Source organism: Erithacus rubecula (assembly GCF_903797595.1).
Source record: "Erithacus rubecula genome assembly, chromosome: 3".
Lineage (NCBI taxonomy): Eukaryota > Metazoa > Chordata > Aves > Passeriformes > Muscicapidae > Erithacus > Erithacus rubecula.
Window position 1 is genome coordinate 137074997 of NC_136689.1, and position 123686 is coordinate 137198682.

At 41.1% G+C, this 123686-nt stretch overlaps 3 protein-coding genes and 1 long non-coding RNA gene across 8 annotated transcripts; 1 reads left to right on the forward strand and 3 right to left on the reverse strand.

The window, feature by feature from the left end:
- Nucleotides 1-20423: 20423 nt before the first annotated feature.
- Nucleotides 20424-51420, reverse strand: TMEM65 (transmembrane protein 65). 3 transcript variants are annotated; one of them, XM_079299800.1, is made up of 8 exons: nucleotides 50924-51420; nucleotides 43874-43954; nucleotides 30409-30453; nucleotides 28261-28328; nucleotides 27463-27517; nucleotides 26237-26279; nucleotides 25485-25590; nucleotides 20424-23979 (listed from the first exon to the last, which is right to left on the reverse strand). In XM_079299800.1, the coding sequence occupies exons 1-8, from the start codon at nucleotides 51240-51242 to the stop codon at nucleotides 23887-23889; spliced, it is 810 nt and encodes a 269-aa protein (XP_079155926.1). In that variant the 5' UTR covers nucleotides 51243-51420; the 3' UTR covers nucleotides 20424-23886. The 3 variants fall into 3 exon arrangements, with proteins under 3 accessions (XP_079155926.1, XP_079155927.1, XP_079155928.1); XM_079299802.1 differs by lacking the exon at nucleotides 20424-23979 and adding an exon at nucleotides 23988-24461; XM_079299801.1 differs by lacking the exon at nucleotides 43874-43954.
- Nucleotides 51421-82436: 31016 nt separating this feature from the next.
- On the forward strand, nucleotides 82437-90711 carry RNF139 (ring finger protein 139). The gene is made up of 2 exons (XM_079302146.1): nucleotides 82437-82823; nucleotides 87606-90711. The coding sequence occupies exons 1-2, from the start codon at nucleotides 82643-82645 to the stop codon at nucleotides 89399-89401; spliced, it is 1977 nt and encodes a 658-aa protein (XP_079158272.1). The 5' UTR covers nucleotides 82437-82642; the 3' UTR covers nucleotides 89402-90711.
- On the reverse strand, nucleotides 90283-105976 carry TATDN1 (TatD DNase domain containing 1). 3 transcript variants are annotated; one of them, XM_079302149.1, is made up of 12 exons: nucleotides 105778-105976; nucleotides 104626-104691; nucleotides 104016-104065; nucleotides 101702-101765; nucleotides 100348-100491; nucleotides 100211-100253; nucleotides 96439-96524; nucleotides 96297-96337; nucleotides 94865-94941; nucleotides 94116-94186; nucleotides 93124-93250; nucleotides 90283-90423 (listed from the first exon to the last, which is right to left on the reverse strand). In XM_079302149.1, the coding sequence occupies exons 1-12, from the start codon at nucleotides 105797-105799 to the stop codon at nucleotides 90321-90323; spliced, it is 894 nt and encodes a 297-aa protein (XP_079158275.1). In that variant the 5' UTR covers nucleotides 105800-105976; the 3' UTR covers nucleotides 90283-90320. The 3 variants fall into 3 exon arrangements, with proteins under 3 accessions (XP_079158275.1, XP_079158274.1, XP_079158273.1); XM_079302147.1 differs by lacking the exon at nucleotides 90283-90423 and adding an exon at nucleotides 91131-92807 and having other exon boundaries at nucleotides 105778-105876; XM_079302148.1 differs by lacking the exon at nucleotides 105778-105976 and having other exon boundaries at nucleotides 101616-101765; nucleotides 104626-104658.
- On the reverse strand, nucleotides 96803-98638 carry LOC306800222. Its single transcript, XR_013773775.1, has 2 exons — nucleotides 98063-98638; nucleotides 96803-98032 (listed from the first exon to the last, which is right to left on the reverse strand). It is a non-coding gene; the product is annotated as an uncharacterized lncRNA (long non-coding RNA).
- Nucleotides 105977-123686: the final 17710 nt, after the last annotated feature.

A 123686-nucleotide genomic window follows, 5' to 3' on the forward strand; every position in this document is an offset into this window, starting at 1 on the left:
TGATGAATCTGCATTCTCACTAACTCACAAATACAAATACAGCTGATCTTTATCCTGAGCACCTGTCCTTCACACTGTGCTATTCCCAGTGTGGGATGCATCTCTAGGACGTGTTAGGAATGAGACTCAGCAACCTGCACAGTGCTTTAGGTGCTTGGAATGGGATATACAAACATTTGTTTCTTCTTCTGCCATCCTCCAAGTAATCGATGCATGAGGGCTTCAGAGGGAAAAAATGCTTCTGATTTCATTAATGATGTGTTAACCTGGTGTTGTGAAGGAACCAAAGGAAAACTGAATTACAAGAGTGTAAAATCAAAGTGTGGAAAGTGGTGGCAGCAGATAAGATTTGTGCTGTTTGGCTTTCTATCAAATAAGGTAGAAATTACTCCTGCACAGGAAAAACAGCAATGTATTTATTCTTGACTCACCTTGTGCTGCCCAAGTAGAGTTGCTCTGACATATTCTATATGAGCAATAAAATATTGAAGCAGAATGTCTCTTGCTGGCATCTTTCAGCAGCAACTGTGCCCTAAGAAAGTTTAGTGCCAATTCCTCAGATAAGTTTTATCAGTATAACACGTAGTTGGATCCCAAGAAGAAATTCATGGCTCTTACATACCCACATCCAGGCCCATGTCACCAGGGCTGCCACTTGCAGAACCATAGACCAGGTCAGGAAGGAACCTTGAAAGGTCACCTGGGGCAACCTTTTGTAGAAAGGGAACCCTGGATGAAGTTACCTGGCACCATATCCTATCACACCTTGAAAACCTTCATTTATAACATCCCTGAGGAGGCTGTTCCAGTGATTGATTGTTCTCACTGCAAAAAAAAAAATTCTCTCTTATACTAGGATGGAATGATGCCCTCTGATACTTGTTGACTGCCACATCAGAAGCCCATTCTATTTTTCTATTCATTTTTCCAGTGCACTGCTCCTTCTGGCTTCTAGCACAGCATATCCTGACACTTGACAGGCAGTTGAGTTGGTGACAGCAGCTGATACTTGCTGCTCCTGCAGCAAACAACTGGTTTCCCTATGCCACCATAGGACACATGATGAAAATAATTTTCCAGTGCTCAACATCAGCACAAGGTTTATACAGTCACTTTATTATGGTTTATTTTTTTCTTTTCTGCCATTTCATTTTCAGATATAAGTGTTTTTGTTCATAGAAGGACCCAGACTGTCATTAACTGCAGTCCATCTGCCCAGAGAAAAATACTCACCTGTATTTACAGGTACCTTACTTCAGTTCTTCCTAAACCTCTTCCTGCTGTGATGTTTCACCACTTGCACTATGATGCTAATGCTCTGCACAAGGAAAGAGTGGAAGATCTCCCCTGGGAAGGACATCCCCTGAGGCACCAGGTGCTTGTTCATATCTGTGTCGTGTTTGGGCCCCCTCACTGTGTCACCTCCCCTCTGTACAGATGACAATTCCTGCCTTCTGCTATTCCTATTTCAAGTAGAGCAGCTGTGGCTTGTCAGACATCCCTCTGCTGCCCCAGCACTGACAAGGGCACAAACCCATTTAGGTTACAGATGTGAGTTGTCACTGTCACATTAATAAGGCTAATTGACGATTTTTCATCAAGTGAGCAATCAGGTGAGCCATACATTAATTAGTTGTATTAGGGCTGGTTTCTGGTGCTGAACTGACAAGTTCTGGCAGACCACGTTTATGAAAAGGCAAAGGCTCTATCCTCCATTCAGTGTAAGCATTTCCAACTCACCCAGAGAGATCTAGGGTTCACATCCTTGCCTAGCAAATCAGATCCTAAAACAGATCATTATGGAGGTAAGTATTAGTTTGAATATTTTTAGAGCCTCCTAGGAGGACTCACCAATACATATTCCCCAATCTGAGCAGCTGGATTTATATATGTAAGCAAACCAACTTCACAGCAAAAATATACAAGAGAAAGGACTGGTTTTAATGGTTTAATGAGAATGGAGTTTTTAAGTCCATCCATTTTCCTGTGAGAGTCTGACAGAAATAAAACTGAGACATTTTTTAAAGAGAGGCCATATGACTGAACTCAATAAAATATTTGTCAGATACACACCTGAAATAAAATCTAAACATCTTAAATCTAACAGAATCCACTAACTGAATCCATTTGAAGAGGGCATCAGTAAAATGCTTTTCTATGTGATTCTAAACATTTAGCTGTTCCAGAAGACAAGCACGAGCCCATCCTAACACAGAGATTTGTGTGGCTGTAATAGCTCATCTCTAGAGAGGTCACCCTTCCTCCACTAAATATGGGTGTCAGGGATTTTGATGTGGCTAGACACCTGGGTCTAATTCTACCCTCAATTTTTAAGAATCTAACAACAGAAAGGCAAACATTTTTTAGTAACAGCAAAATGAGTTTGAAAAGTATCTTCCTTGTAAAAGCACAAAGCACTGATCAAAGGTGTTATTGGCTCATTTGTTTCTTTGTCTCCCTCTGCCAGTCCCACAGCTTTGACAAATTCAATAGGTCAGTGTGACTTCTAGTGTAAAATAGTATAAATTGCAATTGTTCTCAAGTTTAAATTATAGGCAATATTACTTTGCTGTCATTATTACTGATGTAATGATGATTCATACCCAAAATACATTCTGACTCACTACCGTTCACCTTAACCAAAAGGATGACTTTAGTTTAATAAGCTAGGGAATTAAAAAGTGAAATTTTAGGAAATAACTTATAACAGACATGGTTCAAGCATTAAAGCAGTTGATTAGAACACCATCAAGAAGGATGGTTTCTACTTATAGAAGTTATACAGACTGAACTACCAAAAGCAAAAGGCTAAACCAAAGCAAATGTGACCTTTGATAAGGATGATAGACTTAATTGCTTTGACAAGTAAAATGCTGGAAATCCAGACTCAGACCTAAAAATTAAAGCTGAAGATAACCCATTCAAGAGCACTTTTTATCCAAATAACTGCTACCTGCCTAATAAAAACGTGTCATGACAATATCTTATGTTAAGATAGATGAAGAACTGAGTATTTTGAGAAGTTGTCTTGGAAATCCATCATGCCAAACTTTGCCTTTGAAACACTGAGGTGATTAATGTTTGCTCATAACTTTTGATGGCATAATAATGAGACATAATAGAAAAAAATATTGTTTAATCAGAAAGGGTTGGAAAGAGATAAATCAGACTATTTAATAGGAATTCTTATCCATATGGGTAACCACACAAAAGCCAGATTACAATGGATTAGGTATATGCATGCTTAATTTGGAAATTTCATTTGTGAGACATGTTTAACATGTATTTAACCTACAGGCACAAAAATAGTTTTTGCTTTGCTATTTAACAACCAGTTTAGAACCCACAAGACAAAGCTAGCCAGGGAAACTTACAATGAAATAGAGAAAACTATTTTGGCTATTTGGAATGGTTTTAGGGTATAATGCACTTAGCTCAGAGTTGGAGATTTGAATCCATGAATATGAGGGCATTTAAGGTCACCTTCACCAGAGAGAAAATAAAATTAGGAAATTATAGGTCCTTTTGAGAAGGTCTTCCCAAAATGGCCAAGGTCCTGCTGGGCAAGAGGCCCCTGAAAAGCTGAGCAATGAGATCCTAAAGTGAATGTCTAAGAGCTGTCAGGTGGATGTGAGCAATATGCTGAGACTGTTGACAGAGTCACTGGAGATTCAGCTAAAAAGTATAGACTTTGCACTGTTCATTCAGATTATGCCAGTGATAGTGCAGCACCTTATCAGCCTGAGAAAAGCCAATTACCTGTGCTGGCCTCAGCCCAGCTGGCAGTGACACAGAAATCCCTGGGGGCTCCTGCAGGTACAGGATGCCCATCACCCATCAGGAATAGGATGCTGCAGGTCAGCAAAGGTCTTTAATGAAATCAACAGAATTTATTCAGACTTGCTGTGGCTTTTTTCAGCAAACTGAATGGCACCCATTAATAGCAGGAGGGGCTTCCCTCTGGGAAGCAGAACTACTAAAACCAGAAGTCTGCAGTGCTATCACTGTATCACACAGAAAGGAAAAGCAAAAAAGCATCAAAAGGGCACTTGCATTTCCCTGTTCAGTTAAATTATTAAAATACAATGTTTTGTCTTGTTCTACAAATTATATTTTTTCAGCCAGCAGTGATTTTACCAAAGAAACCATTTACACCTGACCATCTCATCAGCTCTCTTCCCACTAGCTCCATTTCCAAGTTGGACAGCTTGCACTCCAATGCCTCTAAATATTGGGAAAGGCAATACCCTCCTACATCAACCACCAGTTCAAGCAGCCAGAAACCCAACCCAAATTTGTGTATTTATGCAGTTAGAAAACATGCCAAGGCTTCTGAGAAAGCAGACATACATCCTGTTTTCATTATTTATGTTGTCTTTTAGTCAATGTTGGCACAACTGGCCAGTCACCTTCTCTCCTTGCATGAAAATCCTTGCATTGAGAAAAATAAGAAAACATTTTTACAGTGGATTTTAGGAAAGTAAAATAGAAAAATCAGATGCTCACCTGGCAAAAGGCCAGTATATGCTTCACATTAATTGCACAATATTTATGCCAGATGAAAATGTGACCCACTCTCTAAGGGAAGCTTTAAAAATTCATTAACCCTGAAAATAACACATAAAATCTTCTTTTCCCCCCAAAGGCTTGGAGTTTCGCTTTAAAATTCTATAAATCTCTTTTGCAGGGTAAATAATGTTCAGCCTTTAACAAACACCAGACATATCTTACAGTCTCTGGAAATGAGAGTTCCTTACTGCTCTGCAGCAACACCTGCATCTGCTGGCAGCAGCCACTGGGCTCACTCAGGATGCAAAGAGGAGGGAGCACCATGAGTATGAGCAGGAAGATTGACTTGGTGTCTTAGCCTTCTCAGGAGGTGGGATTGAGACATTTTTTCCTCCATAAATACACAGAACAGCCAGAGCAGTGTGGTCCTGCTACCATCTCAGCTACCAGCACCTGCCACACCTCTTTGAGACATCCTCCCCAAGCTGCTGGAAACGTGCAAACAAGAAAAAACATTGATTTCTCCTATGCATATTTTTATGCATCAAATATTAGTTTTACCCTACCAAGCCTGTAGAGGGCCCTGGCTTTGCAGGCTGTGGTATAATTAAAGAAAAAAACACTTAAGTTAGCATGGTGTTGCTGATTTTCAACACTTGTTCAGCAAGCCCTGAATAATTCAGTGGTACCTTTGCTTCCTATAAATAATGTACACCATCTTGAATTTGAGCCAGTAAAAACTTAAATTGCATCACTGAATTTTCTGCTAGGCATAACACCAGTAGTGATGCCTACAGATAAATGTCTAATGGGCTTAGAGTATAAATTTGTTTTGCCTGTTCTCCAATATAGCCATACTCTTATGAATAATACCTGCTTACCATTACTTAAATGCTCCCATGACATATTTGACTGGAGTTTTCCATATCCTGAGATGGTTGTTAGCCTGATAGCCTGAGACTGCTCAAGGGTCAAGAGAATTTGCTGGTCTGTCTTCTTCCTACTAATTGCTGGGCACCTTGACTTATTTTTTTCATCACTGCTGAGCAACCAAAATAATGTCTTCACTCCACAAACTATCACAGCCCAGGTAAACCACTCCCAAATTGCAATGGTCAGCTCAGAGCCAAATATTTTGTACGTGTTAGGACTGTACAACTACAAACAGTGGAATCTCGTGATTTTCTGCCCAGTCACTATGCCTCCAAAGATCTTTCTTGAATTTTTCACACATGGTTTGATTTTTTTACTGCCCCCAGAAACTTATTGCCATTGTCATTCCCCTTTTTAGTCTGTTATGAATATCTTGAACAAAGCACTTAGCTGCCTTTGCCAAAAAGTCATTACACCCTTCCCCAGGTTATTCATTCCTCTGCTCCATTCAAGTCAAAAGAACTGAATTTTGGAGAAAGATTGAAGACAGAAATTGCTAAGTCAAAGCATAGAAAAATTATAAGCAGAGAGAAGACTGCATGCAAATATATACAGCTGGGAAAGGAGGCAGCTTTTGTCCCAGTCTTACACTAGGACACAATTAGGGCTGGACACAGCTCCTGAGAGGCCAAACAACCAGCAGTTCCACCTAGGGGAATGTGGTAACTATGTCAAGACAAACTCGACTGGCATCATCACCAGTCCTTTATGAAAAGCTTTTCAGACCTTCTTTCAGTGAACTTCTCTCAAGCAACTCTGACTCCTTCCCTTGTAGGCAGCTTCACACAGCTCTGACTCCTTCCCTCCTCTCTGCAAGTTTCCTTCTTCCTTCCACATGACCAGCTAAACCCAACCTGTCCCTTACTTAACCCTGTCTGTCCCTCACACAGCATCTTCTTATCTTGTCTGTCCCTTGCACAACTGCATCTCCCTGCCTCCTCACAGCACAGCCAGCAGCCTCCATCCTGAACTGCAGCAGACTCTGGATCTCAAGCTGTAACTGCAGCTATAACTTACTATCAGCCAGCTGACCCACTCTTTTATAACACTCATCCTCACTGGGCAGGCATGGCTGTTTCCACTCCTCAGTAATCAGTACAGCTGTAATTCACTGGGAAAGATTGCCTTCTGCACTATCCTTTCAATCTATCTTCAACAGGAAAGCCAAAGCTTTAACCTGAGACATGAGGCAAGCACATGTCTTGACCCTGCCTTCTCTGAGAATGTCTATCAGCTGAACACTGCTGGAACCAGGAGCGGTAGTTATGTTTGTTCTTTTCTATATCTTGTGTCTCTTTCTCACTTTCCTCTTCTTCTAATTCCTACTTGTTGGGATTTTGAGAAACTTAAGATCAGACAGGCTTAGAGTTTGCTAGCTGAATGGGATAAGTTAATGCTTTGAGAAGTGTTTTATGTTGATTGAATGCTGCTCTAAATCTTTTGTTGAAGTTCTTTGATTTTATAAAGTTGCCAGTAAAGCTCTTTTTGTTGTTTTGACCTCTTTAGAATATGATTGGTATTTCTCCTGTGTGTCTAACTCAGAGTACATGAACAACAAAGTCCTTTTAAGTGTTTCACTGAGTGAAATTTTTGGGGCCTTACACAAACCTTGAAGGTATTTGGTTTTCCTCAGTGCTGAGCAGTGTCACCACAGTCAGTGCCTACAGCAGCACCCAGAAAAAGAATTCTCCTGCTTGCCAGCAAGTGAATTAATCTGAATAAACAAATGCACATCCTGACTCCATCCAGAGCCTGGCATCTTTACAAAACAACAACATCTTTACAACAATGTCTCTTCAAAACTGGCTGATTGCAGAATATTGTCCCTTTGGCATGTCAGGTCCCATTCAGCCAGGTCATGCCTGCTGGTGGTGCAGAGAAATGCTGCCTGGCTTTGGAGCTGGAGGCTGTGGGAAGACAGTCACCAGCAACAACACCTTCTGCACCACACCTCCATTACACCATGGAAAGGGAGGAGAGATGGGATCTGGGCCAGATTCCCTCCCCATGCCTTAGAAAAGCACCAGCGTCCAAATGCAGCACCTTACTCACTTCTTGCATTCATTTTTTCTCTTCCTTTGTGCCCAGGGTTGAGCTGACATTAAAGCCCACCTCTATTCAAGCTCCAACACATTGCATCAAGTGTCAGTTTAAAGGGAATAAGATGCAGCATTTAGAAAAGAATAATAAAATAAAATTCCAAGAGGCTATCAGACTAAGTAATCTCACAGCTCCTCCAAATCCTTATTGACAAAGCCCCTAAATACACCATACCTTAAGATCAAATATTATCACAGCTGAGGTACATTTTATTTATAATAAATTCTCTTTAAAATGTATTATTAATCAGCACAAACATTGCCAGTTGTGCCTCTGACAAGAAACTTCAACACCTTTCTTACAGAACTCTGCTCCTTCTGGCCCTTTTCATTTGCATCTTTTCCACTCACTCAAGTTTGAATATTGTATTACACCAAAGGGAATACAATAACCTCTTTGCAGACCTAAGTCTAAAGGAAACTCTTAGGCATCTCAATGGAAGAAAAGAAATCTTACAGTTAGAGACACATAAAAATCAGCAGGTATCAGGCAAACATTTCCATTTTGATGAAACGACACTCTTCGCTGGGAAAATATTCCACCTGAAGACTGAACTTACTCTAGGTCATGTGAAATACTGCAAAATGCAAAACATTTAAAATGCCTACATGCAATGGTGGCCATTAAGTTCTGGTCATTCACCTGTGAGGAATGACTGGTTTGCAGGAAAACACAGGAAACACCTGGATCATACCAATGCAACCAGCCTGTTATTCTCAAAAACATGGAAGAGACTCTCCACATCAGATATGCAGGTGCACTGTGGTATCTGTGGTCTGTCCTGGGAGTTCAGCTACTGAGCAGCCCTGATGCAAACAGCCTTGTACTCCAGGAGAACCTGCCAGTGACACTCAGGAGACAGCTCTCTCTTCCAAAGCTGTAATAATGGTTCACAGATTTTCATTTTGCTCTCTTGTTTGCTATTCATTCATCCATGTTTAAACCAAAAACTCCAAAGCAACACCCAAGGTTTTACAGCAGTCCTTACAGAGGTTTCAAAAAATAGAAATAAAATTTAATTGCTCACCAAGCTGTACAGTCCTCATCCTGCCTCCCAAGTTATATTTGTTCTCATGTCCGTGTTACGTAAAAGGCAAATGACATCATGGGCACCTTTGTTGCAGGTTTAACTCAGCAGCATGTCTGTGCTTGGTCTTACAGACATTCTCTGAAGACATTCTCTCTGCAGAAGACAGGCTGCTCTGAAGCAATTTCTGAAAGTTTCCCTTGAACTGGCTCCATCTCCTCCTCTTGGATTTCAAGCCCAAGCTGTACCCAAGCCCCAGCAGACAAGTACCAGCACACTTCTCTGCCCTGGCTGCCAGTCTTCTCTCAAATGGCAATAAGCCTCACCATTTTCTTTCTAATTACCACAGAGAGTTAAATAATTTTTCTATCAGCATCCTTATTAGAGAAACGGTCTGAATGGGTGAATCCTGCTTGTGGTTTCTCTGTAATGCTGCTGGTCTCACTTCTGGTGATCTGCTCATCTCTGGTCTTTGCATTTTCTTGGTCTTGCTTTCTTGACCAGCATTAGGGTCAGGTTCAACCTGAAAAGCTTCTGTACAAAAACACAGCAAATGATAGCCCCAAATGGGAAAGCTTCATGAAACGGTAAGCACTAACAGCCTGGAGAACTGATTACAACACAATTCTGGTTCTCTCCAAGCCTAGTATCTACATTTACTTTTATAACCACAGACATGTTCCTTGCTCTCTGTCATCTCTTGGTTGTTTACACATTGTCACAAACACTTGTCAGCAACAACCTTCCTGCATTTAAAAAGACCAGCCTCATTTCATGCTGAATTTCACATGTTCAGAGTCCAAGGCACCCTCAGACACCAAGGAAAAGAAGCACTCTTCAGCAGGTCAGCTCCCATGAGACAGCAGCAAGGATCAGCTCTTGCTGTGGCTGCTGAAGGGGGCTCACACTGATGCAGATGGCCCCAGGGAAACTCTAGGGATAAACACAAAAGGATTTGTTAGCTGCAGTTCCTCTGAGTTTCAGAATTTCTGAAAATCTTCAGTTTTCCTCTAAAATTTAAGTTTAGGCCCTTGCAGATATCCATAAGTATTCCAGATCCAACTCTAAGTTGGATCTAAGTTGGATCCACATTCTAAGTGGGCCTTCCACCAGGCCAAGTATGATTGATAGCAATCACTGACTGTCTCATCATCCTCTGTTCTTGTGTATTTTAGACCCTGACTCTTCCCTACCCCCTGCCCCACTGCTTTGTCAGCCTCCTCCAATGTCCAGGCTCGAGTCCAGGAGACAGCAACTCCCACCAGCTCTGCACCAGCCTCAATGTCATCTGAGCACCGAGATGGAGCCATAGGGTTGAGCACCAGCACAGTTTGAGAAACACAGGGAAATGAGCCCATCCTAAATTGTTTTCTGCCCCACTGGAAATGACTCCTCATCACTCACCCCTAGAGCTGCTGGGCAGGGAAAGGCCAAGAGCCTGACTCTGCCATAACTGCTGTGAAAGTCAGGGAAGAAAGGACAAAGAAAGGTTCTACCTACTTCTTGTCCATGCAGGAGTAGCAGGATTTCTTTCTTGATGGAGAAATCCAACCCTGCATCCCCAGACACAGCAACCAGCATAAAGTTTCTACAGCTTGCCCAGAAAATCATGCAGAACAAGCATAATTTTATACACTCCCAAAGTACAGAGTTACTGCAGGATCTCTGTCTGGATGCAGGCTTTGGTATAGTGAATTCATACTACTGCCAGATGGGTGCAAAAATCTTGATTATAAAAGAAACCTGAGATCTAACACAGCTGGAAGAAATATTTTTTTCATCATGTCAGGCTAATGCATTGCCCAAAGTCACCCTGTGGCTCAGGGTACAACAGCTTAACCAGAATTTGTCAGCACAGCTGTCTGAAGGCCTTCCCCACACTGCACAAAAACATAAAGCAGAAAAGGAATGAAACAGGGAAAATGAGATTAAAAGACATCCTTTATGTTTTCCAATTTTTATTCCAGCAGCTTTTACATCTCATTGTGCACATACATGTCTCTTCTGTAATATTTGCATAATGCTGATGATGTGCAACAGTTTTTATTAATAAAAAAATCCAACTCCTCTCCACTTTTTTTTATTCACTATGATAAATAAATTTGAAGAAAATTCTCTACTCCAGCTGCAGCCCCACAATCCACTCATGCACTAATTACACTGGGGGTGCCTGTAACCAGGATTACTATTCAGCAGAGAATACTTCAGAAGCTCTTGTTGCTAATATCTTTTTTACCTACACTACAACCAATCTTTTCCTCATGCCCACCACCAGTCAACTGCAGATTATATCCCCTCCCCAGCCACTGTTTAAACCACACATTAATACCAAAGATGATTTAGAATAAAATTCTTCAGTTTTGTTCTCTCCCCTACAGACAAAAAGAAATGCCCACTACCACTGCTGCCACCTCCAGTTCAAACAGAGCCCTCAAAACCTGCCAAGTTATTCTCTTCAATACTCTCCAGGCTTGATTACAAAACAATGGCTTTCAGGAGGAGATGGCCCAGAGGATACAGATAATGCTCAGTGTTTGCATGGAGATAAACAAGAGACTCAGAATATCTGGGGTTGGAAGAGACCCACAAGAGCAATTTCATGCCAAGTCCTGCAAGCTACTGAAGGTTTACACTACATTTCTCACATGTGTTCCAAGAAATTCATTCCAGAGAAATCAGACCCTGCAGCTGTTATACTCCCAGCTTTATCAGAGCCAAACAACTTAGAAAGCCAACACCTTTGGGAATAAACAGACAAAAAGGGAGGTGAGCAACAAATTAGTTGCATTTAAAAAGCAATGGAGATCCTGGCCCTGTTAACTGCTGGCAGGGATGCACAGAAGCAGACAAGCTTCTTCTAGGAGTTCTCCCCAGCTGTGGTACATCACACAGAAAGGTAACACCATGTACATGATATGCTGCTTGCTAGAACTCTCTTAGTGTAATTCATAACAAGCATCCTTCATTTTCTTCCAAGGCCAGGCTGGATGAGGTCCTGAGCAGCCTGACTTAGTGGGTGGCATCTCCTGCCCATGGTGGCAGGGTGGAATCAGACGATTTTTATACTCCTTCCAACCCAAACCATTCTATGATTGTGATTCTCTGACAAGAACTGACAATCCCATAAATGGTAAAAAAAAAGACTTGAACACAGCAATGTTTTTAAGTTTTAACTACCAATGAAATTTCAGCTAGAGGTGCTTTTTACTCCCATTTTTTTCCTGAAACCATCCAAACAGTTGCAATTTCCATGCGATAACAAAAATATATCCTACCCACAGAATCACATCATCTCTGGGGTGAGAAGAGACCTCTACAGATTGCTTAGTCCAACCTCTTTGCCAAAACAGGTCACCTACCAAATATTGCTCAGTGCTATGTCCAGTCAGGTTTCCAGTATCTCCAAGGATGAAGACTGCTCAATCTCTGGACAACCCAATCCAGTCCTCCATCACTCTCACAATAAAATGTTGGGTGTTTGGCTATGCTTAAATAGAATTTCCTGTCCCAACACTGGGAACTACTGAGAACTCTCTTCTTTGCCCTCCCCCCCAATCAAGTATTCACACATGGGTAAAGTCCCCTTAAATCTTCTCCAGACTGAATAAACCCAGCTGTCTGATGCCTTCTCATATGGCATATGCTCCATTCCTTAACCATCTTTGTGGCCCTTCACTGGATTTGCTCCAGTATGTCCATGTCTCTCCTGTAACAAGGAGCCCAGCTATTGGCACAGGTCCCAGATGTGAGTGGTAATCTCTGCCACAAGGGCAATTGATGGTTTATGGTCATCTTGGGGTCCACTGGACCTTTCTGGGGTCAGCCCCAGCCTGTAGCAGGGGTCTGCTCCTGCCCAGGGGTAGCACTTGCCATATCCCTTGGTTGGACATCATGAGGATTCTGTCACATTCCTCCAGCCTGTCCATGTCCCTCTGGATGCCAGCCCAACTCTGGTGCATCAGCCACTCCTCCCAGTTTCGTATCACCTGCAAGTGTGCTGACACAGCAGAACAATCAACCAGGTTCATTAACAATGAGGTTAAACAGTTCTGGCCCCAGTATCAACCCATGGGCCACCAGTATTGACTGTCCTCTGGCTGGACATGGCTCTGTGCCAGACATTCAGGCACTTTTCAGTCCACTTCAATGTCTATGTGCTAAAGGCAGGATAAACAACACCCATCACTCTCCACTAGACCACTCTGTCCATCATCCCTATAGAAGGGTACCCAAATTCAGTTGGAACTAGAGAGAAGTGACACACATGACAAACTACATTATTTTAAAGTTTAAATAACAATGATCCTTCAATTGTGATTCAGTTTTATGCTTGGTTATTCTTGGTTTAACCAATTTAAAACAACAGAGTGAGGTTTGTATTACAGTCAGTCAGGTAAGTAGCTATCTCTTCCCATATCTCCCCTGGAAAAGTACACAGCAGAGATGTCATCAAGATAAATGTGTTCTTGAGTGAAAAGAATATGCCACAGCCATTCATATTCTGACTTGTTCTTGTTGACTCTTGACTTAAATTCATGATCTATATTAAGATTAATGATAAAGACTAAGTATGTGTTTTGAAATATGCATGCTAATGAAGATGGTTTCGTTTTAAGCCAGTTGAGAGGGAAATATCCTGACTTCTATCAGTTATTGAGCTACACAATTACACCTTCCTCCACCCCCCCAATTTACTCAATTTCCATTTTGAAATGCAAAAAACCTGCACATCTCTGCCAAATTGCAACAAAATGCCAAACATTTCTAAAACAATCCAGAGATCACAAGGAAAACCATGCAGAGGCCAAATCTTTCAAGCAGGTTAGTCAGAGCAACAAAATGCAGTGTCTCCATCTCTTTAACCAAAGCATCTCTGATTTTCAACACCTACTATCTGAGCCCAAAGAATACTGGCAAGGTGCATTTCTGCTGTCTGCTTTAATATCCCTAACAGTTCACACATCCCCCTGAGGTTTTAATATGGTGTACCAAAATACTGTTTTCTCTCACACCTCCCTATTTGACCCATCTATTCTGTGCACTCTAAGTAAAGTTCCACAGCAGCAGGCATCCCTCACATGTCACATCCCTGTCCAAATAAGCTTACATCCCATTTAAATTACCATTATTTCAGGACTACTGTTCCTCTTGTCTCTCCTTCCTCACTGACTCCACATTAGTTCTTTTTTTCCCAGTTGTGAGCTTCTAACAATCTTTCAGGCCTCTCTTCCACAGCATCAAGCAGTCAGTATGAGTAGCTGGACTAAGCACTGTGCTGCTATGACAGTTGGTTTTGTGTCCAGAGCCAAATTGTCTTTTAAATGCATCAACACCTCCCTGTTCTGGTACAAACCCAGTCTCTGCTGGTGCCAGACTTGGCTGGAACCCTTTGCTGTCACTGATGGTGTCTACCAGCAGACCCTCAATGAATGAGTTTCTCCAGCAGATTTCTTCCTCCACATGACTAGAGGCCAAACATCAGGTCAGTAAAGGGGGCTGACAGGACGAGTGAGTGTCTCAGGCAACAGGGATGGAAAACCTCTCAATGTCAAGATGAAATCCACCACAATTCTGACCAAAAAAGCCCAAATTTGTGACCCAAAAAAAAAAAAAAATCTTTATTATCCTTTGGTCAAAATAATCCCGTGCACACAGCTCCACAATTAGTCCTCATCTTCTAGACTGAAGGGACCTTCACACCTTTCTTGCTGTTGGTGCTGTAGCTCAGATACCATGAGCCTTTTACCCAGAACAGTCTGTACAGAGACACTGAACTGTAACTTTCCACACCTGAATGACTCCAGCTTCACCAAACTGGATCTTTGGTGGTTCCATATGTACTTTGGTGTTAGTAGCCTAAGAAAATTGACAAATAATATACCTATATTACCCTAGCATTGCAGAGGGCAGGAATTCACCACATCCATGGCTGGATGCTCTGTACCTATGCACAGATCTTACAGGCACAACTAAACTTTAATTAAAGGGTTTGTCCCAAGAAGTAAACTGGAGTGGCCTCAGCATAGCACAAGTTTATCCCAGGTCTTGTGCACACAATGGGTGCTCATCCTGTGGCAGCTGCTCAAATTTAACTGGAGCTAATGCTCCTGGAAATGGAACCTCTCCAGTTTCCTAGATGACCCTCATGGACCTTATACAGACAAACAATGCCCACAGTGACCTGTGCACCTCACCTGTGGAAAATCAGACCAGCAGCCAGTGGATGGAGGCCCTGCTGTCTGTTCACTGAATTTCACAGAAGTCTCTGCACATTTTCCATTTACTGTCAAATCTGCTTCCTGTCTAGAAGCCCTGGTATACCACTGCCAGAATCCACTCTGCCAAGATTCCAGAGCTGAACAGGGAACTAAAGGCTGTGAATGCAGTTTAGCAAAGAATCTGATCTGCTTTTCCAAAAGTCACTTAAGACATTAAGGCAAGTCTCCAATAGGGATGAGGCACTGTATTTCTTTCAGGCCAAGAATGTAACAGCCTCCCTCTTAATCCAGTGAAGGACAGCAGCCCTTTTGTTGTCTGCCAACAGAAATACCACTCTGCTAATCCCACACCACAACCAAAATCAATGCCTTTATTTCTACTTTAGCAGTGTTTAGTCCTGAAAGTGAGACTTTATTATGGCTTTGAGTTTACTCCAAGTTTGGAGCACAGTCATGTTAAAAAAAATTCTCATCAACCACTATTACTATTCTTTACACTTAGACTTACTGCAAAAGTCACTCATCTTTTAGACTCTACAAGCCATGGATCAAAATCATCATATAGTCAAGAATCCCAGGAGTCAGGGAAATTAATGTGGACAGCCCAGGAGTTATCCATCACATCTGCAAATGCCTATTTCTCTGGCCAGGGTCACCCCCATGATTCACACATGCAATACACTTTCCTGGCTCATCTCCCAGGATTCAGACTGGACAGCAAATCTTCAAACTCAGCCCCACAATCTGATATGCCATGAGCACAGGATGTGATATTGAGGAGCCAGAAACTACACAGTTCAAAAGCCATAAAGTGCTGACACTGGATTTGTGGCATAACTCACAGTTAGTCAGCTATTCTTCCTCTCTGGAAGCAGACATCCTCCAGAGATGCCTCTCTGACTCCCTGCATGGCTCAGAGGGATGTGTAACTGCTAGACAGCCACAGCTAAGTGAGATAAATAATACCCTGCAAACAGAATGACAAGCTGACATTCCAAGATTCCTCCAGCAGTATTATTAAGTGACAATACTGCCAGTGTCTATAAATTGATTCCCTAAGATCAGCAAAACCAGAGTTTGTTCCTGTGAGTTGAACATTTAATAGTTCTTCAAAACTATGAGAAGGAAAAAAAAAAAAAAAAAGACACAGATTGGGGAGAAAACCACCAATAAAACTGGTTTTGCATTGGTGGCCAAGTAATGCTGAGAATAAGCACAGCTTGACATAGCTGGCATTTAGAAGACAGGAAGCAAAATATTAATGTTAACAAATAACTAAATACACCTTCACCTTAACTACTGCTTACACTCTCCTAATGGCAGGATACTGTCAGGACAATTCAAAGAGGTTAGGAGAAAATTCAAACATTTTAAATACAAAATAAAATCTAATTGACCAATCAGGAATTGGGAACAACCATTGAGTGCTTGGAGTCATCAGGATTGGAAAGTCAAAGGTGAGTAAAAATGAAGGACATTTCCTCTGTGCAGTCATAAAGGCTGACAGTTTTGATTGCACAGACAAGAGAAACAGGAAGGAGAGAAAGTAACTCTAGCAGATTTTTCCCATTTGTTAGAGCTATCTTGCAACAATCCCTGAAGTACTTCATGCAGTGTTTTAAAGCACTGGAAAATGAAGTTTATTTACTTGCTGAAATAGTGCTGCGGGGGATTAATGGGATATACAGAAAAGAGTGGTTATGTTCCAACAGTGACTAAGTGTAGTTAAAAGAATGGATATATTTCCAATAGATGAATATTTTTCAATATGCATATACACTTACCACAGGGAGGAATTACTCAGTATGACACACTGAGGAGTATTAATTCAAAGCAGCAAACTGAGAACAGTAAAAATGAAGGTTAGGAAGAAACTTCTACACAATTGAAAGCAAAATATCTCAAAGCTGTAGACAGTTTTCAAAAAAGCTATAGCATCACCATGCCTGCAACATCTGACACAATGCTGCCAAGTGCAGGCAGAACACTCATTTATGGACAGCAACAGCTATGGATGCTTAATTTTTTCTAACATTCACACATCTCCAGAGCATCCATGCAAAGAAAAAAGCATGTTTAGGAAACAGAAACTCCCCTGCCTTTTGTTCTAACCATCTGTGGCACTACCACTCCTTCTGCACTTTCTTACAAAATGAAAGAAATAAAAGAAAAGAAATCACAGTATCAACTAAAGAATGCTACCTGCAAACTCTATCCAGAATAAGATTAGATGAGGGTGTGAGATAAAATCTGCAAAAACCACAGTGGATATTCTCAGTGCATACTGAGAGTTTATCAGAGGACATCCCTGGTATGGTAGAAGACACCTATGACTTGTCCTGCAGAAGACTGTTTCTTTCTTAAACAAATGTTTCTGGCAGCAGGAGCTTTTCAGTCTCTGAGTTGCTGTCTTTGCCCTCTGATCTCTGGTTTCACAAGCAAAAAGTGTGGGCACTGCCTCATGTATGCTTTAAGTTCCTTTTTGTTGGACAGTCAGTTTCTTTTAGCAGACTGCATTTTTCATGCAAAGTAATTTACAACAGTGATCCCCACTGCTGCGCAACACAGAACATTGGCAACACTTCTCACAGCAGCTGAAAACCAAAACAAAAAAACATTGTAATTTGCTGCCAACACAGAGTGTCAGAGAGAAAAGCCATCAAGAAAGGAGCAGTTCTTCCCTGCTGGAAAGTTTTAAGGAAGTCATTTGTTTCCCTGTCACCCTTCTTTGCTACCAAGCTGCTCCACTCACAAGGTCAGTCTGCTTTACAACAATCAGCAGTTTCCATCCAATGAACCAGTAATTTCATGGGGAAATTAACTCTTCCATTTCATGCAATAACCTGTCTTGCACAATTCATAATTTCATTGACCAAAAGCAACATGACAAAGGGCAGGTCAACCAAAACCTGTGCAAACTCTGGGCAAAAGACAGGGCTCAAACTCCAAATATTCACCATGGCTTAGAGAATATTAGAAGACAGTACAAATTAATATCAGCATTGTATGTTTGGTGCAGAGGCTATAAGCCAGTACCCTCCTGCCTGCAGCACATGAGCAATCCCACCCTGAACTGCAACACCCACATCACACAAAATTCACTCTGCAGGACAGGTTCTGCCATATACAAAGGAGTCACGAGATCCTTAATCCAGATGGAGTAGCCCAGTTGCAATATGGAAAATCTACATTTAGGCAGGGAAATCCTATTTCAAGAATCTCCCAAACATATGAAAACTGAGCCTTGAAATCTGAAGGGATATCCACAAGTAATTCTGTTCACAAGCACCCAAACCCCTCACATGCCATCTTGGTGACCTGCAGAAAAATGACATGCAACTGCATTATGGCTTTCCTAGGACTTTATTATCTGCCAAATCCTACAGCCAGACCATTAATCTACTGCAGAGATAAGGAGAGGACAATCCTACAGTAAGTTTTCCAGTGGGGGTCAGGAGGAACCGTTTATTTTTTAATAGCCACATGAAGGACTCCTTTCTCAGCATGTCAGCAAAATAACCTTTGCCATAAATGACTACAATCCAAGAAAAAAACATTTATTTTCCCAGAGAAACTATCCCAGTGTCTGCTTCCCTCTACAATGCAAATGAGGACTACAAATGAAGATGAGACCACCTATCACAGCATGGGCTCTTCTTGGGATGTTTTCCTACAAATAATGGCTCTGGTTGCAGACTGACATTCCTTAAAAGGTTCTGGAGCTCTTAGGGAGTAAAATGTGTAGAAGAATAATGATGCCCTTCAGTGTTCCCACACAAAAAGGGGCAAATAACTAATAGCAGAAACCATGCAGAGAAAAAAAAACAGTCACAGATCTTCACAAAAGCCTACCTGAAACTTCACCAAGAGAGGGTTGTTCCCCTTTTAATATCCAACTGGCTTTCAGTATGGTCTTTGGTAGCTTGACACTTGTATTGCAAAGGTAAATCACCTGTAAACATTCTCTTCCTGCTCAAGGATCCCTGTCCTTTTGTATGCCTTTTCCTTTGATGGTTCCTTCTATGATTCAATAGCTGAACTGTGAGGAGAAGACAGTTTGGGGGAGGGAAACCTCATCAGCCCTTTGGAATCTTCCAATGTCCCAGCAATTCAAAAGTGCTCTCAAGGCACAGGGAACAGCAGGAAAGTACCATGAATGAAAACCATAGGGATTTTTTCAACTTTTAGTAAGACTCCTATGCAATCCCATGTAGGGAAAACGACTGAGAAGAACCTCATTATCCTCACTTTGCTTCTTGTTACTAGCTGGAAGTAACAGACAAGTCATTTTTAGCAAAACTATAATGAAACACCACAGTGCAAACAGACCACCCTGCCAAACCCAAGCAGCTGTGCTGTGCAAAGGCAAGGTAGCACTCTCTGTTACTGTTCTGCCAATCCATGGTACTGCTCAGTGGAAACCTCAACAGGAAACAGCAGCAGAAGGTCCCATATGGCAAATCTTACCCTTTGGATCCATGCTTTCTAAACAGTGAATGGTCACACTCAGGAACACTCCATATCCATAATAAGATACTCTATTTTCTAACAGATAAATCAATACTCATATGTTTGGAAGTGCTTAAGCTCTCCAGGCAAAAGCACAAAATCCTTTTCAGACTGACAGACAAAAACAAAACACTCTGATAAACACAGTATCAAGAACAGAACACAAAATGGACACAAAATGCATTACTTTAAGATGTCAAATAATTTTGATATTTCCCCGCAACTTAATCTTTGCACACATACACAGAAGGTAACTCATGACTGTGAAGCTGCATTTAGTTCTTTAAGCCATTTGCTCACATACTGTCCACTACTAAGTTGAAGACTTAAGTCAGAACTTAACAGGCTTCCTGCCTGCAAAAGGCCTTACCTTGGCATCATCTACTTACAGAAGTACATCAGCACTCCAACACATGTATGTCTCTTCCAACACAAAATAAAAAAATTCCTTCTGCATTTTTCTTGCCTGGCTTCCAAATTTCAAGTTTGCCCAAACCCTCAGCCACAGCCCCCACCCAGCCCCAATGTTATTTTATGGATGCCGAGGGTCCTGAACACTGAGATAAAGGAAAAGCCTTAACAAACATCTAATAAAAACTTGAAAATGGGAACTTGAATTTGTGTTATGAGGTCTAGCTATTTTCTGAATATTTTAGATTGAAAAATTCCAGAGGCATAAGACTCTTAGAGCAGGGTGATAATTCCTCCATACTTTATTAAGACCTTCAGTTTATATACTGCTGCTCTGTCAGCTTGCCATTAGACAATGTGAAACATCAGACCAAGAAGAGAGAAATGTCAGGTAGAAGTGTGGCAGACTTTCTGAACAGCATAAATGAAGCTTAACTACACAACACAATGGAGTAAAACTCCACTCAGCCTGTAAAAGTTCTCAAAATTAAATGAGACCATCCTTACAGTATAGATGTTTTACTCACAGCACTTCTTCTTGCACAGACATCCACAAAGGGACTGACCAATGAGTTAAAAAAAAAAATAAAATGAGGAGTTCCAAAGTCCAGGAAAGTTCAAAATGGTTTAGTTTACATACAAAAAAAATCTCAGTTAATTCCAAAAGTTCAAGTGGAAGTGAACTTCTGATTAATATTAATCACAAACACCACCAGTTTGTCATGCAAATATTTTAATTATTTAAATTGCTCTCTTCTGAGCATGAAGAGACAGATGTACCACTCCATGGTGGCATTTCCTATGACAGTGACAAAGGACCACTTGCTTATAATTTAAATATAATAAATTCCTGTTTTGTATAACTGAGGCTGAATACCCACAGGATATTATTAACATTTTCCCTCCAGCATCTGGTCTAATAAAGAAACACAGAACATCTTTGCTGTAGTACAAAAGTTTACAGAAAGTTCAACAATTTAATTAAAGAGAATACAAAATATGTTGTCTGAATTCAAATAATTTATGTAAAATTACATGCATGAGAAAATACTGGCAAGAAGATTTGGGTATCCCTATTATCAGATGCATGTTCTTTGTTCCTAGAGATAACATACAGTCAAAAATACATTTATAATTTAAGCTATAATAGAAGACAGTATTTCAAACAATTTTGGGTCTACCAGCCCTTCAAGGCAAAATAAATTCCTGCTAACACAGGACAAACTAGAATTTAAAAAAAATAGAGCAATAACGAAGTCTCTGAACAAATCTGTAGTGTTTTTGTTTTCCTTTTATCAAGGAGGGAGAAGATATCAGAAAATAAAGGGGACTCTATCTTCTCAGGTTTTTAGTAAGTGTGATCAGAGCATCAGGGATTACATTCACCCACATACCCCAGAAAAACCCACTCTCCTTGCAGAGAGCCAGGGCACAGATCCTCCCTTCCATTCGAAGCAGTGCCATGTCCACACAAGTGTGGATCCTGCAGCCAAAGGAAGCTGCCTGGTTCTCAGGGGGACAGCTTGGCCCCAACAAGCACCTTCTCTGAGCCTCCAGCAGCACCACTAATCCTCTCACAAGTTATTCTTCACCTTCATCAAATACTGAAACCCCAAAAGTCACCTTCTACATTTTGGTATCAGACTGAAATATCCAATATTTCTTACCATGTGTCACTTGCCCTCCACATTTTTGTGGTCAACTAAACAGTTTAACAAGACGACACATGATTAACTTCTTTCAAGATATTTTAGTTCATTGATTCTCAATAAAAGCACTGGTTGCAGTACAATAGTTTAACATACAGCAACAAAAGGTACTCAATTTACATGCACAAGCTATTTAACAATAGTACACAGCCTTTTCTATTGCCATTATAAAACAAATACCTCTGTGACAGCTGGCACAATCTTCCAGTTGTTCTCATGAGCTCTAATAGAGTGATGAAAACAGTGTTCTGATGGTACAATGCCAAAGAACAGAGATTTGGCCACTGCTGGAAGATTCCAATCAAGATGCCAGCATCGTAATGGGAAACAGTGTTGAAATAATTGTAAAACAGTGACAAAAGAAGCTATACAAAATTGCTTTGACTTGTACTTCAGTTTAAGAAAAATGTGAAAAATACATACAGCCTTGTATAGAAACAAAAGTGCCTGCAGAGGCAGAAAAATTAAAAGTTAAGGCAAGACAAATGTCTGGATGAGAAAAAAAACCTGTGAATATTGAAGTACTGTAAACCAGGAGCAATCTGTTGGTGAAAGAGTGCATAACTGCCTTTCTGGATTGTTTTTGTGGGTTGGGGTTTTTTTGTTTTGTTTTTTTGGGTTTTTTTCTGTCAAGAGCTGTGGGGTTTGTTGTAGTTGTTGTTTTATTTAATTTTATTTTAATAAAGGGTACACCTTTGAAGCACAAGCCGAAACTCCTCTGCATTTGTGTTTGATGCTTGGCTGAGCTTTCATTCTGTTTTACAGCTTGGTCCAGATTTGCATGGCTTAATGTGCCAAGTACAGCACATACTATTAGGATTTCTCACTCCAAGCTTTCAACATCTGCTTTTCAAGAAACAAATAGAAGTGTCACCTTCATTAAAGTCAGTTTCAGTATTGCTGTTAAAGGGCTTCTAGAAATCAGACCAGAGAAGTCAGATTTATAACAATGAGATAAGCAATAAGCTTTGTAAAACACACATATATAATCAAATAGCATACAATAACATACAGTAAGACTCTTCCTATAGCAAAAAAAAATCATCAGGGAACTTCATAGTTTTTGGACATTTCTTTGTAGGTTTCAGAAGTCCTAGCAATTTCAGCAAAAAAACTTTTAAAGTGCCCTGGCTGTGCCACTTCTTAGTGGCTTTTCCAAATGGTATTCAAACAAATAAGAAATCTTCTCCTCTAAGGGACAATTAGCAGTTTCGCATTATGCTATTGGCAAGTAAGATCCTGAAATATTATGAATATGCAATAGTTGTCATAATTTTATTCATAACCACATAAAAAGCACAGTTACATGATACTGCACTGTTAGGTCTATAATACACCAAGTAAGAACGCAAAAATAAAAGTAAAAAAAACGTTAAAAGGCTTGAATTCTCTTATTTTTGTTGCTTGGTTTTTTTAACTAATTGTCTCAGAAACAAAAAAAAAGTAGCAAAGGTTTAATCTTAAACACAAAGATATTATCATCATATCAGGTCCTCTAATCCAGACTGATGGTACACTTAACATTTTGACTGAGCCACTCATTACAAACTTGCAGTGCCAACATTTATTCATACCCTGAACTGGCCTCATCTAGCCAACTATTCACACCTTATTTTAAGCATACCAGTTAAAAAAGCTGTTTGTGGTTTTTAAACAGTTGGCCTGAATTCTTTAATACCACACTCAAACCAGAGGAAGACAAATTTAAGGATATTTCAACTCAATTCTCAAAACACTGTTTAGAAAGGAAAAAAAAGGCATGAATATGGAAGGTGTTAATACAGAAGGTGTTAAAACATCATTTTAAAAATGGACTTGGTAGAGAGCCTGCCCTGGAAACACTTACCTTGTCAAAGCATCAACATGATCATCTCAGAAGACAATTCAGAATTGTCTGAATTAAGAAACACTTAAGTCAGAATTGAGGAAAAAAATGAAACTATATTGTCAAAGATCACTGAAATATCTAATCTAAGGCAGTGCAAAATGATGTCTGGTAAGGGGCAACCAGTCACCTTGCAAAGTGAGGGAGTTCCAATTTCTCATCACTGACCTTCTTAATAATCTGCATTGAAGGACCTGATGAACACCAGTGATATTTCTGTCATGCAATTACAATTGTTAAGCAGCCAATATGCAACTCAAGAGTGATACTGTCATCCATGGTGGATTATTGAAGTAATAATCCATTAAAGAATAATACAAAAGGGAAAGTGGTAAACATCTTGCCATAAGTGAAAACACTTCAAAAATTTACAATTAAATAAAAAGTTAGATGATATCTTATAAAAAGAAGTATTGAACACAACAAGGCCACAATAAATTAGTGTTTCCATAAAACAACATGCTGAAGGTTTTGTTCCCAAGTCTATACATTTTTTCACTGTCTGTTAATTCCTAAATATTGACAGCATAATTGAATAATTGAGGTACAGTAGTTTACATTTGTATATGTCTTGTAAAAAGATTATTATTTTTCTTCCAGTTTTTCTTCCTCCTCGCCAAAGAACAACAAAGGAAACATTCCTAAAATGCAGCCAATGGTCACTCCAATAGCTTTACCCTAAAGAAAGGGGGGGAAAAAATTAAGTTTTTCACTGATCAGTTGTTACTCATTTCCCACGTACCACCACAACCAGGAACACACACCCACTGTTCTAGTTTTCAGCTGAAAACATTTTTCTTAGCATGCACACTAGATATACAGTCTATGAAAGAGACAGATATGACAAGGTTAGAAACACTGTTTGCTATGATAAAAGACAATTCTGAAGGAGGAGGAGGGCAATGATCACGAATAGCTGCACAAGTGGTAAAGGAGGAAACAGACATTCAAAGGATTAGCAGAATGGCAAGGAAGACAGAAAAGGGGAAAAAAACCCCAAAACAACAAACCACGAAACAACACCTACACACATTTTAGGTGCAATTATAAATGCATCTGTTTGTATCTGGTACTGCAAATCATCAAAGGAATGAGTGGCTCTTTGTAAACATGATGACACAAGGCAAAAGCAACAAAAACTGGAAAACATTTCAGTTGACCTGAATGTATAAGTCAAGAGAAGAGGAAATAAGTAAGACAAACAGCCTCCAAATCACATCAGTAGCAGTAGGTGGATAGCATTGAAAAACTTGACACATCAGGTAAAAAAGAAAATATGCTACCACAGACAAAGGTGCACAAAAGTCTTTCACAGAAAAGGAATATAAACAAACTGAGTGCAATGACAGGGTTTTGCCACAGGCTGAGCTTTTACTGAGAAGACTCTTAAGGCTATGGGGCAGCCCCCCTGACAACATGTCAACTCTTCACTGCTCTGGGCTTTGATCTATCACTGCTAAAACCTGATTTTTTTCTACTGTAACTTTTCCTCACTAAGTCCTATTTCTCTTACCTAAAATCTGCAAAAGTATTTTTCCCATTGAAGGTTCATTCTGGTTCATTCTGGTTCATTCTGTTTCTTTACTCAGTTTCTGATCATGTTTCTTTAATCATTGCTCTCACTGCTGAAGTGGGACCACTTAAAATGTTTAAATGTTTAGTAAGTAATCACCCTGAAAATGCCTCTACAAGATGAGTGTCCTGTAACTGTAAACACAGGCAGTGACTATTACTCAAATGCTAAAAGTTTGGCCAGAGATAAGCTAATTACATATCCAAGCTAATTATAGAATATTAGAAATTAGTACAAACCAGCACAAGTATATGAATAGCAAGCACTTGACAAATAATATATAGGACTAACTACTGAGGGGTCATAACTTCCAAGTAAATTATCTTATCACCATAGCCAGAGCTCAACCCAGCTATCTGCACAGCATACACAAAGTCATTGCAGAGACTATCACACCACTTGGGGATTGCTGCATACAAAAAAAAAACACTCAAGCTCAAAAAAATCCAATCTGTTGATTCTCCCTGACATGGGCTCAAGACTAAACCCTCTGGGGAACATGCACAATGTTGGTGGTCATTAAGGAATAAATGGAAAAAGTGACAAAAAGCATTTACCAGCTAGTTTAAACACAAAATGCTCCATGCCAGCAGTGCTGCAGGATACTCACCAAGTGTGCACTGAGACGGGTCTGCCACATGTCAGCTTGTTTGGGTGTCAGGTCAGGGATTGACAGACCCAGTCGTGAAGCCAAAGCCTCTACATAGCCTGCAAGACTGGAAGAACAAGAAAACAACAGCAAACGATTTTAAATCTCACAGTATCTTCTAGTGAGGGTTCTGAAACACTTTAACTAAAAAGCAAGAGCTTTTCCTTCAGCATACCAATAAAGTGATTGAGAAAAAACTATAGGAAAGAGTTCAGACTTCTAAAGGTCACATTTTGCAATATAAGTTAATTATCTCACTGATTTAATAGACAGTATTTCCAAAAACCTTTATGCAGTATAACACAACTGGTGTGAATGTTAATGCATTTTTGCAGAGCTTTTTAAGTAACCTTACTGGAGGAAAGGTCATGCACAGACTAGTTAGTAGTAAGCCTTGTAACTTGCAGAAAACAAAACAGAGCAAAAGTGGGAAAAACAGGCATAACAAACAGCTTTATTTTCAGCAGTTATGCAGAAATTTCCTTTAAAAACTAAAATAAGCTGTATCTCTTTTTGTCAGAAATAGATATGCCTAGACCTGAAGACATTGCAGAGATATTGTTTTAGCTGAGGAGAAGAAAATCTCTTCAGGCCTGGAGATAACAACCTGAGAAGGTATATTAGGCAGAGCTATATTATATTACAAAAAAATATTTTTCCACTTTGCATCTCAAAGAATGCATTTAATAGTCTTAGTACAAGTTCATACATACCCCAGTCCAGCTAAATCTGAAACAAGGTTTCCCAAAGCTGCAGCTGGAGGGAGAAAGAGGAAAGAGAAAAAGGTATTATTTTAGCAATGAACAAAAACAACCAGCTCCCATTCTCCAGTGACCCTCACTTACTCTCAATTTATATAGAATTAAAGACTAGATCTAAGTTCCTTATATTTTAGTGGTTTTATTCTGACCTTATTACAGTTTAATAACAGCAGCAGACTAGAATTAGTAAGAGGTGCAACTATTTTTCTCAATTTACATGGAGAAAACTTGACAAATATAAAAAGACAACACTAACACCTGGAAATCAACATAACTTTTGAGATCAGAATTAAGAACAGCTGTGCATGGTTGTCAGCTCCATGCAGCTAATTCTGGACACAAAGCAAGGTCTTCCAGTGGCTGAAGAGGTACAGGAGCACTGGAAAGGAGGTGCTGTCCCTCAGGTTTGCAGCTTTGTTAAATATGTCAACATATCCATGAACTGTGTCAATTTAAGAAGAAATACTATACACAAGTGAACAAAGCTACACACAAAACATGTGATTTCACAGCAGACCTTACTAAGATAGGCTTCCTTGTGACTGTGTCACACTGAATGAAGGCCTGCAAATTTCCAAATCTTTAACTTTCTCTGCTGACATTTTCAGTGAAGCTCTCCCTCCTCATGCCTTTGAGCAGTGCTGCACCTGCAGCTGGTGGATCCATGAGCAACCTCTGACACTGCACAGGCACAAAGCTGTTGAGCAGAGCTTATCAGTTTTGGCCCAGTGCTGGAGCAGGGTGGCTGCTTGGCCTTCCTGTGCTATCTCACCAAGGCAGAGGGGCCATCAAGAACTGCAGTAAAAAGACACCAACACTGACCTCCACTTAGCACTGCAAGCAAACAGCAACATACAAACACATATACCCACATACATTGATATTGGGCCCTGGGCAGTTTGGAGCAGTTCCATTACAGAAATGCAAATACACTTTCCCAAATGACCCAGGATTTGAATTATTAGGTTGAAATCAACAAGAATTTGAAAAGCTATTTGGACTGAAATTCCATTTCTGCAAATGGAATATGCCCTTGCTTCACCCAGAAGTTGTTTCTTTATTAGGAAAGGCAGCTGCAAGACTGAGGAAGAGCCATTTCCAGGCCTGTGTGCTACTTTCAGCCTAAAATAAAGGAATGTGCCATATTAGTCCAAATGTGCTGCAATTTTAATACTTGCCTGCCATAGTTGAAATTCCTAAGACAACTCCAATTGACAATTCTATTTGGGTTCCCTGAAAAATAAACAGTTTTCTCGTTAAAATAAATTATATTGATACAATGAACAGAAGTATTGTTTATTGCTTGTCTACATTAGAAATGAAAGGATAAATGGACAGTTATTCTATTAGATCACAAAGATCCTGTCTTCCTGGGATATATATTTCCCCTAAGGCAAGGGCCTACTTCTGAAAGTCTTTTAATATTTCATATTCCTGTAGGAGGCAGCTGGTGGACAAACCTGCAACTTCTATCCCTGCATACCATCTTCTTCACTGCAATTCTTAGCTGAATGCACAGCTCTGAGCAAAAACTTCTACAAATAACGAGCAAACAAATAAAACACATTATCACAGCTCCTTATGTTTTCAGCTGAAGAAACAAAACCACATGGTCTGCATTATGAAACACCAGAACATGGTTGAAAGATGAGAGACAATGAACTAAAACAAGACATGTTCCAGTTGGAGATAGCAAAACATTTTCCATCATGAGGACAGCTGAGCATTGGAACAGGTTGCTCAGACAGGCTGCCCTTGGATTTCTCAAGTCCCTCAGGATAAAACCATGAACAACTTGGTCTCATCTTACAGCTGGCTCTGCTTTGAGCAGGAGGTTAGACTGGAGACCCTGAGATGATCCTGAAGAGATCCTGATCCTAAACTTTCTAGACTAGATCTCACAGGCCATTCTACTCTGTTCTCTTGAAAAATATGAATCTTACAGACTTGATCAAGGAATGAAACAGTGAACTTACCGCAGCAATCATAATTGCGTTATCCAAAAATCCAAACCCTACAAAAGGTAATGCATTGTGGAAGAACACTAAAAGAAACAAGTAATAAAGAAAAAAAAAAAATTTATAAGAGAGTTCACTAGTGCACAGGAACAACTGAAATGTCTAATACTGGTTTTAAAAGAAACAAAGGCAAAATACACAAAATTTCTTTCCTAGTGGTCACCTTTTTGTTCCTGGTAGTTGTGGTAAAACCCTTTGCTACACAGAAATGTTACTAATGGCTTGTGAAGAACCAGCTAAACAGCCTACTTTGCAAATACTTGTACAATTTCAGGGGGAAGCCACTTAAGCCTACTAGTGCATAAGAGAAATACCTAAAACTACATGAACTCAGGTATTATTTACAGACCTTAAAGTGATGTTGTAATATCACTGAAGATCATCAAACTGTCTCTCCTGCATTCTTCTCTTGCTTGAAATGAAGGCCCTTTCTCTGCAAACTCCTCACTATTTCTGTGCAAGAACTTCACACATTCCTAAAATTTCATATTTTAAAAGCATTGTCTGGAGCTAAACAATTCTTGTCCAAGTTCCTTCAGCCAAATCTGCAAATGTTAAGGTGGGTTTCACTAGCGTGTCTGTTATAATATACTGTTAATTATTTCACCATTTCAACCAAAACTACTGCATCTTGATTTTGTTTGTGCACTATCCTCAGTGCAAGTTGTAGCTGCTTCTTTATACAGTGCTTAAGAAACCAACTTCTACCTTTCGTTTCACATATTTTCTTCTTTTTTACTTCGGAAACCCATTAAATCCTTTCTGAAAATATTTTCTGTTGCTGAAGTTTGGAACATGCTGGTCTGAGTAATTTCTAAGCATGAGCACAGTGCTACTGTGTCATTCCTTTTAGCTCTGCTTCATTTTTTCCTCTCAGTTTTTAGCCTGTAAGCTTCTGATGGGGATGGGATTGAATTTGCACAGCATTGTCTCCAGCTGAGTTTCAAGGTGCTCACTTTGTAAGATTAAATACAGCATAAGGACAGGCTACATGACTAAAATACAGTTGAAAGTTGAAAATTTTCATTTTTTTAACTTTTAAAATGCAGCAGATATTCAGTTTGGATTTGGTTGGAGTTTGAGTAGCTTGTTTTTTTTTAATTCAAGGTGGACTATAATTCCTACATTTTATAAACTTAAAGAGATGCAAACTTAATAAGAGGGATGAAAGAAGAGTGCATGAACTTCACAGTCATGTAAAAAGAAACTGGTACCAGTGCCTTTTGGGTTTCCTTTCTGCAGACAGTATGAATCCATGACCACACAAAAAACCAAAGCCACATTCAAGATCATTTATGCTTAGGTACTAGAACATGAATGGACATCTGTAACTACTATGTGAGAACATGCCTGTCTTCTAAACTGCACAGGTAAAAGACTAGACCACAAAACTATGAAACTCTCCAATTATTTTTAAACTATCACAGGACAAGCCCACCAAAACATAAATAATAAAAAAAGCACACAGATATGCCCAGCACACAGTATTTTCAAAATGTGTGTACTGGAGCTAAACTGGGACCTCTTATTCTTAGTGAAATTGACAGAATTTTGGAATTAATGTTGTAAACAGAACTCCGAAACAAAGGGGGGGGGACGGGGGGACACCAAATTAGAAAAAAATGCAGACACTTAGAAAAGGAAAATGTTTGCCTAAATAAATTTGCTCACTGCAGAGTTCAAAACCACAAAAATAGAATAATTTGGAAACTGAATCAGAATTTGAATTATGGTATTACAAATACACAATCTGTTTCCAATTTCTATGCAATTTTATACCACTTCTGTCCTTTTGAAGCACAAAACTTCCACAAGGTACTGCAGCACCAACACTGCTTGGCTTAGAAAAACAATGTTTGCTGCTGGCTTTGAACAGTGTGCTCTCATTTGGGCTTTCTGTCCTACTTTCACTAAGTATTGCACATTCTCCAGCCGAGGTGTTATGAAACAAAGGCAGCAGGGTGAGTGTTGGTGCTGGCTTTGGTTTTCTCTCACTCCATACAACAGGGATGAGGACAGACCAGCACTTGTGGAACAAAGATGAAGCCAATTCAAAGAGGGACTGCACAAATACTGAACCACATTCAACAAACATTCTTCTTTTACCATGTCTCAGTTGTCCTGGAGATGGTGGTGCAACCTCCAACTTCTCTAGAGAAGTCAAAATGAAATAAGAAAGTTAGCTGCTTCATCACAAATTCAGTTTATTATCAAGTCTTTACCAAATTACCAGCAGGCAAAAAAGCAGTTGTGTTATTTAACAGCTTTCAAATGGGAAAGAAAAATACTTCACACCCACATTTTTATTATTTTTACTAATGATAACATGGTATTAAATGCCAAAAAGTCTTAGAATATTACAAGCTTACACTAGTTTAAGTGACTATGCAAAGTAACAGCATACTTCAGAAGCAGTCCAACAGCCATCTTCATTGGAAAATTACAAAACCACACTAAAATTTGAAAAATCAAATCTTCTAGAGACAATTGTATGTTATTTTTTTAGTGGTCCTCTAAACATGCAGCAGACAACCTTATTTTCCCCAGAGTGTGTAAAACAAATCTTATCATTTATATTCTCACAAAAGACATTGTTTCACAGCAATATAAGAACAAAAGAAAAATAGAGATTACTGATTTCAGTAACAGCAGACTAAGTTTGGTCATTTGGTGCATGTTTCAGGTATCCCAGACTCAAACCACTAAGAGTTAGCAAGGACCAGGATATCACTCCTGAACCTGACAGAGTACTTTCCCTACAGGAAGCCAATGCAGTTGTGATCAGAGATGCTGTGCAGAACGCAGCAGCAAGTTACTCATTTAACAGCAGCAAGGTAAAAAAGCCTAGCTTCTTTTTTGGGTTGCTCTTGTGTATTTTTTTATGTAGATATTAAGCATAAGACCTCCTTTCTAAAACAGAAAAAAATTATTCACCCAGTATTTTCCAATATTATGAACCCTGAGGCATTGACAAGTTGCTTCCATACTTCTGCTGAAGAAACTTCTACAGACAAAGGTTAAAAATGGTAAAATGTGGAACCTACAACACTCAAGTATTAAAACTTTGCTTGGGGCAGCCAAGTACCCAGAAAGACAATGCTGCAAACACAGACTGTGATTAATTTTATCCTATGTCCGAGCACTGCAGACTAAAGTGAGTATTCTTGCATCCAAGTCACTCTTATATTCAAAGCTATTGTAAAGACAAAATTAAAATATTCACTTAAAGTACCTTTGAGGAATAAAAGTTAGTTATCATAATACCAGTATTCAGCCAACCAGGACACTGACTTTCAAAACAATTTCACTAATTGAAGGTCTTGAACAACTTTCAAGCTCTAGCAGTTACTGAAGAGGTGCTTCCTCCCTGTGCCCAATATAAACACTACCAAAGCTCGACAAACACCAGATGCACTCACCATGCAAACGGGACAAGTATAGCCCAAATACCACACAAATTAAAAAGATTGTTTTGCTCTTCCCTAGAAAATGCCATGGAATTCACAGATTCAAAGCTCAGGCTGGAAGAGAAACAAGGTAAACAGAGGGGGGCTCTGTGACAATCTTCTGAAGCTTCAAGTGTCAATAGTAAGAAAACATCAGAGCAAAATTTTCAGCTTATGTTCAGAAAGGCTGGGATAGGGGATGGGACCATTTTCATGTGGTCTCCTTCTGTTATCACGGGTTAGGCAAATCTTTTTCAGTATAGACAAAGAACCAAAGAACTTGAGCAGCTTTTCTCAGAGACAGTAAATTTCCACAAAACTGGGGAAAATCAGAGCCACCTTGAAACAAGGAGATTAGCTGAGGCCACTATTTCAAAAGCTCCAGATACCCTGAGGGTGGCGAGGCAACCTAAGTCAACACTGCCCATTTCTGATGAAATTTCATTTGCTCCATCCTGCTGAATGCCAGCAGAGAATAAAAATCCCAAACCAAACACAAGCACAGGAGGTCACAAAGTGCTGCCCTCCATGGCTTTCTGCTCTGATGGGAAGCCCTCACACCAACCACTGTGGCTCCTGGGCTTCCTGTGGCACTGCCACTGAAACCACCCCTGCTGCAGTGCAGAGTTTTTAGATCTAGGTCTCCATATAAAGAATTGCATGATAAGAAACTGCAACAACATAAACTCATTTCCAGGAAACGTTCTACCTCTGAGGAAGACATCTTTTCACAGTTTTCCCTGATTATGACAGCCAGTTAGATTAGATAATTTCAATCTATTTTGGGTATCAATACAGAATACAAAAGACTATTCAGCTTGTCACAAAATACTACAAAGCTCTAGAACAACAGTTCTCTGGATTTAACTACAACTGAGTTTGATAGCAGCTGTCAGTCTACACAATTACATTCTGCTCAGTCTAGATAGACAGCTATTTTAAAAAGCTAAAAAAACCCAGTGCATAATTGATTTTTGAAACTTAGTACCAAAAGGAAGAATTAAGAGTGCTTGGTAGAAGGAAAAAGAAATAAAAATATCTTACATCTAGGAATAGTGGAAGTTCCAAGTTACAATAACTAAAATTAACATCAGCTCTTCCTTCAGAACATCATCAAGGACACTTTGGGATGTTTCTTAAAGAAGGGAGGCTGGGGGACAATACTTTGAGGTTAGAGGAAAGACAAGTTAATGCAAGATAGAAGGAAATACCATGGGATCAAATAGAAACAAAATTACTTAATCATTGACATAATCTTTTTCAGTAGCATGGGATTCCTGCTAAATAGGCATTTTATCAAGCAGTTCTTCAACACTATCAGGGCAGAAGTTGCAAGAGAGGTCACTGGGGACAGAATGGTGGCACCATGCTCTGGAGACCAGACTGCTCCTGATCAGCCACAGGGAGCCCATGTCAGTAATGGCATCTTCCTGCTGGAGCTTCATTTTATAAAAGGGAGTCTTGTAAACTCATGTGGAAGTGTGCCTGGCTTACAGCTTCCCTCATCATCAAGATAAAAATTAATCTGTGAAAAAATTCTGTGATTACACATATTAATAAGAGAGGGATAGCAGAAGTCTGCCAGATGAAGTTCAGATAACTGGTGCTGGTGAACCCTGCACATGCTCCCTTTCTGCCTGAGCCAGGACAGAGCCTGAGAGAACATCTCATCCCACCCCAGCACAAAGCAGGGCCAAATCAGAGCAGGGGGCTCAGGACCCTGTCACATGGTGCCTACAGCACCAGGCTCATGGGAAAAGCTGTCCACTCTGAAACAGCAAAACAAGGCATGAAAACACAAAGGCAACTTCCCTGAGAACTGATGCTCTGCCTCTGCCAGATACAGAGCACTGCCTGCTGCAGGAAAGGGCTGCTCCAGCTCAGCTCCACTTGTAGAGGCCAAAGATTCATTTAAAACTGGGACATAGGGAAGGAAAACAATTAAAGCAAAAAAAAAAAAAAAAAAAAAAAAAAACCCAAAAAAAACCCCCAACCATTGTGACATAAAAGCCAAAAACCTTTTTACAGAATCACTTCCAATATCAGCTCTTTAAAGCACAACATACTTTAAAACAGAAAGATATGAATGTACTGAAAACCAAAAAAATCACTGAAAAAAAAAATTTAAACTCTAGATAGCAAAATATATTTCAAAATATGGTATTTATTCATAGTAAGTTGTTCTGACTATTTGAATTTTCAAGACTCAGCAAAAAACAAGAATAAAAATACTTCAGAGAGTACAGCAAAGGAATTACGCCCTTTGTTTGTTTTACCAGAGGGAAAACAAAAATCCAAATTGCAAAACCCACTTTAAAGAACTCAATTCAGTCAGAATCAAACAATTCAAATGTCTGGGGAAAAATAAAAAACAACTCTAAAGCACTCCAGAATTGTATTTTACAATGGCCATTCACCAGCTCATCCTGTGCCACAGCACTCAGTATGACACAGAATTCATCTTATTGCAGAAGGAATAAAATGAAATGGTGGAGTGAGGAATTGCTATTTTCCAACTGGCATTCATTACCATAAATGAGGTTATAAACCAAGGTTCAAGTGCAATACATGTCATGAGCCCTGAATTAGCAAAGTCTGGGAAGCAGAAAAACATTCACTGCTTCTTAAATCTGCTCTTGATATTTTTTATATTTATAGTATCATTTATTTCTCTAACTATTTTAAAAAATAGTAAGAACCCAGAGGGAGCACAGGGGGTGAAGGAGTGAAATATATAACCTTCCAATAAATAATACCATCATCCACAACTTGGTCCAAACCCAGTAAGTTAAAGTTGCTCTGCCATTTGTAGCCAAGTACTTGCAATTTAGTTTGAGAATTATTATTCTTAGCTGACAAACTAACCACAACTGACTAACAGGTAATAGGAGTGCACTTATTAAAAAATAAACCCAACCAAAACCCAGCAAGTTGTCATCACCAGTTTCTGAATTATCAATTTTTTAAGAACTATCATACAAGAGAACTTGCAAGCCTAAAGGCATGTATTATGTTTTATTTGAATTGCAGATAACATCACCATAAAATTTTATAGCTAAATCTGTTACTGTCACCCAGGGGCAGGAAACACTAACACTGAATGCAGGTACTACTGCCAGAGCTACCCTTAGAAAATACTTGCTGTTGCTGAGTATTGCCACACGTGAAACAAAAATATGAGCAGTGTTTTATAGATTTTTAAATAGTGACTGAATTGTTTAAATTAATTATTAAACAATAAGTATTAAGAAGAGGAATATAAAATATTAATAATCTGGATCTATTATAACATCATTTTAGGCTCTGAAGGCATCTAATTTAGAAGTTACAGAGGGTTTTGTCTTGAATTCTTCAATCTGTTTCCTCCAAAAAGCCTGTACTGACCTTTTAAGCTAATCATACAGATACACATCACTGAAACAGCAAAAACATTACTTACACAGAACAAGAAACCTGAGCAATTGTTGTGTCTGCTAAGAGGTACCCCTTTGCATGAGAGTTCATTAAAGGATCTTTACAACCAAAATTCTGGACTGGAGCCTAAAAATTAGTTGTGCTATTACTTTGTTCAGAGTGGATCCTCAAAAGCAATTTCTGACTCTGATGGTATGAGTTCATTCATGGAATAAACTCATAAGGCATCTTCTCATCATCATTCTTTCCTCCTCTGCTCTTCCTCAATGTTTTCACCGAAACTGCAATCTAGCAAAATTGAAAAACCTTGGCCAATTGATCTTCAGTTGGGTTCCCTTAGTATTCCAGATGGGGAAACAACAATCCATGAGTTGACAGTAAAGAAAAATTCTGCATCTCTTGTTATAACTCACAAGTGGTTTCCTGTTACTACAGCAATTAAGGCATGAAAGGCTGCTGACTTGTGCAGTGCTAAATATAAACCTGGCTGTCAGCCCCTCCAGTCACATGCCCAGCAGAGGGAAAGCTGGGAGAAGCTCTGGTACAAATAGACAGAGGAGGTGATAGAAAATTTCTCAACTACTCTGGAGAAGGTAACTATGTCCAAACAAATATTCTGCTTAAATACAAATAGGATAATATTTTTTTACTATTCCCTGTAACCTTGTAGAGAATTACACAGTGACCTCCCTGAAAAACCTTGAAGTAGCAGGAAATTACCAGCTTATTTGAAACTTTTGTTACATCTACGGGGCAAAGAGTTGAATAAGCCTTGCAGGAATGCAGTGGGCTCCCTGGTCAATCAATTCCCTTGAGAACAAACCCCAGCAGTGACTTCAGGCTTAATTCACCCCTGTGAACCCCTGTAGTGAGTATACAGTACACTTATCCTATTATGCCTTCCAAAAATGTGGCATGGTATTCATATTCTTTTAAAGATTCTTGACAAAACAGAGAGGCCTAAGGTGGAAATCCTGACTGGAAACGTAGGAGAAAACATAAAATGCAAACAGGTACCCAGAGGGTCAAATCACTGCCCTCATCATTAAGCAGGTTTTATCCTTGACCTAATCCCAATCTTTATCAGTGCCTTATAAATGTGAAAACCAGCATTTCCACTCAAGCAGGTTCATGCCAAAATAGTATTTGCAGTGGTTTGCTTAAAAAGGCCTCAAACCAGAGCTGGGAAAAAAAAGTTAAGACTTAAGAAGTCTAATCAGGATTCAAGGGGCTTAATCAGCTAAAATGATAACACAGAAAGGACTTGCAATAGAGATGCAGCATTAAGGACAGCAATGAGAGTTTGAGCTCTCTCCTTCAGAGACAAATGGAAAATGTAAGAAAAACAGCTGAAGTGTTTGCATAAAAGTGCAACAACACAGTAACACTGACAGGAGAGTGGACAAGAACAATACTGAGGTGTTCTGATCTGTGTTCCAGAAGTAAATGGTTATATTATTATTTAATGAAAAAAATAAAAAAATAAGAAGGTACTTGAGAGCTGCCAAGAAACAAACTTGCTATAGCAATTCACTGACTGGAAAGAACTATCTTCAGAGTTAGAATTCTCTGCCTCAAAAAATCAAATACTCATGCTCCCAAGAGGAGGTTGGCTCTGCCTTCTCTCCTCAACCTCTCCAGATCAGCACTTGAGGACTGCAAGGAGTTCCAGGGAGCCAGAGGAAGAACCCTCCCAGTGGCCTAGCAAACTCTTCCATCTTCCTATGAATGAATCTTTGCCTCGAATTATTAACAACCTCTCCACTAGATTTGAAAAAGACTGGATGAGTCCTTCTGACTAACAGAGTGGAATTAATGTCATCCAAATACATTCATTTAACTGTTTCAGTAAGGTGAGGTTTTGGCATTTCTCTGTCAGCATAGCTTGGGCCCCTCTCATTCAAGGCAGGGATCTATTCATCATTTTATGGTTTTGTAGTTAAGCAGAGCAGCAGCACAGCAACAGTGATGAACTGGAAGCAAGACCATGATATCTGTGCATTATCAGTGTGATACATTCCTGTAAAAGGACAAGCAAAGCAATTCTGTGGGACACCACAGAAGCTCTGTTAATAAAAATTATCAGCACTCTGTGCACAATCAGAGATCTGATCTATCACAGGACTTTCACCACCTTTAAATTGTGTTAGGCAACACTGACATCTGAACATGACAGGTCATGAAATATCTAGGGAGTAATATGCACGATATCCTTTATCCATTTATGTTCCCCCCAAGCACTGTTTGAACAACAAATCTGAAAAGCTGGAGCGAGACAAGCTTGTTTATTCCTGCCCCTCCTCTCCCTTATGCCCCTTCCCCTCCTGCACAAAACTACACTTGTTTCCTCAGGAAAGAAAGTGAGTGGGAAAATGGTTTTAAGAACAGGGAGCAGAATTGGCTTTCAAGCCCAGGTCTGCAAGTCTGGTACCTGCAGCCAGCAGCAGAACCCCTGACAGCTCACTGACAACAGCCTGTGCAGAATGCAGGGGACTCAGGGCACTCCCTCCTGCACTGCCCTGGAACCAAACTGAGTGTAACAACACCAGGGGCTTGCACCTCAGCCCCTGGCACCAGCAGTACCTGCACTCAGACAGCAGCAGCCCTTCCCACAGCCACCACCACCCCCCGCAGGCAGCTGCAGCAGCACAGGAGCACTGGGCAGGGAGCTGGCACGTTAAGTGTGTTTGGTGGGATTATTCTCGTCCTTTAAGAAAATTCAGGTATGATCTTTACAGAGAGCTGAAGAAAAACTGCTATTAAATCACCTACCAGCCCTCTTGTAAGCAGAAAGTTCCATTCCCTGCTTGAGGACAACCTTGGAAGCAAGTATGACTGCAGAAATAAGCTTCTGTCCAAAATAATTTCAGCTGCATGTAGAGTTTATTGCTTTTCATTTATCTCAGACTTAATATAGCTACCCAAAATAAGAGAGACAGAGTGGACAGATAAACCAAATGACTATCAAACATTTTGTTACAGACATGCTAAATGTAATGTAATTTTTCATTGCATTGGGGCATTAAAGACCAAAGTATGAGTTGCCTTGAAGTCCTTAAGAATCTATTCATTCCTGTCAGCAAAAGGAACACCATAACAAACCACTGACAATTTAACTTCCAGCCATAAATTACACTGATGTAATTTGTGCCTCTGTATAAATGCCTAATGAATACAGAATGCAGTAGCAAAAAAATTCTTAACTCTTCACCTGCTGATAGAGGTGCAGTAGATTCATCACTTTGATACCCCCTTCCCCATGCAACTTAGCAAAGCCTCATTAGTGAAACTAGTCTGACTCCCCCATTTGACTCACTGCATAGTCAAAATCAAGCTGCAATGACCACTTTCTCTGGAAAACAGCAGAAGGAATGATGACAATATAAAACAGATAAAATTACTTCACATGGAACATAAAATATTTTCTTTTAGCGTTTGTGTTACAAAGAGTATGGAATATCTACTGGGTTGTTATGCAGCTGTATTACATAATCATTTATTCTGCATGTGAATTTAAAGTTCTAATAAAAAACTCAGTTTGTTGACAAAAATCATCTGAAATACTAAGATTGCTGGTTTTGTAAATAAAGTCATACAGAAGCAAGAAGCAGAAGACTAAGGTTACTGTGCTCTACTCTTTCTAAAAGTGAACAGTTCTGACTAACCTCACTTTTTATTCTTTCAACCAACTGCCTTCATTCTTCAGAACAAAAAAAAGAAAATCCTTCTGGTCAGTGTTTCTCCATCCTCTGGCAAGCATGAAGTCTCTCTCAGGAGGATTCAATTGCAAGTACATCCCTGCAGCTTCCAGCTGCAGAGCCAACACAAGCTTCAGTTCCCGTCACAACCCTGCAGGTGCCAACTGTGCACACACTCCCTCTAAAGCTGCTTCAGGACCTCTGCTATACGAAAAGCTGCACATCTGGTCCATCTACTTAATCCCAGTGCTGCTTAACTCTCCCGGAAAGTACCCAATGTCAGTTTATGAAACAAGGTTCTGCTGCTCTGGACAGTTTTTGTTTTTCAACTTGATGCATTTCCCCTTTTCCACTGACAGGTTTTTTTAACCTGTTCTTTTGTCACAGCTTCACTGTAAGCAGGCAGCAGAACCCTGTGGGTGCTGAAATTACATCCTTCACCTCCAGTTCTGCTAATCAGCTTGAGAATTAATGAAGTACAAACACAAATCCTCAGCTCAGAGTTTTCTGCATGCATAAGTCTATTTTGTTTTTCACAGACAAGGAAATATGGAATCCAATGTATTTAACACTTCTCCAGATGGCAATGGACAGTAAAAGGGCTGTGGCACTCCCCACATCAGTGACATACCACAATGCCACTGCTTACAGGAGATCTTAATGAAATATGCACCTCTATAGTTTTTCTCACTGTGCAGTGAAGACTGACCACAGTGTGCCTCCAGCATCCTTCCCTCCCTTATTGTCCCCTCCCACTGCTTCTCCAAAATCTGTGCAATGTTTACACAGCCCCTTTTCCAGCAGCAAGGAAGGGGATGGGTTCAGACTGAGATTGCTTTTTGGAGTGCTGAAGCAAAGTACTGTATGATGTGGGTAGGGGGCAGCCACTCACACCACCATGAATAATCCTGAATAGAGAGTCAGAGGAAGGGAGAGGAGAGACAGCTCCTTTCCTAGTCACAAGACAAATGTTGAGGTAAAAAAAGTAATTGCAAGTAGTTGCCAAAACTGCAAAGGTAACCTGGGAGCTCAAACCAGTGTCGCTAACTAGTGCAAGTCACCATGTGCTGTTAGCAACACAGAGATCCCAGAACAGACTCCTGCCTGAGGCACCAAAACCCTCCTGGCACTTCCCATGAGAAAACAGAATGGCAGAATCTTAGGTCAAATAGGAAACTGCACCCTGAAGTGATCTAAAGTCACCTTGTTACTGCAAGGGGAGATTTGATACTTTTCCTCCTGTCCCTAAATTCTCTCCTGATCATGTATTTGGGACTTTTCCTTTATTCTAGCACTTCTTCTTGACTGGTACTTGTACTTGTCAGGTACACAGCCAGGCTCAGAGAAGAACAGCAGTGCTAGCATGGGAAGCAGAATTGAGACTTGCATAGTCAGAGGTTTTTGGGACAGGGAAAGAATAAAACACTGCTTACAACATGGGTGAAGCCAGCAGTAAACCCACACCCATACAGCCAAGTCACATCCACTATACATCACCTCATCCACAGCTCATCCAGGACTGCTCTTACTCACTGTGGGAAACACAGGAAAATGCCATTGCTCTACAGCTGGGAAAAAGTAATTAAAGCTTTTTTATTTTCTTTTCCTTTTTAACTGAGCATTTTAACACAGGATCAGACAAAAATCACAGAAAAACTCAGCCATAGTAATGTGCAGCTGCAAAAACTGATGTAAGCATGGAAAAGAGCTAGACAAAATAGGTTCCCAGCACTTAACCTTGACAGTGAAAACTTCACAGATTTAAAGATTTTTTTTTTTTTGTTTTGGTAAACAAGATCAAATAAACAAGTAAAAAACATATAAAAGGTCACATATAATTCCCAATGAGAACAGTCTTCTTCAGCCTGGGCCATGTGTGATTTATCAGAACTCAACTGCACATTGGTACATATCTTCTGTTCAGGGAAAGGGATGTGAATCAGAAGTCTGTTGGATATTTGCAAGAGGAAAAGGTCACCAGGCTGATTATTTATAACAGCTCTGTCACTTTTGCAGCTACCTATTTACTTGATTTACTTTACTCCATAAAATAATATAAATAGATGTGAAATTGAGGAAGAAGTGGTGGATTCCAAACTGTTCTCCCACCTCTTCTTCATGACAAAAATTTTTATTAGACAAAATGGCTGTAACTCTAGATGGAAATTTTTAAATCTCAATCTTGAGTGAAACAGTTAATTTTACATTTGTAACATCACAGTTTTACTTGTGCTTTGTGAAAATCAGTTTGCTGCCAGAACTGAAGCAAAGAAACAACTGGATCAAAAGGTTATCTGTAATCAGAAAATACAAACTGATGGCATTTGAAAGGGTAGCTGGCTAAAGAAATTGGTTTGCTCATGCACATTTTTCCCCAGTCTTCCACAAAATTAAATAAAGCAAATAAAACACAGTTTCTACCAATTCAGTTAGCTATGAAAGATGGGATAATATCCTCATGGAGACTGACGATTCACACCCTTAGTGTAAGATAAGTTACAGCAAACTGGCCAGCCCTAAGGGATGGATCACTGCACAAAGTCAAATGCTATCAAGTCCAAATAATTCAAAAAGTTACTGTAACAGTACAATAACCAGAAACTGATAATACCTAAAAGAAAAATGTAGCAGGTCAAAGTGCAGCAATTACTTGTTGGTTCCCAGTAAGCATTTGGACCTGAGCTTTGTGGCAATACAACTTTACATGTGACAGCACAACCCAAAGCACAGACCTCTGTCCCTGGCACAGCAACAATCACATACCAGAGACTGTCTCCTAACCCTCCCTCAAGGCTTCCAGAATGTTCTGAAAGTGCTCATGCCCAGACTACAGATCCCAGACTACCTCCAAGTGAGCTTTGGGAACCTAAGGCCATGCCACTGTGGACATTGTATCTGACTCCTCTCAGCTGAAGTTGGTCTCATGTAGGAATATTTTGTCTCAAACTTCTCCATTTTTCCTGAAATCAGAAAGATTTTTCAAAGCTGTGTCCTTCCCCCAGGTCATGCAGATCCTTTCACCAAGATCACTGCCAAACAGTAGGGCAAGTTTTAATTCTGGAAATGCCTAAAAGCCATAAAGTATTTAAAAGCATTGAGGAAAGGTTTTATCCCTACACACAAGCAGCAGAAGACATTAAAGCAAACCACATGCCTCTTATGACTGCTTTAAGCCAATAGGAGAGTTGATAGAGAATATGATCCATCTCAAAACAGAGAGTCTTAAATATGTTCCTATTTCCCCTTATTATCTAGAGAAAATAATGTGATTTTTAAAAAATAATGACCTGTTAGTATCTGCCAAAAGTATCTCAGTCTAAATAAAATTTAATAAAAACTCAAAAGATACCCAAAAATGAATAAACATGATGAGCCCATTACATACAAAAGGAAATTGGCAATTGATGCAGGAAAACAGTATAGCAAGTAGCAAGTATCACTATGTATTATGGCTGCTAGGGAGGGTATTTTATTAACAATCAGCATATAAATATCTAAGAATCCTAAATAAATGAACACTGGAAAAAAACACTGGGAAAAAGCTATGGTTTTATATTCCATAGTTTTGAATGAAACATGCACTCTGTTGGGTTGAAAAAAGTATTTTGTGGGCTTTGCCTTAAAATGTTCCCCATGTTTCAGAGGAAGCATGGGTTTCAGGCATGAGTTAGTCATGTTCCAAAAATTCCATGTTCATTCACTGTTAAAGGAAGTTCTCACACACAGCAACAAAACAGAAACAAATAGGCATGCTTTCAGTACATTTGAAATATCACTGTGCTAATTTAAGGATAAAGTAGAAAAGGGGCAGAAGGCAGCTCACATATCCATGTCCAGCTTTCACCCAAATTAGCTGTTTTTGTAAAAAAATCTAAATAGCAGCACAAGGAAACAAAACACTTTAAATACTCTGTTTGCATGATATACTTATCTGATTTTTCCACTTACTTGCTTTGAAAAAGGGGTTTTTTTTGTCTGGAGACAACAGATCCCTTTGTAGTTTCATATTTGGATTGATTAAATAATAAATAAGGCTGAGTAAAGCTAAGAGTTTTCAGTAGAATGAGTCAGCTTTAAATAATTTCTTAGAGAAACTGGAAGACTTCCCTTTCTTTTAATTGAGGTTACACACTGGAACCTCTGTGTTCACAGAATAAACATGATCTATTTCATTCATGCCTGTTGCAAGGAGATCTAAATGTTTTAAATCTATCACTCTCAAGGGTTTAAGTTGCACTCTAAATAAAAGATGCATTTCAAGTGATCTTCTGTAAAAAGCCCTGAATCAAAAGCAGCTTTTGTACTGGACAAGAGAGTTATTGGGAGACAGATTTTCCTTTTAGTTCTAAAATGTACTATTTGACACAAGACAGTGGAAGAACAATGACTTAGGATTCAGATATTTTTTCTGATCCATGATTTAAAAGATACTTGTTCATGACACTATTTTATATTCACCACATGCTTAAACACGTGCAAAAGACAAAACAAATTATAATTGAAGCAATCTTTTCTTTTAATTGGAACAATCTTATTTTACCTTTGGCAGGAAAGGGCAAAGGCAGCTAACTAAATAATATTTTTTAATAATAGCATTATTTCTTCATTGTATTTGGACCATGTAATTTAATGCACATCACTTTCCAAGAAAAAAGCATAACTTAGCTGACATTGAGCTGCTTCAAAGAAATTAAGTTGTTTCATGATCTGAAATCTCTGGTGAAGTAATAACTAGAAACTGTAGTACAGTATATAGTATATGTAGTACAGCAGTTTCCAACAGACCTATGCTTGAAACACCTCGGTCACATTAAGCATAAGGACCTGAAGATGTGGAATCCTGAAAATCTTGAGACTGAAGCCTTTCAACAAATTCAAACAAAAACTGTGTACTTTTATTTCTTGCAGCAAAACATGCCAAATGCATCAAAACAAGCATGCAAGAAATTCTGTCAAACCAGCAGCCCACATGTCAGCAAACACACTTTTCCATTTGGGATTTTTCTACTGTACCAAATTCACTGGTCGTCTCTGGTGACTCTACCTCCTCTGCTGGCTTCTCAAGTGGTACCAGTGGCTTAGGATACCTGAATGCTACAACAAGTTTTCAAGAGCAAAACAGCAATCAGTCATTATTTAAAAACTTCCAATCAATATTGGAGCATCTGCCAGCAAGAAAAGAGCCTTTGTAAATATTAAGACTGGATTTCTGTGGGTTTTACACCAATTCCTCTTGATTGTTTGCAGGGTTTTCTCTGCAAAAAAATAAGACAAAGTTTCTGCATTTAAGCAGACTACAACCTGCTTTAAGTTACATGAGCAAATAAAATTTCAGAATATGGAAGCAAATCAAACCGCAACAGCAAAAGCATGAACTTCAGAAAACATTATCTTACTTCATATGGTTCAAAGTCAGACAATTACAGCTGACATTTTCAGAGAGCAGTTTCAGAATAGTTTTACCATGAGTGACCATGCACCAATCTTCTTGTTTATGACATTAAACCTCAGCCTCTAAATTACCTAATAGTCAGGGTTTGAAAGGATTTAATGATCATCTAGTTCCAACCCCATGGGACACCTTCCACTTGACCCTTGTTGCTGCCTCAAGCCCCATCCAATCTGGACTTGTAGGAAAGGGCCACTCATAGCTCCTCTGGACTGCTTATACCAGTGTCTCACCACTCCCATAGTAAAGAATTTCTTCCCAATAGCTAATTTAAACCTACCCTCCTCCACTTCAAAGCTATTCCCTCTTGTCCTATCACGAGGTCTTTGTGGAAAGTCCTCTCCAGGGCACTCATAAAGCCCATTTATGTACTGCAATGTGCTACAAGGTATCCCCAGGGTCTTCTTTTCTCCAGGCTGAATAGCCCAGACTTATTCAGCCCGGAGAAGCAGAGGGGCAACCACTGATCTCTTGTCTGTGACAGACTACAGGGAAAAGCCTGAATTTGTGTCAGGGGAGGCTGAAGTTGGATATTAGGAAAAGGTTCCACACTCAGAAGATGGTTGGGTCCTATGAGAGGCTCCCCAGGGAAGCGGTCACAGCACCAATCCTAGAGAGCTCAAGAAGCATTTGGATAATTCTCTCAGGTACATGGTGTGATTTTTGGGGGTGTCCTGTGCAAGGCCAGGATCTGGACCCGATGAATCTTGTGGGTCCCTTTAAACTCAGGATATTCTATGATTCTGTGATTCATGAGGTTCAGACATTAATGAAAATGATCAGTAGAGCCTCAGTAACACTTTTCCTTCAGCACTCTGCCTTCATGAGAGGGCTCCAAGACTTGGGACTGAAGGTGGGGAGTATATTAAACAAAAAGTTTCAAAAGCAAACTGTAGCACATCCTTCCGTCTGAAACACAGTATTTCTTTCACCACCTAGTATTTTTTACTCAGCAGTGGATTAGTAAACCTGCGTTAGGCTGCAATGGTCTAAGAGCATAAAAAGAATTCATACAGGCAGGCTGGCAAGAGTTTGTAATTTTACCAGTTTGACAGAGCACTTCAAACTTGTGAATTAGACACTTGCCAGCAGTCTGCCAGAAGACCTTTTCCTAGAATAGCAATAAAAACATTCATTGACCTAGGTTACATCAAGGGAGAGAGAAGTAGATGACATTGTCCCACACACAGCATAGCATTCACCTGTATATGCTGGGTCTGTGAAGGAGAGAGGAAGAGAGAACTGTCCCCACCAGGTGCCATGGTCCCTGTTAAAGCTCAACAGCATGAACAGCTCCTCTTCTCCCAGCTCAGCAGGCTGAGGGCAGTCCTCATCACAAACCTCACACTGGCACTGTAAAATCACTCTTCAGACAAGACAAGTACTTCCAGAAGGATGGAATTATGCTTTCTTGTGTTAGCATAGATTCAGTTCTAACAAAAAGAGGCCCTAAAATCCGAGTAGTTCTAAACCACCACAGATGAACCAGTTTTCTCATACCAGCAAGAAGCATCTGACTCATGCAACAGAGGGAACCCTTTTCACAGGAGACTTGTTTAGAGTGTCTAAAAACCTCTGTGAAATCCATTCGTCTTTTTTGACACTGCATCTTTTGAATTAACTTGTCTTTGTAAAGCTGTGGAAGTAGAGGCACATAGGTTCAAACACTCCCTAGGCTATTCCAGTAAACTGGGGAGCTCATAAATTTAACACCACAACATAAGCCAGTGAGGTTTCTTCTGACACCAATAAGATTTCACCCAACAGTAGCTAAAACCTTGTGAATTCCCTCCGAGATTCTGCACCAGCTGTTAGCCCAATGGAATGCAAGGAGGTGGAGTTCTTCACCTGCATGCTAGATTTTTGGATTTTTTAACAGGAACAAGAAGTAACTTGAATTTATGAACAGTTTTCTATCAGAATGTGCCGTTTATGTATCTCAGATTATTAGGTATGGTATGACATGCCAGTGTCTTCAAAGAAAATCTAGCTAGAAACTGCATTCTTCAAAAACCTGCAAATTAAATTACAAAAACAGCTACCAAGACTCATTGCTATGGTGTTTTTGCATGTTTTCCAGGTAATACACAACCTCAACAGGCAGAGGAAGAAAATATTCCACTCCAAAAGGCCTTTTATTTAGTGATCATACCACAAAAGTCCTCCACTAAAAATACAAAATGCAACTGGGTGCTTTCAAGGAACTGTATTCAATGTATATACATTATATATTAAAAGCATCTATTTTATGTATTATATACACACATACTTATGCATTTTATGTGTATGTACAAAAAATAGGAAAACAGGATTTATTTTTCCCCATCTTTGCAACAAAAGATGGGAAAACAAAGGAGTCTCACGGTCAAGACCTGAGATTTCTTAGAGGCCCTAGATAACCACTGTGTTAGTAATATTAATGAAAAGTAGTTAGATCTGGGCTCAAGAATATTGCAAAGCAGCACATAAAAGACCAACAGCACCCTAGGAAGCAATAAAGACACACCAAAAATGCCAAGTTTAGTACTTCGTACTTTAAAAAATCAAACCCTTTAATTTTCCTTCCTCATTACCAGGCCAGCTGTACTGCTCACAAGTATATTTTTTATAAATATCTCATATCATACACTGGAAATAAAAGGTAAAAAGCCTGAATGTAATCTCCTGAATCAAGAAGTACCAACTTCTTCCTAATGCCACTTTCATCAATGGAATATTGCTATAGAAGGTCAGAAGCATTAAATCATTCTCCATATTTTCTGAAATAGTTTACACTTTCACTTCCATCACGCAAGAAAGGAACAGCAGAAATCTGACTATCTGAAGCCAACAAAACTAAGCCTTGATTACAGGACATCACTTCTAGAAACAGAAAGCAGGACTATTACATTTGAAATCAACTGGCCTACTTGCTTCTTCAGTCTTCCTGTAACTATAAACATAGAAATATACAAATTACTTGTATTCAATTCCACATCTATCATCTCCATCTAGTATGGCTGAGTGTGGCTCACATACTTCCAAGAAAAACAAGCTAAAATCTGAAAAATTTGTTTCAAAGCTCTTCCTTGAAAAATGGGACACCTTACTTATCTTTCCAAAGCTCAAAATGAGAAAAAAAAAAATACTTAAAGACTTCCATGCAGAAGGAAAACTAAATCCAGATGAGAAAGAATTTGCAGCTTTCTTCAGAAAGAAGAGCTCAGTGATGTTTTGACTAAATTTTAAGATGGTAAGATACAGATTATAGTCTAAATCAGGATAGTTTTCAAAATATTTTCTGAGAACCATTCTATTAAGATTCAGTTTCACAGTCTTCCCCCAGCTTCTACTATGCAAAACACATCTATGAATTTAACGTCAGGCTTTCGGCTCTCAGCCATCACATGCTCACAGATAGAGCTCTGTCTACTGAAGCACTAAAACAAACAGCAGAATTTCAGTCAGTGTTTATTCATAAGCTAGACTGCTTAAGTGACCTCTAATGCCCAGTATCTGGAAGCTTCATAAACCTCCAGGTAATACAGGTGACAAGGTGATGGCAGGCAGGAACATATTCCCAAACCTCTCCCACCTACAGTTTTTGTGACTACAGCACAAACAGATGCTTTAAGTTTCACAAATGCTTCAGAGATTCACCTAACTTACAGGTAACAGCTACAGCTCACCTACCTGAGGACCGTCCTTGGGCGTAGCAGCCGCAGCAAGGGATGGGTTTCCCTGCAGCCTCTGCCATTAGCGGAGGCCACAGATAGTGTGTCCTGTCATACTGCGTGCTAGGGCAATTAGCTGGTGGAATGGCATCCTTCTGCTGGTGGGCCTGGGAATGGGCTGAGGAACTTGCCCCATTTGGTTCTTGATGTGCCCAGGTCTCCCCATATTGCTGACAGCCTCCCCTAGCTGATATGGGGTCTGTTAGGGCACAGAAGAGGTAGTGAAGGAAGAAGGTCAAAACTTAACCCAGTAAGGACTGTGTTAAGAAGGGTATGGACTAACACCTCCCTTTCCATAAAAAATTATGAAAAGATCACAGGCACAAAACAAGCTTAAGCACAGTAGTAAATCTGCATAGGCATTTCATGATCAAGGAGAGACTGATTTTTCAGACTCAAACAGAACACGGGAATTTACGCAAGCAGTAAAGAAGAGAATTTGAAGGCTGCATTTGGATCACTTTCATTAGAAATCAACACAAAAATAAAACTAGTGACCTCAGCTAAAGAATCAGCTGCTGGGATCTATAGCATGCTGCCAACAAATAAGAAGACTGATAAGAAACCAAACATCTCTAAAGCAGTTTTGTTTTGGCTGAACCCATGATTTGTAAAGATCAAAATTGACACTAGTCAATCAGAGAAAGTACCTAGAAAGCAAGGCACAAACAGCTCTCCCCTCATCTGCTACTCACAACCTGTGTACTTATTCAGGTCATTGCTACACAATCACCATTCCAACAGCAGGAAAGAGCAATCATACAAAATATTTTCTAAACATAATAAAGCATTTTAAAGATAGAATACAAACATCTAGCTCAGAAAAGTCTCCAATTTTCTTTCAAGTGTATCCTTTCTATCTGCCTTGTCTTCTTCTGGGACTCCACAGCGTTGAGAGTGATGATGCATATCCCTACACCTCTCTGTCCTTCTTCCTGCAAAAACTGAATTATTTCAACAGCAGTCTTCCACAGAAAAAAGCTATGGACAATAAATTCAAGATCGGTTTTTTTTCTCCAATTTCTATTTAACAGACTTACAAGAAGCCATTTTCAGTTATGATTTTTCTTTTTTGGTAACACACAAAGAAACAATTTCTTATAGGTAAAAGCTAACAGCTGTTAATGTACTGCATGCTTTTTTCATGGTAAAAACATGAATAGAACTGGCTAAAGGAAAAGATTATCTAAAAAAAAAAAAAGTCCTATCAAGCTAGATGGGCAGATCAAGAATCTGACTCCAAGGATGAGGTCTGATGGCACTACAACGTTTCATGCAGCCCTTAACCTATGAGACTACTAAACCCACAACTGAGATTTTACTGAAACAATCTCTCCAGCAAGATTAATGATTACAGTTTCAGGCACAAGTGAATTGCAATTTCCACTAGTGCAATAAACTTAAAACACCAATTAATAATCTCCCATGCAGTAAAATGTCTAAATTCAAACTAGTGCTTTTGTTACTTCGCTTCTAAGTCCTGAATCACCAGAAAGTCCCAGCATTTTACACAATAGACTTTCATAACTAACAGCATCTGAGCAACAAGATATTAAATACAACCATCTGTAGATTTATATCTGTATAAACGTTGAGACACTATACTGAAATTTTAAAGTCACATTTTGATATCCACCACACGATCCTCCAGGTACACAGCTCCGTTCTGATTAATCTGAGCAATAAACAATGAGAAACTCACATAAAAACCTCATGGCAAGAACCCTTCAGAAGCTGAGAAGGATTTATTTGGGAAGAGTATTAGTTGTTAGTATCCAAAAGTTAGTATAAACTTAGAGTTCAAAACACTCTATCCTCCGTATTGTAAAACAAATAAAACTGATTCACTGTCTGCAAAACAAAAGCGCTGCTACTCCCAAAATGAGGCATCTAAGTGAACTACTCCCACTCCAACTAGAAACACTAGTGTTTATATGCAAGTGTGTTACAAACAAAACCAAAGAGATACCTGAAAGGGTTCTGTTTCTCCACAAAAGCAACACTTTCACAGCTGACTCCCAGACCTGTTCTCTGCCCACCCAAATTTTTTTCCACGTATCTACAGAGGAGCCACAAGGCACAGAAATGCCCTTTCCAAGGGCACGCTACTATCAAAGTCACAAAGAGGCCTAGATCAAATGCAAAGTGATCTCTTAAGTACCCGCTATCATCTTCGCTGCAATAGGGACTGTAAATTACAGCTGAGGATCAGAACTAGAAGTAAGGAGGTTGTAATTAAGAGGATTTGGGTTTGCCAGGTTTTGATTTGTTTAAGGAACGGTGTCAAGTTGGCAAGAACAGTTGGATCAGACGAGAAAAATCACTGTGAAATACTTGAATTGGCGTTGCATAGCCCTGTATTTAGACATACATCGGTAAACCTCCCCAGCACACACACACCTTCCCGTGTGTTTCTTCCCAAGAAACAGCGCCGGCAGCTCCGTGCAGGAAAGTGTAACTCATGAATGAGCTCCCAGAGCAGCAGCAGCAGCCTGGCGTCTCTTAAAAGGTCTGAAATCAATTTACTGCTGCCCTGCTGTCAGGAGGATTTCATGAACCACACTTTCCTACTCCAATTCCGAAAAATGGCCACCCGTGGCTCTCTGAAACACCCGGTGGGATGACAGACCCACCGAGGATTTGGCACACCGGGCCGATTTAAGTTCAAAAGATGCTGAAGATGCTTCTGGAAAACAAATTTTTGGTTGTGTGCCTCATTTACGCCCAACTATGCGAACACACAGAGGCGAGCGCCTCTCGATGCCTCCTCCTGCTGGAGTTTCCCACTCGCCCGAAGGAGTCGCTGGGCCGAGGGCGGGAGGACCCCCAAACTTCGGAGGCTCAGCCCCTGCTCTGCCCGGCCCTCCCACCCAGCCGGGCTCGGGCTGGGTCGCGGCTCACCTTGGGCGATGGCGATGGACTCGAAGCGGTGGAGCTCCCGCAGCAGGCAGCTCCGCTCGGTGGAGTGCAGGCTGTAGATGAAGTCGCGGGCCCCCTGCGCCGTGTTCAGCGCCTCCATCGGCTCCTTTTTGGGGTGGGTGCCGAGCGCCCGCGACCCCCGCGGGAGGAGCAGCCCCTCGGCGCCGCCCCGCAGGCTGCCCAGGCGGCGGCGGCAGCAGCACCGCGGGCCCCGCAGCGAGCCCAGGCAGGACGAGGGGACGGCGGCGGGGCCCCCCGGCCGCCCCAGCAGCAGCACCGCCCGGCCGAGCCACGCCGACATGGAGCCGGGGAAGGGCGCGGCGCTCGGGCCGCCAGAACCGCCCGCGGCCGAGTCGCCCGGGCCGCGCTCCCGCGGCTGCTCCGCCGGTGGGGCCGGGCGGTCCGCGCCAGGCACCGCCCCGCCGAGCTCCCGCCAGCAGCGGCGGCAGCGCCGCCCCGGCCCAGCCCCGCTCCGCTCGGGGAGCCACGGCCGCAGGGCGGGGCGGACGGGCCCCAGGGGCGGCCCCGCGCAGGCGTCCCCGGCCGACAGCGCCCGGGGCTCCGAGCGGCCGGGGCGGCGCTGCCCCGAGCTTCTCATGCTGCCCCGAGCTTCTCTTGCTGCCCCGAGCCTTTCATGCTGCCCCTCATGCTGCCCCTCATGCTGCCCTCGGGCCCCTCAGGCTGCCCCGCTACCCCCGAGCCCCTCACGTTGCCCCTCACGCTGCCCCCGGGTCCCTCACGCTGCGCACCCTGTCCCGGTGCCTGCGAGCTCACAGGGCTCCTCCAGCTTAGCAGGGCAACAGAAATGAGATTTTGCTTGTCTTTCTCGTTTTCCAGGCCCTTGCCTTAGAGTACTGTGGTGTTGCATCATCCAGCTTTAGGTTTAGTCCACTTGGCTTACATATAGCGGTTGTATTCTTTAAAATTAATTGGCAGGCATTCTGCTTGACACACCCGGACCAGTTACTTTAAATAAATAAATAAATAAATAAATAAATAAATGAAAACCAAACCACCGCATTCAGGACAGAATTTATGTCTTGAGGGAAAAGAAGTTGCTTTAAAATCAGGTTTGGTTTTAAACCTCTCTTAGTTTCTCTGTTACAAATACCTCCATGTGGGTTAATCCACAATTGTTCACTGTTTTGTCAAAACACTGTATTCAAACTGTATTACATATTGTAATTAGACAGCAAAGAACCTAAATAATCACAAGGGACTCACACTGAATTATCAAAATATGAGTATTGGTCTAATACCGATACTCAACTGTGACGGACAAAAGACTCTCTAACAATTTAAAGTTAGAAAGTGTATGTTTATTCAATGCTGGGCAGCAGAGTGATGTAATCCTCTAATACACACTGCAAAATTACAGGTGATCACAGAGTCTATTTATTAGCAGAGGAATCAAACAAATACATATTCATAATAACAGCCCCTCCCATTCCCTGCTTCCTATGATAATTAGCTTGAATAGTTTTAAGAGTGATTGACTTCTTAAATTAAGTCTGGGGTCATTTTCGTGGGGAGGGGTCTTAAAAGGAGGAAGTAAGGCGAGTCTTCCTCACTCTAAACTCTTGACCTTTTCTATCACTGACTATACAAATGATTTCTGGGGACAGTCTAATTTTCCAAAGAATGGGTTTCTAGTTGCATTGTCTATGTTCCTGTGGTTCTGCTCCCTAGTTTCATCTTTTCCCATTGTAAGTGCAGCTGAGCAAACATGGAATGACAGACAATTAATTATTTAAGTTTCAGATAACTACTCCCTTCTAATTTTTAATTGTTTTCAGCAAGGTAACTAAAATCCTAATTTTCTAAGATTAGTGTTTCAACACTTTTTACGCCTAGTTCATTTAATCCGAAGGTGACTTCAGAAGGCACTCAGAATTTACTGCCACATCTCTAGCTCTTTAACACCAAAGGTACCAGACATTTGATTTTACATTCACACAGCTGGATTGCACCAGACTGCAGAAACAGAGCAAAGAAGGAACACTGGCCTCTGGTAAAAAAACAGCCTTTATCTTTTTCCCAGCACTGAAGCCCACGTCACACTGTACAGGTATTACAAAAAGCGATTGCATCTGGGTTATTCTTGGGTTGTTTTGACAGGACTCAAAACATTGCGAGTTTTTTCAGACACTGAAGGACAATGAGCAGGAAGTTTCTAGCATAGCCTTTAGGTATTTGCTGTATAGGAATATTCACTCTATAGAAGGGTGCAAAGACATTATTTAAGTAGACAATATGCAATACAAATGTTAGGAAAATAAAAGTCATTACTTGTGTGTCAGGATTGACATGAGGGTTTAGCAGACTGTAAATTCTTCTGTGGCCATCAGCTGAGGTTTACACCTTTTCAAGCCTTTAAATTGCACTGAACAAATTTGAATAAAAATGTCATTGGAGAGACTATTTTGCAAGAACAGGAAATTACCTAAATAACCTAATAGGTTTTTTCCATAATTTTTTGTTGGAGTTTTTATTTTATGAGAAAGGGAAATTGAAACCATTGGCTGAACTGACACTTTAATTAATCAGACTGTCTACTTAACTCTGTTCAGCAGGTGGTATACAGTAACTTTCATTAGTCCCTGACACTCCAGCAGAGCTTGAGAACCTGCTGAAATTCATATTTCTTCCAATGTTCTAAAAATGCAGAAGTTTCTCTGTATTTTTTTAGGGTTTTTGCTGATAGCCTAATTTTCTCCTGATATGATTTATATTATGAGTGACCAAACTAATAGAGATGGCTTATACACCAACTGACAGAACTAGAAGGAAATTGTTAAAAATATTACACAGAAAATTATGTAAGTTCAGCCTTAAAAACTGGAAGGCAGTTTATGTAGAAAGCAGCAGAAAGATGCCAACCATCTTTAAGAGAATTTCTGCTAGGCCTTCTAGGGACCACACAGCTGAGACAAATCTTTTTGTGGATATTGGCAGGAAATACTTTGCAGCCCTCGTCCTATATAAATAATAGGTGTACATATAATAATTATATTCTTATGTGGTCGAGTAATAGAATATTAATGAAGGAAGAATGATTTCCCTGCCAGTGTAAAGGTGAATGTTGCAACTACACACGGTTTATATTTTACTAGTTAAGTACTATATTTTTATATAAAGTGCTATATTTTGACCTGTGCAGGTCAAAATTTCTATCTCACTTGCAGATAAACAGCCCCAGAGAATACAAGCTATTTTTATTTTGACTCAAATTTCTGAAAAACAAGTGTCTCCTCTGGTCTTGCTAGCCCAGCTAGGGGCTAACCCTGTAGTCCTTGTGTGCTGGCAGGTGGAGTAATCTACAGAGTATAAGACACAAATGTTCACTCAAAAAGGGAGCCCTGAAATATACTGATCATTTTCTAAAATTCAAAATTCTATCTACAGTCTAGAATTGAATGTAAGACAAGTTTAGGAGGTTAAATTACCATTATTTATTGCAATAGTGAAAAAAATTAGTAAGATCTTATAGTTTAGGAATAAAACAAGAATTTGCAGTAGTCTTAGAACAATAATCATAGAATCACAGAATATCTTGAGTTGAAGGACCTGAAAGACATCTCATTCCAACTCCTATGGCTTGGCAGGGATGTCATTCACTAGACCAGGCTGCTCAAGGCCCCATCCAACCTGGCACTGAACACTTCCAGGGATGGGACATTCAGAATTTTTCTGGGCAACTTGTTCCAGTGCCCCACCACCCTCTGAGCAGAGTTCCTTCCTGACATCTAATCTAAATCTATTCTCTTTTAAAAGTTTAAAACCATTGCCCCTTTTCCTATCATGATCTGCCTGTGTAAAAAGTTGCTCTCGTAGATTAAGAATTTACAGATCAAGGGCAGCCAGAGGATATTTCTCACCATCACCACTTCCATCATTGTAGAGCTTTGTACAATCATGTGCATTATAATATTGATAAACACAAATGATTTGAAGACCATTTCTGGCTTAGACTCTACTGAGTTTGTGGGGCACAAGAGAAAATTCTTTACAGTAACTGGTACGAGGCTGTGTTTGGGATTTGTGCTAAAAACTGTTGTTAACACAAGGGTGTTTTAGGTTAGTTTAGTGCTGAGCAGTGCTTACACAGTGTCAAGATCTTTTCTGCTCCTCATCTTTCTCATGTAAATTATTCCATGCTTTTAACATTCAGGAAGCAGAAGGCACAATGTGAGGTTTAAACAAATCTAAAGATTGCAGAAGACAATCACTGAAGTAAGCTCCCTCTGAAACACTGTGCCTGAGAGGGAGGTTTTTGAATTATAAACATGAGGTTATCAAATGCAAGATGTGTAGTTACACATATTCTATCTAATCTGTCTTTCAGGGTAAATGCTTTCAGAATATTGTATTCAGCTACAATGTCCTCAGTCTAAGATAAATTGCACATAGTTAAAAAATATCAGGAAAATTAGTAAAGGCTTGGAAAAATGCTAGTTAATAAGACACTTCAGAGATCAGTTTATTTCTTTTAATAATTGGAAGTTTGTGAGTTTAACATAAACATGGTCTCTAAGATACTTGCTTTATAAAACAACATATTCAGCACACAATAAAATTATACAGTACAGTCACAACCAGCCATGTATACTGATGTATGGCAAATCTTGAAGCCAAAACTAGTCAGAATATGAGTTTTATTTTAGCAGTGAAAAATAATAACAACTGGAACAACTTTCTGAAGGGTAATTTTCTACAGGATGGGATTTGCTTCATATAATAATTAAGTGAAGCCTTATCTTAATCAAGCTCTTAGTTCTGTTTAGACAGTCTCTTAGTTCTTCTTTAGACTTTGAAGAGCCAAATGTAGGTGTTTACTGCAATTCCTCCCACAATTATAATATATGGTTCACAACATTTCTTCAAATGAATCCTAGAGCTTTTTACACTAAGCAGAATGGAAAAGTTTGCCCTTTGTTCTCCAATATTTGTGTTCTACTTGGAAAATACGAAGATCAGTACATCCTTTGAGATAAAAAAAATTATTGTGTTAGTAAATTGGGTGAGGTGAGAGCACTGAACTGTTTCAGTTAGTAAACTGCATTAAAATGTGTCAGAGGGAATGTATGAAGGAAGAGAACTATTCCAAAAGAGGGTCAGGAATGCCAGAGGAAAGAAACATATATAGTTTACATTTATTGAGCCAACTTAGCTGTTTTCTATTTTACCTCTCCCAAAAAAGGACTAGGTGGTCCAAAATTTTCCCTGGTAATTTTTGCTGTACAGAGGATTTCCAACATCAGTGTGAAGCTGTGACTGTCATCAGGGGGTACTTTGACATGCTACTAGGTGTGTAAGATTGATTTTTGTGTCTGTAAAAGTGCTGAGCAGGGCGTGGGGTGGCTGATGTGAGGAACGAGCAGCTCCTGCCCAGCTCTGCCCAGCTGAGCACATGGATGCTGTAAAGCACCTTTGCCCAGCACCTGCATCTGGCTGCTAAGTTCTGGGGTGGTGTATCACACCAAGGATATTATACCATTGCCTTTCTTTCAAACATGAAAGAAAGATAAAGGTCTCAAAGCCTTACAACAAGCTGGGTTAGGGTCTTGGAGACATCCACCACTTTGTAGTGTAAAATGGATGAGATGACCTGCAGTGACCCTCAGTGACATTCACTGCGTCTGAGGCTGCTGTTCCTCATGCTTTCCCTCACGCTTTATAGAACATTGCTGTCACTGTTACCCACGTTACCCCTTGATCCCATTTACTTCTAATGAGCAAAGCTAATTAGTCGCAGGAGATGAGAATTAAATACCACCGAAAGGGCAGCCCAAGCTGTTGTTCAACCTCTTTACATATTCAGTGAAAGAGGTCATGAACAAAAGCTTTGTTACATCCCCCCAGAGGTTTCAGGCAGTTTGACATCACAGATTTCTGTTTTCCTTGTTTTTCCTTTTCATCAGCCTCCTACTTTCTTTTGCTCTCTCACTTTCTACTCCAGACATCTTCCACCCACACTACAGTGTTGACATTCTCAGCCTGGCTGTGCCTGATCCGTTACTTTGGAAGGGCCCATGGCTGCTTTTAGAGCCTTTTCTGAGTCCAGTTGCTACTTACTGGCCCCCTCCTTTTCCAGAAGTAACCATGGTGACTTGTGTTGAAGTCTTCAGTGCAATTTTCAATCTCTGTTGCCTAATTTCTTGATAATTAAGTTGCTGTTTGAAGCTGCCTTGTTGTACAAAAGCAAATGCAATTATACACCATGATAATGTGATGTATCCTGTCAATAACTGTAAAATTTCATAGCCTGAACTCTTTTATGAAAATTACATTTAAAAAATCACATTATGAGTTCTGTGAATACAAGTTAGGATGCCAATCAATTAACTGATTCTATCACCTATATAGTTTTAAAGAAGGAAATAAGCAGGTGGGAGATGTCAAAAAATCCAATGTCTTCCTGTAAAATTATTTGTATCCTCATTGTCTGGAAGCTTGAGGGTCATCTAAACCAGTAAATGAACTCTTTCCTGAACAGGATTATGTGTGCATATCCCCTCAAATCAAAAAAATTACCAATATCCAGAATAGATTAGAATCCACATTTAGATGTTTCCTGCTGAATAGCTGCTGTGAAGATTTAACTGCTGGATTAATTAATTCTGAAAGTGGCAATGAATATTTAATTACTGTCTGTTTAAATTTCAAACTACTTCCACTGTTTTAGTGAGATCATCAAAAGTTCTATTTCCTGCAAGATTTATTTAATTGCATGTAGATGACATATAAATCCATTTAAAATAGGGAGATATATGATCACAGAAAGATGAGAAAAGGAGCAGAAACAGATGGTGTGTAAGATCATGATGATAGTTTGCACTAATATTTCATTCAGCAATGGGAAGGAAAAGCTATAGGCAGTTCATAGTAACTACAGAGATATAGTAATCTCCAAATGTGGAAGTGACTGTGAGGCCCTAAATCCACTCTTAAATCAAATGGCATTTTTAATATGTTTTAGGTCATGGTGGTGTTGTTTTTAATTAATCACTCAATTTCTGTATGGATTAATAAAGATCAAAATTTTGGAAGTCTTGATTCCTCTTTCCTTTAGCAAAAAGAAAATAACTTCCTAAGGATAAAAGTTACAAGGAAGAGAACTTTTCTAGTCACTGGCCACTCAGAAAAACAAAGAATTGGAATATGCATGTTATACCTGCATGACTCACTCCTGTGCAGGTAAATAATGATGAGTTACTCCAGCCAGCTGTTTCTAGTATTGCATTCAACCTAATATCAAATTGGATAAAAGAGAAGGCAAAGAATTTGTTCATAAAGAGAAACTTTTCACCCCCAGAAAACCAGATGCAAATGTGAAATGAATCAGTAATGACCAAAAGCCAATAATTGCAGTGTCTCAGGCAGTACAACACCCTGAGCTCCTTCCTGAACAAGAGCATTGTATGTCAAACTAGAAACAATCTTAATTGTCAGGGTGGCTGGCTGGGTACAAGGCACAGCCTGATGTGCTGCTGTGCTGTCACTGCTGGCAGCCCCTGAGAGTGCTTGCTCTACCAGGTGGGTGAACAGAGCAGTAGAACATGGAAAGAAGTCTTGCCTTGGCACTAAATTCCAACTGACCCAGTGAAGCTAATATCCAGCTGTCATAGGTAAGGAATGAGTATTGCATGTATGTGATACTATTAGCATTTATTCTGCAGAAGTTAGTGTCTGTGATGTTTTAGTACTTTAGATGATAATTGTAATGAACTTTAGTATGTTTTAAAAGCAAACTAAAGAAAGAACCTGGTTTCCTTCCCAGATTTTGGATACACAGCCCTTTCCTGGAGACCTGGAGAAGCAGCTGACAGAAGGAATTCTCCTAATCTCACAGGCAGGGGCAGAAAACTGTCAATATTCATTGCAACAAAGTATGAGGTTCTGGGCGTTGTATCTTGGCTCCATTCCCTGTGTTCTCTTGATGTCCTCACCCCTTTTTTTACTGGGCTATTGCTGGAAGAATTGTTATAAACAAGATGCAGGATATGAAATTTGTCCTGTGCAAGCCCTTAAGAAATTGGTCTGAAGCTAAAGAAGAGTCAGAACAAGATGAAATGTTTAGCAGAATGGTTGTCAAAATTAAGTGTGAAAAGGTTGGAAAAGAGAATGAACATTATGAGTCAGGAGTGAAACCAAACTCTAGTTATGAGCCACTTTCTATGGAAAGCAGGTTATTCCATACCTACCTGCTGTGGGTTTTTTGCATTCATGCCAAGATCAGGTAGCAATCACTGTCAGAGGTGAGACTTGTGAACTAGAGGGACAACAGGCCACATGAACAATGGCAGAACCACTGCTTCTGGATTCTCTCAAATCCTTTGCCTTTTGTTTGGAAAATGTTAGAGTGGATACACAAGCAAAACGTTCTGTTAATAAAGGAGAATGCTTGCTGCCACTGAATCTCACATGTGAAATCCAGGAATTTACCTTGCTTTTAAACTATTTATATTTAACTTGAATTTTCCAGCCCCTTTGAAACCCATGGAGGAATATAGTGCTAAAATACATTGACCCATGTTCTCTTAGACAGAGCAGTGCCACTGTTAAGAGTGGCTGAATTGTTCATTGCTCTGATCTTTTTAAATAAAACAAAGGACAGATCAGTCTTGCTTCCACTCATTACCAACACAGTAGGCCACTATTGTACTCTTGTTTTCTCTTTTCTCAGTCTACAGCAGTGTCCTAGAATTACCATCTTTACATGAAGGGGATGAATAAATGTACAGAATTTGCATTTGGGCTTAAAAGCTGCTACAACAACTGAAAATATGTTTATTGTTTTATTGACCTGGTTTCCTCAGGTACTTTAATGCTATACAGGAATTCTTTTCAAGGAGATTTTTCTTCTGAAACAAATAACAGATGGGGAGGGAATAAATCGCCTTTATAGGGATTTGTGTATTATGTAGGTATTTGTATTTGATAAACAAATAGAGGATTTGAGCCAAACTTTTAGTGCCTGGAGGTAAAGAGGCTCAGTGGAGCTATGACACTTCTATCACTCAGTGTAACACTCCATAACCATTCAGTTTATAGTCTAGTTTTAAAAGCAAAATAAACTGCAAGTTTATATTTCTATTTTTATGGGTTTATTTGCCTTATTCCACTGTCTTTTTATATGCCTGCACAACTACAAGAAATAGAGATCTTATGATAAAAAAACTTTTCCCTCAATAATGCTCCTCAATATCTAAGACTGCTTGCCCATATGAAGGACAGAGTCTGCCCTGCCTGGTTACTTCAGAGCTGTGTAATCCAAGAAGCTATTGATTTTATTTTATTACTCTGCTTCAGTGTTGCCTGACCTCAGTGATCTCTGCCAGGCACCTCTCTTGCATTTCACCTTTGTGCTGCCTCACCTCTTACCCCCTGCAGCCTACGTGACCTAGAGCAGCAACGCAAATTTTTACAGTTTTGACCCTGCGTCATGCTTGTATATTTTCTATCAGTCCTCTTAGTCTGGCTTATCTGAAGTTTTCCTTCTGGGCTTTATTGCCTGAACTTCAGGTTTCCATGGACTATAAAGACAGAGTAGAGCAACCAGCTCAGATTTACACACCTAACTTTGCAGATATCCATGGAAGCATATAAGTGCAGGTGTCTGTTTGTTGATGTCTGGCCTCCCAGTATTGGCAGGGAGGGATGCAGTCACCTCTGGAAGACAATCACTTGATTTAGCCTAGAGACTTGTCCAGTGAGGAGCTTAACCACCCTCTGGTGGTTAAGGTGCCTGGGGTTCTGCACAGACTGCAAAGGGAGTGACTATGACTTAAATGCTTAACTTCCAGATGCATAAGTTCAGCAAGTAGGCTTACTCAAAACCATCTGTAAAGCAGACATACTACTTGTACTCAGATACCATTTTTATTGACTCTGTGTTTTCTACTGCAAACCCTGGGTAGGAATTTAAACCTGCTCAGCAGAGTGCGTGTTGTTCAGGAAATAATCCCAAAGGACATGAGCTGAATGCACAGACTCTCAGCTGGTCTGTGCAGAACAAGGGAACCTGCATCTTCTACCACGTGTCAGAAGGCGAATCCCACAGTCCAGAATAGCTTCATCCAAATTTATCCCATTCTTTTACACTCTTCACTCTCAAATTAATCCAGAACATAAACTGGTCTTGCCAATACAAAATATGATCTGAACAACAACTGGTATTTTCTCAAAACTATGTATTTTGAAGAGAAAAAGAAACAAATAGTCTTTGCACATGAACTGCAACTGAGAGATACAAGTACTTTTCTAGAAGTTTTTAGCCATGATGCACCAGAGGAGCAATTTGTTGATACCAAGCATTGCTATTTTCTGTTGTATTGCCACCCACAAATGTGATTTTTAAGTGGTGTACAAAATTATTGCTGTGGAGGGCTCCAAAGCACATTGTGTTTGACAAATATAGGCAGTAATTAGACACACTGTTAAGGACTGGTGGCAAATGTTCATCATTATTGTACTGGGGATGTACTGGGATATGGTGTCCTCCAGAGAAGCAGCCTCCAAACTGGAGATTGCAATGCCACTTAAAAGTAGAAGTGGAATTATGAGCAGAAGTTTTGCTCTTGGCATTGCTACAAGCCAATTAAAGGATCAGTTACATAGCAATGGTTATACCAGTCATTGCAACATAATTTTTCCTGATTTCTGTCCCTCCCATTGCAAGATAATTGTGTGATTATATGAGAAGAAAGAACAAACTATTCAAAATGTATGTCAAAAAATACACTGTGTCTTTACTTGTGTTCTTTGTGTATATTATCTCTTCCTCTTTGCAGTTCTATGAGCTTACTATACTCGCTTTTAAGTAAATACCTCCCAAGGCACAGAAACAAATGAACTTGTGATTTGAAACTTGGCAGTTTAACATTGCACATAACCCATAAAACCAGGACATGAGATGATTTTTTTAGAATATGCAATCTGAGATCCAGTAATAGAAATGGTAATTTTTTGTTAAATTGACTGTGCACATCAGACACCACAAAATGCATGTGAAGAGCTTCAGAACAGGACAATGTTAGTTTGCCAGCAGTGGAAATTGCCTTTGGTTTTCCACAGCAGAATAAGTTGAAGTTGTTGTTTCCCGGTTGTGTATTTTCATTACCAAAGTGTGGTTGGCCAGAGAGATCTATAAAAACAGACACTTGATTTTGGGGGTAGAATACAAGAAAAACAATTATTTAATACTTCTACAAGCTGGGAATTGCTTAAGAGAATTAGCATCAAAATAGTTCTGTGGTTTTTTATTCCAATTCTGTCTCATTTTCCTCTTACCTATAGCTCTTGCTAACATTCACTAAATGGAAGACACTGGTCACTTTGAACTGAGACTGCAGACTGCACCTAAGTCAGAAGTTCCCTTACAAAGTTCCACTGCTTTATCTCTACAAAACACCATTTAGGTTATGCTCCCACTTTATAATTCTCGGGGAGTTTGGGGCTTTTAAAATGCATTCTGTCAATGTTCTAAAGGTTATCATAGTCACAACGACAAGAAATTTACATGAAACAACAGCAACAGAAAAAAGGACTATTGTGTAAATTTTAGACTTGAGCTCTCAAAAGCCCCACTTGTTATCATGAGAATCATTAAAATTATGAATGATTGTCCATATCAGAGTTTTACTCTATGTAAGGGTGATTGAAACTGCTTGCATGTAGCTTTTAGGTTTGCTTAACTCATCAAATTAAATGACATTAGGGAAATCTTCAGCACATCTAAGATCAGGCAGCAAGTGAGACACTGGAAATTTAGAGCTGTGTGTACTCTAATTTGAAGGTCAGAGCTGCTTAGAGAGTAGACTGGTGCCATGTGTCAATTTTGACTTTATATATCTGTAAATATTGTTTATAGTCAAATGAATAAATCAAGATTTTTATGAATGTTTTGAACAAACTGTGCCAGATTTTCAAACTGTCAATATAATGAAACTTTCCATGTTAATGGATTTTTTTGTATGTTTAATCTAAAATACAGATTTAAGACAGATCTAATGAAATCTCCATGAGTTCTTACAAGAGCTCTGTGTGATTGAAGCAGAAGCAGCCAAGATTATCTAGAAATTTGCATTTCTCATATAGAACATGAAATTATGCCTGAAGTATGTTACAGAACTTGTTTCAAATTCTACTTGTTCATGCACTTTACCTCTGGGCGTGTTCTGTCTTGTTTTGGAAGATCTAATTGAAACTTCTCTTTTTCCTTCATGTTCTCAGCAAATTATCAGGAAGGGAATTGCTCAATAGCAGACTTAACAATAATAATTTAAAAAGTACAGCCTGTGTAGGATTCCTTTATAATCATAAAATGAAAGAGTAAAAACTTGGCTGCGTACATAGAAAGATATTCTATAAGGATCCAATTATACAAAAGTATAGAATTAATGCCAAATAGGTAAAGTTCTGTAGGCTGGAGTATGGGAGAATATACACATATTAATGAGTATTTAATGCATAATCACCTGTGTGGATCAAATTACAAGCAGTGGGATTTTTGTTTGTTTTGCTAGTTCAAAGTCTCCACAGAGGTCTCCTTGCTGCACCAAATATTGTGAGGAAATAAGAGAATAAGGCCCTGACTTGGAGAGCTTTGTGCCAAAATCTGGTGCTGACAATCCTGTCAATAATCTTGATACTAAACCATTATCAAATGGTAGTGACAAAAATACACAGCAATCAAGGAGTCACAGGTAAATTTTCTTCCAGCCATTCTGGCAACATATTTGTATAGCACTTTATGCTTCTGAAGAGGCAGATGGAGTAATTCTTTCCAGAAGAAGGTACTTCCACTTTATTTTGCAAGCAGTGAAAACACATCACAGTGAATCAGTGATTTAAGACCTGCCCAGCTGCATCCCCTGCATGTGAGGCTTGACTCATTTGATTCCCTTTCATCATCCTCTGCTGTGGCCCTTTGGAGTCAGGAGCTTGCTGTGCAGCTCCTGCTCTCCACGCTGGGTGCTGAGTCTGTTTCCAGCAGCATCCTCCAGCCCTTTCCCAGGCACAGCTGCTGCCAGGGGCAGGTGAGCAGCTCTGCAGCCAAGGGCTGTTCCCAGCAGTGCCCAGGGCTATCCAGCCCTTCCAGAAGCCAAAGCCCTCAGCTGTAATTTGCACCATGATCTGTGATGCAGGCTTACTTGTGTGATCAGACACACAGGCATAGACTGGGACAAGTTAATCCTGCTTTCAAAGCCATCCAAGTCCCACTGTAGGTCATGTGCTAAGCAGCCTGAATTGGCTTTAAAGCCTTCTAAAAATGGGTGTTAAAAATTCAGTAAAAAGAGTCTAAGGCACTGAAGCATTGTCCATGCAATAGCCCCAATTGAGTTTAAAATTGACAAAGCACCTCCCCGGTGTGCATTAAGTTTTGAGAAGTTAATATTAGCAATTATATCTATGCTGAGGCCTCAGCTTTGCTGTAGTCCTATAGAGAATTCACTAGAGACCATAATCTCTCTGTAATAGTAAATAAAGATGTTGATTATTAACAAACATACAGTATTTTGTTTTGGGAAGATTTCAAAATATTTCCATTATTTAAGTGTGCTTGAAACTATATATCAATATAAATTATGTAGGTTAGTAATGACTATTGCTACACTATGCACATCTTCTATCTTATTTATATATATATATAAAATATATAGTTTTCTGTATTTACCAATTAAACTACTTCCTAAGACAATGATCAACTCACATGAAGTTTTTTTTATTACTCCTAGAGAAGCTGAAATTGTTCTGGTCATGCAGACATTCTCTGTGCATGCTGAGAGTGATTTTGTTAGCAATGTGAGCTTTACCTCTTTGCTGAAATCACCCCTCTCACCTGGGTACTGAGAATCCTGTAGCAAATTTAGTTCTAAAGCCTATCTTCAGACAGCCACCCAAGTACATCTCAGTGGGGCTTTCCTCAGAAGTGTGGCAGGTTACAGCACAGTTCTTTCTGGAGGCAATAAAGGGCAGCTCTCATGCAGAGCCTTGCAGGGGAAAGCAGAGTTTAGGGGAAAGGGTGACAGAGTAGAATGTGTTTTAGTGATTTCATTAATTTTTGGAGTCCTTATGGCTTCCATTGTGGAGTACACAAAATGAATCCCATGCTAGATGGATACAGGCAAAGGAGGCAAAAAAACACCTGGGAGATCAGCCCTGAACATGGGGATCCAGGGTCAGCAGCAGCTCAAAAGGAACCAGCAGTGTGCCCTGGCTGCCAAGAGGGCAAACCCCATCCTGCCACAAACACAGCATGACCAGCCAGGAAATAGAAAGTGGTCAAATGCTGGAACAGGCTCCCTGGGGAGGTAGGCAATGCCCCAAGCCTGTCAGTGTTAGAGGTACCTGGATAAAGCCCTTAACTCTTGGTCAGCCCTGAAGTCTCAGGCAGTTGGGCTAGATGAACCCTGTAGGTCCCTTCCAACCAAAACTGTCTATTCTGCCCTATTTTGCTCTGCTCTATTCTTCTCTATTCTTCAATACAATATAATGTAATATTTACTGATACTCACTTTTCTTTGACCTTACCCCAGATTCATCTGTTCCTGCTTTATAACTCCATCTTGCATGTGTAAGCAATAGGGAAACTTTTCTCCAAAACCTCTGAAGTTTATGAATGAAGGCAGGTATCTCTCCCTGACATACAAGAAGATTCTTTCTCTGACTGGTTCTTACACAACTGCAAATTCACAGTGCAGTAGCATTTGAACTCAGCATCTTTCTTAACATTCCTGTCCCCTCACTTTTATCTGTGACTAATGGTGTCACTGTTCTTCCTGCCACCCACACTTTCTAAACTGGGTGGCATTTGTTTCTTCCTGTTTTCGAGCACCTCCTTTTCACCATCAACTTCATTAATATAACATTTCTCATTCTCAGCTTCACAACCTTGCAGGAAGCCCCATTAGCTTCCTTTCCCCCTTCTTCCTGCATTCATTGACTTTGCCAATTATTTTGTGCCTTTTCATTCCCACAGTTCAAGCCTCAGTATTGAATCTTAATGAAGCAACTCCACCAGCACACCAAGGCCTTTCTCTGATGACCCCCTCCACTCACTTCTAGGCAGCAGCATCAAAACCAGCTGGATTTAGGAATATGCTTTGGCTTGCATTCACAGTCAGCCAGAGACATGTGCAGTCACTAATATATTGATGGTTTATGTGGCTACAAATATTTTAGGAACAGAAAATCACCCTTGAAATATTTTGATGTTGTGCTTGAAATTTCATGTTATTTTTGTCAGTTCTGGAGGAGGAAAAATGGTGAGGGGGAGTAAAACCTACTGTCAATATTTTTCCTGTGAAGATACATTATATCTTTAACATTAACTGTCTTAACTAAGAGTCTTAATTTTAAAATAATTACTTTACTGTCCATAGTGGGCTGAAAGGAATATATACACCTTTATTCATATTTGATTAGTTATTATGAATCTCTGAAGTTTTTGTACTGTGTGGTGGATTCAGACTTTCTACTTTCTAAATTTCCTTGCTCTGGAATATATTCTAACCTTGGACTGACACTGCTGTTTTGTTTTGGTTTTTTTTGTGTTGTCTCATCAGAGTCAGAAAGATCTATTAAAATGCAGTTGTTTAGACTTAATTTTTTATCTTATGGAGGAATTCATTAGTGCCTCAGCTGAATTCAAAAAGAGGAATTTTGGTTATACATAAAAATGAGACTCTTACTTTTCATGTAGTACTGTAGACATTCAGTTTTACAAACTATAAATTTGTGGGATGTTCTCCTGCTTGTTTACTGACAGAAATATCCCGTACTAAATTATTTTACTATAAATTTATTTTCTATTATCACCAATGAAGTTCATGTCCAAATCATGTCCATACCATATTAGCAACTCAGATGGTTTAAAAGCAATCCAAAAACGTGGGATTTTATACTAATTTATTCTTACTGCTTAGATTGCCTTACACTTGTTTCTGAGAAAGCAGCAGAGGAACTGAAATATGTTGCATTAAAGGGGATAATAGCTGTGGCACAGGTGAAGCTGTCAGGTGATGTTCTGTAGTAATTTTATCCAGGGTGTTCAGGTCAGTCATGTGTTACAGGGGAGAAAGTTCAACCTGCTCTGTTCAGTCCCCTCAGAAGGCTGAGGCTGTTGAGTACAAGTACTTCAGTTCTGATGCTGGATGGGCACTGGTGAAACAGGAGCAAGGAGCACTCCAGCTGGAGGCCTCTCAGATCCCAGCCCAAGCCTGCAGCAGCTGAGACAAAGAGGCTGGGCAAGGACTAAGGAGATGCAGAAGCTTGTGGGGGACATATCTAAAGGTGACCAGTGCAGGCAGGTGACTCTGCTTCTCAGAAGCCATCAACAGACCAGTGAGGACAGCTCATGACACAACTCTCACCTGTGCTTCCCTCCCCAGCCTCCAAAGCCCACACAGCTGGTGCAGCTGCAGTGCTCTGCCTGTACCTGCACCTGTCAGCAGCTGGAGACAGCACCTTGCAGCCTCAGTACCCCCACCTGGGAGCCACTGGCCATGTTCCCATACCTTTGTTTTACTTTAAAAGCAAGTAAAGCCTCAGTAGGAGCTTGGCTTTCTTTCATGTCAACAACCCTCAGCCATCACAGTTTTTGCAACACCTGACAAGTTAACAAAGATAATGGATGAGACGCATTAGAATCATAGATTATGGTGAGTTGGAAAGGACCCACAAGGATCTTTGTGTCCAGCTCCTGGCCCTGCACAGGACAACCTAATGAGTGCTACCAGGTGCTCAAGGGTATTGTCTAAGGGTTTCTTGAACTCAGACAAGCTTGATGTTGTGACCAAGGGGAGCCTGTTCCAGTGCCCAGTCACCCTCTGGGTGAAGAGCCTTTTCCTGATATCCAAAGTAAACCTGCCCTGACACAGATCTGTGTTCTGTGGAGAAGAGGATCAGGGCTCTAAAGGTTCACATCCATCAAGTGACATGGAATCACACTGCACCAGCAGGAGTCAGAGCTGCAGGAGAACCACCTTCCCAAAAAATACAGACCAACCTGGAACTGGCTCCAACAGGCAAAACAAGTGGTGGGAATGGAGGCATTACCACAAGATCTTGTCCCAGTGAATTCAGTTACAAAATTCTTATTACTTCAAGGGACCAAGATGTCATACATTGCACTTGGGTATGGGACCATGTCTTATTAAAGTGATTAGGAGTGGCTCAGTATTTGCTTTGAATAGCCATTTATGGGATAAATTAATCCTGAAATCTGCTGGCTCCCATATCTTGCTGTAACTGCTTGCTTAAACTGATCTTCCAGCTTTACATGTGAAGATTGAAGACAATGGTAAAAAAGCAGCTAATAGGAAAGGAAGGAGGCTTTCTTTCTCTTTCTGGTTACAGTTCAGCTTATTTCATTCCTTATTTTCCATCTGTATTGATGTCTAAGCACATATGGAAGCAGGGAACATTTAGAAAACAGCAAATTGGTCCGTGCTCCAACCACTTCTCTGTGTACACAGCAGCAGAGGTGATAATGTGTCCCAGAATGGGGACTTAATGGTCTTGTCTGGTGGAATATTACATTTTGGGGGCAGAGAAGTGAGAACAAGAGGTTTCATATGGTTAATTGCTTAAGTAATGTGAAAACTAGATGAGTTTGAAAACAGTCTGAAAGCAAAAATGTGCAGCCAAGGAAAGTAAATTACTCACTTTGCTGCTCTCATGTCATAGTGAAAAGCTGCCAGGTATTTGATGCTAGCAAAAACAACAGTATATTAAACTTTGTCACAGTGGTTGATTAGATATAAAACCAGTCTGTGTAACACAACATTTACTGTTGTATTCTGAACTCTTGCAAACAAAATGTTTGGCTGAGTAGAGAACAAATTCATACTTACTTTGTATTTATCATATAAAGGAGAGATCTTTCTTGGAAATGAAGGGTGAAATATCTCTACACAAAAATCTCTGGGAATTTTTCTTTCAACTTCAGCGAAGAAATCCAAAGACATTAGAAGATGAAGAAAATTAGCATAATCAGCTCATGTTGTTTAATCTCCCTAGTCCAACCCAGGAATGTTCTCTATGTGCTACTGGTTAACACTTTTATCCCAGCCAGGTTTAGATGACCTGCAATTCCCCACTCTGCTGCCTTTTGTAACTGTCAGAGAGCTCACAATGTGCATCTTGGATCTTACAGAAAGAGAGATCCATGCTGCACACAATGTATTTTAAATGTGTAGTTATATTAAGTATAATGAGAAAGAGCATAGGGAAATATGGGAGCTATAAAAGAAAAGGCTTTCAAATCTGACTTTATTATATGCTATAATACATATGCATTTTGGATTCCTTCTTTTAAAAGAGCAATTAAGATTTGATAGTGACTGGAGTGATGAATGCAACAAGAGGATGAGGACTTGTAGTATGAGATTTCTCAGAAAATGGAGAAATGTGTTAAAAGCTGTGGAGTTTCCATTGGACAGCAGAAGCATTGAGGGCTCAGGACAGCCACAGGTAAGGAAAACAGCTTCCATTCTGCACATATTTGTATCGTGTTTACGTAATGCTTGTCCCCTGTCTCTATAATGTTTATATTAGAAACATAAAGTCCTGTCAGGCTTCATTTCAAATAAAGGAGCTTCAAATCCTATCCCTCAGATCAGTCAATTTTCATCAGCTAAGGTAAAATCACTCCCAGGTACCTTCCATGTGAAAATAACTGGATATGCACTGCTTGCAGACCATGCAGTGCATGCCATAATATTGCTGGAATTTATACAAATTGCTGTTATTAATGCCATGCCTGCTGTTACAGTAGAAGAAACAAGGTAAATAGCTATAATTCTAATAATTTTCTCTTGAGAGTTAAGAAAAACATTTAGATTTAGACATCTCTGCTTTATTTTTGTGTCATTAAACAGAAATAATGCCAATTCTGGAGAAACTTTCCCCATTTGTCATAGACTCAGCTGGTTTCCTTCATTCTACTGATTCTCAACTCAATGAGAATGAGTTATTCTCATTCTACTGAGAATAACTGAAAATTTGTTCCTATGGCTAAATGTTATTCCATTATATAAATCCTGGAGGTTATTCCAGTACACAAAATCTGAAAGAAGAAAAGGTAAAACCAGAGAAAAATCTTGACATGAAATATTTTATCTTGAGATGAAATATTGATTAAATCTGGCAACATAATGTGGTGGGAACAGGAATGGGTGTTAAGAATGTTTAACAAAGATGGAACAATACCAGCACCATAGGTGGTCCCTGTATAACAGAGTTTGGGCAACAGTCACAACTATTTTGTATTTTCTAGAGATTAATTTGGCTTTGAAAAATGCAAAGTACATAAACACACATACCTATGCATCATATTGCAGTAGCACATTTGCAATTTGTATTCCAACACAAGAAGAAAAGCATTCCAGTTATGACAGTTTCTATTTTTAAAACGGCTTATGACAAAAAAAAAAAATCAACCAAACAAAATGCTACAAAAATCTGCAGCAAGAGAGATAATAACAATCCACTCAGCCCTGGATAGTCAGAAGCATTACTCTGATGTCTAATGTACTCAGCTCTTTCCATGGCTTTCTCCTCCCTCCCACAATTACCACAGGCCTGTTTGGTTAGGAGTTTGAGCCTGTCTGACCATATGACACTTATATTTTCCTTTGAAGACCCTCACCAAAAGGGAGTTTCCAGGGTTGCTTGGGGGTGTTTTGTTTGTTTTTTTCAAATATATTTTGATTTTTTTTTTTTTAAAGGCCAATTCTGACTCCAAAGAGATATTCCTTCCAGTCAAGGAAAGATAATGGAAAAGCTATTAAAGCTCTTAGTTCCTATAGTTACAATCTTTACCATACATGAACTGCAAGATTTTGGGACACTGATAATGAAAAAGAGTATAAACAGCTTTTCAAAGTGTGTTCATCCATATTCAGTGAGGTGGATCTGGCACAGGTGCATCTGTCCTTATCCCTGCTTTTTGTGTGTGATCCCATCTGCTTCCTCAGGCCAGAACTGCAATCATGTGTCCATGGGATAATGCAAATCAGGGAACTAATCTGGGGCTGGGAAAAAAGGTTGCTGAGTCCATAGTGTGGTTCATTGTGTAGCCACATAAAGCTCCATGTTGGGATGAAGGGAGGACAAGGATTAAACCAGGAGCCACCCATTCCACCAGTGACACAGAAGTCCATTGGTTCAAACAGATCAAGAAAGCTTAGCCAGATGGCCTGATCCAAATCCTGCCAAAGCCACTGTGAGCCTCCACATTATCTCCTCTTGGAAGGATTTCAGAGATGGCTGAGCAGAGAGTCACTGACTCATAGCAGCACTGTGGACAACCTGGCCAAAACATCTGGGAATCATCCACAGCATCTTTGCAAAGGTTCCTCAAGCACTGAGCTGTAGGGAGTGAATCCTATTTAATAAGATCCTGTATAGAGACTAGGAATTTGGCTTTCAGAAAGGAGAATACTGACAGTGTAAATAAATCCTTCTGTAAGAATTGTCATGCCAGACTGAGGAAAACTAAAGGTGCAATTCCAGGAACACTTCTACAAAAGCAGTCCTGGCAATGGCTTGTGTGGAAACACTGAGCTGGACAGAGGAACTGCCAAGCCAGTAGAAGAGAAGTGGTTTTTTCCTTCCAGATTTTTTTTTTCTCAGTAGGATGCCTTTTAGAGTTCAATGCACCCCAAAGAGATGTGGAATGGAATGGAATGGAATGGAATGGAATGGAATGGAATGGAATGGAATGGAATGGAATGGAATAGAATAGAATAGAATAGAATAGAATAGAATAGAATAGAATAGAATAGAATAGAATAGAACAGAACATATCACAGTAGCACAATACAAACGTTGGAAACACTCCATCATTTACTGTATAGAAATTGATTATGACTGTTCTGTAAACATAAGGAGGCATAAAAGTAAATCTTCATAACTATTTGCCTCCTCTCTTGTTATAAAACCCATCAATAGTAGCATTTCCACTAGGGAGCTCATCACTTTGCTGAGCTACCTTTGGAGATGGAAAGCTTTCTGTAATACTTAACTGAATAATCTTTTGGTGCATATTATACATTGACTTTTTTCCTGCCCTCAGAAGTAATGCAGAGAATGTGATCACCAATGGTCATTTTGTCCTCAAAAAATCAGCTGGTGTATGGATATGTTTTATTTAAAGGCTGCAGTGGTTTTAACTAGGAGAAATACATCTTATCTTAAACGAAAAAATAGAGATGAGACAGTAACTCTCTCTTCCTCAGCCTCATGTATAACATCATTCTTGTCAGGAATATTTCAAATTTCTGGCAAAGCTACAGTATTTTCAAATAAGCAAAATAAATCTATCCTTCCTGTATCATTTCCAAACACACTTTTGACTACCGAAACATCTAAAATTTCTGTTTCATTTCTTGTTCATGACATTCCTAGCTGCTCAGAATGTGCATATGAAAATCAGCTTAGCAAAAGTCAACCATAATGGAAATGCATGAAAAAAAGCCTTTTTCCTCTTTGTGGTATGTTCTATTTTGCATGCATCAGCCTTCTTTCCCAAAAATAATTTTCCACTCCTTAGCTCCACTGCATGCAAAGTCACAGAATCATAGAATCATAAAGGTTGTGTCAGTGACACCATCTGTGTCCAAAGTGACTGGAGTGTTTGGACAGCATTAGTGTTTGAGTCCACCCTGTGCAATTACAGAAAATGGAACATTTTACAGAGGATCTGTTTTCTCTCTGGTCCATAAGGGAATGCAGCCCCTCATGACCTGGTCTGGGGAATCCAATTCAAGCATTATCAATACTCAACCCTCACTCTCTGAGCCATCATGTTCAGCCACTTCTGTGGACTAAAATGTTGCCCACAATAGATCCCCTAGAACAGACTGCAGCAGTGGGAAATATTTTGTGCCTTTGAATCAGCTGGATCACAGTGATACATGTCTGGCTGAAAACCTTGGACAAATGTCTTTGTAATATTGCCCTATCTCTTCACAACCCAGTCCTTTGCTCCCTGTGACAGTTCATATTACAAAGTGTAATTCAGTTCAAGACCTCTTTACATACTTAGGGGAACCAGTGACCTCTGCCCAGGATATCTGATAGATCAGCTAAAGGCTACAAATGAAAATCAGAGTCAGCAATTCAGCTCTCTACTAGAGAAGAGTATCTTACAATATACTAAAACTCCCTGGTCTAGAAAGTCGCATTTCTTGCAGTCCTGGTCCAAAACTTCAACATGATGTCCAGTTCAGAATCATTTTGAGCATCATGACATTTTGCCCTAAGTGTTAAACATATCCCTTCAATTTTGTCTTCCCTACAGAGACTATTTCTACAATTTCCACAATGGGGAATGCCAGGTCAGTGAACAGGAGCTTTGTAGAATCTGAATGTTTAGCCTCTGCTGGGAAGCAGGTATTTTGCTTTCTCCAATCTGCACTTCCAGCCAACTCAAAAATGAGTTGATAAACAAAGAGCTTTGTCCTGTTAGCAGTAGCTGGAACACTAGACAGAATTTTTCTACTTCTAAGGAAGTAAAAGGACTGTGTGCCATTCTGGAAAGGATTCAGGAACTGCCAGTCTTTGATAGCTGAGAGAGAGAAGTGCCAGGCTGTAAAGCAGTATCTAAATTCACTGCATGCCTGTCCCTGCCCCTCCCCGTGCCAAAGGTATGGAAAGAACGAAAGAAATAGCAGAACAAAACAAATAATTAACTGAAGATTGTTATTCACTATCACTTCATAAGGCAAGAAAAGACATCTCCTGCCCGTTGTGAGGGTGGATGGTGGGTCAGAAAGCCCAGAGCTGGGAGGTGATGCTGGATACTATTTGTAACCTATGTGGGATTTGTCTGTGGCTGTAAGCTGTGTGGGATTTGTCTGTGACTATTTCAGAACCATTCTTACAGAGGCAGACACTAAATATGGGGCAGCATAGGTGCAAGGCTGTCACCTGCTGCATCCCTCAGGAGAACATCCCATGCCAGCAGGGTTGGAGGGATTTGCCTCCCTGAGCGCTTCCTTCCTCCCCCTGTGCATATGGAGCTGTAAATTATCACAGGTTTTGTCTCTGTTCTTATCTCACAGTTCAAGCACTACAAGGATCATGTAAATAATGCTAACATTTCTAGTCATGGCTGTGAAATGCTTGATTCTTACACCACCAGGACACCTGGCTGCCTGGCACAGTTCTCTTCTCCCACAAAACACGCTTGCCATCTTCTGGCCAGGCCACCAAGCATCAGGAAATCAGGAAATGCACTCTCAAGTGTCTCTACCACACGGGCTTTCCCTGCTGTTAACATAACCACCCAAGCAAGAAGTTTGAAGTGAAATTTTGCTTTGGGAAGTTCCCCTATGAAGAATTTAGCTTTCAAGCTGTGCAAAATTCGTCTTTCTTAATTCATAAAGATTTGCATGAGTTTTTGCTTCTGTCTTTATACCTGCAAATATCCTGAGTTTCATTTATTCAAAGCCTAAAGGAAACATCTGGATTATTATTACACTGCTTTTACATTTAAACCACAAGTCTCAGTGGCTTTTATAGGAAACTACTGTTGATCAAATCTGGAATTACAGTTTTCATTAATAGTTATTAAACACTAACTTTGCAGTGGAAGGTGAGGCTGAACAAAGTTCAAATGGTATCGGGTTCCAACACAAATATTTGATGTGGCTGTAATTAAAGCCAGTACTAGAGTTTGATATTCACCTTGATTTCCTCCTCAACCAGGGAGGATCTTTCAGGAAGATCACATCTTCTGCCATGGCAGATCTAGTTTCCTGTATAATTCTGCATTTCTCTACTTTTGTCTCTCTCATGTTGTCTATGAACACATATCTCCCAGATCAACTCTTCTAAAGACTGAAATCATCCTGAGAGGAGTATCATTTCAGACAAAAGTACAAAAAATTATTTCCAGTATGTAATAATAACAACAAAGTTATTATTGTTATTATTACTATTATTTTAATACTACTATAGAAAGCAGCTGACACAGTCAATTGTTTTCACCTAGTTTGGTATCAGCTAGCTGGTGTTATCTGGCTACAGGTGCTGGTGAGGAGCAGTACAATCTGGTCTGGGAGCAGTTCTCAGCTATCAAGAACCAGCTAAATTTAGTAGCCCACAGACTGTGGGCAGCAGTTCAGCAAACAGTTCCTGTCTGAGACTGTGTGTGGGAGGACAGGGGAACTAGGGGCAGGTTGTCCTGTATATGAATTCAGAAAGTTGAGGTTTTCCACCCAGGTGATTTTTTCCACCAAGGCTTTGTACAGACAGTGGAGTTGGGTGAGACTGGGAATCGCAGCGTGATGCTCAAGGCAGAGGCAAGGCTCAGCTCAGAGGTGACAGGGACACTGGTGTTTCACAGGCCACATTTCCTCTACAAGGCAGGGATTCTGAGGAAAACCACATTTTCTGCTGTGGCATGGCCAGTTTCCAGTAAAATTCTGATTCTGTCCACTTCTGTCTTTCATAAAACAAGTAGTACAAATGGTAAAATGAATGTCAAGCCCCAAGCTAAAGGAACTTGCCTTGCCCTCTGTTATTTCACTTTGCACATCAGGAGTTCTATAACTGCATCCCAGATGTTACTAAATATCTGAGCAAATATTGAATCAGAATAGGCAGATCTTGCTTTTCAATGATACAAACTCTCCACATGCAGCCACACATCACCTTTTAAGGAAAAAAAAAAATGTTGAGTGTAATGCACAATGAATTTTCTTAGCTACCAAAAACAATATATAGTGCAAGATTCCATGTGTACAGCTGTTACTTAATTTGTTGTTTCAAAGGGAAAATTTTCATTAATGAATTTAAAAATTAACACTAGATCTGCATTTTATTTCTTCCATTTACAGCTGCCTAACAAAGCATGGCTGAGGTCAGAAAAGCTGCTATGATGGCAGCATGTGCTTTTCCATGTACTCCACACAAAACATCACAATCATTTCCATTTCTCCCTCTCAGGCACACAATTTCTGAGCTGCTGTCTGGCAATTGAAAAATGTGCTGCACCAGCTGTCAGAGTGTTCCAGCTTCCTGTCTCTTTTAGCATTTTTCTTTGAACAGATACTGAACTTTTATTAAAAGAAGTAATAGCCAGGAACAGCTATGGAACAGAAACTAATATTAAAATACAGACATATGAGAAATATAATGAATATTAATTCCTAGGGCAAATTTCTGGCATCTGAGCTACTTTTAATATATTTTACTATAACATTCTAGATCTGTTTTTACAGAGTATGCAATTTGTAGGAAAGCATGCTGTCTTTTCTCCTATGGATTAATAACAGGATTAGAGGTCTGGGAAAACCACTAAGAAAGGAGATGATACACAACAAGCAAACTCATAATCCTGCCTTGTCTCAAGCAAGATGCACTCAAACACTCAAAAACAATGGCAGAAGACAAATGAATACATGGCAATAAAATCTTTATAATTATTTTTATAACTATTTTGGTTTCTACTTGCTTAGTTATGACTTCAAATCAGGCCTGGAATGCAGTCAGCAGCTCTGGGAAAGAAGGCAAATTTCTGTGTGGACACTTGGAAAGACAGACGTTTGACTGTGCAGTGTTTGGAAAACAAAAGAACAACAAGAAGAAGGATCAGGAGGGATCTGGGAGGAGCATTTCCCAGAGTCCTGGCAGAGAGGAGATGTGGAGCTGAGGGAGGCAGAGGGGAGCACTGCCCTGGGCACAGTGCCTGGGCAGGAGCTGGCAGAGCCCTGGCTGGCAGGACATGGAGCTGTCCACCAGTGCATCCCTTCCAGGAGAGATGCAGGAGGAGTTGCTGCAGTCCTGAGACATGCTCCTTGTCTCTCTCTTTCTTGCCTGCTTGCTAAGAATGCTGCTCAGAATTAGGAAATGAGATAAATGTGCCAGTGAGCAACTGCTAATAGACTTTGTTCCCTTAGTTCCTTTTTATTTTCACAGAAGGCAAAGGCCAGAGGCTTTTTATCTCTGCAGTTTGGTTCAGTAGAAAATTGTAAAGCCATAACCAGCAAGGTCTAATGCATTTCTTAGCAATCATTTACTTTAAAGAGCATGAAAAATTTGTCATTAAAGGACTATGAATTAAGAGGTTCTCCTCATGCAGATGATGCACTGGTAGGTTATTCTTGTCTCCTGCCAGCAATGACCCAAGGCTTGTCCACTTGCTTTGACTTTCCAGCACCTGCCTTGCTTTGCCAAGGCAGAAAAATCTTTGGGTGCTCAATTTTCCAAGTGAGCATTCTCTTCAAATAATAATGGATAATAACACCTAGGTCCACTAAGGGGAACAGAGTCACAGAATCATGGGATCATAGAAGGGCCTGAGCTGGAAGGGACCTTAAAGCTCACACAAGTCCCAGTGCCCTGCTGCAGACAGGGATACCTTTCACTAGATCAGGTTCCTCAGACTCCCAACCAACGTGCCCTTAAACACTTCCAGGGATGGGACAGCCACAATTTCTCTGGGCAACCTGTGTCAGTGCCTCACCACCCTTCCAGCAGAGAATTTCTTCCTACTATCTAATCCAAACCTACCCTCTTTCAGGTTGAGGCCATTCCCCTTTGTGCTGTCACTGGATGCCCTTTCAAGAAGTCCCTCTCCACTTTTTCTGCATTCCCTTTGGGTACTGGAAAGCCACAATCAGGTCACCCCAAAGCCTTCTCTTTTGCAGACTGAACAAAACCAACTCCCTCAAGAGGTGTTCCAGCCCTTGGATCATCTTGGTGGCCTCCTCTGCCCTCACTCCAACAGGTCCATGTCATTCATGTGCTGCAGACCCCAGAGCCTGATGCAGTGATCGTTTGTTACAGACATTGTCACATCATGCACATGAGAAATCAAAACCAATCCTTCACACAAACAAGTTATTACAATTTGATTTGTTACATGTTAACTATAAGTAAATCTCTTCCTGCTTTGTTAGCATCTTTTAAGATATTCTATATAAGCCCATGGCACTTAGCTGTAGAGGAGTAAAACTGAAACTTAATAACTAATCTTAATCACATTCATTTTTGTAGGGAAAATTTGAATATATTCAGAAGATCCCTAGGTCAATATATTTACAGGTTTTACCTTAGCTTTTAAAATGTTACTTTGATTTGCTTTTTTCTCCTCAGAAGAAGACACAGATATAAACTACTCTTGGGTAAAGACTACTGTTGTCTTTAATAGTAATATTAAAAATACTCACAAGTGTAAATCATTTGCCTTGAACTTTAAGCAGCAATATGTTTGTTAATCTTCAAATATTTTGCCATTCCTTCATTGGCAGAGCCCCATATGCAAGTCTGTCTACACTGAACACAAGAGATGCAGGAGAGCCTGTGCAGGTTTGTGCTGGGCAGGCCCTTTGCAGTGCCAGGGTGCTGGGGGCACAGGCTGCTCTCTGCAGGAGCCACAGCTGCCTGCTCAACACACCAAAGCCCACATTAATAAAACATTGATATCTGGCTTTTGAAAAATGCAGAATTTCATGCAAGAATATCATCCTCAGAGAAGAAAGGCCACATTAGGTTCCTTTCATGAGTCTTTAGGTTTTGTTTCAGTCCAAAATTCTTAGTGATTGTAATGAAAAACTGTTACAGCAAAAAGAAAGATACATTGTACAGAGCTTTATTCTTATAGGAGGAATGCAATACTATATCAGGGAATCCACTGCTAAAGGTGTCTGGAAAGGAGAGATTAAATATGGGAATAGTTAATGGATTGCTACATACATTGAAAACTGAAACACAGTTTTGACATACACATTTGCACTGTTTCTCTTAGGAGACAACTGTTTCTATTTTTACAAAAATTATTGTTACTGAATCTGGCTAAATTTACACACATTGTTTCAAGGCAAAGGTATCATGTGCATTTAGTTTCTCAGGATCTTGTAGTTAGGAAAAAAAAGAAAAGCTAATCCTCTTTAAACATTCCCTGCATTTTTATTATTTTTTAATTATAAAAATGTAATTTTTGCAAGACCATGTGATTTTTCACTATCTGATATGAGCACTTGCATTAATCCAAAAAAAACCTTTGGCTTAAAGGGATCAGGAAAGCATTTAAGCAAATGGGGGGGTGGTTCAAGAAATATAAAGTTGTTTTGCTAAAATGTGGGTTTAGATTTGGTCATAATATATGGGCACAGCCCCTAAGCGTGGTCTTAGCAGACTGACATAGAAAATAGACTGTTCACCATCCCAGGAGATAATAAAAATTCCCTTATGTCCAGCTAATTCAAGGCATGTGACTTATACAGCTGATAATTTGAATTTATGCAGTTCCTCTTGTTCAAAAAATCTCAGATGGAAAAATGCTAACAGCTTTTGAAAAAGATCATATTAATTTTGACCACTCCAAAGTATCAAAAATACCTCAAAAATCATTTTTACATGACAGACTAAAACCCAATCTTCTGCCACATACCATAAAAAACAAGAAATTTCAGTGACTTGTTCCTGAGATAGGCTCATCTGCATCTGTCTGACTCAGCCTCATAGAGGAGGTGTATTGAGTTATTCCGAAAATATTTTTGACTGTTACGTTCTTATTGATTATGAAACAGCTCCCTAGGGCTTGTTCTTTTGTGCTGCTGCCTGGGCATGGGCCTGACACCAAGTCAGGGCAGGCACACCCAGTCCCAGGGATACCCGGGGAACAACCCTCACGTGGAACCAGGACTATTTCCCCTTAACAATTCACCTATACAGACAAATAAAGCAGCTTTCTTCTTAATTTGTATGTTAGCAAGAAATTGAAGAATTTCTTAACCATAAAAACTTTTCTGTGTATAATAGAAATGTACTGAGAATAGTATTTAACCCCCAAATATACAAAGAAGTTGAGACTGCATTTAACTCTCAAAATGATATGCCAAATTTTCCTATAACCAAATTTTCTATAACCTATAACAAATTGTGCCTATAACCAAAGTGAATCCAGCTGAGGTTTGCTCATGTAACAGCACTGAATTTGGTTTATTATTCCACATTTGAAGCTAGGTAGTGCAAATTGCAAAATGAAATATATCCAGTAGATGTCATCATCCTGCATCCCATGTGCCTGATAATCCAGTTTAGATTTACTATTTTTTAAACTGAACTGAAATAAGAATTAAGAGTCCTAACAGAAATAACTTTTCTGAAAAACTTGCATAAAACATACTCATTTGATGTGATACACCTTACTAACACTAGCATTTCTGGAATGTTTGCAACCTGGAAGCGTTCATGCACAAAGTAATTGGCAGTTATCCGTGACTGCACTCACACACCCAAATTACATCTGTAAAATATGCCAGTAAATGCATCTACTTAAACCTGAAAATCCATTTAATAGGTTCCATTTAATCCACGTGTCCTTAAAGCAATATAAAATGTACTACAGCATTGTCACTGATCCTGAAGCCTGTACTGCAAAAATAGATTTAAGATCCTCTTTACAGATATTAATTTATTAAATGAAGTTGAGAATATTAAATGAAGTTGAAAGAACTTTGGGAGGTCAGGGAATTCCATTTTCATAAATAGTGCTTTGAGTTGTCCATTTCTTGAAATTACACCTCATATAAATGAATATTTTCATATGGATTACAGGGAATTATCAAGTACTCTGATGTGCTTGATTTACATTGTTTTTCATTTCAAATCAATACTGTCATTTACATTCAGCAGCTTTATACTTAGTTGAGGAGTAAAATGATTCAGGGAAGTCCAAATCACTGTGATTCAGCCACCTTCAAACATTTTCACATTTAAAACCCTGACCTCTATTATTTGGTGTGGGGAGACTTACTAGGTCAGAGTTACGCCTTGCAGCATGTGATTAAAACATGCACTTTGTCCATGTCCATGGATTTTGTAATACAATCCTTTAGCAATCTGGCAACATTTCTGGCTTTGTTAGCTGGGGCATTGCTTAGGAAAATTCCTGTGCAATAGTGTTGTGGTCTGATCCAATCCCCTTTGGGAACAATAGAAAGGCTTCCAAGGGCTTAAGCCATGGGCAAATGAGGTTCATGCAAAGGCTGAGCCCCAGCAGGTGAAGCAGGAGGCAGACACTGGTGGCAAATTGCAGCGTGGCAGATGCCAACAGGCTCACAAGCTCATCTCAGTTGTGTTCTGGAACCTGCTTTTAATTCCTAAAAGGGATGGGATAGGGAATGCCCCAGTTTCAGATGGGCTAACATTGTTACACATTGCTTTCCGTTTAGTAATATATTTTTTATTAGTACAATTTGTACAATCACAGAATGTTAAGGGGTTGGAATGAACCTTAAAGGTCACCTAATCCCAACCTCCCTACCACTGGACCAGGTTGCTCAGAGCCCCATCCAACCTGGCTTTGAACAGTGACAGGGTTAGACCAGCCACAGTCTCCATGGGCAACCTGTTCCAGTGCCTCACCATCCTCACAGTGAAAAATTTCTTCTTGATATCTACTTAAATTTTACCTCTTTTAATTGGTATGCATTACTCCTTGTCCTATCACTGCAGCTGTTGATGAAAAATCAATGCAGCTTGGTTTCCAGTTGTCCTTGTATCTGTGGCTTCCATGATAATGCGCGAGGGAGGAATGATTTGAAAGGAAAATGCGTTTTTTCCTCTAACCCTGCTCTATGGTTATGCATTGGCTGAGATAGGTCTTGTGCATCCCACTCAAGGGAACTGGGAATTCTGATTAAAGCCCATTAGTGCTGCACAACTCGCTGACAGCCCAGGGCGGAGCTGAGCGCTCCAAGATCCAGTGCGGGGCAAAGCTGCAGCAGGGAGAGCTGCGGGATGGGGGACACGGGCTGAGCCCTCCCGAGGGGCTGCAGCACGAATGTGCCTCTTTACGGCTGGCAGAGGTTGGGCTTGTCATGAGGTTGGGCTTTAGGGCACTTTAGGGACGAGGGGCCGAAGTGCTCATGGCCCACTGCCAGCTCACCATCTGAGGCAGCGTGAGCCCAGAGCCATCCTGGATTGTATCAGAACAGTGTGACAGCAGCAGCAGCAGGGCAGCTGTCCTTTGTCACAACCTCATTTCTGTGTCCAGTGCTGTGTCCAGTGCCGGGCCCCTCAAGCCCAGAAGGACGCTGAGGGGCTGCAGTGTGCCCGGAGAAGGGCAACAGAGCCGGGGAAGGTCTCGAGCACCAGGAGCAGCCGAAGTTGCTGGAGGTGTTCAGCCCGGAGAAAACTACATCCAAGGGGGATCTTATAGCTTTCTACAATATCTGAAATGAGGCTGTAGCCAGGCGCGGGTCGGTCTTTTCTCCAAGGAAACCAGGGACAGCATGAGAGGAAATGGCCTTTAGATGTAGGGGAGGTTTAGGCTGGACATGAGGAAGTTGTTCAGAGAAAGGCTGGTCAGAGGTTGGACTGGGCTGCCCGGGCAGCGGTGGGTCACGGTCCCTGGCGCTGTTTGTGGAATGACCGCACTCTGAGAGCGCCGCCCGGTCACGGCCCGGCCCCGCCGCCCCGCGCTCTCCCCAGCCCGATGGGGCGGGGCTGCGCATGCGCGCCTGGGCGCGGCCCCGCCCCCGGCCGGCGGGCGGCGCTGCCGCGGGCGCGCGCAGGAACATGGAGGCGGCGGCGCGGGAGAGCCGGGCGCGCCGGGCGGCGGGCGCGGGGCGGTAGCGGCTCCCGGCCGCCCTCCCTTCAGCCCTCCCTTCCTCCGCTCCCGCCCCCTCCGCTCCTCCGGCGGCGGGACAGGCGGCCCGCCTGCCCCCCGCGCAGGGCATGGCGGCCCCGGGCCCTCCGCGGCTGCCCCAGCTGCGGCTGGGCCCGCGGCTGCGGGCCGGGCTGGAGGTCGCGCTGCGGGTGCCGAGCCTGTTCCTCATCGACGCCATCTTCAACTCGGCCCCGCTGCCGGGCGGCTCCGTGAGCGCCGCGCTGCTGGGCGCGCTGCTGCGGCTGCTGGGTGAGACCCTTCCCTCGCTGCCCTCCCGGGGACACGCACCGCGCCCCGCCGGCCCCGCTCCCCGCCCCTCGCTCGCTGCTGCCGCGGCCCGGAGCTCTCCTTCCCCCGTCGCTCCTGCCCGTCCCCTCGGCTCCTCTCCGCCATCCCCGCGCCCCTGCTCGGCCGTCCGGGCTGGGTCATCGCCTCCACCCCTCGTGCCCCGCTCCGGGCCCGCTTCACCCCCCGATCTCTCCCCGGTTCCTTCCTCCTGTAGCGGTGCAAGGACCCGGCGAGGCTCGGGCTGTGACCCCTCCTCCTACTCTGGGGCTTCCGAGGCGGTAGACATGATTTATTTGGTGTAGGGTTTTCATGTGGTTTTTTAAAACCCTTTACATAGTGTGATGTCTTCCTGAAATACGCTGTTAACGCCTTATTTTAGCAACACTGTTAGAAATACCGGGAATTTGGTTCCCAGAGGAAAGAGAAGCCTCTTGAAACTTGTCAATGCTTATTTTCAAGCTTTTTACCCCCCTGCTGTTTTCAATATCCTTAACTTGGGTTCTTACACAGCCTGGGCTTGGCGGGAGTCCTGTTCAGCGAATTGCTGTGTAGGTGATACTGTGCTGTGTAAAGCGTTTTGGAGCTGACGATCCTCAGGCAGGAAGGAGAACACCAAACAAATCAAGTTGCTGTTGTTTGGGTTTTATTTGGATTTTTTTTTGCAGGCCTGAGAGAGATGGATTTTAAATTTTGTTAGATGTTTGTAGTAGAAGAAAAACAGGAAGGAAATAGGCGGTACAGGTTTTGGGGCAGGAAGCAGAGAAAAGAGGGTTAAAGGAAATGTGCACAGTGAGAAGTGTGTGACTGCATCACACAAGTCGAGGAGCAGAGGGGAAAAAGTAAAAATAACCTATAGCAAGACAGCAGGTGAGAGGAGAGCAAAGGGAGGAGGTAACAAAACGCAGCAGGTGTTTTGTTTTGGTTTTTTTGCATTTATTATATTTTTTATGTTTATATCATTGCTGTGGCTAAGGGTTCCAGGGGAAGCCTTCTCTCACATGAGATGTGATGCTCAGGGGGCCCCGAGTTGCCTCCTTTGCCTGCCATGGCTCAGGTATCAGCAGCTCCAGGATGGGGAGCAGGGATTCTTCCTCCCTGCTTCCCATTTCGTTGACCTTTTGTTCAACACATATGGAATTGCTAAGAGTGATAATTCCTTTCTAAAAAAATGACATTGCAGCACCTCACAAACTTAATTTTAGGAGTCGTTCATCATAAGATCCAGATTCTGTAAGAAGAGCATTGAAATTAATTCCACCTGTGTAAATGAGAGTGGTGGATGTGTTCAGTGATGTCCCTTAAGCGTGTGGTACTGCGATTAACAGACTTTGACGTTTTTGATTAATCACTTTTGAGGTTTGCCTTCTGCAAAAAAGCTTTGGGAATGTTTTATTCCAAGAAACTTATCTTGAACATTTAGAAAAGGGGTGTGTGACTCCTGGCTTTCCAAAATTGAAGATTAAAATATAGTAACCTAAAGATGATCTTAAACACCTTCCACGTGGTTCAGACAACAGAGTGCCTTCTCATCTGAATTTAAGGATTGCACAGTTGGTTTCTTGCTGCTGTTAGGAAAGTGATACAGTTATTTTGGATCATTCTGTATTTAAACAGTGTAAAAATGTCCTTTTAGTTACCATTTGCAGATTTTGAAGTACTGATCCAAACTTTTCCTGTAGCAAAATAGCACAACCTGTCAATTAGATACAAAGATTAAATTTCTGGAGAGATTGATGATTTTTGGGGATGATGTTAAACAGTTCTGAAATAATCTGGGAGTACAGCTCTTGAGGAATGCTAATAGAGATCTGTGTGGGTGTTACAAAGATTTATAGCAGGATTCCTTAGTCTGATTCTTCCATCACTTTCTACACAAGTAAATAGAGTTATACAGGGCACAGAACCAACTTCCACAGCTGGAGCATGTTTTCTCTTTCATGTTTTTGATTAATCTTGCTTTGTCCCCAACACAGTGTTTACCTTTCATATCTTTGCACTTAAGTTTAAGTGCAAAGTGTCTCAATTTAAGCAGAACCACCACCCCCAGGAGTGTGTGACTGGCACCTCAGACAGCAGTCCCTCCTCAGTGAGGACACTCAGTTTTAAGTAGGGTGCTATAAATACTTGAGTCTGCAGAAAGATGTGGAAGTAAATAGAATGACTGGAGCTAGGGAAAAATAGTTTGGCAGTTCCACATGAATGAAATGCTGATGTGTAAAAGTGATTGTCCCCTGCATGTGACTGAAAGTCAAATCCTAAGTAGTGGGCTGCTATAAAGATACTGACAAATTTCAGGATTTAAAGGAATTAAATGAGAAGAGACATTAATTGTAACACAAGAAATTATTTTAAAAGCAGGTGCAGCGTGGTTTGGTTCAGCGCTGTGTTTGAAGCCCATATTGGGACAGTTGGCAGTGGGGTGGCACAGGCAGAAACAGTAAAGATGAGTAGAGAGACAAACTTTATCAAAGGAGAACTGCAGCATTTCCCAGCAGAGGGAAAACAGAAACGACTTCCTGTTTCAGAGGGCAAAGGGGGGTGGGCACAGGGCAGAGCAAAGTCTTCTCATGTTGAGATGGACTAAGTGACATTAATGGAGATGGGGAAAAGGAGTGCTCACTGCCCCTTCTGAGATCTGTCACCTCTTAGGGTCTTTTGAGACTCCTTCAGCGAGTCTTGACTTTTCCCCATGAGAGTTAACAGAGAAACGCTGTACTTTTGTTAGTCCCTCTTCAGAGGAACCAGTAGGACAAGCTCTATTGAGTCCCTGTTGTACTGTTTTTAGAGATGTGTCTTGCATGTGAAACGTCAGTGTTTTAAGATGACCTGCAGTATCTAAATACAGGCCTGTTACTGCCACTGCAAGGCACAAAAATAGGTTTTGTTAAGGCGTGTTTCAGAGCAGCCTGTGTACTGCAAAATGCATCTCCTTTGGCTCAAATGATCAGAATTACATAAATAATGACCTTGTGAGTCTTTTCTGTGACTTATGAGAAAAGACAAAGGTTACAAACTCGTTGGCAGTATTGACTTTCCTGAAGATATTTGTGGTGGTTAAAATGACAAGGCAACTGTCAAGCTTATTTTACAAAAAGTATTGCATGTATCCAATTTTCTTTTGGATTTTCCTGGAAGAACTAAGCTACAATGCAAGGGGCTTTCTGAAAACTGATAGAGGCTTTTCCTCAGTCCACTTCACAAGGTTACCAGGTTAATGATTAGTTAAGGAGAATGTGTTTATATCAGCCAGTGCTACTGGCAAGGAATATTGTTCAGGCGTATTAATAACTTTATCTGTAGCCTGCCTTTTGCACTTTATTCATTTTGATCCTCTCCCTTCCCAGTCCTCCAGGCTTTAGAGGTTTGGGGGTTTTTTTGTGTATTTGTGTGTGTTTGGTTGTTGTTTTTCTTTATACAAGCAGTGGTTGCACTATTGGTAGAATAAATGCCATTTCAAAGATTTTATTCTCATGATCAAGAGACTATGGGTTAAATTTTTTTTAAACACTTGTTTATGGCAGATTTAGAACAACCTAAACTACAGTTGTCAGAAAGAAAAGACCAATGCTGTCCTCCAGCAAAAAGAGGATTACTGGTGATTTTATTCGTTTTAGTACAGAGATTGAAAGCAACTTAGAAGCAAATATAAGTTAGAGATATTGAAATCTCTCCAAACTGCTTTGGATGAGAAAGCAGTTGCATAGAGTGGAAGCTGATTGAGAAGTCCAAAACAAAGGCAGTGTGTTTCCTGAAAAAGAAACTGTTTAAGGAAATGAATCTAGTGCTAAGTCTTATTTAATTTGACACCTACTAGGGCAGGGCCCTTACCCATATAAGTGCACAGTGATGGAATTCATAAATTACACTACAGAAGTTTACTGCAGGGACATGTAATCCCAAACTCCCAATGCTGCAGTTGCTCTGATAGGATTTCTCATAGGAAGGTGCAGATTTTGCAGACATGGTCAAGATGTGGTCATGGTCAGTATGAGGGAGAGGTTAGCAAACAGGAATTTCAAGGCCTAAATCTGACTTCTAACAAGACAGACAAGTTTCCATTGGCAAAGAGGCAGTTGGTGCAGTTTTGGATTCTGTGCACAAAAGATGTATACTCTGGAAGATCTTCCTCATGTGACCTATCACTGTCACCAGAAATAAAAGCAAACTGAAGGAAAATAGGAGTGCCTTCTCCACAACAAACTACAGTAATTTTTCACTCTTTTCCCATTAGAGAGTTCAGTTCAAGTGTTTTGGTTACTTATCTATATTGCTCCAGCTTGGACAGCTGTAGTTGAGTACCTTGTTCAAGTGAATTAGTGGACTTACTAGATTTTACTAATTTATTCTTTATTAGCTTTGCTTATAAAGGTGATGTTAAGATGATGCTTATAAAGGTGATCTGTTGAGGGTTGTTTATTTTTAGAACTCGTCTACCCTTGGATTTCAGGACTAAGGCTGAAAGGCAGGGTGTTGTCACTACTCTAGTCTAAAACTGCAATGAACTCAGTAATTGTGATTTAGAGCTTGCAGTGGCTTTGCATCACAGCTGTAGTGCACAGATGTTAAATGCAGAGATTAACTCATCCTCTTGCCTGTTCTCTGAAAAGGACACAATTGGTAATGCAAACTTACAAGTGACTTATGGGGAAGTGATACATTAAATAAATGTAGCTCCAAAGCAAATAGGTTAAATTCTGTTGTTGAACTTCTGTTGAGAACTAAATTATTTCAATCTGGTTTTAGGTGTCTTTGTATCCAGTGTTGTTCTGGTCTTACAACAGCGAGCACTTTTCAAGTTCTACATGATCGCCTCAGCATTTCTGCTGGCTGCAACTTCAGTGTTGGTGAATTACTATGCTGCTTTGCACATAAACTTCCACAGTGCCTACTACACACCTGCATTTGGAATTCAGATCTTCCTACAAAAAGGACCTTCGCTATGGATGGCACTTTCTGTCCTTCAGCTTACCTTTGGAATCGGATATGTTACACTGCTAAACATGCAGTCCATATACTCTCAACTCATCATCCTGGATATACTGATTCCTGTAATTGGCTTGGTTGTTGAATTACCTTTAAATGTCCGGCAAGTACTTGTTTTTATTTCAGGCCTAGTTCTGACACTAAACACCACAGCCGTTTTAGTTACAAAAATGAAGTGGTTCTATTATTCGGTACGATACGTTTATCTGCTGGTGAGGCACATGTATCGTATTTATGGATTACAGCTATTGATGGAAGATACATGGAAAAGGATTCGGTTTCCAGCTGTACTACGTGTCTTTTGGCTAACAAGACTTACAGCGCAAGCTGTCGTATTAACGTATGTTGTAAAGATGGCCGAAAACAACACAGAAGACAAATTCTTCTTAATATCATGGGATAACTGTTGGGAACTGATTTGCAGCCTGATCATAAGTGGGTGTGACTCTACCCTAACTGTATTGGGCATGAGTGCCGTCATTTCCTCAATAGCGCATTATTTGGGACTTGGTATCCTGGCCTTCATTGGATCAACTGATGAGGATGACAAAAGGCTTGGGTTTGTAGCACCCGTCTTGTTTTTCATTTTGGCTCTGCAGACTGGTTTAAGTGGGCTGAAACCAGAGGAACGATTAGTTCGCCTGAGTCGAAACATGTGCCTTTTGTTGACTGCAGTCCTGCATTTTATCCATGGAATGACAGACCCCGTGCTGATGTCTCTCAGTGCCTCCCACGTGTCATCGTTCCGCAGACACTTTCCTGTACTGTTTGTCTCCGCTTGCCTTTTCATTCTTCCCGTTCTGCTCAGTTACATCCTCTGGCACCACTATGCACTAAATACTTGGCTTTTTGCAGTTACAGCGTTCTGTGTAGAGCTTTGCCTAAAAGTAATAGTTTCTATCACTGTTTATATATTGTTTATGATTGATGGCTACTATAATGTGCTATGGGAAAAACTTGATGATTATGTCTATTATGTTCGCTCAACTGGCAATATTATTGAGTTTATATTTGGAGTAATCATGTTTGGAAATGGAGCTTACACAATGGTTTTTGAATCGGGAAGCAAGATTCGCGCTTGCATGATGTGTCTGCATGCGTACTTCAACATCTACCTGCAAGCCAAGAATGGCTGGAAGACTTTTATAAACCGCCGAACTGCTGTGAAGAAAATCAACTCGCTTCCAGAGGTAAAAGGAGCTCGGCTACATGAAATTGATGATGTCTGTGCAATCTGCTACCACGAGTTCACCACCTCTGCACGCATTACTCCGTGCAACCATTATTTTCATGCACTTTGTCTTCGGAAGTGGCTGTACATTCAGGACACATGCCCGATGTGCCATCAGAAAGTGTATATTGAGGACAAAGAAAATGCCAGTATCTCTAACAACAACGGGTTTGTAGCACCAAATGAAAATCCTGTACGGGTTGCAGAAGAAGCTGCTGATGCTGAAAATGAATTAAATGAAGATAACGACAGTTCTGATAGTGATGAGGAAGATGGTGAGTGTGTGGCACAGCACTTGAATGAGACTCTTAATGTGGACTCTTAACTCTCTTGGTGATTAGGATGTCCTTAACTAAGCCGTGAGGTATTTGTTCAAGATTGACTTCAACAGAATAAAAGTATCACTTTGTAGTTATTGTACTTAAGCACAACAGCAGTATCTCAGTGTTGAGTCTGTGAATGGTGGTTGTTTACTGTGGTGTGTGCTACTGTAAATATACCTCTAATTTTTGGTGGTCTCTTTCATGACCACCTTAAAATTATGTACATTATTGTACATGGAATAAAATGTTTTCACGTTTTTAAGATGGTTGGAAAAACACTCTTTAATTGATGTAGTGATAATGCTGTGCCAAAGACTGTATACCAGTAATCCCCAATCAATGTTTTCTGGATGCAAATGAAAAATACTGGTGAAAACAGACTGTTCAGCCGGTCAACTTGGAAATGAAAGCCTGAGCCAAAGCAGCTTTACTTACAAATTCAGTATTAGCAGAGCTTTATTGCAAAAAACTAGTGAGTTGTGTTTTTAAAAAATAAAAATTTAGGTTGGTAGACTTAATGCTACAGCATTTGCATATGTGGAACAAGAGGTGACAGTGCTCAGCTTTCTGGTGAAGCAGCAAAGCGCATGCCATGGATGTGTCCCACCCTCCTGAACTGCCAGCAGGAGCTCAAAGTGCTTTACATGTGAATGCAGCAGCCTGGTGCTCATCCTGTGCCTCCACTGCTAACTTGAGTTACAGGCATGGGCTGGCCTTGAAGCTTGACAAAAGGGGAACAGGGCTGAGAAACTGCACAAATGCAGACCACCTTTTCAAAAGCAGCTTTAATCTTGTACCATAAAAAACCCAAAACCCACTACACATTGGCTTCCATTGATTAGAACTTGCAGGTATGATGATTTTTAAGATTTTGCAATATATTTACTGAAGTTATGCTGAATAAATGTAACAAAAACAACTTTACATATTTGGAAAGAAGACTTTAATGGTGTTGTTATATAGAGTATTGGCCAACTCAAGTGGGTCATCTTCTCTTACTGCTGCCATTATTTCCAGTATTTGACTAAAAAAAGAAAGATTTATATTAGAAGACTGAAACACAGTACTTCACAATGTACTTCAGCTTGCTGCATGTGTATGTACAAGTCACCAAGATTAAGCTGGAATAAACAACTTACACTAAGAGCAATAGGGCAGGGTGCTCAGATATGCAAATAGCTTCTCCTTTTAAGTTACTGCCATTTCCTTTACACTGAACACTGGTTTGCGCTCACTGGTACAGATTCATCTTTGGTCTTTTGACTCTTGTTTGGAGGTAATTAAACAGCTTTCTGTTTTGAAGGAAGTGTCATTTTGTGGGTGTCTTTATCAATGATCTTCATTTTTCAAACAAAATTAGTCTGTCAAGGCTAAAGCTGCAGGATGAGTAGACTGATCTATGGTAAAGCCTAAATTCCAGATACAGCTTTATGGGAGCACAGTGCTGCCAAAGTAACTTACTCCTACATCCCCACTCTTTAGTTTAATTGTGATTCATGTGGTCAGGTATTTGCAGTAAATATTAAATGAGCAACTTCAAAAGGTCCAGGGCCTTGATACAAGCCAAGAACAGGTGGCAAAAGAAAGGGGATGGACATAATTAAAACCAAGCCATAACCTTCTCTCTGCAAATTCTTTCTTGATTTTGTATCAGTCATTCTTTAAAAGAAAAAGTAACTTTCCCTTCCTGAGATGTGTTATACTTTTATTTGTCCATTAGCAGTAAAAAAACTTCAAACTTCACTGTGGTGAGTAAGAAGCTCAAGTGTGGTGGTAGGGTTTGGTGAGCTTTGGATTTTGCCTCTAAACTGAAGCAGTAGCTAAACTTCCTTTAGTGAAAAAGTAGGAAAAGTTGCTCTTAATAATTACTTTATTGCAAATATTTTCCTGGATGCAGAATTAGCCAGTTTCTTGATTTAAGATGATTTTCCAGATGAGATAGAGTGAGATCAGGCCTACATAGAAATAAGTAAGAAATACCAAAGAATTTCACCCAAGAAGACTTAGGCCTTGCTTATCCCTCCTCACTTGGATACAGTAGAAGGATGCATGTTACTGCAACACTGTGTCTGTGAAGCTGCTGAAGGAGAAAAGAGAAGTCTCTGTGGCTGAATTTTTTAAAAAATAGCTTCCAAGGGCAGTAGTTCTAAATATATATATATGTGAAGCAGAAATCTAACCATCAAAACTGAAAGGTGTCCAGCACCACCAACACCAGACAAATGGAAAATTCCTCCTGCCAGTTGAGCTGTATTAAACAGTATATGTACCCCAAACATTAAAAACACTTTATTGACTGAGTAACATTCCCTCACACCAGATTTTGCTGCTTGAGAAGTCACAAAAATATTAATTAGTTACCATTCTTAATTTCTCTTAAGGTTTACAAGATTCTCAAAATTTAACTGGCTATAATGAACATTATTGGGATGATAATTTCAAAATATGGTTAAGCCAAACAAGATTTTGTTCATGAAGGCAAAAGCCAAAGCACAGCACTTGTGTAATTCTGGAGTGCATTTGTGCACTCTGCATCTGTGCAGGACAGACCACATCTCAAGTCTGGGGGTTTCTGAAACATTTCTGTGAAGTCCAACTAAGGCAGCAGACAAATATGTGGGGGTGTTGTTGACATATGGGCTGGTTGAAATTGTAACACTAGAGGCCCTTCACTTGTGACCAGAGGAGAGTTTTCAACAAATCTCTTCCCCCACTCCAAAATCATGGACTGAACCTAGAAAGTCTTAAAATACTGAAGGAACCCTTCTGTGCTAATGTTATTTGTGCTAAATGAAAAAAAAAAAAAAAAGAGTTTACAGTTGACCTAATTGCATTAAATATATCTGAACACTAGGAGATGTAAGCTTAAACTGCTTTTACATCATCAGTGGTTTTCCAAGATCCATCATATCTCAAAAAGCAGCAGAATTCCCTTCACTTCTCAAATAAACTCTAGTTTAGACACCTTGCTGCATATCTGCATCTTTAGTACTATCCTAAGCAGCATTTCAGAATGTAGACAGGGAATTCTGAAAATTCAGCATTTCATCTGTGAAAGCTATTTAATGCAGATAACTAAACATTTTCACTAAAACAATTACACTTTTTCCTGCTTTCCACACTTCTGTGAGGACTGTGTGAAAAGGAGGCAGAAAACTGTCTGTGCTTACCAATTCTGTCCATAAGCCCCTGGAGTTTTATTTCACTATTCTGTATCTTGGCTCCTGTCATTCATATCTAAATTTCACAGGATCAGATTCTTTGAAGCACAACAGCAGAAGGAAGAAACATTCCTCACAAAGTGCATGTTGTGGCAGTTCATGTCACAGGCACTGCTGGTGCCTTGGCACTGTCCCACTTGTGGGACTGTCCCCTGATCCCCAGGGCTGGATCAGTTTTAAAAAATACCTGAACAACAAGTGAATGAAATAAATATTCAAGTGAGGTTACTTTAGAGGGTTTAACCTCTTCTACAGTGTACCAATTGAAAAAATAAAAACAGTACTGGTTTCACTTTGAGAGCACTGTACATCCAAAATTGCTGAAGTAGGAAAATTAAGAGTTCTAATTTTTTTCCACGGCCTATAAAGCAAAACCTTGCACAAGTTTCAGTACATTTAGAATTGATGTATATTTTCTATGTTACTAGTGAATTGGGATTTTTCTATTATTTTTTCATGTGAGAGTTGAAGTATTTAAAAGAAGAGTACAGTGATACACTTACATTATATGGCAGGGTTCATTTCTGTCCTTCAAGCAGTGCCCTTTTTCCCATTTCTTTTTTGTAGGAAATGTAGTTTTAACATATTTTGATCCAGCGTGAGTATTTTTCACTCCACACCAAGGTGCATCTAGTTTAATTTAAATAAAAGAATTAGGAGTACAACTGAGAATAGCATGAGATAGTTTAATCAACTACTTCTGCAGACAAAAGTTCCTGCAATCTCTTTCTAGCAATGACCTCCAATTCAAAATTTAAGAGATCTGGACAATTCAAGATCTTGAATTTTTATACCATTATCTTCAGGGTTTTACACTTGAAAAAATCCGCAATAGTAATATATAACAATAATTTCCTCTGACATGATAAAGACAACCAGATACACTGCATACATTCCACAGAAACTTCCTGTATAAAATGTCTGTACATCATGTGCAAATAAATTTAATGATTTAGCAGTTTGCAATTCTCCTTTCCCAGAGTCAGAAATGAAAATAAATACTCTATTTGTAACTGTCAATTATTGATAACTGAATATGAAAAAAGAAAAAAAGGACATCCCTACTCATTCCATTAAAATGACTGCTCAGTGGCCTAAGAGGGGAATTCAAGCATTCTTCCACCTATTCCATTTAAAGAGCAGTTGTTTCCAAATGCCATTACTGCTGGCAGTGGCTAACTCACAGCCGTTGCCCTGTGCTTGGCACATCTCCAGCAAGCTACATTTTAAAAGATACTCAAGCAGGATTCAGGTACATTTAAAAATCCGAGTTGTCAATTTGTCCTTTTCATCTTCCCCTGCAATGTCAGGAACTGACACAGCAGCTTATTCCTTCCACCAGAAGGCTGGAAAGGAGTACTTCTGTAAACTGCTTTTTTAAGCAGAGAAAACAGCCACTGTTATGAATTCTTTAGGTCTTGATTCTGCTTCATGATTGCAACACCAGTATATCTCATTGCCCATTGCACAAACTGACCAAGATACAAAATCTTACCAGTCTCTATCATTAATCGTTCACTAGGAATTGATTTCAGTGTTTCCAAGTTGGCTTCTGTTTTCAGTGAACTAGAAAATTTAGAGTTTAGTTAAAAAAAAATCCATAAAAAGCATACAAAAGTAATTACTGTGCCTGTTAAATTGTTTTGTAGCAAGACAACTTCCTAAATAATTTTGTTCATTAATAAAATTTGCTTCCTTTTTAAACAATACTGCCTGTAAATTAAAACTGTGCAGAAAACAGCAAATTTAGAGTTAGTGGGAGAAGCCATCTCACCCCAGTAAGCTGCAGAACCTCTCTGGCTGCCCTTGCCTGCCTGGTGACAGCCTCTGTGCCTTACAAAGTGGTGCTGGTTGGCATTTGGCCACGTGACTGCTGAGAATCCAAACTGCATAACCAGGAGATGAGGCACTCAGGTTACATTTGCATTACTCCAACATTTGACAGGCAGCTTAAAGTCAGGCTGTTTTTTAAATGCTCCTCAGAAGGAATCTTTCCATGCTCAACAACCTTATTTAATTACAAACAAGGATTGTCCTGAGGGTAGTAGAGTGGACGTGGATTAGCTCACTGAGCTGCACAGCAAGAGCTTTGATGGCTAACAGACTGATGAGAGCAATTCTAAATCTGTCAGATGATTAAGGATCTACTGAGCTTTGAAAACTTGACCTCATTGTTTAAAAGAAAGCAGTGAGTTCACTACAGCTTCCATTTAAAAGCAGTTATATTTCTTGTAAAGAACTTACCAGCCATTTATTCCAATATAAAGATCCAAATCTATTAAAGCTGCTGCTTGTTCCTTTGTGCCATCAAAAGAATGTACCTGGAACATAAATATAGATACACAGACATATAAAAATACAAATGTACTTTTATTAAAACTCCAATCACTCAAAAGTATTATTACCTTTTATTAGCATCAAATACCTTCAACAGTCTGCATTACACATCATTACAAATATCAATATGGGACATGGCTCAGTCAGTTTTGAAACTGAGCAAAGTTCAGGCTGAAGTCACCTTGTGAATGCAATAGAAGTGATTACCACACTTCAACAGTGACACAAATGTGTAGAATAAGGCCTATCCAGTGATACTCTTTTAGCCCTGGAGACCCCCTGTAACTTATAACTGGGAGATCACACTCAGGGAGTAATCCTGTGCATGCTCAATTTTTAGATTCTTTCCTCAGTATTCCCTTCAGGGCACTGTCAGGGCTACCATAAGAGCAGCTTCTGTTCTCCACAGATGTTAGTCCACTGGAACTAGCAAGACAGTCTGCTTGGTCATTCCAGAGAGGAAAGTGGAGGGTCACAGGTTACACAGTGTAATGCAGCTGGGAACTGCATTTTCTCAGCCTGAGTGGAGTAAAGAGACTGTCTGCTCTGCTTCCCCCTCCTGTGACCAGGGACAGGCAGTTGCAGAAGATGCCTGCTAATTTCTTCCCTCTTTCCTGGCTGTGCAGGGAAAAGGAAAGGGAGGAAAGAACCTTCACAGCATGACATAGAAGCAGAAGATGCAAAGCACTGTGCATGGGGAAGGGTTTTCTGGTAACAAGGACAAACCTGGGGACTGCAATAGGAGGCGTGGTCTCATGATAGAATCATGAGCATTTATTACTTTTGAAAAATCCAGTAATGGAAATCTGAAAAAGCATTGCTGGACTTCCCTGACTGTTTCATCCAAAGCTTTTCCTGTCAGACTTCTGAATTAAAAAACGTGATCTGAATACCTAAAGACATAAAGTAATCAAAAGTTCCATCTGGATCTCATTTGAAAATAATGTCAAACGTCAGAAGCAAATGGTTGAGGTTATGGCCCCCACTGGGAACATGCATCTAAATTATCTGTGGTCTGCATGCACTGCAGTTACAGACACTGAGGAACTGGGAAAAGGCCAATGCCAATTATGAGGTGCTTAAACTGTCCTTCTGGCAGGCCAAGAAAAACTGTTCACATCAGCTGCAGAGCTTTTTCTCAGCCTATCCCCTTACCTTGAAAAAATCCTGTCAAATAAAAATAGTAAAAGGGACTAGAAAACTTACTAATTAATAACAGCTTAAATCATATAAGAGGAAGTCTACCCAGATTCCATGACAAAGAAGAAATTGCATATTAAACAACAATATTCACACACATGCATGGAAAAATGAATGCTACATTGAAGTCCATACTTACCACCCCTCCTACAACTCTATCTCGGTTTCTTCTCATTATGTCTACAAAAATAAAAATGCAAGTCAGCTTTATAAAAGAAGAATATAGAAGGTTTCCATATTCAGAATTTGCTCTGAAGATGAAATTCTTAAACAAAACCCACCTAAAAATTCAGCATGTGAGTTTCTACAGTGCAGAAACATGGGCAGCTGCATCTCTTCTGACAAGTCAAATTGTTTTTCAAAATACCTGTAAAATAAAATTCACCTTTAAAGTGAAACTCAGTGTAAGAATAAATAAAGATAGTAAAGTATTTTTTCCCAAGCTTCTGTCTTCTAGAGCTAGACAGAATTAATGGATCTGCCATGCCAAAGTTCTTATTTGTGCAAAGATTTAAAAGAACCTCTTTCCCACGTGTATTGCCACAGCTGTGACCTATGTTTGAAGACAGGTCAAGAGCCTCAGTACTGCAGAATGCATGTGTGTATATGCTGAGGACATACTCCTGTGTAGTGTGGATGCTGCAGATTTATTTATTTATAATGGAAGAGGAACTGACTTTGTTCATTCCACAAAGTTCTGAAATGTCAGGACTGGGAGAGTGTGGAAGACAGAGGCCACTATTTCAAGAAGCACTCATAAACACAGTGAGGGTGAGCAGGGGAGCACTGTGCAGGCTTCTACAGCCTCCACTGGCCAAACTACATCAGAGCTGCTGACCTGTGAGTAACAATCCATGGAGGTGTTTTTCCTCTCTTGGGGTGGAACAAATATCAGAATAGATATCATACTTCTGCCCCATTCTGCCTATTGTCTTTACCTGTTTTCCCTCCCCTCCTCTGCATTCCTGCACCCTTTCCTTTTCCCTCCTTTTTATCCCTCTCCAGCTTTGTACTCCTCCAGTTGCCCTTGATGGGGTGGTAACAAAGAGGCCCCACCCTATGAAAAGACACTGGAATGTGGGCAGAAGGAAGGTAAGGCAATGCAATTGCCAAAGGAAACTACTTAGCCCTGAACTAACCAGTACTTGTCATTAGCAATGAGCTCTGCAATTACCATCCCACATCTCTGCTGCCCGGCTCCACCCAGGCAGGGAAATCACCCGTGCTCAGGGAGCACAGCAGAAAAACTTAGGCATGGCAGAAGGCCAGCAGTGCATGGTGACTCAGTGTCCACACACCATTTAAAAGGTGACGTTATTTGGGCGAAGCAGGAGAACAACACTGCCCATCCCAGCAGGCTGGGGCTCTTTGAACATACTGGATTTCTCGAGGTGTTGCTGTTAAAACACAGTCCAGAGCACTGGGAAATTCCCACCATCAGTTATCACACACATTTCAAAGGGAAACTCCAGGGATCCCACACTGCTGTGTATGAGTCACTTATCAACCAAAGGAAAGAGGAATCAAAACATTAGCTTGATTTACATTTTCCTAAATAGCCAAACAAAATACTCTAAACAAACATGCAACTAACTGGTCATTTAATTTAATGTAATTTTCACGATTTTCTGTATATTACAAGTTGATAATTCTCAGATCAAAGTTATCTTCCCTGTTAATCAGTGTAAATTTTTGAGATTAAATGGATTAAACAAATCAGCTGTAACCTTGAAAACTGACATGAAAATTCATGAGAATGCATTACACTTACTTTGAATCTTCTTTGTCTAGATATCGTGCTTAGTTTAGCTTGTTTGACTAAATATAAATTAACTGCAACTCATGATTGCTCTTGTGGTTAAACAGCTACAATTGCTTCGTTTTCAGTGTGGGTTTTAACAGAACACTTGTTTCATATGGAAAAGAGGTTTTACAGACAGAACTGCAAATAAGCTCCCTAAGTAACCTACTGGCCAATTTCAATCTAATTTTGAGAAGGGTAGAGCCCTTGAAAGTACAAAGTTTAGTTCTCCTACAAAGCGAAATGTAAATCAAGCTTCTTCCATTCCTAGCAACAACAAAGCCCAACAAAAACATGTCATTCCTTGGCCTGTCAAAGAGAAATGGGAGGTGGATGGGGGAATTATTGTAGAGACAAAAATAATTAAAAAATATTAAAACCTCAAACCCTGGAAAAGCATGAAGAAATCAGACATACAGTGGCTGGAATAATAACAAAATAACTCAGTAGGAAACTAACCCTGATGAGGGTTCCAGTGCTTAAGGAACAACCTGTTCCTTTGGGCAAGCTTAGTTTTGACCATCATATTCAAATGCTACAGGATAAAGACACTAAAGGAGCTAAAGCAAACTGGCCTTGCTGAGACAGATCTCCAGACAAACACTTCTGAATTAAACTGAGTAATGGTGCATGGGATACTGTTCACTTCCCTCACTTTGGTTGGGAAAACTCCTGGCTTTGTGTTGCTACACCCCACAGACCCCTCCCAGTAGTACAGCAGATATGAAACTTCTATATGCTTATCAGTCCATTTATATTATGACTTTCAGATGAAGGCAGTACCTTCATCTTACCACCATTCAAATCATTGCTTTCTGTTGGAAAAGTTCTGAGAATGGGGAGGATTTTTGAAAGGAAAAGTTCTTATGAACACTACAACAAAGTAGTGTTAGATTCTTATTTTTATTAATTTTTAAACTGCAAAAAAGGGGATCAAAAACGTTCATTTTTTACAGTTGAAAATTATCCAAAAGAAAACACAGCATAACTAACCAGAAAAATGTTGATTAAGTATTAAATGAAACAGAGGCCATGCTTTGATACTTCCTGGGAAACACACATACTGCTCTTCTGTGGGGGAACTGTGCAGCTGTGTGCCAGCCCTCCCTGTGACTGCTGTACCTGAAAACCAGTGAACTGTCTCCATGTATTTCACACTCTGCCTTCCTCTGTTTAGCTCACTGATCAAGGCCTCTCATCTCCTTCCTTACAACTCAGTTTCAGTGCACCCAATCAGAACTAACTGCAGCTCTTCAGCTGCAGTCCACTGGACAAGGAAATTAAATACACATTTTTTTTCTCTCTATAACATCAAGGCAGTTAAGGATCTTAAAATCTGATACTCCATCAGTATTTTAATTTGCCAGAGAAAAGAAACAGGTTATGCTCTAAGGTGTGCTTTCCTCAACTTGTTCACTGAATTCTACCAGGAAAAAAGTCCTGTCCCCTTTGCTGAGAATTTCACTGTAGGTCTGCAGCATTTATGAAGAAATTAACTCCTCCTACTGCTAAAATGCAGCAAGTAAAAAAACCACAACACTGCCCCCCAGTGACTAATTTACTCAAAACAGTAACATGCAAATGTAATTCATTAATCACTCATCTTATTTGAATTTATCACCTGTATTCAACCAGTTCCCTCTGCAGAGAGAAATTCTCAATACAATTCTCAATTCAGGCTGATTTTAGGAGCTGTGGTAGCTCTTCTTCCCACTCAGCATCTGTGCTGCATGCATTACTTCACCTCCTGTGGTCACCTTTACCATCAGCACTCCATTATATGCCCCTAGCTAACACCTTCCTTACCAAAAGCTCTTTTTTCCCCACTGCTGACTTAGCTTTTGATAGTTCTGTTCCCTTCCTCATGTCTTTCACTCAACAACCCAATTCTTTCACACACTACATTTATGTTATTTTTCCCATGAGTCGTTTAGAGATCTTAACTATTAGCAAGAATGAATATCTGTCACACCCAGAAATCCATAAGTTCTGACCAGTTTTACAGAAAAAGACATGCTGACGTAAGACATGTTGACATAAGCCAACACCAGGCAGGCAGCAAAATTTAGCACATTGCACTACTTGAATGTACACATATTTCTTTAAATTCCCATTTCTGCCAAAAAAACTCTGGGCCTAACCTTGCAAATTTTAGGGCTAGATGTGACAGTATGTTATGTAGCAGAACACAAGATAGAAAATACTCCTGTAAATTGCTACAAGTCAATTCACAGTCATCAAAAGTTTCTTACTTGAGTTGGATGTCCTTTGGGCAAAATTCTAATCTATCGAAATCTACAAACAAAAAGAACAAAAAATCCATTTAGTATTTTAGGATATTTTTTTATTATATGTCTAAAAAAAATTGAAGTATTAAGAGAACACTTACCTAAGCCACATTCTCCAACTGCTATTACCTTTGTCCTATTATTTTCAATCAGATTTTTTAATTCAGATAAATACTGTTCAGGGCTACTCTGCTCAAATTCTCCACAGCGGGTAGGATGACAGCCAACTGTACTGAAAAACATGTCTAAAGGAAGAGAATATTAGGAGGTTTTAAGGAAAAAAAAAAGAAAAAGAAAATTTATTTAAGGTACAGACAATATCTACCTCTGGGGAAGTTTTTTTATTGGTCACAATTTAAAAAGAAAACTCCCTTTGACCATATTTGTCTTAGTGATAATTTCATTAGACAGACATTTTCTGCCTTAAAATATCAGAAAGCATCTCCAGTGGGGGCGTGTGCACATGTCTTTTTTTAGTACATATTATTTGGTGTATCCCAAAGCTGCAGATTAGAGCTGAACTGTTCTGGTGGAACAGCCCTCAATAAATCACACAATTGTTGAGGCTGGATGAGACCTCTTGACATCATTTAGAAATACATCTTATCCAAAGTGCACCAGGTTATCCCAGCTGTAAGAACTGAAGAGTATTTCCCTCACGTGCCCCTGCATAAGCTGTTAGAGAATTTCAGAGGTCACATCTGCCTGATTGACCCAAGTATCTGATTTAGACTGCCTTGCCAAAACTAACATTTCTGATGAGTGTAAAAGCATTGGGGAAGGGAATAAACAGATAAGGCCCTGAGAAACTTGCCCTAAGGTTCAAGCCAGTCCTGCTTTGCAAATGGGAAGTGGGGAGGTGGACTGGGTTGGACCAAATTATCTCAATGAGTTCATTCAAACCAAAATCAGTTTATGTTTCTATTAGTAAACAGTACTTTATCATGTGTTTTAATTCAAATAGATATTTAAGTAATTAGTGGAATGAAATCTGCCTAAAGAAAAAAGAAAAGCCATTTTCCTTTCACAGAAAGAAAGGAAAAGCCAGGGGAATTATCAAAATAAAGATACCTCTCATGATCAAGCTAGTCATAAGAGACTGGTAAGTAAAAAACAAAAAGCCAACAAACCCCATATATTTCACAACATGTAAGCATTTTACCCTATTTCTACAACAGAAACTTGTATCAATATTTTTATTCCAAAATGTTCTTATAATTTCTATTTTTATTCAGAAATAGAACATGCAGGAAAAGAGTGATTCCTTCCAACATCAAGGACTTAAAGAGCAACCCACAAATTCATAAACAATGCATTCATCCTACTCTGAAAAGCAATTTCTCATTTTAATCTGAGATTCTGTAAACACCTCTGGAGCAGGTCTTGTTGAACTCAATTCTGAGAACAGAGAAGGTTATATTTTTGACTGAGAATGTAAATTTAAAATGAAAATACCATTTGTCTGTGCCAGCTGCAATGCATCTTTACTATCTTCTAGACTCCCACCTGTAATCAAAAACTTGAAACAAGAAACATACTGTCAGTGTGGGTGTTCTCTGAACATCAAACAGAATGTTTAAGAAAACACTCGAATAAAGGGAAGGATCTCGACAGAGAACATCAGAAAACAATTACTAATAAATATATAACAAGACTTCATAAATCAACAATAAACCTCAATAGTGCTCAGGAGCTAGTAAATACAGTATGCAGCAAAATATGATTTTTCCCCCTTCACCAAGTATTTTGTATGACAAGCATTTAAATCACTAAAGGAATGATACTTCCATTTGCAGCAATATTAGCTTCCTTACACAGGAACATTACTTACATAATGACTGAGGACTGTATTTGCACTCAAGAAATGACACTTAGAAATATTCTGCCTGTCTTACAGCTGGGGAAAGTACAGACTCTCAGGAACCCAAAACATGACATGAGTAAGTAGTCAAACCAAAAAAATGAGTTTGTATCAGAGTTGGGATTAAAAACTTAAGAATTTCCATCTCTGATCTTTTATTTTTACCTTAAAGTTATCATATGAGAATTGCTGTTTACAGTGTACTTTTTTAACCACCACTTGCAGAGTATTTCACCCTAGGTTGTAGCAATCATGTCTACATGTCTGTGCTTTTGGACAGCTCTTCTCCCTGCAGGCTCTGTCAGCACCCGCTCAGACACTCCCGCAGTGCGCTCATGACAGATGGACACATCCCAGTGACATCACCCAGAAATGTTGAGCTCAAAAGGGCTCAGAGCGTGCATGACACAGAGCAAAACTTCACAAAAAATTACCGTAAAGCAGCTAGAAAATCAAAGTATTTTCTAATAAGAAGATTAAGGTTCTAGGCAAGCAGGAACAATCTGTGATGGAAAAGGCTTCTGACACTGTACAGGCGAGTAGCAAGCCTGAGAATAGCAAAGGGCAGGAACTCCTGAATAACATCTCTCAATCCACTGTGCATCTTGAAAAAGTTATGCAGCTAATCTATTTTTGATGATAAAAAGAAAAATACCACTTACTTTCAGAGGGTGGTATAAAAATTAAATAGCACTTACATACACTTCTCCATCACTAGTTTTCTTTTTTTGTCTCCCAGTTCATTTCCCACTCTTTTCACATAAGAGTTTTTCAACAAGCTCCCAAGATGCCTGTTCCTCTGCTAGAGGAGTGTTTACTTCCTTATTTCTAATCCAGTAGCCTTATTAGTGCAGTAGAACAGTTTGTGACAGTATGCATTGTATTCTATGATATTTGATATTTTTGTCAAAAATTTATTCCATTTAGAGAGAAAGAGAGGCAGGCTAAACTATGGAATGTGGTGCACTCCTGAAACCACCAATCTGAAGTTCAGAATTAAAAATTCTCTCATAATGATGCCATTGTAATACATGCAAGCCAGTATTTACCAGCAAACATGCAGATGTCTCAACTGTAAGAATTTGTGGGCACTTCCAGATCTTCTGCAGTTACCAATTTCTTTTACATAGAGAAATACCTGAAAATCTCAATCAGAAGAGTTTGATATTCAGCAGTAATTGATGAATCACAGAATCATTAAGGCTGGAAAAGACCTCCAAGATGACTGAGTTCCACCTCTGACTGATCACCATCACCTTGTCAACTAAACCATAGAACTGAGTGCCACATCTAGTTGTTTCTTGAACACTTCCTTGGGACAATGCCCACTACTTCCCTGAGCAGCCTGTTCTAGTGCCTGACCAACCTTTCCATGAAGAAATGCTTCCTTGATGGCCAACCTGAAACTCCTGTGACAGAGCCTGATGTCAATTCCTCTTGTCCTGTCACTTCTTGCCTGGCAAAAGAGACTGACCCCCAGCTGGCTACAGCCTCTTTTCAGGAGTTGTAAGTGAGAAGGTCTCCTCTGAGCCTCCTTTTCTCCAGATGAAACAACTCCCAGATCCCACAGCTTCTACTCACAGGATTTACTCTCTAAAACCCACATAGGATCCAAGAAAAAAGGAATGGTTGTTTGTAAGATGGAAAATCATGTACTACTTAACTGCAGCAGGTCAGAGTAGAATGTCTTTCTGTTAAAGCTGTACAAAATAACTTCTACACATCACCTACAATATCACTGAACTTCAATAATCAACTTCAATAATGATCTGTGCAAACAGAAAGACAATGCCCTGCACAGAAGACTTGTTTTGTGCTATTGAAGGAAGTTACTGCATTTTCCATTTGAGTCCCAGAAACATCAGAAATCAGCTAAAATTTTAAAGCCATTTCATTATGAGAAATTACCTTTTTCATGCCAACTTTGACTGCTCTCTCTATTACATCCAGAAAGTCATCTGCAAAAGTTCATAAAAATGTCATAAAATGAACTCGAGGTTTTACAGCATACTTTGACTACTTTTCAATGCAGTCAAAATTCTTATCACTAAATCTTTAAACCATACTTAATTAATCTTTATAAGACAATAACAAAGTGCAGTAACTGGAGATACAATTTAAATACAAGAAGTCAGTGGAAGTGTTTTCACATACTTAGGAGGGTCTCCACTTTTCTATCAGTATCTAAAGGCCACAAGAGCAAAAAGCCCCACATTATAATTAGTGACTGTGATTCAGCAATGCAATACTTCGAAAGACCACTGCTCAAAACTCTTATACCAGTTTTTCAATGCAATCCCAAATAGATAGCTACTGTCCATTTTGCTCCAGAAGCAGAGCTGCCAGCATGTAAACAGCAAATAAAACAATGCATTTTGGTTAGGGTATCTAACTTCAGTCAGGCCCAAGTACATAAGGAGGAGAAAAAAGAAACCCTAACATCAAATTCTGATATGCAAGAGATTTTTAATTTAGCAAAAGGGATCCTGTCTTCCAGCAGATACAAAGAAACATTTACCTTGATGTTTCTGTGTTCCCCTGTAGATTCCTCTGAACATAGGATCTGTCAGGTTAATACCAATATCTACAGAAAACCAAAAATAGAAATTAGAAGATATACTTGTTCTTTATTTTACTCTGAGCATTAATCAGCTAGAGAAGCCAATAGGAACCCTATCTAAACCCTGGACCAGGTCATCGATAAGTAATAAAATGCTTAAGTATAAGCTTACTTGCATAACTTGAAAACTTACTAGAAGTGACAGAAAAATTAAGCTTTTGCCTCTATGCAAACTCCAGGCTTTCTGTGAATATATTATGCACACCCTCAAACCACCAAAGTGAGTACACATACGCTTTTTACTGCAAACAAATCTGCTTCTCACACAAAACCACGAATTAATGCAACAAGCATAAAGGAAGGGAAAATGCAGCATCTCCCATACAGCCTTCCACGGGTGGGAGCAGCAGCAGCAGAAGGGCTCCTAAGAGCTGCCTGTTGTCAGCGGTGCCAGCCCGGCAGCTCCGGCGGGAAGCTCAGCGCGGGGCGGGGCAGCAGCAGCCGCGGCCCAGGCACCGGCCCAGAGCGGCCCCTCTGCTGCGGCCATTCCTGCGGGAAGCGAAATTTTCCAAGCTGCTCTGCAACGCGCAGGACTGCCACATGAACCGATCTTTTGAAGTTACTTACACGCTTTCCGTCGAATTTCCTAAAAACACACTTTCGCCCAAGCCAGTTCCATACGATCAGAAACAACCACGACTAACGTGCCAATGCGGCACAGGGAAAGGGCGGCCGAATCCGCAGAGCTGAGGGGGAGCGGAGGAGCAGCAGCTCCAGTTCCCAGACACAGCACAACCACTCCCAAACGCTTCGTGAGGGCTCCAAGGCCGCCGAACCCCCGGACACCGAGAGACCGCAGGAGGCGACAAGCCCTGCCTGAGGAACTGGGGCGGGAGGTGACAGGCCCTGGCAGAGGGTCGGGACAAGCCTGAGGAACCGGGACAAACCCTAGGCAAAGGGATGGAGCAGGAGGTGACAAGCATTGGATAAAGCCCCTCACGGAGTGGGGAAGCGTCCACCACCTCCGCCCAGCACCGGGCGAGGAGCGGGGGGCGCGGGTCGAAGGCACGGGCACAGGAACCCCCTACCCGCCTGCCCGCCGCCCCTCACCGATGAACTTGGCGCGGCTCATGGCGGCTCCGGGCGCGCTCCCGCGGCAGCGGGCGGGGCGCGCCGCGCTCCCGGCATCCCCCGCGCGGAGGGGAAGGGCCGCGCAGCGCCCGGCGCCATGGCCGCGTACCTGACGCACCAGCAGAAGGTGCTGCGGCTGTACAAGAAATCCCTGCGGCACCTCGAGTCCTGGTGCATCCACCGGTGAGGGCGAGGGGAGCTGGGGCTGGGGAGCGCTGGCCGCCCTCGCATCGGGGCGCTCAGCCCTGCGCTTGGCTGGGCCCGGTGTGGTGAGGTGGTTGTTTTCCTGCTCACTGTGCGTGACCTCTGTCCCTAGAGACAAGTACCGCTACTTCGCCTGCCTGCTGAGGGACCGGTTCGATAAGAACAAGGATGTGAAGGACATGGTGAAAGCCACCGAGCTGCTGAAGGCGAGGAGGAGTTCTGGGCCAGCCAGCACCCGCAGCCGTACATCTTCGCCGACTCCCCCGGCGGTATTGCCTGCGAGAGATACGAGATGTACAAGGTGAGGAGCCGCTAATGCTGAGAATTGCTTGCTTGCTTTGCGCTTGTTTTACGGAACTGGACTTGGACAGGGCCGCAGCTTGGCTCAGCAGTGTCGCTTCATTGCTCGCTGAATATCGTATTGCTGGTGTGGGAGGCCGGGCTGGCGCGGGGAAGGGCTGGAGCTGGGCTGGGGAAGGAGCGGCGGCGGCGGAGCTGTGCTGCTCCCGAGCACCGCCCGCTTCCTCTGCTGCGCTCCGTGTCACCTTGGCTGGCAGGGGCTTCCCTTCACTCATCCTGTGCCTCTTCTGCACCTTGAGTAATGGCACAAGTCACCATTGCCTTCGTATGCTGCAGTGCCAGATTGTGCAGTTTGTGTGCTACTGTGTGAGAGTGAAACAGGGGATTTAAGGGTTAAATAGAATGAGGAGTAGAACATATGTTTTCAGTTACTGTGTGCTTATAAGGAAAAGAATGTACAACAAGAGTCCCCTGATGTATAGGTATCAGTTACTGCATGCTTATAAGGAAAAGGAATGCACGATAAGAAGACCCCTGATGTATAAGGAAAGGGGCCCCTCTTTGTAAAAGTGCAAAGTCTGCAAAATATCACGACCAAGAGGCTAAAAGTGCATGCGTGGAAAGACAAGGTGAAGAGTTCAACTAGTGAGGAAGACTGTTACTTCATCATTTTCCGCCCACAGACTCATTTGAAGACCACCGACTCAATTAACTACACAGCCGCAATGAATATGCAACTAATCTCCATATGAAGCGGGAAACAGGCGGGGCAGATAATCAATATGTATAGGCGATTTAGAATATGCATGGACTTCCTAGATAAATAGAAGGTTAGAAGCATGTACGGTACGCAGGATTTGGGAGGATGCTCTCCCCCTGCGTCCAGCGCTGAATAAAATACGTACCTACTCCACAACTTTACAGGTTGTGAAGTTTATTTTCCGTGCTTCATTTGGCACCCCAGATGGGACCTTCCTGTCTGCCTGCGGGATCGAGCTGAGGGCCGGATGACTCCACGGCGCGCCCCGGGATTTCCTGGAGGAGACCCCGACCCCGGCTCGCTTACTGCAGCGACAGAAAGGACCACTGGCTGGCAGATGAAACGGTACGTATTAATTCTGGGGGGTTTGTAAGACATATGCACGTGTGATTGGAGGGCTGTTGATAAATCGCAGGAGACGTCCTGCGTACAACAAAGTCCCTGTGGAGGTCAGGCTTGCAAGCAGCGGGCCGGTGGAGTTACCGGCAGAGGGACACCGGTAGGGCCACTCCATTCCCTTAACCTCCGGGTCGAGAAGGGAGGAGGGGGGCCGGTGAAGGAATTCGCTGACTGATAGAGCAGCCGTGGAGCGACCCTAGAACGCGGGTCGAGTGGATTCCTGTTCCCAGGTGGTGTGTGTGTGTTGGAGTCCGGACATTGTGAGTGAGGTGAGTGACTGAGTGAGACGTACCCAGGAGGGGAGTAAGTGTGGGGTATTCTTTTCAGAAAGGCAGAATTGTGTAATGTGCGGCGTGATGCGAGCGGGACTGTAGCTGTGCTGAGAATATAATGATTGTTGGTAGAAAATATGAATAATAAGTGTGCTGTGTTTGTACAAGAGTGAGCGTGCCGTGTTGGTGCATTGTGTGCTTTGTTTGCGTACTGAGAAGAGTGAAAAAGGGGGTCCGCTTTTCAATGGTTTGGGCGTGATCCTCGGGAGTTTGTGAACCTAATAGACTGCCAGATAGAGAGAGGAAACAAATTGACTGATCTAGCAGTTGGTATTGTGTGTGGGAAGGGGATTGGAAAGAAATTTTAAAGTTCAGTAAGGTGTAGCTTAGGTGTAAAGTGGGCAGGGGACGAAAAGAGAAGAATGGGATCTACACAGAGCACAGAAGTCCCTAAAGCCAGCCCTTTAGGGTGTATTATAACACATTGGAAAGAAGTTGCAGGAACTGGCGGCACTGAAAATAAATCCACCCTAATTAAATATTGTAGCCAGTGGTGGCCACTGTACAGACTAGACCACGGACTAAGGTGGCCACCTACCGGGACTTTAGATTATGATACTCTGTTGCAACTAATGTTGTTTTTAAGAAGAGAGGGCAAATGGGGTGAGGTTTCCTATTGTGACATGTTCTTCTCTCTCCGAAACCACCCTGAATGGCAGAGAGACTGTGGGATTAAGGCACCCTCTGACCCTTTAGTTCTAGCCCTTGAGAAGGAAAGGAAAGCAAATAAAGGGAAACTTGAAAGGTGTTGTTCAGCATGTGATATAGGTGAGCGGTGTACCAGATTAGACAAAATGCACAATTTGGATATGCAGGAACAGGGTATGAGTGACCTATTCAAATCTCCTCCTCAAGCTCGGAGAGAGGGAGAGGATGATTCAGAAGAACTACCTGGTCTAGCCCATTCTCTTCCCAGAAGCCCTGTGTCTTCTAGGACGAGAAATAAGGTGCTACAATTCCCTTTGAGAGAGGCTGTGGGACCAGAAGGAGGGAGGGTTCTAGTAAAAATACCCTTTTCTACTATTGATATAGAAGCATGGGAAAAAGTTGCTAAAAACTACCGTAGTGACCCAATAACTACAGCAAAGCGTTTGCGGTATATTATAAAACAACATAATCCAGATTGGTCTGATATGCAATTATTGCTGGATGCATTAACTGAAACAGAAAAGCAATTAATCCTGAAAACAGCAGGAGATCTAGCAGAGGATTATTATAAAGCCCAGCAATTGGATACAAAGGACTATTTTCCCCTCCAGAATCCACAGTGGGATCCAAACAGGACAGCAGAAATGCAGAAGTTAGAAAGCTACCAAGAATGGATAGCAAAAGGGATGGAACGGGCAATACCTAAAACTATAAATTGGTCAGCACTATATGCTGTTAAACAAGGTCCCTCTGAAACACCATCTGAATTTTTGGATCAATTAAGGGATGCAATGCACTGCAATACATCTCTGGACCCTGAAGCAGAGGTGGGGATTCAACAACTAGTGAATTTATTTTTGGGTCAATCTACGGGGGATATTAGGCATAAGCTTCAAAAAATAAGAGGGCCCGAGGCAAGAAATCTAGACGAGGCGTGGAGAGTATTTAGCAATAGAGAAGAGGGATATAAGCAGAATGTGAGGAAATTGGTGGCAGTGGTGAGAGAAGAGAGAGGAGGACAAAGTCGTGGGCAAGGTCGACGAGGGGGACAAGGGGGCCCACCTCGGTTGGGTAAAGATCAGTGTGCGTTTTGTAAAGAGTTTGGGCATTGGAAGAATGAATGCCCTAAACGGAGGAGGGACAAGGAAAAAGACGTGATTGCATATACAAAAGGAAACTGAAGGGGACCGGGAGATCGACCCCCAGCAGATCCCCTGGTTATAACAATGGAACTGGGGGAGGAGGGAAAGGAAGTAGAGTTTGTAATTGATACAGGAGCAACATATTCAGTATTGAATAAGGCCCTGGTGCCTGTGGGAAAAGATTATGTTACGGTACAAGGAGCCACTGGCCAGTCTGAAAAGGCTTATTTTTGTAGACCTCTAAAATATAAATTTGGGAAACAATGGGGCACTCATAAGTTTTTATACATGCCAAATTCCCCAAAGGCGCTCCTGGGAAGAGACTTATTGGAACAATTACAAGCGACCATTGTATTTAAGAATGGGGAGATTACTTTGGAGGTAAATGATGAACAATATATAGAAGTATTGAGTTTAATATTGACAATCATTGAAATTGAAGAAGAAATTAGAGAAGAAATAATTAGTCAGGTGTTCCCCGGAGTATGGGCTTCCAATGTGCCAGGGAGAGCGAAAAACGCACCTCCTATAATAATTAAAGAAGGGAAACAACCAGTTAGGATCAAGCAGTATCCTTTGAGAAAAGAAGACAGGGAAGGAATTAGACCAGTGATTGAGAACTTTTTACAACTAGGATTACTAAAAGAATGCCAATCTGATTTTAATACTCCTATTTTACCAGTTCGGAAACCTGATGGGTCATACCGGGTGGTGCAAGATTTGCGAGCTGTTAATAAGATAACTGAAGATCTTTATCCAGTAGTGGCAAACCCATATACTTTATTAACATGCTTAACACCAGAGTTTACTTGGTTTACTGTTTTAGACCTAAAAGATGCCTTCTTTTGCCTCCCTCTCCATGAAGCCAGTCAGAAAATTTTTGCATTTGAATGGGAAAATCCTAAAACTGGACGGAGAACTCAACTCACATGGACAGTACTTCCCCAAGGGTTTAAAAATTCTCCTACTTTGTTTGGAGAGCAGCTTGCCAAGGACTTAGAGGCTTGGGAGGCCCCCCCAGAAGAAGGAAGGTTGCTGCAGTACGTAGATGATCTTTTAATAGCCACTAAGACGGAAGAAGCATGCGTGGCCTGGACGGTGAGTCTCTTAAACTTTTTGGGACTCCAGGGGTATAGAGTATCAAAGAAAAAGGCTCAGGTGGTGAAGCAGAAGGTTATCTACCTGGGGTACGAAGTTAGTACTGGACAACGGACCTTGGGGCAAAATCGTAAAGAAACAATATGCCAAACTCCACAACCCCAGACAATAAAGGAACTGCGAACCTTTTTAGGGATGACAGGGTGGTGTAGGTTGTGGATCTACAACTATGGGTTGCTTGTTAAACCTTTGTACACGCTTATGGCAAATGTCAGCAGAGATCTCAAGTGGACTAAAGAAGCCACCCAAGCCTTTCGTCGATTAAAGGATGCTCTTATGTCAGCCCCAGCCCTAGGACTTCCTGACGTAAGTAAACCATTCTTTTTGTTCTCCCATGAGAAACAGGGGATTGCCCTGGGAATACTAGCACAGAACCTAGGGCCATACCGAAGGGCAGTTGCTTACTTCTCTAAACAGCTGGATGCAACGGCCAAAGGATGGCCAGGGTGCCTCAGAGCGGTGGCAGGTGTTGTGATGAATATTCAAGAGGCACGCAAATTCACCCTGGGCCAGAAAATGACTGTATTAGTATCTCACACAGTATCTGCAGTATTAGAGGTAAAAAGGGGGCACTGGCTTTCCCCACAAAGGTTCTTGAAATACCAAGCTATTATGGTGGAACAAGATGATGTGGAAATAGTGGTGACTAATATTGTCAACCCAGCTTCTTTTTTCAGTGGAAATCAAGGAGAACCAGTACACCACGATTGTCTGGAGACTATCGAAGCCACCTACTCCAGCCGACCAGACTTGAAAGACACCCCTTTTGACGATGCAGAAACCTGGTTTACTGATGGAAGCAGCTACGTCATCAGTGGGAAGCGATATGCTGGGTATGCAGTTACCACCAGTAAAGAGGTACTGGAATCTGGACCTTTGCCAGTAGATACCTCTGCACAGAAGGCTGAGATAGTTGCCCTGATTCGTGCCTTGGAAATGGCAAAAGGGAAAAGAATAAATATATATACAGACTCAAGATATGCATTTGGGGTTGTCCACGCACATGGAGCTATCTGGAAAGAGAGAGGACTGTTAAATTCACAAGGAAAGAACATAAAACATGCACAAGAAATAATGCGATTATTGGAAGCAGTCCAGATGCCTGAGAAGGTAGCAATTATGCACATTAGAGCACACCAGAAGGTGAGCTCAGAATTGGAAGAAGGAAATGAGCTGGCGGACAGAGAGGCGAAAGAGGCAGTAAAGGGTGAGATAATAATTGAGGCAACCTTAATTCCAGATGGACAGATATCCCTTGAAGGTAAGCCGATATATGATAAAAAGGATAAGGAATTAATTGAGGATCAGAAAGGAACATATAGTGAGGAAGGATGGGCTGTCACTACAGAAGGGAGTCTGGTTGTCCCCTCCCACATACTATGGTCCCTAGTTAAAAAGGAACATCAGAAAACACACTGGGGAGTAGATGCTCTATATACCCATCTAATTGAAAAGATTACTGCCAGAAATTTATATGCTATTGTTACCCAGGTTACTCGGCAGTGTGACCTTTGCCTCCAGACTAATCCTAAGAATACCCCTAAATCAAAACTTGGTCAAATTGGAAGAGGCCAGGGGCCTGGGCAGCAGTGGCAAATTGATTTTTCAGAACTTCCAAGAAAAGGGGGGTATAGATACTTATTGGTGATGACAGATACCTTTTCAGGGTGGCCAGAAGCCTTCCCAACTAGAACTGCCAAAGCCCGGGAGGTAACTAGAGTGCTGTTATAAGAAATAATACCACGCTTTGGAGTTCCAGCCACTATATCCTCAGACAGAGGACCACACTTTATTTCAAAAATAGTGCAACAAATTAGTCGCCACTTGGGCATAGATTGGGAACTTCACACCCCTTATCATCCTCAGTCAAGTGGCCAAGTAGAAAAAATGAATCATTTAATTAAACAGCAAATTGTGAGGTTAGGACAAGAAGTTAATTTGCCCTGGCCCCAATCACTCCCATTGGCATTGATGCGAATTCGAACTAAGCCAAGGACTAAAGAAAAGTTAAGTCCCTTTCAAATGCTTTACGGGAGGCCATATGGAGTGCAAAAGGGAAATTCTACCCAAGTCGGAGAGGAGACATTGGCCACCTATATGGTGGCTTTGAGCAAACAGCTCAGAAAAATTGAAAAACATGTGGCTGGAACTCGGGGCAGAGGTCTGGATGGACCAGTGCATAATATACAGCCTGGAGATTATGTATATGTTAAGTCTTTTACAGAAAAAACCCTTGAACCACAGTGGGAAGGACCATTCCAGGTGCTACTTACTACCTTCACTGCAATTAAGATCAAGGAACAGAGCGCTTGGATCCACCATTCTCGGGTGAAGAAAGCTCCAGAAGCTCCTTGGAAAGTAATATCTGGTGATAACAGACTAAAGCTCAAGTTTACACGAACAAAATGAGCATATTACAGTTAAGGGTGTTTGGTGATTCAGGATGTAGAAATTTAATTGTTTTGTTTGTAAATATAATTATATTCCAAGAATTGGAAAGTACCTTTAGCCAGAGTGATGTTGAATGGCCTTGGTCCTAGGCTTTTGTCCGGTCTACCGGATATATGGGGAAGGTACAAAATTTGAACCTGTCAACTGTAGTCATGCATGAAAACCAGATATATGAAAAGCACGAGTGGCGGAAACAAGGGTTGTGGTCACTTCAAGGGACTGTGGGAGAGACCATCAGAGTAGGATGTCGAATGATTAATGGAACTAACCATGAGAAACCAACTCAAATCAGTGTCTCATCTCCCCCTGCAGGCGGACATAATGAGATTTGTAAACAACACAGTGGGCCACATTGTTGGTATAATTTTACATTAGATAGGACTGTTGAGGTGGTATGCCTTTGGGCTTATAGAGATCTTGGGCTCTCATTTAAATTTAGAATAAATACCATAACTGAACCTGTTCAGGTTCAGACTCAGAGTACACCACTTGAACTTAAACTTATGATTTATGAGGTAGGCCCATATATAGTGAGAAATACAGGACAACAGCAATTATTATTCAATCCAGAATGGTCTCTCAAGCGTGTTGAATTGCTAATACAAACCAATATTTCAGAGATTCAACCATCCTGTTCCCCCTTCCTAAAACCATCCCTAGAAGGGTGGACAACATGGTTACAGAAGCAAGTATACCTTAGGAATAGGATGTGAAGAGATCTAACGGGAATGTTTGGAACAGGGTTAGGAATATTGAATGGAATTGACTCTGAAATACTAGCGAATAAGTTAACAACTGCAACAGATGATTTGACAAAACTGAGGCAACCTCTACAATCATCCTTATTGGCATTAGGAAATAGCCAGTGGCAGGTTTCAAAGGTGTTACCGAACTGGGAAAAGGCTGAGGACCAGGACCATAAGTTAATAATAGACGCACTTAGCACGGTTCAAGATAATGTGTCTTTAGCTTTCAGTTGTGTACAAGCGCAGTTATGGATTCAATCCGCAGCTGCCTTGGCTATAAGAGAAGGGAATGAAGGCACTTTTCCAATTGAGGTCCGAAAAGTTGTTTGGGACAACGCTAATGATTTTGAAAGAAAATTCCAATCCTGGTGGACTCTAGTAAATTTCACCTATGATCCTGTTACTAATATGGCCACTACCTTCGTGCTTACCATACGTAATGCTACAGTTTATGCTATTCACCCCATCATTGCATTGGGACTCAATCATGAGGGGACGGTGTTGTACCCCTCAGAGCATAGGGCATGGGCCCGGTCAGTAAATGGGAAATGGCAAACTGTGAATGTAGAATCTTGTGTTACTCGAGAACAACAAGGGTTTATCTGTGAAAGCAATACAATTGATGCTCAAGACGTATGCCTTGACACCGAGCAGGATGTATGCCACTTTGAAATTCATCCAGATGCTGATCAAAAGACTATACTTATATATACTGGTCAAGGATGTGTATGTTTAAGAATCACTTGTGTTTTTGTAAACATAGACAACGAGAATGTAACCCTGCCTGTTAAGAATAACTCTAACGTCTGTATTTGTAATTTCGTTAAAATTATGGGATGTGATTTTTCATATTCGTCACCAGTTACATCCCACCAGCTGATAAGGTCTAACTACACGATATACCACAAACTGTCACCTACGCCCATTGGAATGAACCTCACATTGGTAAAGCAATTGGTAAAACATCAAGACTTAGCAAAAATTTTGGAAGAAATCAAAGAGAGTGGGCAAAAGACTTTAGTCACTGTTCACCATGATATCCAAGAAATAAATAGAGTCTTAGAAAGGGTTAAGAAGGATGCAAGCCACAATTGGTGGGATGCCCTTTTCGGGTGGTCCCCAACTGCAACTGGAATTTTAAATACATTATGTCATCCAGTAATTGTGTTATTGGTTTTAGTTAGCCTAAGCTTACTGCTGTCTTTTGTACTACTTATTTGGAATTGGAAGATGCTACAACGGATGGCAATACTAACTTCATTGTCGAGAGTACATGGGAAGGCATTAAGAGATACATATCGTAAGGATGTAGAAAAAGAAATCTTGTATTAAGTAAAAGAATTTACTAATTTTCTAGAAAAGGGGGGACTGAAACAGGGGATTTAAGAGTTAAATAGAATGAGGAGTAGAACATATGTTTTCAGTTACTGTGTGCTTATAAGGAAAAGAATGTACAACAAAAGTCCCCTGATGTATAGGTATCAGTTACTGCATGCTTATAAGGAAAAGGAATGCACGATAAGAAGACCCCTGATGTATAAGGAAAGGGGCCCCTCTTTGTAAAAGTGCAAAGTCTGCAAAATATCACGACCAAGAGGCTAAAAGCGCATGCGTGGAAAGACAAGGTGAAAAGTTCAACTAGTGAGGAAGACTGTTACTTCATCATTTTCCACCCACAGACTCATTTGAAGACCACCGACTCAATTAACTACACAGCCGCAATGAATATGCAACTAATCTCCATATGAAGCGGGAAACAGGCAGGACAGATAATCAATATGTATAGGCGATTTAGAATATGCATGGACATCCTAGATAAATAGAAGGTTAGAAGCATGTACAGTACGCAGGATTTGGGAGGATGCTCTCCCCCTGCGTCCAGCGCTGAATAAAATACGTACCTACTCCACAACTTTACAGGTTGTGAAGTTTATTTTCCGCGCTTCAAATCCATCTAACTTGAAATTCTCATTCCAACGCAGACAGAGGGGATGACCCAAGCAGCCGAGACTCAGAAGGAAGCTGTGTACTTAACGGTAAATTGACACAAGATATAGGTCCGGATTCACTCCGATTAACAGAGCATAAGACTTATTGTTAAAATAAACACAAGAGATACAGAACTAAACTTTGGTTTTAATGTGGGGTGTTCCCTTTTTCGGACGGGGCAGGGGGAGAGAGTCTCAAAAAACCACACACACATTCAGCACCGGAAGAATACAGGCTGGAAGGCAGCTATTGTAAACAATTCAAAAGCCCTTTTCAGGTCAAAAAAATGTTGAAAAGACACGTGGGTGAAAGACACTTCGGAACCGATTACTGACAACTAGAACCACAGCCACTAGTACAAAATATAAACACCTGGAATTCTATAGCTAGGACTGACAGCAAGGCTTCCCGTGTCCGGTGCGCACCTCTGCTCCCGGACACCGGCAGCGGGCTGCGCTTCTTCAGCAGCAGGAACGGGCGCTCCCCCGAGCGCAGCCTGCGCAGCTCGCCGAGTCCCGCCGCCGCCCTGAAGAACACTTTTCCCGAGACGCAGTCCACCTGCGGGGAGAGACCCGTGCGACTGACCCTACTGAGCCGAGCCGAGCCGAGCCGGACCGAACCGCCCGTGTGGGCCCCGGTCCAGGCTCCCCGCTCACCCGGACAGGAGCGCCTGGGGGGGCACCGGCTCACCCGGAGCGGAGCGGAGCGCCCGGGCAGCCACCCGCTGCGGCTCCCCGCTCACCTCGGTGGCGCCCAGTCGCGCCCGCACCTCCCGCGCCAGGAAGGGCTCCAGCCCGCGGCCCGCCGTGCACAAGAACCGCCCGCGCTCCGCCGCCATCTTGGCGGGGCGTGCCCGGGGGCAGGGCCCGGGCGGGGGCGGGGCCCGGGCGGGCGGGGGCGGGGCCCGGGCGGGCGGGGGCGGGGCCCGGGCGGGGCCCGTAACGCCAACGGCAAAGGGGAACGGGCGGTGGAAGCGCCTTCGTTTTGTCTCGTGGCGAAAAGAAATGTGACATTACACTAAGCCGTGAAGTAAGAGCAGTGTTCCGGCCTTCAAACTCATAAAGTGTAAGAAATTTCAGAGCCCTAACATTATCTGAACATACTGATGCACTGCTTGTATCTAATGCTGAATGGAGTTTATACATACTGTTTCAATAATTATTTCAACTCCCCAGTTCAGGACCATAACAATATTAAGTGAAGAGTGAAAAACCAAAAACTTCATCTTTATGCAGTTTTGACTATCTGTGCTGTTTTAAATAGTCTATCCTCTTTTCACTTTCTTGTTTTCACATGAGAACAAAACTTAAGGATTTGAAATGGCAGCATCAAACCAGACTGTCCAAACCCAAAACACATTTCAAGTCTGACGGTGCAGGCATTTGTATGATTGTAATGTTGTATAAATCATTGTAAAGCAAAAGCAATTGTATTCCTGTGATCTAACTCTGGTATAACACTTACTGTGGCATGTATACATTCTGATCTCCTAACATTCATTTTTAACAGCAGCATGTTATTTATATCCAAAATTTAAATCCTGCATCCCTCACTTGCAGCTGTTGCAGATACAGTTTCAGGTATTGCTGGTCTTCAAGTTTATCGCCTTCAAATGAAAACTTGTGGAAGAAACTACTGTGACTTCTCTCCTAGTCTTTTATGAATATTCATACTTTCACTTAAGACTCCTTCAAGAAATTTGTTTTTATTGCATCATCCTTTGCCTTTCATCCATGTTCAAGGCATGTCCAAAAGGAACACAATGTCACAACCAGACCTCTGGAATGGTGCACAGTAGAGTGCAAGGTGCCTTTTTACCCTGATGAGACAACGTGGGAACTGCTGCCAACACCAAGACATGAAAAATAACATGCAGCTCAGAGAGTGGGATAGTAATGGGATTCAAATGAGAAAACACTTCTGCAGGAAATAAAGCTTTGGATCACGTTCTCTACAGTTAGATCAAAAACAGTTTCTGTGAAGAAATCCCTAGAAGTGAGGGTAAATGCCGTTCGTTCTTACAAAACTGAAATAGAACACTTAGCAGTTAAATTACTTGCACTGCACCTACAATCCAAATTGAAGCCATTTGCAAAATAAAAGCGCTCCTGTCTGGGTGCCTGCCTGCGGGCAAACCCGTGCTTTCTTCAGCTGAGCTGACCTTACAGACTTCTCTGTGCAGTCCAGAGAAAGCATTGAGAACTCCTCAGAGCTTCAGTCCCTCCCACCAGTTAGACAGGAGAAGAGCAAAGCCATCTTCCTAAGCCCCTTGTTCCTAGAACACGGCTAAGCCGTTTCTCAAAGACTTCTGGCAGGTATTTGGTTAGTCCTGTACTACAGCAAGCACAAACTCTGTAATGCTTGCTTCATATTAAGTTCTTTCCAGTTGAGATTTTCGGTTGAATCCAATCCTCCAAGCTCCTTTCAAACAGTGCACAGAAAGCAGTCTGCTCCAGTCTGTGTTTATAGTGTTTCTTCACAGAGAAAAGAATTTGAAACACAGCTAAACTTGTACCTCAGAATTTTCTGTCCCCACTTTTTGTTCAGGTCCACAAAGTACGCATTTTCAAAAACAGAGCATTGTGCTTAAGAGACTTCTCTTATTATTGCCAACATCACCCTCAAAATAAGGCATGAACTCCCATCTCCCTATATTTCCTTCTTCAACAGAACAATTATTTGTAAGTAACTATGCTCCAAAGTTCCTCCATTTGACTTCTTTTTATCAAAAAGCCCTGCAGGTGGCTAGGAAGTCCTTTAAATACTACTTTTTACAATTAGCACTTTCTACAAAACACAGGACATGGCAGGGTTATGCAGTGGGCATAAAACTGATGTGTTTGGCTCCTCTGAAAACGCATACAAATCTTAGTCACAGCTGGTTTTCTCTGCTGTCCCTTTGTCCAACACCAAGTAGCAGCACTACAATACTGTTTTCATCCTAAGATTTGCTGAAGCTTTTGATTAAGACTTTTTATTTTTCCATTCTTCTCAAGGTGAACTTGAGTTTATTTTGCAGTTCACAGAATAGACTTAGCTTGACACTGCATCCTAATGTCCTAACTCACTCAGCATGTTAAATTAAAAATGAACTAGTACTAGTTCACTTCCTACATAAATCCATGCTGTTATTTAAGTAAGGTGCTCTTTCAGTCAAGTAGGACAGTGCAGACTTGAAGAGTTTTCTACTTTTGAGAAGTGTTTTGACTGCTTTTACCTTGATTGCCAGCTAAATCTGTGTGAGTTTTGGGAATTATTAATACTAATGGAGAACAGAGATTTTATCTGGAGTCTGTAAAAGCAATGTGCAACCATAAGTAACTGAAGTGTTTGCAGAAGACAAACACTCAAGATTCTCATGGAAAAGCTTTCAGTGTTAATGTCTGAGAATTACTTACTTAATATTTTCGTGCAGTTGTGTGTATTATTAAATGAATGAGACTCAAATCACGTAGTGACTGGAAAAAGATAACAGAAGTGTAAATTAGCACCGACCTCCTCTCTACGAGGAGAGACTGAACCAACAGGTGTGAAAACATTAGATAGTATTATTCTTACCGAGTTCAGTATATTCAGACACAGAAATATTTTATGGACTGTTTAAAAGCTTACTCAGGAGAAAAATACCAAAAAAACACCACATAAATTCTGCTTTAAAATTCATCATTTTTAACAATTCAGAAAATTTCACTACAATAGGTTAAAGTTTGTCCTCTAAATAAAATTTTAAACATCAAATTAAAGAAGAATTAGAAGCTTGAGCAGAAGCTCACATAACACAAGGGTCTCTTGAGGAATCCTAAATGAACGTTTAAACTGAATGCAATTTCTTAAAAATTCTGGGACAAGAGGAATGAGCCTCTTTCGAAATCAGAATTCATTATTATATAATGAAAACTTCCACAAAAAGTGAATGACGTCCGTGATGGAAGCATATATCAGTAATCCAAATCACTGCATGACCAAAGATGCCAGTTCACTCATAAAACTGAAGTCCTATCTCAAAGAAACATTTACAGTCATACAAATCCATCACACTAACTCCACAATATTTTCATTAAAAAATAAAAAGTCACATCAGAGTATGTGGTGAGTGCATTTGGCTCATCAATTCTGATTTCCACAGTCTAATTTGAACAAGGATCAGGCTTTGGAAATATTCTCTTCCTGGTATAAAAGACAAAGGAATAAAAGCAGAGCTCTAAGAATGTGACAGAAGTGTTTGCTCTCACCGAAAAGTGCCATAATAAATAAACATTAGCCTCTTCAGAAAAGGTGAAATTCGGTGCGGGTAGGGAGGAAGAATGACAATTGGGGAGAAAAAGCCCAAAGAACTGTAATTTAAAATCAGAATGCTTTCCCTTGGAATGGACCCTGAAACTCGCCCTGTCCCATCCCCTGCCATGGCAAAGACATGTTCCACTGTCCCAGCCCTGTCCAGCCTGGCCTCGGACACTACCAGGGATGGGCTGGGCTGGGCACCCTATGCCAGGGCGGCCCAACCCTGCAGGAAAGGGTATTCCTTCCAGTCCATCCAACGCTGCCGTGTGTCCATGGGCACTATTGTCCTTGCAGATTGCTGCCGAATCCATCCAACGTTGCCGTGTGTCCATGGGAACTATTGTCCTTGAGGATTGCTGCCCCAATCAATCCAATGCTGTCGAGTGTCCGTGGGCACTATTGCCCTTCTGAATTGCTTCCACAATACTTCCAACGCTGCCGTGTGCCCGTAGGCACTGTCATCCATGTGGTTTGCTGCACAGCCCATCCAAAGCAGCGTATGTCCGTGGGCACTATTGTCCTTGTGGATTGCTACCCAGTCCATCCAATGCTGTTGTGAGTCCGTGGGCACTGTTGTCCTTCTGAATTGTTTCCACAATCCTTCCAAAGCTGCCGTGTGCCCGTAAACACTATCATCCTTGTGGTTTGCTGCCCAGCCTATCCAATGCTGCGTATGCTGTGGGCAGTATTATCTTAGTGGATTGCTGCCCAATCCATCCAACACTTCCCTCTCTCCGTGGGCAGTAATGTCCTTCTGGATTTCTGCCCCAATCCTTCCAAACCTGCCGTGTGCCCGTGGGTACTACTATCCTTGTGGTTCGCTGGCAAGTCCATCCAATGCTGCCATGAGTCCGTGGGCATTATTGTCCTTGTGGATTGCTGCCCCAAGCCATCCAATGCTGCGTGTGTCCGTGAGAATTATTGCCCTTGTAGATTGCGGGCCCAAATCATCCCACGCTGCACTGGGTCCATGGGCACTACTATCCTTGTGGATTGCTGCCCCGTCCATCCAACGCTGCCGTGTGTCTGTGGGCATTATTATCCCTGTGGATTGCTACACAGTCCATCCAACGCTGCCGTCTGTTTGTGGGCACTATTGTCCCTGTGGATTGCTACCCAGTCCATCCAACGCTGCCTTGTGTTTGTGGGCACTATTGTCCTTGAGGATTGCTGCCCCAATCCATCCAACGCTTCCGTGTTTCTGTCGGCAGTATTGTCCTTCAGGATTGCTACCCCAATCCATCCATCGCTGCCTTGTGTCTGTGGGCACTATTGTTTGTGGATTGCTGCCCAATCCATCCAAGGCTGCCCTCTGTCCGTGGGCACTATTGCCCTTTTGGGTTGCTACCCAGTCCATCCAACGCTGCCGTGTGTCTGTGGGCACTATTGTCTGTGTGGATTGCGGCCCCAACCCGTCCAACGCTGCCTTGTGTCCGTGGGCACTATTGTGCTAGTGGATTTCTGCCCCAACCCATCCACGCCGCCGTGTGTCCGTGGGCACTATTATCCTTGTGGATTGCTGCCCCAAACCGTCCAACGCTGCCTTATGCCTGTGGGCACTATTATCCTTGTGGTTTCCTGCCCCAATCCATCCAACGCAGCCCTGTGTCCGAGGGCATTATTGTGCTTTTGGATTGCTTCCAACTCCATCCAACGCTGCCCTGTCCCTGTGGGCAATAGTGTCCTTGTGGATTGCTGCCCAATCCATCCAACGCTGACCTGTGTTTGTGGGCAGTATCGTCCTTGAGGATTTCTGCCACAATCCATCAAACGCTGCCATGTGTTCGAGGGCATTATTGTCCTTGAGGATTGCTGCCCAAATCCATCCAACGCTGCAGTGTCTCCATGGGCACTATTGTCCTTGAGGATTCCTGTACAGTCCATTCAATGCTGCCCTGTGTCTGTGGGCACTATTGTCTCTGTGGAATGCTGCCCAATCCATCCAACGCTGCCCTCTGTCTCTGGGCATTAATGTCCTTCTGGATTGCTCCCCCAATCCTTCCAAGGCTGCCGTGTGTCCGTGGGCACTATGGTCCTAGTGGATTGCTGCCCAGTCCGTCCACGCTGCCGTGTCTCCGTGAACACTATTGACCTTGAAAATTGCTACCCAATCCATCCAACGCTGTCGTCTGTCTGTGGGCACTATTATCCTTGAGGATTTCTGACCCAATCCATCCAACGCAGCCATGTCTCTGTGGGCACTATTGTCTTTGAGGATTGCTGCCCCAATCCATCCAACGCTGCCGTGCGTCTGTGGGCACTAATGTCCTTGTGGATTATTGTCCCAGTCCATCCAACGCCGCCGTGTGTCCATGGGCACTATTGTCCTTGTGGACTGCAGCCCAATCCATCCAATGCTGCCATGTGACCGGGAGCACTATTGTCATTGTGGATTGCTGCCCAGTCCATCCAACTGTGCCGTGTGTCCGCGGGCACTGTTGTCCTTGAGGATTGCTGCCCCAATCCATCCAATGCTGTTGTGTGTCCATGGACACTATTGCCCTTCTGAATTGATTCCACAATCCTTCCAATGCTGTCGTGTGCCCTTAAAATCTATCATCCTTGTGGTTTGCTTCCCAGCCCATCCAATGCTGCGTTTGTCCGTGGGCATTATTCTCTTTGTGGATTGCTACCCAATTCATCCAATGCTACCCTCTATCCGTGGGCAGTAATGTCCTTCTGGATTTCTGCCCCAATCCTTCCAAACCTGCCGTGTGTCCGTGGGCACTATTATCCTTGGGGTGCGCTGCCCAGTCCATCCAACGCTGCCATAAGTCTGTGGGCACTATTGTCCTTGTGGATTGCTGCCCAAATCCATCCAACGTTGTCGTGTGTCTGTGGGCACTCTTGTTCTTATGCATTGCTGCCCAATCCATCCAACTCTGCCGTGTGTCCCTGGGCATTATTGTACCTGAGGATATCTGCCCCAATCCATCCAATTCTATCTGTGTCCGTGGGCACTATTGTCCTTGTGGATTGCTGCCCCAACCTGTCCAACGCTGCCGTATGCCTGTGGGCACTATTATCCTTTGGTTTCCTGACCCAATCCATCCAACGCTGCCCTGTCCCTGTGGGCAATACTGTCCTTGTGGATTGCTGCCCAATCCATCCAAAGCTGCCGTGTGTCCGTGGGCACTATTGTCCTTGTGGATTGCTGCCCAATCCATCCAACGCTGCCCTGTGTCCGCGGGCACTATCGTCCTTGAGGATTTCTGCCCAAATGCATCAAATGCTGCCACGTGTCCATGGGTACTATTGTCCTTGTGGATTGATGCCCAGTTCATCGAAAGCTGCCGTGTACCCGAGGCCACTACTGTCCTTCAGGATTGCTGCCCAATCCATCCATTGCTGCCGTGTTTCCGTAGGCACTATTGTCTTTGTGGATTGCTGCCCAATCCATCCAACGCTGCTCTCTGTCCGTGGGCACTAATGCCCTCCTGGATTGCTGCCCCAATCCTTCCAACGCTGCCGTGTGTCC

What these genes read in the sequence shown, in the direction of transcription:
- TMEM65 (XM_079299800.1), bottom strand. Translation starts at nt 51,242, where the DNA reads ATGTCGGCGTGGCTCGGCCGGGCGGTGCTGCTGCTGGGGCGGCCGGGG. An exon ending in TCCAGGACAACTGAGACATG is followed by an intron (nt 28,329 to 30,408) that starts GTAAAAGAAGAA and finishes TGTTTCTTTTAG; the next exon opens with TGTTCTTCCACAATGCATTA. An exon ending in CCCGTCTCAGTGCACACTTG is followed by an intron (nt 23,980 to 25,484) that starts GTGAGTATCCTG and finishes CCCTTTCTTTAG; the next exon opens with GGTAAAGCTATTGGAGTGAC.
- TATDN1 (XM_079302149.1), bottom strand. Translation starts at nt 105,799, where the DNA reads ATGAGCCGCGCCAAGTTCATCG. An exon ending in GGGAACACAGAAACATCAAG is followed by an intron (nt 104,066 to 104,625) that starts GTAAATGTTTCT and finishes GAACTTTTGCAG; the next exon opens with ATGACTTTCTGGATGTAATA. An exon ending in ACGATTAATGATAGAGACTG is followed by an intron (nt 93,251 to 94,115) that starts GTAAGATTTTGT and finishes AAATTAAACTAG; the next exon opens with ATGCACCTTGGTGTGGAGTG.
- RNF139 (XM_079302146.1), top strand. Translation starts at nt 82,643, where the DNA reads ATGGCGGCCCCGGGCCCTCCGCGGCTGCCCCAGCTGCGGCTGGGCCCG. An exon ending in CGCGCTGCTGCGGCTGCTGG is followed by an intron (nt 82,824 to 87,605) that starts GTGAGACCCTTC and finishes ATCTGGTTTTAG; the next exon opens with GTGTCTTTGTATCCAGTGTT.